The sequence below is a fragment of the Pituophis catenifer genome, unplaced genomic scaffold (assembly GCF_029215685.1).
Source record: "Pituophis catenifer annectens isolate HBS135680 unplaced genomic scaffold, rPitCat1.0.hap2 SCAF_3, whole genome shotgun sequence".
Taxonomy (NCBI): domain Eukaryota; kingdom Metazoa; phylum Chordata; class Lepidosauria; order Squamata; family Colubridae; genus Pituophis; species Pituophis catenifer.
The window spans coordinates 171,080,195-171,223,947 of record NW_027256883.1 but is presented as its reverse complement, the minus strand read 5'-3'; the positions used below and the strand labels follow the sequence as shown (position 1 = coordinate 171,223,947).

The 143,753-nt window shown below is 39.3% G+C and overlaps 1 protein-coding gene and 1 non-coding gene across 3 annotated transcripts; one reads left to right on the top strand and one right to left on the bottom strand.

The window, feature by feature from the left end:
• Positions 1-35,796: 35,796 nt before the first annotated feature.
• CDK18 (cyclin dependent kinase 18) lies at positions 35,797-124,090 on the bottom strand. 2 transcript variants are annotated; one of them, XM_070941542.1, is made up of 16 exons: positions 123,868-124,090; positions 61,483-61,637; positions 52,185-52,324; positions 51,736-51,861; positions 49,714-49,770; positions 48,763-48,877; positions 48,236-48,330; positions 47,445-47,507; positions 47,070-47,193; positions 46,253-46,373; positions 45,703-45,800; positions 43,936-44,041; positions 43,364-43,406; positions 39,752-39,842; positions 38,683-38,760; positions 35,797-37,873 (listed from the first exon to the last, which is right to left on the bottom strand). In XM_070941542.1, exons 2-16 carry the CDS (start codon positions 61,604-61,606, stop codon positions 37,839-37,841), a joined length of 1,416 nt encoding a protein of 471 aa, XP_070797643.1. In that variant the 5' UTR covers positions 61,607-61,637; positions 123,868-124,090; the 3' UTR covers positions 35,797-37,838. The 2 variants fall into 2 exon arrangements, with proteins under 2 accessions (XP_070797643.1, XP_070797644.1); XM_070941543.1 differs by having other exon boundaries at positions 47,070-47,178.
• Positions 124,091-129,643: 5,553 nt separating this feature from the next.
• Positions 129,644-129,716, top strand: TRNAK-UUU (transfer RNA lysine (anticodon UUU)). The gene has a single exon. It is a non-coding gene; the product is annotated as a tRNA-Lys (tRNA).
• Positions 129,717-143,753: the final 14,037 nt, after the last annotated feature.

Below are 143,753 nucleotides of genomic sequence, written 5' to 3'. Positions count from 1 at the left end.
CTTTTCCATTTGAGACGATTCCCCCTCCCCCAATCACTTTTCCATAGGCAAAACAAGAGAACCATTTGAAACTACTCCAAACAGAACTGAGATTCCCCCCCCCCTTTATTTGCTTATTTCTCTGTTCTTGACAAATGAAGGTGCCATAATTCACATTGAACGTTACTAAGTAACTTCTTCTGTTAAAACCATCAGCATTCACCTCATGAATGGCCTACTCCTCTCCCCAAAACTGTGTAACAGTTAAGGGGGAAGGAATTTCTCTTCCTTTGTAGTTAGGAACCAGCAGAGAGATTTAAGGGAAGAAGGGTCCACCTTCAAAGGCACTGCAAATAGCAACCTTCCCTTGGATTTCCTTGTGTTGCTCATCAAGCAAACGTATTGATTGCATTCACATAAGAGCTACCTTGTTCTTAAGTCTTGGCAAGATCCACCTGTTGCTAACACTCAATCATTTGTGCTTTCAGATTATGCTTTGGGGAGTCTGATTGCCATGAATCATAACCTTTACATGGTCAATTTCTTCTTAAAATTGTTTTTGGTGGAGAGGTTGGGTAGACATAATGAAGAATGCATGTGGTCACTATATAGTTTGCGTTTTGTGTGTACAGACAAATATTTACACATTGGCTATATGCTCAGCTGGTTCACATGTTTCACAGCTGTTTCACACATTTCATGAGGACATAGTTTGCTTCACTCACAGCAGAAGATCTTGAGCAGGAAGCAGGTCACTGCATTGCGTTAAGCTATCATCATGGAAACTTTAGTGCTATCATCACTTAAAGTGGTCTTTCACATATCTGGAAACATTCAAACAGGAAATGTGATATCTTAATGTTTTTTTCTTTCTTTCACATTCTCCAGCTGATATGCAAAGAAAGGACCAATGTGTCCTTGCTCAAGACAATATTTGTCTACATTTGGATCTGGAATATTAAAAGAACCAATTCAGTGACTGAGAAAACTTTCCTGAATTTGCGAGAATTCAATTAAAGAAATAATATCTGGACATGTGCTCCCAGGGAAGACCTTGGCATTTTTTCCCAACGTCTTTTAGTTCCTTGGCCCCCTCCATCTCCTTCTGCTTCATTCCTTTAAAACAGTAAACTAAAACCTTGGGCCTTTTAATCTATCCATTTTAAGCGTATCCAACATTTAGAGGAAATGGAATGCTTTCTTGTCCAATGAAGTCAATCTCTTTTTTTTCTAGGTTCTAGTGTTTTATTTTTTTTAAATACAATATATATTATGGATATATATTATGTAGCAGGCTGGATTGGAGTTAATGTTCCACTTGTGCAGAAAACTCCCTCTGGAGGAGGAAAAGTTTATAAATATTTTACCTGCTGCATTTGAAACAGTAACTGGTGTTTTTTTTTTTTTTTTTAGATCTTGCTTGCTTGCTTTCTTCCTCCAGCCTTATTCTTCCCAGGAAGTGCAGTACAGTACATAGGCAAGTGAAGCAGAGATGATTCAGTGACACGTTTTCCTTTTCCCGAAATTTCTGGCAAGATTGATTACAATGTACATTACAATTAAGATAAAGGCAAAGACTGCCTCAAGTTGAATTTGTCTTCTAAGTTTTTCATGATTATAATATGGAAATGATTTACCTGTTACTTTATTATTGTTATCCCAGGACTAACCAGTCCTTGCTTAGTTTTTCAAGATCAGCAAAGGTTGTTTAGTTCCAGCCATCTAACTGGGCATTAGTTTAGTTTAGTTTATTTGATTTGTATACCGCCCTACTCCCGAAGGACTCAGGGCGGTGAACAGCCAACAATAAAATACATAAACACACAAAATTTAAAAACCCGATAAAATCAAATTAAATTATTTGGCCCAGACAAATTAAAATACCCCAATAATTTAAAAACAGATTAAAATTTACATATTTAAAAAGGGAAGAGATTAGGCCAAGCCCGCTTGATGGAATAAAAAGGTCTTCACAGCACGGCGGAAGGAGCGCAGATCCGGGATCCTCCGTAAACTTATGTTAAACTAGTTTTAACATAAAGTTCCCCAAACTTCCTCAAACATTATTTCTCCAAATTCAGAGGAGGTGGGGGGGGGAAATTCCCACAGTTCCATTCACATTCATAATTGTTTATCCATTGTAATGGATAAAAAAAGGTTAAATGTGTTCCTCCTTCCCATACTTGAAAAGGATGGGCATCCTACTGTAACTACTGGAGCTTGTGTGATCAGATTGTAATCTGAAGGTCTTGTCCTTAATTACTTCAGATGTCCTATTATAAGGCAGGTGCTATGAACACTCTTTTTAAGGTGTTTTTTTTTTAAAAAAAAGTTAATGGATTAAGACTGTGTGTATTAACAGTGAGATGTAATGCTACTACCATTTAAGGAGAAAGCACATAAGAAAATCAGGAATAGCAACACCAAAACATTCAATCAGATGGTTTGAAATCCTCTTCCTTGCCTCTTTGTTGAAACAATACTAATTAAAATGTTGACAGACAATTTATATCAGCAATACATAGCTGCAAATATAACTTCCATCATTGTATAAACATTATTTTGCTACTTTCCCATGCATGAAAAATCTTCAGTTGCTGATATACTGATAAATTAAATATAGAGGATTGAACCAAAAAGACCTCTGCATCCTTGACATACTATAATTTTCTAAAGTATTAAGAATCCTGTGATTTCCCCCCAAAATGTGGAATAATAGTGCAGTTAATTATCCTGATTAGATATTGTAAAAGATTGATCTACAATGCATTCCTGGGCAAATCTACTCAGAAATAATTCTCACCGGGCAATTATCCAAGGTATCATGCACACAGAAGGATTATGCCAGATGGACATAATCTAAATCAGATTTTCCCAATCTGTCACTCTTCAGAAGTGTTGAATTACAAATCCTGTCATGTTTTTTAGCTAGTATGTTCTCTGAATGATAGGAGTTATAGTACAGCATATCTAGAGGTGATAAGGCAAATGCAGAATGTTCCCTAAACTGCTATTATTTTAAAGGATTCCCAGGTAACCAATAATCATACTGTATAATGTTCTCAATATTTTCTTTTGGCAGATAGATGTATTCAGATTTAGATACTGAATTTAATAGTGTTAGTATGATCTGTAGATAGTGCCACCTGCTTAACCTGGTCATCTTTTTGTTGCTCAATGTCTCTAGTATATATCTTTTCACTATGGTGTTGTTTTACTGTTTTCTATAATACTAGCTACATAGCCTATGTCATATACTATGTTGGCGAACTATTTTGGCACCGAGTGCTGAAATGGGAGCATGTGTGCATGCACACTGGCCATTGGTTTTCTGGTTTCTGGCGTGCATGCGCCTGCAAAGGCCAACTGGCTGGTGCACATGCTTGTGCCGGAAATTGGAAGAGGAGCGACCCAGTGCACATGCGTGTGCCAGGAAGATGATCTTCCAGTTTCTGGTGCATTCATATGCACCAGCCAGCTGGTCTTTGCACACACACGCCTGCCAGAAACCGGAAGATCAGGTGGCTGGTGTGCATGCGTGTGCCAGAAACCAGAAGAGCAACTGCCCAGTGCGCAGATGTGCACCGGGAGGCTGGTCCTCTGGTTTCCAGTGCTCCCATTCACATGAAGACCAGCTGGCTGGCATGACGGAACCCGGAAGAGCAATGGGCGATGGCTCGTGTGCCCGGAGAGATGGCTCTGTGTGCCACTTCTGGCACACGAATCTTAGGTTTGCCATCATGGTCATACACTGTCATTATGGGTGTTTTTTTTCTAAAAAAAATTAAATGAAATCCCACAAATTCTGGAAGATTTCTACAGAATTCTTTAGTCTTGATATAACCACTAAATATTTTTCTTTATTTATATGTTTCTGCTATGACCAGGGTAGATACAACAGAGTCACTAGGTTAAGTGGGTTAATGTGCATTGAATAACTTAAAATGGTTTATAAACAGATTCCCTTGATTCTGCAATGTTCTTACAGTCAGTAGTCGCCTTCTCTGACAGTAAATATATTCCTAATCCTTCCCTTTGAAAGGTGGAAATTTTTCTAGGCTAGGAGTCTGATCCTCAAACTTGAAAGGATTTATATCCTTTCAATCTATATCTCCCCAGTTCTTCTACTACCAGTTGGGTAGTAGAGGATATCAGTGGCTAATCCTTTCACCACGGAAACATCTCGGTGCTTCTAACATGGAAGTAGTAGCACTTCCAGTTCTCTTCTCCGGCTGCTCCTCCTATAAACAGGGAGAAGATATCCTGCTTTGGCTGGTATTTCTGACATCCATCATCACAGGTTCTTCCAGAAAATTATATTGGAATCTTCTTGCTGACTTCAGGTTATACTTGTTTGGTTTCCACTTCGTGGGGTTCACACATCATGCTAAGTCACCTTGTGATTTGTATGGTTTTGGGTTAGTATATTGCATGAACCCTGGCCCCTGTAATTAGTAATTTTTATAAGTGACTGAATAAGTAAGAATTGGAAGAAACATGGCCAAATAGATTTGGAAAGATAATCTGTGACATGCTCTCATCATCTAGAATTACTGTAAGAATCCTGTAATTTCACCTCAGAGTAGGGCCTAATAGGACTAGATCAACTTATATGAGTTACAATGATTTATTGCATCTCAACAGCAATTGCATTCTTGTAATCAGTTTCATATTTTATTCTGCAGTGTTCTCACAGTTCCCATGCAATATTCTGCTCTTTCAAGTCTTCTCGACCAAAGGGCAAAATAGTACAGAGTGTACATGGAAGCTGAAGGAAAAGGAGGCAAAACAACATTTAGAATTGGAAAATGTACTGAAAGTTGGGAGGGAGATGCAGCTGTGGCTGGTTGGATTGGAAAAAAACGCACAAATTACCCTGCCTGCTTACTTCCCTCAGTAATAACTAGTCCCAGTGATATCAGAAGTGGGCAGGAATTTCTTCCCAATTCATCTCCAATGTGATAAATTCTATTTATTACAGTATTATTTTCCTCTCTTTCAGACAATTTTTGTGTCAACTGGAGACTCAGAATGATTTTGGAGTGCCCTTCCCTCAAGAGACCTTTGGTGCTGCAGTTTCTTATTCTGTGGCTGTTTACATTAGCAGCCTAGAGCAGGGGTCTCCAACCTTGGCAACTTTAAGCCTGATGGACTTTAACTCCCAGCAAAGCTGTCTGGGGAATTCTGGGAGTTGAAGTCCGCCAGGCTTAAAGTTGTCAAGGTTGGAGACCCCTGGCCTAGAGTAATATAACAGAACCACCTTCTCTTTGGATGCTTCATTCCCAGGGCTGCTTCCTGAACATTTTGAAACGGTGTCTTTGATTTACACTTCCCTTCTGTTTTGTTCTTGCACCATATCTTCAGCAATTTAGCCTTTTAGTGACAATCAGCAACATTAGAAGCCACAAAGAATCCAAAACATTTTGGACTCTTACTGACAGGACAAAGTGAACAAACTGTATTTTCCTTCCATTCTTCTGCTCCACCATTTGTGGGACATTTTCACAATGGAAGTAACTCATTTGACTGTACATTCTGTAACTCCTTGTGCAAATCAGAGTATTCCCCATCTACTGTGCCATATATGTGATGTTTCTTGTTTACACCCTGGAGTTGAAAGGCCTGCAGATATTTTGCCCTTTGTGGAGTACAATTTGGAGGTACATTTCCTCACTCCATTATTCTTAAAGCTCCTTCTTTGACCTTGACCCCTAAAGAAATAACTCCCTAAATCCTCATCTCTAAACCAGGAACCATCAGACTGAATATTGCTTTAAATGACAAACAGCTTGTAGATGTGTTAAACAAATAGAATCAATAAATAAAGTGTAGGATGTTTCATCCACTTGAGTGATCATTAAGAGGTGCAGCAAACATATATTTCATTGCTTAAAGAAGGTTTATTGCTTCCACTATGCTAGTAAACCAGTGAGCAGATGATTGGTTTTGGCAATGATGCAAGGAAGTGGTGAAATATTTCATAATGTTAATTAGTTAAAATAGCAGAGGTGATAAGCAGGGCAACTTGATGAATGCCTTTAAGTGTATCAATCAGATATTGGCAAACAATCAAGAAAATAGCTCAAGAATAATAGGTCAAATCTTTGCCATATTTGATGGTGAAATGAAGGAATGAAAAGGAAGAAGGACTTATCCAAGGTCAGGTTGTGCGTCAGTCATGATACAATCAAAAAGGCAAGTCTTGTTTTGATGCTTATCCATGACCTTGCTGTCTTTCAAATCCTAGCACAATAAGTTCTCAAAGACAAAGGAATTCCTTGAATTCCTGAAATCAGGAAGTGTCTGGTGCACCTTGTTCCACCAAAACATTTATGAAAATGCATAAGCTTATGTGAGCTATAACTCACTTAAATTTATTTATTAAACAAATGTACTATATATGGCTGCCTATCTTGACCAGTATAATTCTGGGCAGCATGTAACAACCAAGTAAAAATCTGGTTAGGCACCCTAAAAACTTTCTAATAGCTTGAGATCAACAAGTCTCCAACAACATTAAGCAACACATGTATACGTGCTTGGCTTCCATTCCATTCCCAATGTTTGGGGGGGAAAAAATCAGGTCTTCAAGGCTTTATGAAAAGCCAGCCATATAAGGTCCATCCAGCACTTCAGGGGGGAGGCTGCTCTATAAGTCAGCTGCCACAAAAGAGAAGATAGGTTGTTTGGATCTTGGCAGGTGACATTGCTTCTTGCAATTTGATTGGGATTGTATTTTATTGAGAGAGGCCATAGCAGAGTTTCTCAATCTAGCAACTTTAAAAAATGTGGACCTCAACTTCCAGAATTCCCCAACTGGGCTATATGACTTCACTGGAAGCTTTCAAGAAGAGATTGGACTGCTGTTTGTCAGAAATGGTGTACGGCAGGCTGTCAAACTTCCAGTCCTTGGGCTGGATGCTTCACGCGCTAGTCATGCCCACTCCAGCGAAGGGGAAAAAAGTCCTGATACATCACATGATGCTGCTGTGATGATGTGAGTTTGACACCCCTGGTTTAGAGTTTCCTGCTTGGGCACGGGGTTGGACTAGATGACCTACCAGGTCTCTTCCAACTCTGTTAATCTGTATCTGTATCTGACCAGTATCTTAAAAACTTCATTTTGTTTTCCCTTCCCTGCCTTTTAAGGTGGAATCGGCTTAAATTCCTTTTTGTGGTTTTATCCTTTCCATGCTTTTGCAGAGTTTCTCCAAGTTCATCACTGTAGCTCTTACAGATCTGAAGCAGGCCCACTTTGCTGGATCTAGTGGCTACTATTACAATATCTGATGTAATGTTTAAATTGGGATGAATAAGAAAAGGAAGGGGAAGACAGGTTGATTACATAGAAACAGGTTACACCTCAGATAGATTATCAGTATTTTATCAGGCAACCATTGTAATGTGAAAACCCATTTTGAAATCTTTTAAAGTATATAAATTCAGTGATCTCTCATTCACTCATTTGGTTAAAATTGTAATATTTTTCAAAATTTGTAATCTATGATATATGGTTATATGAATAAACTGTAGTAAAATGAATTATATATAATCTGTGAATCTTTAAAATACTTACAGCCAATAAACCAGAGTACAATTTATATGAATCAAGTAAACAATAAAACTAAATGTGTTAATTGTAATAAAATTTTAAACTCATAAGATTTTTAGAAAGACATTTCAGGATAAATCCCCAAAGTTTATTATTTCTCTTGTGTATTTATAAGGACATCCAACTCAAGTAATGTGAATCCAGGTGATATATCACAGGAATAGACATTAAAAAAATCTATGCATCATTAAAAAAAAATACAACCCAATATATAACTTCATTTCTGAGGGTGAGGGGATTAGAAAGAAATGAGGAGACATTTCAGTTTCAGCTCCTCTGATAACATTTCCTATTAGAAATATTCATGGCTCAACAAGCTACAGTACAATTTGTGGTGCACTATTGTTACTGTTATTGCAGCATTACATGTTATATCCGGATTTTCAAACTTGGCAATTTTAATGTGATCCAGACCAGTGGTGGGTTGCCCCCAGTTCGCACTGGTTCTATAGAACTGGTAGTAAAACTGGCGGGAGGCCCCACCCACTGACCCTGAAGTCATGAAAACACTTCTGCACTTGCGCAGAAGAGCGGGTGCGCGGCCCCGTTGCAAACTGGTAGTAAAGGTAAGTAGACTCCAACCCTGATCCAGACATCTTAAAGTTGTTCAAGTTTGAAAAACACTGATATGTATGTTATTCACTATTTATATGCCTGCTATTCCTCCCTTTGGTGAGCGAGTAAGGATCAGAAGTGATGTGTTCCCTGGTGGCTCTTTCCTATATTGGCTCCTCCTTTCTCTGGTTGCCTCCAAAGTTTCCTGAAATAGTTGTTTAATTTCCCCTTATGTCTTCAACATATTGTCACTCAATGTGGGCAATTTCATGCAGCTTCACAGATTCAGCAGCTTAGCATAAGGCAGCCTGGGTTCCTCTGAATTTGCTGAATTCCAGGCACCCCTGCGGTTAGGAATTCTGGAGCAGAAATTCTTCAGAGGGAGTCAAACTCCCAAATCTCATAGAAGTTCAAATGCCGGCTGCTGCTTTAAATCTTCAGTGTTGCAAACACTAACCAAAGAACTGCTGTTTCCCCCCCCCATCATTTTTAAAAGCATAGTTTAGTATACTCTGCGGTACAGCTTGAAAATAGAATTTTCTTTGCAGACAACACAAAGAGACAATAGCTTAGTATGAATCTTTTATGCTGGATCTAAAAAGGCCCATCAATGATATAAGAATTTCTATTCTTTTAAAAGCCTGGGCAGCAATTAACTTTTTTTTTCCCATGATGGATTGAAATATAGGAGAGGGTTGTCATTTAGTACAAATTTAACTGGTCAACATATACACTTTGTGAAAAAACCAAGTGTTTTGCAATACCAGAAGGAGTAGCACATTTATGTGTATAGATAGGCAGATGAAGTTAGAATGTAGCTGTACACTTCTGATATCTCCTGACTACATAGATATTAATCAATCTATGCAGTCCAAAGATATCAGAAGTCTGCAGAAACTCAGCAGCATATAGTCCTTTGCTTGCAGCCAAACTCTTAGAAATTGTTAGCTCTCGACTGAGTTCAAAAAGCTAAACCTGGACTTTTAGTATTTGGATAGGAAGCCACTAGGAAATACCTGGTCAGAAGAAGTTAGAAATAAATCTGTTACATATCTTTGCCACAAAACCTACAAAGATGTGTCCATGAAGTCATCAAGAGTCCACCTGTATTCAAAGAAGGCTTTAGGAATAAACTAGGAATAATATTTTGTAGTATAGTTGGTCTGTTTGCATTAAACAATACTGTATTAACAATTCCATTTTAAATATCACAGAGAAAAGGTGTCACATTAGCATATGGCTGATGTTTTTAAAATAGCCCAGCCTGTTCTGATTTCCAGTTGCTTTAGTGTGTGTCATATGGTTGGGTACATGCCTTATTATGTTCCAGATTTGGTTTTAGAAAAGCCACAATTGTGCCTACAGAGAGGTGGGGTTTTAGGTAGGTAACCAAAGCCATAGTGTGTTTGCAGAAATGGCTTAGAAAAGGCTAAAGCGGCTCTCTCTAAGGCTGGTACATCAAAGGAGAGACGGAGACACTTCACTGAGATTTCACTCTCCTGCAGATGAAGGAGAACCCTGTGCAGGATCCAGCTGGAGGAGTTGGGGCTTTAAAGTTAGCTAAAGTTAATGGTTGCAAGAATTGGGTATGTCTAGCCTAATGAAGAGAAGAACTAGGGTGACATTATAGCAGTCTTCCAATTTTTGAGGGGCTGTCACAGAAAAGAGAGGGTCAGTTTATTCTCCAAAGCACCTGAAGCAACAGGAGGAAACTTTAGGGAGAGATCCAGCCTAGGAGTAAGGAGAAATTTCCTGACAATGAGAACAATTAATCAGTGGAAGAGCTTGCCTCCAGAACTCGTGTGTGCTCCATCATTGGAGGTTTTTAAGAAGAGATTGGACAGCCATTTGTTTGACATGGGATGTGGTTTCCTGCCCAAGCAGGGGGTTGGACTATAAGACTTCCAAGGTCCCTTCCAACGCTGTTATTCTATATTCCCTATGGATGGGCAGGACAGAGTTGAATTCCTATATGAATTCATTTTGTTAGGCATTTCCTTTGCTGGAAAGTTGAAACCACCACTGGAAGAAAATATGATTGAAAGAACAGGTTTGGGTGGGAAAAGGTGGGTGGGGAGGAGGACATAACTTGCTTCTACTGTGTTTTCATTTCAAATTTTAAATCACTGAATCCCATTTCATAGAAACCCAGATTGGGTCCCCTCCCACATCCCATCTGCTTGAAACATCTGGATGGGTACTGGCTGAACTTACATTTTCTGCTTCTTAGAACTAATTCATTTCTTTTGCAAGAGCATGTGTGTATGGTATGTGTGTGTGTTAGAGAGAGAGATGTCTGTTTAATATAATAGGATTTGACTGCATTTAATAGAGATCTCAGCAGAAAGCCAGATGCCCATGTGCAATATAACTTGATTATGGTGTTTCTGTAGCTATTTTTCTTCACAGGTGATAAAGAAGAAGCAACATGGAGGAAGGAAGGAAGGAAGGAAGGGAGGGAGGGAGGAAGGAAGGAAGGAAGGAAGGAAGGAAGGAAGGAAGGAAGGAAGGAAGGAAGGAATCCGAAGAATCCTGGACACAGTTCCCAGATCTAGGACAGTCTCTGATGAAAAGAAATGTGGCACAGGTAGAAAGAGGATGTCGTTTATAATTGTTGTAGAGTTAATTGGTGATGATGTTATTATTTTATAGATTATACTGCTGTTTCTTTTGTTATGTGTTATGGGTAAGCTACTTAGATTTGCCTAATTATAATAAAGCAGCATAAATGTATCAGCAACAAACACCCAAACAATTAAATACGTTCATAAGGGAACAGAATTTGAAAAATATTTTCAGAGAATAGAATGGCTTATGGTATAGATTCCAATAAAATGTACTGCATTGTATTTGATTTTGCAATCAGTGCTAGAAAGATACAATGATATTTTTAGTGTCTTTTCTGAATGCAGTCTGAATAATGACCTAGATTATATGATGATTGCAATTGCTGAGGTTTAACAACTTGATTTGACTTTCTTTTATTTTAAGAAGTCATCACTCTATTTTGGGAGACATATCCTTAAACACCACAGCTGTGGGTCTATGCAAATTTCTTTTGTCTGTCACCTAGACGACAATAACTGACAACCTTTTCCATCATGTTCATTAATAGATGATAAAGCATTGAATTATCCTATAGCGTTTCAAGAAAAGTTCTCAGCTCATATCAATATCAGCTCAAAGAAATAAAAATGGATGTTCTTCTTACAGTAATTGATTTATTTTTTAAAATATGATCAATCATCAGCAAGTTTTCACATACTATCCAGTGGTGGGATTCACCAGTTCGCACCACTTCGGAAGAACTGGTTGTTAACTTTCTGAGCAGTTTGGCACACTGGTTGTTGGAAGAAATCATTAGGGCAGAGAACCGGTTGTTAAATTACCTGAATCCCACCACTGATACTATCCTTTACTGGATTTTTACCTCTTGCAAGCTCTATAACATGCATATTGATTGCATTTAGTAATAAGATGTTACTGCTGCTTTTTACATCCTTGACCATTTTTATGCTAATTATAGGATTCATAATGCATAGGATATCCAAATGAATTTTATTTGAGGCTTCCTTAAATGTTCTTTATTGCCATACTTTTTCTGTGCCTCTGAATCAGTGTTGAATTCTGACAACTGCCCTGGCAAATTTTCTTGGCACAGTTTTTCAGAAATGGCTTCAGAGATTTTACTCTTAAGGTGTGAGAGAGTGACTGGCCCAAGTTCACTCAACTGGTTTTGTGTTTAAGGCAGAACGAAAACTCACCATCTCCTGGTTTCTAGGCTGGTGACTCCCCAAAATTGCTTTTTATTGCTATACAAAGAATTATAATTTATATAGAGAAAAACATTGTGAGTCCTTCATGCTCTCTGAATTTGGTTAGTCACCTGCAGCCTTTTCATTACCTGATTAGGTAACATCATCAGTGCTAGTGAATGTAGCTGCCATTATTTGGGTGCGGGTGTGTGTGGTTTTCTCCTTGCAAGCTTGATTTTCTGCTTATTTATCTGGTGTTAATCCCTGCTTACTTGGTTGCTGGAGACAATGTGAATTATTTTATTATTAAATACATTTAATAATAAAATTTAATATAGGTTATGAACCTCATTGCAGTTGGGCAAAAAAGTCCTTAGCAAGTTAGGATGGTCCTTACACAAAATATTTTCAAAACCTGGTCAGGACTTTGAATTACATACTAAGAACTCCCAAATTATAAAATCAAAATTAGTGCCAGAATTTAAAGCTAAAGAAAAAAAGTAATATCCCAAGAGCAATAGCATTTAGACTTATATACCACTTTGCAGAGCTTTACAGCTCTCTCTAAGCAATTTACAGAGTCAGCATATTGCCCAACAATCTGGGTCCTCATTTTATCCACCTCAGGAGGAAGGAAGGCTGAGTCAACCCTGAGCCTGGTGAGATTTGATTTGCCAAATTGCAGGCAGTTGGCAGTCAGCAGAAGTAGCCTGCAGTACTGCATTCTAACCACTGCACCACCATGGCTCAAATATTTGTAGTCCCTTCTTTTTATTCCCAGTATTTGTCCAGATAAAATCTAGAAGGAAGTCTTGATTATTTGGATAGCTCAAAAGCTTTTATTGACTTGAGAGTTTGGGTGTTGACCGGGAAAGGTTACACTGAGGTTTCTATTTTCCTCAAATCTCTTATGCAATTGTGACCAAAAAGGAGCCTCCTCATGAGTCATTGCAAAGTATTCATATGACTATATTGTGGTAGGTGTAATTCAGAGTCTAAGTTGAGGTGCTAAGCTTTCTACATGCAGAGAAAATCTTGACACAAGGGGCTTTACTAAACAAGCAAAGTCTCATATCCTTTGGAGTTGGGACATGTTATCCCTGAGTAATCTATAATCACACTATCCATCAGCTGCCACTCATTTTAGGACAATATTTCATAACCTGGCGTCAGGTATGAACAACCAGACCCACACATATAAAGTTCAAACTAGGTATTTTATTGTTCACTGCCAATAATACAGGAATCTCCCAGACTGGCAACTTTTGGCTGGAAAAGACTAGGTAAGGCTCAAAGGCATGGGGGGGGGGGCAGGTCAGACCTTGCCCTCTTGTGTTTACATAGCAAGTCCAACTATTTCCCCTCTTCAGCCCTTCTCCTCACTGGGACAGTTGCTCTCCAACAGCTGGAGAACTGTGGTATTTTGCCTCTCAGAACTCCTCAACCAACATGGCCACTGCTAGGAATTCTAAGAGCTGAAATCCATGCATCTCAAGCTGGTTGAGGTTGGGAAACACACTTCTAGGAGTGGCATTTCCTTTTCAAAACGTTGCTGAATGGGAGTTCATTAACTCCATACACACCTATAAAGAATTTAGAGCTCACCTTGGGGTAGGAAGGAATGAGCCATAAGGGAGAAACTTGGAGAAGAGAGAATAAAGAAATTGAAGAAAGTGTGAGAAAAACTACCCCCCCAAAATATCTTGATTTTGTTTCATATCAGATGGAATATTGTAGAAAGAAATTTTGACAGACTTTCAAGAGTTTGTCAATATACCTCCATAAATAAAGTAACATTCCTGGAATCCCTGCAGTGTCTGTTTCTTGACCTGGCCAACCTCAAAGGGTTGACAAGACCTCCCATCCGATCTCAGTTTGAAACAGCCAACTGACAATAAACACCACACAATCCCCAAATGTTGGTTAAATTGTTCATTTAACCAACTGTACACGGCTTGACCAGGGGTGGGTTCTAACCGGCTTTACTACCGGTTCTCTTTGTGCTCACACTTCGCACGTGATCGTCTTTGCGCAAGCGCGTTGTGAATCTGCCCAGCTGAGGTGCGGCAATCCGCTCTGCCGCACCACTCAGATGGGTGAAAAAAGAAGAAATATAAGGTCGGAATAACGCGGGGGCAGGTGGGAGGGCCCAGCTCCTGAAGAAAGAGAACCAGTTCGGTGACGTAATAGCGTCACTGCTATCGGCTCGGCCGAACCGGGCCGAACCGGGAGCAACCCACCACTGGGCTTGACCCCATAGGACTCTTAGAGGTTGACAATGTTATATAGATGTTGCTCATGGTAGGTAAATAATCAAAATCCAACAAAAGGTAGATTTTTCTTACAACAAAACCTGCTGCCGGTTTATTATTATTTTATTTTATTAGACATATTTCTATGCCACCCACTCTCCAAGGACTCTGGCCGGCTTACACCAAAGACAGTATACTAAATAGCATATTGCCCCCAACAATCTGGGTTCTCATTTTACCCACCTCGGAAGGATGGAAGGCTGAGTCAACCTTGAGCCGGTGAGATTTGAGCTGCTGATCTGCTGAATTAGCAGTCAGCTGAAATAGCTGCAGTACTGCACTCTAACCACTGTGCCACCTCGGCTCAGTTCTGTCCCTGAATCTATTTTATCTATCTTGTCAATTCTATTATAAATCATCCGAAATATGGCTGAGTTAATTTTTTTCATCTTCTCTTGTGATATATTTTAACAATATCTTTCTGTGTTTTATATGGGGAAAAATGCTACTTCTGAGAAAAACAATAGAGAATATTTCAGTTTCTTAAGATTCTTAGAGGTACAGTCCTCGCCTTTTGACTATTCATTTAATAATCATTCAAAGTTACAACAGCACTGAAAAAAGTAACTTAGAGCCAGTTCTCACACATATGACTGTTGTAGCATCCTCAAAATCATGTAATCAAAATTTGGGTGCTTGGCAATTGGCACCTATGTACAATGGTTACAGTATCTTAGGGTCATATGCAATCATCCCAGCCAGCTTCTGACAAGCAAATGGGGGAAGTTGTATTCACTTAATGACCACATGATTCATTTAACAACTGCAACAATTTGCTTAACTGTGGCAAAAAGGTCATAAAATCAGGTGTGAGTCACTTAACAACTGTCTTGCTTAGCAATAGAAATTCTGGCCCAATTTCTTGATTGTAAGTCAAGGACTACCTGTGTTGAAAATGATCATTCTTGACTAACAACACATCAAAGGAAGCCTACAGTGAGAAAGTGTTGAGATATAATTCAACAAAAATTTCAGTTCTACCATCTGATTTAATTGAGGATAAAGGGAAATCATACATATATTAGTTTACCCAAAGCAGGAGTGAAATCTAGCAGGTTCTGACAGGTTCTGGAGAACCGGTAGCGGAAATTTTGAGCAGTTTGGAAAACCTGTAGCAAAAATTTTGAGTAGTTTGGAGAACCGGCAAATACCACCTCTGGCTGGCTCCAGAGTGGAGTGGGAATGGAGATTTTGAAGTATCCTTCCCCTGCCATGCCCACCAAGCCACGCCCACAGAACCGGTAGTAAAAAAATTTGGATTTCACCACTGATCCAAATCCAAGATATATTGAGTAATTGGGGACCCTTGGTGAATGGTTAATGTTAAAATTGTAATAATCATTGTCAGTTCATCTTTTCCCCCTGATTTACTGTTACCTTTCCCAGGCCATAATATGTCCAGCTCAGGGTAACAGAGCATACAACAGGTAATGCAAATTCTTGGCCAGAAAAGATTTTGCTATAATAAATGTACAAGAAGATCCCCCTTTTGTGTTTTTTCCCCTGCATCAGATTACCAAAGGTATCCCTCTGGGAAATGTAGCAATAATATTTGAAGTGTTAATTAACAGTACACTATAAAATAAAGTGTACGTGCATACATATGCATTAGGTTTGTGGGAGGCACTTCAATTCAATGAGGAATTTTGATTAAACCTGTCAAGATATTTCACCTCACTGAAGCATTGAAGTGGAGCTGATGCAACTCAGTCAGTCACCTTGCTTTACAAATGGAGATGCTACAAAGGAGCAGCAGCTGCCATGTTTCAAATACTGATCATGAATTTTCTAACATGTTGTACAATCTAGAATTCTGTCTCTCTAGTTGCAGAAAATTAAGCAAGCAAGTCTGAAAGTTATATCAAAATGTTAGGTGGTTGATTAATGTATTCAATCCTTAATATTACAGATTACAGATGAACAGAGTTGGAAGGGACTTTGTAGGTCATCTAGTCCAAGCAAGACACCATTTTTGACAAATGGCATCCAACCTCTTCTTGAAAATCTCAAGTGATGAAGCTCTCACAACTTCTGAAGGCAAGCTTTTCCATTGGTTGAATGTTCTCACTGTCAGTAAATTTCTCCTTATTTCCAGTTTGAATCTCTCTTTGATCAGTTTCCATCCATTATTCCTTGTCTGGCCTTCAGGTGCTTTGTAAAATAGATTGACCCCTTCTTCTCTGTGGCAACCCCTCAAATATTGGAACACTGCTATTATGTCTCCCCTGGTCCTTCTCTTCACTAAACTAGCCATGCCCAGTTCCTGTAACTATTTTTCATATGGTTTATCTATCTTTCTGCTTAATTTGTCTTTCTGTTACAATGATGAAAAGCAGGTAGGTTTTTCAACATATCAGATGGCATGGGAAGGAGAGCTGGGGAATGTGATTGGTGCCGTGAAAAAGAAGATTGTTTTAGCAGAGAACATGCTGCTAAGAAGCAAACAGCTGCTGCTTATCTCCATATTAACTGTGTCAAGTATCATCTGTGCTAACTCCATATTAACTATGTCAAACTGATCTGTTTGTAACTAGAGTCCATGGGGAGAAAGATGGCATATCCTTAAAGGAACTGAGGAAATATAATCTGATTTGGTTCAGAAAAGTTATTTCCACATGAAAATTTTGGCTATTTTTTTAAAACCTAAAAAATTAAGGTAGAAATGGGGCAGCACAAAGCTGCCTTGAATATACACTGACATCCTTTTATTTCCAGACCATTATTGGGTCAGTATATATTTCACAAGTAATTGTCACCTAAGTAGAGCCAGTTTGGGCTAGAGATTAAGACACCAGACTAGAAACAAAAACCACCCTACCACCCAGTGGTGGGATTCAATTTTTTTTACTACTGGGTCTGTGGGGGTGGCTTGGTGGGCATGGCAGGGGAAGGATACTGCAATATCTCCATTCCCACCCCACTCCAGGGGAAGGTTACTGCAAAATCTCCATTTCCTCCCGATCAGCTGGGACTCGGGAGGCATTGAATAGATGGGGGCGGGGCCAGTCAGAGGTGGTATTTACCGGTTCTCCAAACTACTCAAAATTTCCGCTACCGGTTCTGCAGAACTGGTCAGAACCTGCTGAATACCACCTCTGCTACCACCCTGCCTAATGGTTATTTATTAATACAGTAGCTATTGAATTAAACCCCATACATAGTATTGCAATTATTTGAAAAGTTTCAAATGCTTTAGTTATAGAGGGAGCACAGGTCATAAGGTGTATTTCAGATTCCTTAAAGTTTTGTGACTGCATATATAGCTGTATAGGCTTTAATATAAAGGTAAAATATATATAATTCAATATAGAGGTAAATTACTGTTATGAGTATATATTTATGATAAAGATTTACACTTCTGAAATGATACTCCTATTACCTGGATAATCTTTGCTAAAAATGATTAGAATTAAGAAGCAAGCAAGGAAATTATGAACCTAACTTCCTCATGCTATGATCTTTTTTTAGCTCTGAATTAAAATTCAGTTGAGATGATTTCACCAGATACTTAGATAGACATCATGTACAGAATGAACTGTAATATGCTTTCTAGTACATGGAACAGCTAATTCATGCCTGGACTGTTGTAGATAGCTGGCAGCCTTCTTGACTCCATTCTCCGATTTCTAGTTGAGGTTCAAAAAAAATACAGTTTGGGTGGCTCTAGACCTGTTTTGATTTACCCTTGAATTTTCTTTTGCCAATCCCTATGATAACTAGGTATTTGGAAGGACGATCAGTTTAAATACCATATTTTTTGGAGTATAAGATGCACCGGAGTATAAGACGCAGCTTAGTTTTTGGGAAGGAAAATAGGGGAAAAAAAAAATCTGCCTACCAGGTATTCATCTGGCTAGCATCCTTAGTCTGGTTAGCTTCAGCACATTAGTTTGCTGGTTTTTTATCCCCTGCTTGGGGATAAAAAACACAGCTTCTAAGCCACAGCTGAGAGGAAGCAGCAATGAGAAAAGCAGGCAAAGCACGGGGAGATCACTTCACTCGGCTAGCGCCTAATTAGGACTGAAAAAAAGCTTCGAAAAAGCTACATTTGAAGTATAAGACGCACCCAAATTTTCAGCCTCTTTTGGGGGGGGGGGGGAAAGGTGCGTTTTATATTCTGAAAAATATGGTAGCTGATCCTGACTATCTGGGCCATGCATACAGGAACACTATTATTCAAATTACTTAATTATAAATCATCTTCCTGTGTGCTCAGCTCTGTTATGCAATCAAGATCAATTAGTTTGTCCTGCTGATCAAATGACCATGTCACACTGTACAGCTTTTTCTGATTTAGCTCTTACCTCCTAGAATTGACTCTGTGTTCAATTGCATCTAGAGTCCAATCTCCTAAAAGTTAAAAAGGCCCTTTTCTTAGGATCTTCTGAAGCTGGAAGAATTTTATCATTACTCAATATAGCTGGTTAGGAAATGTCTTATATAGATTATTATATTATAGAGATTATATTATAGAGATTACTATGTTGCTTAATTGCTGTTATTACTTTACATTGTATTACATAACATATAACTCTCAGTTATAGATATAAGTAAACCTATTTTTACTTTCCTAAACTTATCTACACAAAGATTAATTCTTCCTGAGTTTGGGGTGTGCTGTTCTGAGTTATGGTAAGTGGGGATAGGCATTATACCAACCATAGCAGTACCTTATAAATGTTCTCTTTGAAATGGAGAACATAATGGTCCCTTGACAATAGATAATATTGTCTTAATACTGTTTTTCCAGAGTTAATATGGTTGTATACAACAAGTGCAATAAAAGCTGAAATGGAGAAAACATAAAACTATGTAAATTTAAAACTTTTTGTATACAGTAAGACTATATTAAAGCACATTAAGATTTTATGCAATTTCAAGAAAATTCCAAGGGGACCTATTTTCCACACACAGGTGATTCCAATTAAAAACAAAAAAACAAACACTTTTTCATTTCCTACTAAGGAAGTCATTATGTATTGGCATGCAATTTTTCATATGTATTGGTGTACTGTAAGGAAACTAGTTCTTCGGCTTATATTCTAAGGTAGGAGTATGAATCTCAGTGACTTGAGCAGTGAAAATTCTCATGGGTTCAGACACTATTGAATATAATACACACCAATACTGCCCCCCCCCCCCCATTTCAAATTATTGTAAGGCAAAGCAAGTGTATGAACGTTGTGCTAAAATTGTCCTTGGGATGATTGCCAAAGCTTGTGGACTGCCTGGCCAAATCTCTCTCTCTCTCTCTCCCTCCCCCACACTCTCACACACACATCTGTGTTACAAATCACAGCCTTAACATCAGGAAGAGAGAACTACTGAAGATGTCCCTGCTTCCATGGATTAATTTATCTGGCACATGAGAACTGATCTTATCCTGGATTTGCATAAAGTGCATTTGCTTGGAAATTGTGATTAACCAAGTCTATGGGCCAAGATGCATCTCTTTAACAGGATCACAATTTAAATTTAAAATGCCCTGAGGGTACAGTGGTTAAAATGCAGTATTGCAGGCAAACTCTGCCCACAGCCTGGAGTTCAATCCTGATGGGGCTCAAGCCTTCCATGCTTCCGAGGTCAGTAAACTGAGAACACAGATTGCTGGGGACAATAAACAAATAATGCTTACATTGTAAACTGCCCAAACAATGCTATAAAGCACCTTGGGCCAATAAAGGTTCCCCTTGCACATATGTGCTACTTGTTCCCGACTCTAGGGGGCGGTGCTCATCTCCATTTCAAAGCCGAAGAGCCAGCACTGTCCGAAGACATCTTTGTGGTCATGTGGCCGGCATGACTAAATGCCAATGGCGCACGGAACGCTGTTACCTTCCCACCAAAGGTGGTCCCTATTTTTTCTACTTGCATTTTTTACGTGCTTTCGAACTGTTAGGTTGGCAGAAGCTGGGACAAGTAATGGGAGCTCACCCCATTATGCGGCACTAGAGATTTGAACCGCTGAACTGCCAACCTTTTGATTGACAAGCTCAGCGACTTAGCCACTGTGCTATTTATTATTTAGCCACTTATTATTTATAATAATATAATAATAATAATAATAATATATAATATTATAAAATATATAATATTATTATATAATATTATTAAAATATAACAATATATAAAATATAATATATTATTAAATATAATAAAAATATAAGCCTAAATGCTATTGCTAATGCAAATTTTAATTTTTCCTTTTTTTTTTTGCTCACACTGAATTTATTGTTGTGTTTGTGTTTTAACTGTGAGCCACCTTGAGTGTTCTTTATATTCACAAAGAATATAGGTGGGCTTGCAGCATCTGAAAAGTACTTTAAAGACTGTGGGGGCATGAAGGTAACATGCCTCTGCAATTCCTTAAAATCAAACATATCTTTTCCAAGGGTTGTGTTATTGCCCTCCATAGCTATTGCGCAATCTCAAAAGACAACTCAATTGGTTTAAGGACTGGAACTACTTCGGAGCAGGTAGAATTTGAAGGCAGCATCTGGACTTCACAAACAGCCCTGATGTGGATCCAACAACATTCTGGGACAATCCTCTCTGAATCCTTCAAGCAGGTAAGCAAGAACCATCTTCTTCATACAGCTGACAGGTTCTGGGTTTAGAAATGCCTCTGGAAAATCAAAGCATATTTAAGGAATTGAAAGCACATTCCTCTCACGGCTGTAAAAAGGCCATCGTGAAAACATGCTGTTTTGTTCATTATTCTCTTCAAGGTTAAGCCTTTATTTCACCAGTAGACTTCTGCCTGCCCACCTCCCCCATATCTATGTCACAAGTTCTGCTCGAGCTTTAACACAAGAACTGTTCTGGCTTTGAGGAGCTGGTCACAGATCTCCCAAGCAGAATCCTTCCAGCTCCTTTACAATTTAAACAAACCTGCTGCCAAGTTTCCAACCAGCAGGGATTCTCTAAGGGGCAAATTCTCCTCCCAGGCATCCAATAAGAAATAATATCAAGCTTTACATACAAACAGACCATAACAATTTATTTTACTGCTTGCATTAGGAAAACGATCATCATACAGATAGTATTACACAGGTAGAAGAATAACCTTAAAACAACACTAAGGAATTGAACTCAATGGAACGAATTTCCTAGTGTCCTGTGGTGGAGGTTGCTCAGAGCTAGCAGCTCAGTCCTTTGGTACACAGAATAAAAGCCTCCGCAGCATTTATGTAAATTCCTGCCTCAGTAAAGCAAGCTTGTCACTCATCAGCTTTTGTGAATGCACAGTCACTTGCTGTTTCTTCAGCAACAATTCTGTCTGCTGCAGCCTCTGGCTTTAGCCTTTGGTTTCTGAAATGGAAATTACTGGATAATAAACATAGGACCTTTGTGAGATTGGAAGGGGTGGGGGCAAAGAGTCAAAAAATCAATTTCCCCCAATTTCTCCCTTCTCATTGCATACTAGTGAATTATATTTTCCTCCCATTCAATAGTCCGTCAATGGCCCAAAATAGGGGATTCTAAAGGAAAACACAAAACATTGGGCCAGAAGCTCCCCTAAATTCAGCAAAAGGTGTGTTACTTTTTGAGTTGAAAGTTGTAGGATTGCATGGGTTTCAAGATTTCTTAATCAAAAATAGAATACCTACATTTTACAGCATTACATTTGGCAATATGCATGGCTGCAGGGCCTTCTGATTCAGGGTTGGCTGGAGGGGATGGTGGTGAACATTTACAATGCATGGAACTGCTTTTTTTTTTTTTCAGCCTAAGCTTGGAACAGGAAAACTAATCACAGTCTTGAAAGTGACCCGCACTACTTTCTCTGAGGGGACAAATACTATTGACTGTGATGCTCATTGTAAAAAGTAGTTGGAGATGGGCAGCAGTTTTCCTATCAATTACATTCCTTTCTCCTGCCTTGATGGAAGGAAAGCATGGTGCTGTTGCTTTGTGAATGGATGCTGTTTACACTTACAACATTACACTATTGTGGTCCACCGGTGGCCTGCGGAGCTGGCAGCAGAGTCGGACAGTGAGGAGGTTGGGGAAGAACATGGGCCAGTCCTGGAGTCTGGGAAAGGCTTGGACGAGGGCTCTGTGTCGGAAGCAGAGAGGGGGCCAGGGCCATCTGGGAATTATGTGCTGCCTCCAGAGCTGGACATCAGTGAGGCAGAGGAACAGGGGGAGCCTGTTCCCAGTGCGTGCATGCTCAGAGCTGCCAGAAGGCAAGAACAGTTAAGACAAAAGGGACAAGTCAGGAGTAGGACTTGGAGATGATTGGCCCCTCCCATAAGACATAAAGGAGGAGGAAAGGCAAGTGAGCCTTTGCAGGAAGCAACTTTGTTCGTTCTGGCCGGTTTAAATTCTGAAGCTCCATTTTGACTCTGTGCTCCATGTGGCCTTGCAAAGCTAATTGCCAATTAGGTCTTTGGCAGCATGTCAAGGGAGATAACAGTGGGTGCTTATCAGCCTTATCCCTAAGGACTGTGGCAGACCTCTGTCAAACTCTTTACAAATTATTTGTGACTCATTACAGGCTGGGAATGAACAGAATTCACAGCCATTGAAATAAAGAGGGGTTTTGGGACTAATCGTGTGTTCTTTACTTCTAACACATGGCTTCTTGTCATTTCCTTTAATCTATATATTTAGTGCCTCCAAGGATCTTGTTTCTTCTACGTCTAACTTCTTTTGGTTACAGCCAATGCACTCAAGTTTAAGTTCCTTGCCATTTTGCACCAAACCTTAACCCTTCTTTCTCAACTCTAATGCAATCTTCTGGTTGCAGAAGGATCATAAAATGCAATCACATATTGATTAGCAATTCATTCTCAGATATGAACCACCACAGGGAGTTTGCCTTTTGGAAAATTTGGCTGAAGACATAAAGTGGATGACTTCAAAAGTTAAGAGATAGCGCAAGCCAGACAACCAATTGCCATGAAAGTAATAAGCATATCCCCTCTAGATAGGATTTGTATCTGTATGGTAAGAGAATTCCGCTCAGGTAATTAAAATCTCTGAATGAATGAATTTTGGACAGTGACTCCCATCTGACAATGTAAGCAAGACTACAATTCAGTGAAAAACTTTAGTGTGGATATGTTGAAGCATACCAAACGATTATGCTGAACATCTCTCAATCCTGATCAGGCTTGAGGTTTTGCTTGTAATAATATTATTCCCTTTTCTCTATTGGAAAGCTGTTGATACAAAATTGTTCGGTGAAGCTTGAAGCCAAACCTGTTTCGCAAACAATGATTTGCCACATTTCATTTCTTATATATGATTCATACCAGTGAAAGCTGCATCCTTGTTACAACATGTATAGCTCATGAATATATTTTTTTTCTAATGGAAGTTCAAAGTGTAAACATGACATCTAGAACAATGGTGCTTGCTTTAAATTGCTTTAAATTGTAATCTGCTTCAGATGTTGATAATTTGTTGCAAACCATGGTTTACTTAGTAAAACATAACTGGGTTCACACAATTTGCTAAACCCCAAATGAACCAACCACTGACTTAATATGACATATGAAATCAATGTATCAAACACCCTGACTGAATTTGTCTTCAATGTAAAAGATATTTCAGTGAGAGGAATGTAAAGGGGTGGTTAAGAGATGTATTACAAAATACGAGATGTAACTAAAATTTAATGAGTTTGCTAAGAAGAGTTGGCTGAATTTTGCCCTACATGTCAATAAAACTTTGTATTAAATCTGAATGAGTCTTAAAAGGAATAAATAAGCTGTTTTATATGGAATCAGGTTGTTAAGTTATTGCATGGATTAACAATAATTTAGCATTATTTGAACCAAGAGTTTTTTCCCCAGCCATTTTTGAAGTTCTGAAAATCTGAGACCTTTCAAATGTAACACATGCATTTTATCACTGAACAGTATTTATTTATTTATTTATTTATTTATTTATTTATTTATTTATTTATTTATTTATTTATTTATTTATTGGTTCGATTTATATGCCGCCCTTATCTGGAGATTCAGGGCGGCTTACAATGCGTTAAGCAATAGCCTTCATACTTTTGTATATACCTGCTTAGTAGGACTTTCGCACCCCCCCCAAGCGGTGTTCTTTTTTATACAAAGTCAGCTTGTTGCCCCCACAAACCGGGTCCTCATTTTACCTACCTCGAAAGGATGGAAGGCTGAGTCAACCTTGAGCCTGGTGAGATTTGAACTTGCAGTAATTGCAGGCATTGCAATTACTTCCCCAAATGAGATCATACACTTTATCAGGAAGACAGAAATTGGATTAAACAGTTGTAGAAAACTGTGTGAGTTAAATTTATCTGTGTGCCCATGCCTGATTCTCTGATTCCTGTATTTAAAAAGTTGTGCTATTTACTCATTCTAAGCCTCCCAGAGTTGCCGTATTATGGAGATGGGCAGCATATAAATTTATTAAACAAACACATAATAAATAAAGGAACTAAATGATCAGTGTAATGCTGCAGTTTCTTACTAGATCACTTACTAGATCACTAGTTGCACTGAACTCAATTAAACTCCAGTAGATGTTTTGTTGCTGAAAACAAAGTATTTTATAGATGATTGTGTAGTAGATTTAATGTGGCTATGGAATACCACAATGATTTTTATAAATCATAAAACTGAACTTTGTGGTATTTTTGGAAACAGCTCTTATTCCTCAAATTTTTTAATGTACCTACTTTATTTGTTGTTCTATGGATCATCACGTTTGCTCTGTAGAATTCCACTGATGAATGTGTTGTTTTCTATCTTTCAAAAGCTGATTCAATGTTGTTTACATATACAATTAGCAAACTTAAGTACTATTGCCAAAATTATTCTTGAATTTTCTAATTTTAATCATTCAGACTGATAATTTGGTAGCAACTTTGTTCTACTAGTTGTCACTCTGCTTCTGTGGCTCCAGTATTTAGCTCTAAAATATTAAAAGCAGGCTTTAATATTTCATAGAGATTTGGCTGACTTTCTAGATCATACATCAAGAAACCCAGCTTGCAAATATCAATTATAAAAAGGAATACTAGAAAGAAAAAAAAATCTCAGGAACTTCAACCAGCAGAAAATGTTGTTTCATTCTTTTTCTAAGTTTTGTTTTACGTTTGGTAAGTTTCCATTGACCAAAACAATATAATAATAATAATAATAATAATAATAATAATAATAATAATAATTAATGTAATTCAAAGAGAGAAAGAAAAAGAAAGAGAGAGAGGAAGAGGGAGCAATCACTATCACTTTATTGATGTAGTGTTTTCCATAACTATACAAAAGTTTGAACAACATCGGAGTTACATAAAGAGATTATTTTAAAAGGATTTTCATCCCAAGAAAAAGGAAACCAACCTTTCTAAATGAAAATCAAAACACATTAGTGACTGATATTGTATCTACCTTTCAAAACAAAATCTCTGTTCTGAACAGCCCCTTATTTTTCAAATTTCATTTTTAGTACTACTTTTGCAAGGTAAGCCTGAATAAAGTAATAAGCACAACATTCATGCTGTAGCAAAGAATCTCTCAAACTACCATTTATAAAACATTGTGGAGGCACACATTCAAGCAAGCATGAATGCTACCTTTATCCTTGTCACTCTTTCAGTTTATTTAAAAACTTTCTGCTAGAAAATCCGAACTGCTTTACCCGGCAGAAGTTTGATAAAATAATCACCTTTACACTTGTCTTTTATTTGTACAATAATATCAAGTTTCCATATATTATCAGTATTTTCAAGATGAATCATGCCCAAACCTTTTTTACAGGAATGTATACAGTGCTGAGTTGAACACATGAACTTATACAACCACTACGTTTAGAAATGGGCAATGAATAATATGGAATTTTTTTACTGCAAGATGACATTAAGCAGGAGACAAGATTCGGCTTAGGGGGTACATTCCACACATTACCTAGAATACGGGATGTAACGCTGATACAGATGCAGCCACTCAGGTTTTGATTTGCACTTTTCCATTAGCAGACCCCATTACTTTTTTATCCTATTTTCATCCAAAAGGACTAAAGTATTATTATACACATATTTTGCCTGGGTTAGTAGAGCCACACTCTAACCCCGTTGTACCTGAAAAGGAAATAGTTTTAGGCTAGGGAGCTGAAATCACCCAATGGAGGCCAGTTACTTTGCCCTGGGCAATCAGACTGTTTTAGGACAGGACCTTGAAAATTCCACATGGCTTTGAATCTGGTGTCAGCTGATAAGGAGTTAACCTGCTGAAATCATGTACTGCACCTTAGCCTGCTTGCACGCTCTCCCCTTGTGTTAGATTTTCGGTAAATAAGTGAGCACTTTTTTTTAAAAGAACAACCAACAAGCCTCAAGGTCACATTTTAATTTAGTCCTGTTGTTTTTAAAGGGAGGGCAAGAATCTGACCAAGGAAAGGAAGAATATAAGATATTTCAGAAAAACATGGGGAAGGCAATTTTTTTCCTTGCTAAAGTCTCCCCAAGTCTCATGATTTGGGAATACATGCAGTCAACACTCACAGAATTAGATAATTTTAAATTCTGGATTTAGTTATATAAAAAAAGAGCTCTGGCTATTGCTTAATTACTGGTAGATTTAATAAAACAGTCTTGCTACACTTGGGAGCTTTTCTGGTCATGCTGAGTGGGTGCCGGGCATCTCTTCCCCAAATCCTGCCTTGATACCATCACTGAATGTTAGAGCCAGTAATCAAAAGTGGAAAAAGCAAAAGTCATTGCTTGAAGATACTAGGGTTGCCTTGCAAGCTCAGTTTCATATTTGGGGTACTGTCTGTGATATTGGCACTACCAGATGGTGAACACTTTCATGAAGGAGCAACTTTTTAAAAAGAGCAGACTGGATTTTGCTTCCCTTGGACCAGTACAAGTAAATAGGCAAGCAGGACAGTCCTTTGATTTCTCAGAAGCCTAATGAAAAAGAGCAGAAATGTGGACTAAATTTTCTTGATCGGGATTCCCTGCGCACAGTCACTCATGCCCTCGTCACCTCTCACCTGGACTACTGCAACGCTCTCTACATGGGGCTCCCCTTGAGGGGTACCCGGAGGCTCCAACTGGTCCAGAATGTGGCCGCGCAGGTAGTTACGGGAGCTGCATGGTGCTCCCATACAACACTTCTCCTGCATGAGCTGCATTGGCTCCCAGTGGTCTTCCGGGTGCACTTCAAAGTGTTGGTTATCACCTTTAAAGCGCTCCATGGCATAGGACCTAGTTATCTTCGAGACTGCCTGCTGCTACTGACGGCCTCCCATCGACCTGTGCGCTCCCACAGAGAGGGCCTCCTCAGGGTGCCATCAGCCAAACAATGTAGGCTGGTGATCCCCAGGGGATGGGCCTTCTCTGTGGGGGCACCTACCCTCTGGAACCAACTGCCCCCAGAGATAAGGAGAATCCAAGACCTCGGTGCCTTCCACAGTGCCCTTAAAACTTTTTTTTCCCAGCAAGCTGGGCTGGCTTAACACTTTTAAATGTTTTTAATTGGTTTGTCATTGTTTTTTTAATTACGGAGCCAAATTTACATATATCTTTTTAATAGTATTTTAATGTTTGTAGTTTATGTTTTTATTTGGCTGTACACCACCCTGAGTCCTCAGGGAGAAGGGCAGTATATAAATTTGATATAAAATAAAAATAAAATAAATAAATAAAAAGTATAATTGGATTTGGAAATAAAAGGGAGAAAAATTCTTCTCCATGGAAAAAGGATTTATGGTGATACTGGAAAAGAAATGTTGCAATTGTAAACATTAAATGTAGAAGTTAGGCTTTCCAAAATCAGATAAATGGGCAGGTATCTGCAAAGCTTGCCAGTTTGTGGATGAAGATAGAGGTGGGGTTGGAATTATAATGGTATCTTGGTACTCATCATGAATTGGTTCCGGGAGGTGTGATGAGTATCAAAAACAATTAGTACCAAACAATCTTTTCCATAAGTCACAAGGCCAACACCAACAAGTTCTAGCTTGTGCATTGAGTACCAAACAAACAATGAGTACTGAACAAAATTTTCATGTCAGAATCCATTGAGTATCAAATTTGATGAGTTTCAAAGCAGTTGGGTGACTCATTTGGTTGGCAATCAACTACCTATTAGTTAGGACTTACTTCCACAAGACAAGCCCAGAATGATTCTCTAGATTTTCTTTCTGTAATATTTTTTCTTTAGCATTAAAATGCATGTAAGAAAGGTGTGTTTTCTATTTTTATGTATGAAAAGGCAAATGTTGTCTTGGAAACAGACTTATCTGAAGTTTTTGCAAACAGAGAATGTGCTAGTGCAGATTTCCTCAAATTGGGGACTTCCATTTGTTAAGCTTCAATTCTCACCTTTGTGTTGATTAGAAATGCTGGGTGTTGTAGACCAGGGGTGTCAAACTCACATCGTCATGGCAGTGTCACCTGACGTATTGAGACTTTTTCCCCCTTTGCTAAATCAGGTGTGGACGTGGCCAGCACGTGATACATCTGGCCTGCGGGCTGGGAGTTTGACAGCCCTGTTGTAGACCAATACATAGGAGGTGCATAGGAGGGGTGGGGAATTGGTGACACTCTAGATGTTGCTAAAAAAATTCTCCTACTGTCCTTGTGGTCAAGGATGATACAAATAATGTTTCAGCAACTTCTGGAAGGTAACCGATTTCCCACTCCATTATCAAATTATGTGAGAATGGGAAAAATGTTGTTTTGAGTAATAATAACAGGAACTGTCTATTTGGAAGATTTATTTCTTTGTAAGGAAGAATTCAATAGGAAAATTACTAGTGGAAACAATATTGTCTGGATCTACATCATGAACAAGGTAGGGCAATTGTGCAACAACAAATTACAAAACAATCTGAATTAAAGTTTCACCATGTTTAGTGACTGGCTAGTTGGATTAATTTGCAAACCACATTTATTAAGTAATTAGAGCAGCCAAGGCAGAAGGACTCCAATCATAGGCAAAAATGAAAATCTGGATCTTAAAATAACATTTCAATATGTATTACCACCTCTGCTAGAAAATGTCAGCCTCTTTTTTTCCCCCAAAGTCTTTCTGGTTTGCAAGTTTTTTCTAAGACCTAAAGGAAAGGGCAGCGTGCATGTGGTCCAGCAGAAAGACATCAGCAGAAATTCCATCTGCCAAGTCATATGAGTGAGCAGGTACAGAGGAATAATAATTCAAGCTGCATACATCAGAACACCAAATATTTGCTGATAATATCACTTGGCTGAATAGAAAATATATGTACTGAAATTTGCTAGAACAAAAGGGTAATCTCAAACAGACATTAGTAACTAGGAAAGGTCTAATAAACTGCCATGTCCTCCTGATAATTTTTTCAGGAAACCACCAAGGCTACTCAATGGAAGAACAAGGGACAGGAACAAATTTCAGCTTCTGAGAAAGTTTGGGTAATGCCTCTCTCTAAGACCCATAGGAAAAATCTTTTCAGGGGGACTGAAGTACTTTAAGCCCAACTAACTTTGGAAGAAAAATGACCACATTCTCTGCTAGATGGTGCACAATTATAGATCCAGCTTTGCTTTCCAGGAATTGCTTCAGCAGATCTTGCAGAATGGTCACATCACTTTTTAACTGTTTTTCATCACCACCAGCACCACAAGTGGTTTCACCATTTAAAAGAGAATTGCTGAAGCAACAAATGCAGAAACATATTTCTTTATATTTAAAACAGACTCTATACTACAAGGAAAACTGAGCTCGTAATTTTAACTCAGTCTATTGATTGTATTATTCCATTTGTTTTTGTCAATAACATCCTAAAATGAAAAGAAAAAAAAATGGTACATGGCCTAAACAATGTTTCCTCTATTTTGTTTAAACAAGGTGTGTTATTGTCACTTTTGCAGAAATGCATCACAAACATTCCTGTTTTAAGTTAGACTGCTGGCTTTTTGGATAGCAGGGACTATACATCTTAAAACTAAATGACAAGGTGAACCTTTCCCCACATGTCATCCAAATAAGGAATATATTTGGTTCATATGTGTTTAGTGAGATGGTAACTATAGCTTTGCATTTCTCAATTGAGAAAGTCTTGCTGAAGACTTTTGCACTGGTATTATGTAAATTCTGCATGTGTCTTCAGTAAGCAAGGTTAGGAATTTAAACAGCATAGGTCACTGGGTTTTTTTGTTCATTTGAAAGTCCTAGTAGTGAAGGAGAATAATGGAAAGTACAGTGAAATTGCTGGTGTGCATGGATAAAGAATTCCATGGGTCAAGGTTAAGTTTGCTTTCATAGTTTCAACTAAGCAAACACTGGTGCTTTGTTCCAAATGACCAAGTCCCAACAATCCTGTTCCCAAAAGCATATAACTGGAAGTTTTAGCATACTGTGAGCACACCAAAAAGGAGTTAATTAACACAATCAGGTAACCTGATGGAGGTTACAGTTAATTGAAAACAGATCTAGATTTATATAGAGTAAACTAATTTCACCCTGTCAGTTGGATCAGGAAAACACCAACGTTCTCTCAGTTACTCTATTTTGCCAACCTAGTTTTCCAAAAACAAAGGAGAACGAAACAAAAAGATTTGGTGAAGAAGAGTAGTTGACCAAGAAAGCCTCTCCATTACAGAACTCATTGCTCCAACTGGCAACCAAGAACACACTTCACCAGTGGATTGACTCTAGGGCCCCAGCCACCACTACTGTTATCCTTTTGATCATTGGGACGAAGTCAGTGATGGATGAATCATGATCAGAGAATCTCTCTCTACTCTGAATGAGTTTAAACTTCCAGCACTAGATGAACTGTATCCTAGGTCACCGATGGAACTAGGAGATGTTCTGGCCATATTCTAATATTCTAACTTTGAGAAATCTGGAACACTGGTGAAATGCCACATGACTGGAGAGCAAGGGTTGTCTTTACCCTAACTTCAAGAAGGGAAAAGAGAAAGAAATTATAGACTTGTCTGTCATTGATATCTGGGTCAAATCTGGATCAGATCATACGTCTTAAACTCTAAACTTCTTAAAAATGCTATGATTATGAGACATCACCATGGATTTGACAAGAATGAATCTTTATCAACTTAATTTTACCTCATTTTTTAAAAAATGTCTACCCTCTTTAATGAATTATGGGAAAGCTGTTGAAATACCTTTACAAAACATGACAGGTAAAATGTGGCAGAATAGCCACATAGCCAGAATAGCCAATATCAATTAACCGTTTATAGCCAGGTTGAAAATTGTACTTAAGGAGTATTCAGATTTGATAGAAACATCAAGTGGCTTAGGCTGCCAGAAGTATCAGCCTTGGTTCCTGTATTTAATATTTTCATCAATGGCTTAGATAAATCAGACAGGATTCTAATACCTTAGAAGACAGGAGTAATGGAGCCTAAAATGTCTTTCCCAATTCTATAATTCTTCACTTTAGATGTTTTGGCTCGGGATCATGGGATATTGGGCACTTTCTGAAGGAACTGGACTCCTCATTGGCTTATGCATTGTAAGTACCAGGAAAAAGAAGTGCAAAACTATGCAAACCCTGCAATCATGCAGGATAATTGCTAACAAAACTATCCTTGATGTATGCATGTATGTAGCCTAATTTAATGCCTTATTCACATCACAGCTCAGATGTATGTTCCTGCAATTACATACATCCAGAAAGGAGATGATTGGAAAGCCTGCATTTTTTCCCTAAAAGTGTATTTTCCTGGACACGTTATTAGATTCTAATCATGTAATTTTCTTCACCATAGTGACTATTAGCAAAGGCTAAATCTGTTCCCAAGTAATTTTGATGTAATAGATTGCAATTTTTTATTAAACCCTCAGTTGAAAAGAGGTATAAAATTAAATTCAATAAGATTCACAACTGTGTTAAATCTGAGAAAGTATTGACTGAATGCTATAACAGTGGAAGAATAAGGAAATATACGAGTTTAAATAACTATAGTACAATGCCATTGTGTACTGAAGGAAGTCCTGTTGTCTTCAAGATTATTATGTGTGTGTTAATAGAGGAAGCAAATTTTAAAATGTATACTAAGAAAACATTTGGCACCGTAATCTATTTTAAGTAATCTGAATGCCAAGGAAGGGGAAACATATACCAATAGAATCTGACACAAAGATAGAGCCATTTGATCAAAACAGAAAGGAATAGGAAATAAATACTCTATTGGATACAACCTCATATAATTGTTTCAATTTGGCCTTTGTAAGAATTTTATAATTTTAATAACTGAGTCTGAATCTCCTTTTTCACTTATCCTTCCCCACCCATTTTTCTATGCTGTAATTACTGTACAACCTTGAAGCAAGCCCTGTCTTGCTAACAAGCAGGACAAAAAAGCTATGAATAAATAATTGTAAACAGGCAATGATTATCTCCATGTTTCATCCTAGGAATAGTAACACACCAACTGCTATGGTATTTAGACATAGTGATATGTCAGTCTAGGTGCAAAATATTAGCATGTGATTAAATGCTTTACTGAATCTATTTCTTATGCAAACATTTTGTCTAAAAGAAACCCAGATAAATGTCTTAACTTTTGCCAGCAAAATCCAGTACTAAAATTACTGCTTTCCTTTCAATACTTAGCAAACATTCTTTTGTATGGAACTCTTTAAAAAGTGAATGTGACATTGGGTAAACAGTTATGGTTATGGTTTTAATCGGTCAAAGTATTTATTCCATGATATGTCTCACTGTTAATATAATCTAATATGCTGGCTCAGAAAAAAACTTTAAGTTCCACTTCGCATTTGTATAATGTGAAGGAAAAAGCTGGTAAAGATGTGTTTCACAATTCATTTAACAATTAATTGCAGAATTACATGCAAGAGAGATTTCTGAAGAATGGGAAAGAAAAAAAAAAGACATTTCTCTCCTTGCTGTTTTTTGAAATTTCATCACATAAAAAAGAAAGTTTTCTAACTGCACGGTGCTCATCACAATAACCCAGAGGTCTCCAAACTTGGCCGCTTTAAGACTTGTGGACTTCAACTCCCAGAATTCTCCAGCCAGCATAGCTAGAGCATAGAGAATTCTGGGAGTTGAAGTCCACAAGTCTTAAAGCGGCCAAGTTTGGAGACCTCTGCAATAACCTGACTCCTTCATTCAAAACAAAATTAGGCTTACTCCATAACCACACAACTGTTTATGGTGTTCCTATTCCCTCTCAAAGCTGACAGGAAATATGCCACCTAAATCTTGCTGCCCCCACAGAATACCTTCATCATGTATCCAAAATGCATTTATGCTGCCTGTCCAGATTAAAGGCACCTCATTTTAAGATTCATGAATTCCAGCTCCAGTCGGGGTTATCCAGAAGGTGAAAAGCTTTTTCCAGTTGACATGCACTATGCTTTAGTTACCCCCTTTCCATTCTTCTGCTGATTGACTGTACTTTGCTATTTTTATTCCTTGAAAGTGGGGGTCATCTGGTCAGCCTAATAACCTGTATATAGCAACAAAGAACCATAGTTTGGTTTCCAGATCTGGTAGTTGAGATTCAACCAGTGGGTAAGAGTGGCATCTGAGGAAGGACTTAGTTATATGAAATGTGTGACAGCTGTAATTTATCCTAAGAATAGATGTAAATAGAGGGAGCAAAGCACCACAGGATTTCCTTGGAACAGCAACCATTGGGAAAAGAATTGCCAATCATACAGGCTACAGAAGCACCAGAGACAAGTCTATTTTTGCATCCATTCTAAGTGAAAATCAGAGATGGGCTAGTCAATTTCAGGACCTTTCACTCCCAAGGTTAACCAGCTGACCAAACCACCCTGGTGGTGAAATCTGGGTTTCCTTGACACCCAAATAGGACTGAAGAAACAGGCAGAATCTACTGCGGCCTTGACAATGCTGGCATAGTACAGGTATAGTACAGATCTTCCAATGACCATTAAGTGCCCTGCATTGTTTGAACGCAGCATCTATGTTAGCAAAAATAGTCTTGCAGAATATAGCCATCAGTTGTGGAAAACCACTGAGATAACACGAGAGGGAATGATTACTGGGCAGGGAGGCTGGGTGGATTTGCTCTTAAATCCCAAGCAAGCCCTTCAGCTTGACATTTTTCTTTTGGCCTTTACTAACATAATTGGCATGCCACAGCGCAACCATCTTGCCGCTCTGTATATCCTCGGTGGAGGACCTTGTCTGTTGATATGATGTTTCAAGTATTTTTTTCTTTGAATTTTAATGATATGCAAGATGTTTCCTGAAAGTTCCAAAACCATATAACTGAGTGATAATGAGAATATCTAACTTATTTTGAAATAGCCAAACAGAGAAAAATTGGTCCATTAAAGCCTAGTATTGGAAGGAATTAAAATAATACTGACTGGTTGAGCAACAGCAATGAAACAGAACCCACTTGGTGAAGAAATAATGATTCATATTTTCAGCTTCTTCTGTGATGGAACGGGAAGAAATTTCTTTCAGGAATTTAGGCTCCCTGAGGACTTAGTGTTAGGAAATAGCCCTGCAGGGAAGTGAGAGCTAGAGCCATGATGGTTACAAATAAGCAGTGGATTAAGAGGAATCAAAAGGAAAACCTGATGAACAGGTTTGTGATAAATTAATAAGAGGATATAAACAAGGTATTCTCCATAAAATGTGTTTCCTAGTGTTGAGAATATAAAAGGAATGCTGCATATGTAAGTTAAGAGATGATGAAGGGAAGGGATAAAGTGAGCAATGGCCTGGGAAGCAGAGACCTGATTTAAAAAATGGGCATTTTGGAAACCGTACCCAAGTGGGGAATTATGGGGGAGAAAGTGGTAAAACACAACACAACATTTAAGAGAAATGATTGTGTGTTATTGGCAGGAAGGAAGTAGACAAGGGAGCTTTGAAGGTTTAAGCCTGTGGTTGCAAGGGATCTGCTGGCATTATAGGTTCCCAGTGGATTAGATCTATAGAAATTGCAAAGAAAGGGAAGTGGGTCAGTTATAGTTTCTTTTGTCACCAGGGTATTATGGCTGAGTGAGGAAGCAAGCACACTAAGGATAAGAGAAGAAAGGCTGAAATTCACATAATAGTTTAAGTAGCTAGGCAGTTCTTTACTACCAGTATTTAGACCATTGCTAATTCATTGCTGATGAGATCCATCTATTTCTGTGCAACACCTTTTCTTTCCTTAAGAAAATCTAGATATATTTTGTCTTTGTTTTACAAAAGGGAATCATTGATAACCAAAACATTTTCAAAGTGAAAGATCAATGTTTTTTCCTTTGCTCCCATCAGAATTGGATCTCATACAGAGGTTGGTGGCTCTAATTTGGTGCATCTTATGGAATCTACTACCCAAGTGGATTCCTCCTTACTTTTTACTCCAAAATGAAGAAACAAACAAACAAACCAAAAAAAAAAAAAAAAACCAGAACAAATTTTGAATGATTACTGCACAAATGGCAAATGGTCACTCAAGTAAACTTTTTCATTGAACAGCTGTTAAAACTGAAGCATTGAAGAATAGTTTTCTAGAGCAGAGATGGGCAATGATATGATGGGCATACTGCAATTTTGAGAGCATGTAACAACAGAATATCTATCTTGTCAGTGTGGAAATCATAAACAATAGATTTATCAAAAGGTAATTTTATTCTGACACCGCTTTCCTACCCCTCCATCATTGCTTGTTTCCACTCTGGATTATATCCTGAGCTGATGGGCCTAAATTCAAATAAAGCATTGTGCTGCTGGCATCAAGAGCTGCTATTTTCTACAAATGCTTGTGGGGCCCTGAGGCTAATATTCATTTTCCCATATGCCCATTTTTCAACTGAACTAGGTTTTAATTAAAATATTATAAAAGGCAAAGATAAGGAACTTGCTTGGGGGGATGTATCAGGGGAGAGGTCAGGGCACAATCAGGGCACAATGGTATTAATAGGAACTAGGTTACCCACCACTTTTCTTTAGGCTATGTGGAAGAAATACTATAATCTTGTGTCGCATCACAGAGATACCTTAACTGAATACACAATCTGCTACTTTGGGTGCTTTGAAACAAGGCTTTTATTGTGCAATTGTCCTGGCTCATTCATGAATTTTTAAGAGGAGGAATATATCTAGAAAATGTTGTATTCCACTTGGAAACACTTGGTGTTTATTCACAATTTCTTTCACCCTTTTTCTATTAGGAAAAAAAGAAGAAGAAAGGTTTTGGTAATGCTAGCTGCTCTCTGTCTCGAAGCACTCTGATTTCCTCATAAAAAATGTTTCTAGTTAGGTTTTTATTGCACATTCACTTTGCATCTTCACTTATAACTTAGTTTTTTGCATGTGTTTGATCCAAAAATTAATGTCCTTGTTTCCATCTTTTCTTACAACTTTTGTTTTAACATATAATATTCATTAAGAAAGTGGAACAGTTGCATAACGTATTTTGAGTGGTAGGAGAAATTGGTTTCAAGCTTTTTCATTCCAGTTTTACCATCCCTCTAATGAGTTGACTGACCTCAGGAATAAAAATAGATCATCAGCCCTTACTTTCCATAGATTTAAGGGGATTCATCTGAAGTGCTAGACATACTTCCTAGGGAATAGGCTTGCTAGCATAATAATATTGAGAAAAGCATAAATGCACATAGGAGTGTAGAATTTTTTTGTTTGCACCAGAGTCACCAAGGATGTGGCAAGTTTACCAAGGATGCTTTGTGACTTTAAAGCATGTTTCTTTGTGACAGGGACAAACAATAAAGAACAGTTGTATCTTCATATAGCAACCATACTGAGAGGATTCAGTACAGGAATACAGAAATATAAAGGGGAAAAAAATCAAGTTTTTTTCAGTTTTAGAGTCAACTTGTTAAAGATTAAAATACTGTCTAATCTTTTTTATGACTTGATTTTAGCTTTTGTATACCTGTGTGTTTCTGATAAATATGACTGATTTAAAGCATGGTCTGCTAGTTGAAATCTTGTGGAAGTAAATTTAAATTTAGTATATGCTTTGCTATGCCTAAGTAATAAGGACCTAAGAAAATCTATCAAAACACGTTCATTCCTTACTCCATCCTTTCTCCTGAATGTTTTTACCTTTTAGAATTGAGAACGTTTCTTAAAAAAAATAGAGCAAAAGTAACTCAAAGAAACAGACGTTTAAATTGTTATTGTAGCTGCCCTTGTTAAACCTTCATGTTTCTTTTTTTCAGTTTAAAGGCAGAGGGAGAGGGATTTGCATAAACACCAGTGCTTTCCACTGTTACTTCATACTCATCATAGCCGAAAGACGTCATAGAAATCATCTCATGATGCGGAAAATAATGGAATTCAAAACATTGGTTATGATAAGACATTGAAGAAGCAAAGCTGATGTGGATTCCATGACTGGATTGCTTCCATCTAGAACAGCAGCCTCATTGTTTCAGAGGCCACTCACCATCGGATGCAGATTCTTGCCCAGGTGGCATATTCCAATTGCTGTATGAAGAATGGGAGCTGGCCGAGGCTTTACAATGTCTCTCTTCCTTTCTCACTGGAGAAAGAGGTGGAATTTTGAGAAATAGCTATACTGCATGCCTGAGATTGCAAGACGGCTCTTGTACAGTAGATGCCACCCCTTATTTTTCTGGGATGGAGTATCTGGGATCCAGTGCTCCTCTCTCTTCTCAGTGCTTCCATCTTCTCAGTGATTGGATGAATGAACTAAGAGGCTTAAAATATGCTTTGCCGCCTATTCTTTCCTCGAGCTGTAGAAGTAGGGAAGGAGAAAAATTAGATGATCTAAAGACCATTGACCAAAATCTGTGGCTTGGAAGATGAGATAAAAAAGATTTTATCACGATTCCTTTCTCTACTTTATATATGTAGGAGGAATGGAAATTAATATATTATTATTATATATATTATACATATATTTATATTTATATATATTTATCATTGATATTATTGACATATCCATAATATCAATCACTTTAAAAAGTGTCACTTTCAAATACAAAGAATACTACAAGAAATATAAAAGACATGCAAAACACCAGTAGTTTGTTTTGTTGTATCCCCGAAAAGTTTGTGGGAAGAATGTTTAGTTCCTGTCTCTGGCTCCTGCAAAATAGGCAAGGCCTCTGGCAAAATATTGACAAATCTTATCTTCCAGTTTGATTTATCTTGCCATGGCAGTTGGCTCTGCTGAAAGTTAAATTACAGAAACATTTGGATGGCCAGAAATATCTCACTTCCACATTCACCACCATCTGGGATTCCTTATATTCATTTACCTGGGTTTCATGAGCTATCATGTGCTATGACTATCTCACCTGTGAGGGATCAATCATGATATATAACTAGCAAGGTATATAGATGGGAAACAGATACTCTTATTTTTTAGAACAGCAGTATAAGCCACCATCTCTATGTCATGAGATCTGATCCTTAGAACATATTTGGATAGCTGATTGCTATGAATCATTGTTCCAATTTATATCAGAAAAATGTAGAATACAAAAGATTTCTGCAGAGCCTTCAGTCAAATTGTTTTCCACAAGAAGTTGGTACCTACCAACATGCTGGAAACTTGACCCTCGGCAGCCAGGGTCCTTTTGAAGTTGAATTTCCTTCAAAGAGAAGATGGAGGTAGCTAGAGGAGAGAAGGAAATGGAAACAGAAGTCATGGATTGGATTTCTTAGACGTCACTTGTCATTCTGATTCATTCTGTGTATGTGACCCAATTGATTACAACGGATGGATGCCTACAAGTAAGTACACCTCTAGAAGACTGATTGGATTAGTGCTCCTGGTATCCACTGGATATTATTTATGTTACCAAAGTTCTGGTAGTAGCTTTTCCTCCCACATCTTCCCCTCTTTTGAAAAATGGCATTTCTTGGATTTTATTTCTCCCACTTCAGCTTTTCTAAATATTTTACACATTTATTTTGCATGCTTGGGCTCTGGCTTTGTGAGACTAAAATGCAGATATATTCAAAGTGACAGTGAAAAGCAAAACACCCACAAACAATAAAATGCAGCCATCAACTGTGCTGCACAGCAAGCCATATCTTAGTTGTTAGGGGAGTACAGGTAGTCCTTGATTTACGACCACAATTGAGCCCAAAATTTGTGTTAAGCGAGGCATTTGTTAAGTGAATTTTGCCCCATTTTACAACCTTTCTTGCCACGGTTGTTAAGTGAATCACTGCAGTTGATAATTAGTAACCCGGTTGTTAAGTGAATCTGGCTTCCGCATTGACTTTGCTTGTTACAAGGTCACAAAAGGGGATCACATGACCCCCCCAGGACACAGCAATGGCCATAAATATGAACCAGTTGCCAAGCATCTGAATTTTGATCACCTGATCATGGGGATGCTGCAAAGGTCATAACTGTGAAAAATGGTCATAAATTGCTTTTTTTAATGCTTTGAACGGTCACTAAATGAACTGCTGTAAGTTGGGGACTACCTGTATGATACTTCTAAAACTTTACTGTGACTAATTGCTTGAAGTAAAAGGTGCTTTGAAAGGATCAGGGAAAGGGCTTAAATATGTTACAAAACAATTGTCTTCATTCATACTTTGGAACTATTATTAAGTCATCTTATGCCACAATGTTCCCATTGTATGCTTACTCTCAGGAAGGAGGTGGACTCGTTCATCTAAGATCATAAAGTAGGGATGTCGTAGAGCTGATTCAGCAGAGATACGTTGTTTGGCTTCATACTTGAGGGAAAAAAAGGCTTGAGTCCACATTTGTACAGTGATTTTATACATTGTTCCCAGATGCTGATTCATTGTGTGGCCACAGAGTTTTTAAATAATTGAATCATAAATGATTGATTGAACAGCATGATAGCAGATGCAAACTATTACTAGAAAACATAAAATGAAGCATTATTTTGCTAACAATACAATTTTCCTAATGTCATTTGGAGTTTAGTGGAGGTGTTGTACAAGTTGGACCATTTGTTTTAAGTCTGTCAAAACCTATGACCCTCAAATTCTTCTGCAAAATTGCATCCTGTCTGGTTTCTTCAGTCTGCAGCCATGCAAAACAACTGTACCTTAGAAAATGTATGTTTTTATTTTAGTTTTGGCTCAGTGCGGGGAAGTCAAGCAATTACTGCAGAGCCGAACAACATCTCCTACAAAAGCCAGAACAGGACAAAAGAATCTTGGCAGCAGAAACAGAACAAAGCAACACAATAATCAACAAATCTGAGACTTGGTAGCATCATAGATCAGACTTAGAATGAAGGCACATTTATGCCTGTTCGCTGGATTGATTAGACATTCTATGTTCCTTTGCAGAAATCTTTGCTATTAAAATAAACCAGCTATTTTTGTTTTTCTGAAGCTGCCAATCTTATCGTTTGAGTTGCTTGTTTCCTGGCCAATTACAGTGGCATTATTGGTTCTGATGGGAGCTCCAAAGCGCGTGCGCGAAGAGAACCAGTGGTAACACGGGTTGGAACCCACCACTGACTCACACCATGATCACCACTGTAGTAGTAGTAGTAGGGCTACACATGCCATGTAGAGTTGCCTTTGGAGATGATCCAAAGCTGCAGCTGGTATGAAATGCAATGGTTTTTGGTTCCACTGGGATTATTAAACTGATTTTATCTCTTATAATATCTGTAAAACAGGGCTAGTTGACTAAGATCCAGAAGTGTTGTGGAGTGCAATCTTGAAACTTGATGATTAAAGTAGCATCATTCTGGATAAACCTCATTCTACCCCATCTTTGCCACATGTAGCAATAGCAATTATTTTGATAGGAACTTGCCAGCTATGTCATTTTTACTTATGCTATATCTACCTGAAAGCTGGGTAAAGCTACTATACCCACATGGCAAGGTTGATAAATGAATTATGTTCCCAATGGCCTCAGCAGCCCCAATATCGTTCTTGTAATGCTGTATGCTTGGCCTGTTCTGAGTTGCATACTGTGGTACTTGTGTATTCGAGAGTCACTACTGTCAATATATGATTCGATTTAAAGTAGTTTTTGGCCTTTGGACTACTCAAATATACCACTGCCAAGCTGAAACAGATGCATGTTCCATTTGAAAATTGAAGTATCTTCTGAGCACTAGATAAAGCTGTCCCAGCTTGGTTTCAAATGACTTTGTAGCCTAATATACCTATTGATTTTTAAAAACAAAGGATACCTCCTTAACAGTTCTGATTAAATTCCTCCAGGACAATTTGCTATCTGTCAATAGATATCTATCCACTCTTGTAATACTGACTCTGATAATTACTCCTGAAGGGGGGGGAATCACAATCTCTTTGAAAGAGTTGATTCATGAGTTCTCCAGAACTCTCAGATCCTACTTAAAAGGCAAGCAGGAGATGTGCGCAGGACAGCTTTGACTCAGTTAGTCATTGATGATGATCACTCACACCAGATCGCACACAAAGCGCGTGCGCGAAGAGAACCAGTGGTAACACGGGTTGGAACCCACCACTGACTCACACCATGATCACCACTGTAGTAGTAGTAGTAGGGCTACACATGCCATGTAGAGTTGCCTTTGGAGATGATCCAAAGCTGCAGCTGGTATGAAATGCAATGGTTTTTGATGGGACAATTCTGTCAGGCCAGAATAATGCCTCTTTTGAAGTTGCTGTATTAGCTGTCAGTTGGCTTTCAGGTGCAATTCAATGCACTGGTCAATATTTTAAAGCGCCTCATGATGCAGCATTGGGATAAATCAGGCAAGGCCTTACTGCACAGGTGTCAAATTCATCACATTGCCATCATGTGATGTTTTTTCCCTTCGCAGAGCTGGGGTGGGTGTGGCCTACACATGACGCATCCAGCCCATGGGTCGCCAGTTTGACCACCCTGTGAATCAAATCTGCCCATCTATCTGGTCAAAGAGAGTGTGTTGCAGGTTTCTCCCTTGTAAATTTTATAGGGCATGAGCCAGGTGCCAGGTCTTCTCAGTGATGGTCTTCCTTCTTGGAATACCCTCCCTCCCACAGTTAAGACCTTGTTGGAGCTCCATGAACAGATCAAAGCAATTTTATTTCAAGGCAAATTTGGCCCTTAGATTAACCTGCTTGCTTCTGTGATGTAACATATTCTTTACTAGTATTTTTATTTCATATATTTTTTCCTTTTTCCTTTTTTTTTTGTATCCCACACAAGCTACATTAGAATTGGGATGGGCTATAAATATTGTGATAAATATTTATTAAGTTGGAACTAGCCATCAGCTGTTTTCCTCTTTTAACACTTTTAGGTGCAACTTGAAATCTGCATAAAGATCTAGGAACCAATCAAATTCAACTGGCAACAGCTTCCTACAATTCAGTTTAAGACTGCCTAAATTCAGAATTTGGAGTTTAGCACTCTCTGGTTCTTTCTCAACCCTTTCCCCCTTTCTACACATGCATTCCCATACCCACCACATACACTCTGATTAATATTTAGCCTGAGAGAATTTTGCAACTGATGTTTATAAAATATTTTCCTTAATTACTCAACATGGCTTCCTTTGCATAAATAATGAAAAATAAAGACCTAGATATGGACTCATTACCATTCCCAGTGCATTTTAAATGGCTGTTTTTGTCTTCTTCAATGTGAAGCAAGAACATTTAGAAACAGTGATTCAGAGAAGATCATTCAACTGTCAGGAAGAAGGGAAGGCTGAGAATGCAGCAAGATGATGCAGCTTTGTGAAAATTACTCAGGAAAATCAAGAGAAATGTGTTAGAATTCACCAGAAAAATCAAGCAAATAAATTTCTTAGATGATGGCTAACTTGATTTAGGATTTGGAATATCACTGTAATCATGTTTACTCTGGATCAAGACTGTAATCAATTTGCCTTGTGCGGCATGGGTTCTTCCTTTAAACTATTGTACTTACTCATACTTCAGAAACAAGATGATAAAATAAAATCATATTGATACAAAGGTTATTTGGTGACCACAGAAGATCAAAATGAGGAGAGGCCAGCACTACCCTTACTATTTTCAGCACCCATTTATAGAACTTCAGCACTCGGAATCTTAGCTTCTTTCACTTATAAAATAAAAACTGTCAACTAGAAGAATCAAGGGGATCAGTAGTAGTAACAGTCTGGAAAGTTTTCTTTGGACACACAGACCCTCCATGAATTCCCAGGGAGGAAACCAAAGATACTGAATCCCTTCAACACGTGGGAAGTAGGGATGAAGTATCTGTGGCATTTCTGATATCTGGCTTAGCAGGCAAGGTCACCTACCAGGAGGAGATTTGTCAAAAGGTCAATTCCTTCTGTGTCCAGCCTGCAAGAGAAGAAAGCATGGTTACATTTGGGAGACTCTTCAAGCAGCTGGTTCTTACTGCAGGACCAACACCTGAACACGTGACTCCAAGTCCAATACGCCTGGAGGATAGCAGACTGCAGAAGCTACTTAAACAAAAACATTCATTTTATCAGTTGGCAATTTGAGTTCTTTCTTAAGGTAGTGATGACACAGTGCAGTAAAAAAACCCTAGTCTTTGCAGTTTGAAATTCAAAGCACTACTGCCATCTAGTGGCAGCTTTAGAAAAGAAAGCCTGTCATTTCCGCAATTTTGGTACAGAAAAGAAGAATGAAACATGTTGCATTTGGAGAAAATTCCTCTGTGTTCACTGAGGACAGTGCAGACAATCAACCAACTTTTCCAAGAGTTCTTTATATCATCATTTATTCTCTGTGTCTCTTTCTTTAGTTATTTCTAAGAGGATTGCTGATATTTTGCCTCTTGCAGTACTTGCAAACAACAGCTATGATCCCTAATAAATTGGCCTCTCCTTGATTCTGCCTCTACCTGGGTGCATGATTTATCAAGGGTTGGGCTCGATATTGTGTGAACTGGTAAGCTTTGAACTCCTCATTGGATGTGATGCCTGGCCAAGATTCTTCCGTAGGAGTTCCTGCAAGTGAAAAAAAAAAAAGGATTGGATTAACACTTTTTCTAGATCCACATGCAGCGTAGCATGAGGTGGCATATATCTATCTATAATGGGATTTAGATCTCTGAAAGTTTCAAATAATAAAACCAAAACTAAGAAATTCTTCTGTAGGATAGGGCAATGTAGAAATTCAAGGAAAGCAGTAGACCAGTGTTATTTATCCTTGGCACTTTGAAGATGTACTGGGGAATTCTAGGAGTTGAAGTCCAGACACCTTCATGTAATCAAGGTTGAAAAATACTGCATTAGATTGGTAACACTAAATATGTTCTAGATTAGCACAGGTTGATAATATGTAATGGTTAACATTTAATAGTAATGGTTATGGATATGGATTTACCATTTCTACCATCCTCAGATCCTTTCAGTAAGAAATACCACACAATGAGTCTGACAAATTGTGCCCACCCCCAATTTATCCATCATTTTGCTATGGCATCTGCCTTCTTTGAAAAGAAGAATGGAACTCCTTCCCTGTAACTCCTGCAGTCCATGTTTTCTTATTCCAAATACCTGCAGTTTTTATCTCTGTTTTATTTCTCTGCCAACAATTGCTTATATAATAATATTATATAATAATATTCATGATTTTTTTGAGAACACAAAGCATGAATATGAAGTTAATTACACAAGTGTACCTATTTGGTAAAATACAATCTGAAGGCATCATTTGGGTTGTCTTGCTATAGCACTGTTTCTTGAGAAGAGTTCCATGTACTCTAATCTTTCCCTGCTAATTTGCATATTGTCATTTAAAAAATTGATTTTTTAAATTTTATTTATTTATTTATTATTTGTCAAATATGTAAGATAACAGATATAAGTATAAACATGATTATGAAAACAGGATAAGGATACGGATAAATTGGGACAGTAGGACAGGTACGGTAATTGAGTTTGGAGCGGTTTACCTTAAGTGTGTCTATTGTGTGCTCGTATATTGTTGTGGTTGAAGCTGAAGTAGTCATTGATAGGTAGGACATTGTAGCAGATAATTTTATGTACTATGCTTAGGTCAGACCGAAGGCGGCATAGTTCTAAATTGTCTAAGCCCAAAATTTCAAGCCTGGTGGCATAAGGTATTCTGTTGGAGGACTCTTCTCGTGAAATATCTCTGGACTCACTCAATTGTATTAATGTCTGATATACAGTGTGGCAGTGGTGAAATGTAAAATTTGTTACTACAGGTTCTGTGGGCGTGGCTTGGTGGGGGGGGAATGTGACTGGGTGGGCATGGCCAATTTTTTTTTTTTTACTTTTAAAAGCATTTTTTTGGCTGAAGAGGTTGTAGAAAAAATGCTTTTAAAAGTTAAAAAAAAGTCTCTGATGATCGCACGGCTCAGCTGGGCATGGGGGGGAGGGCAGGGATTTTTGCTACTGGTTCTCTGAACCACCCGCCGCCATCGCTACCAGATCGGGTGATCCGGTCCGAATCAGGAGCATTTCACCCCTGCAGTGCGGGTTCTAGGCAGATGAGCTGTATTCGAGAATTGGTCTAACAAAGGTTTTGTATGCTCTAGTTAGCTGTACAATATTACCAGAGAAGAAGCTACGCAAGATTAGATTAACAACTAATTGCATTATCTCCTGTTCAATACAAAAACAGAATGAAGAAGACTCACCCAACATTCTGAATATTAAATTAAGTTCTTCTTTCACAGTGGATCCTGGGAACATTGGACGTCCTGTGACCATTTCATAGTGTATGCAACCCACGCCCCTAGAAGGAGAAGTTTTATGAAGTCGAATGGAGCAATGTGCTGTCTCCTAGGTTGCCTTTTCTACCTCTCATTAATTCAGTGTCTGAAGAGGATGCTGAATCCTGAATGACCCCAGAAGATCAGGCAAGAGTGATCATTTTTTCATATTGAATTGCTAACCAGACAAGAGAGGTTTTAAGGAGCATGAAGGAATGAGCCACAAAAATCTAATTTCTTCCATCCTCTGTAGCATCCTTCCCCTGAGAGTTTGATTCTGCTAAGTGGGTACTTGCAAACTGCACTGTCATCTTATTTAGAAGATGGTCTGTAACATTATGAAGGCTATGCCATCAGCATGCTGTGGAATTTGGAAAAAGCATGTATTGAGGGAAGCCAAACTACGATTTCCTAATTTTAAAAGGAACTATAGGAAGAACAATCATTTTCACCCATGCACAGACATTAGGCTTACCACATGTCTATGGGAGTGGAATATTCTGTAGATCCTAGTAGGACATCAGGAGGTCGGTACCATAATGTGACCACTTCATTGGAATATGTCTTTGTTGGGACAGACTTGGCTCTGGCTAGCCCTGAGGATAAAACAAATGCCTGTGAGATTCAGCTGCAGCTATTAATCAAGACTTATATTAAATCCATATTTCTTTTAGAAAAACAAACCTGTTTTTACAAAGAAAAGTTCTATGTAACTCAATGCTTGGAACAGTGGTGGACATCACAGTTATGTGTGAGCTATTTAATTTGATTGTTTCACTTAGAGAACTAAGTTCATTAAATCCAATGGAGCTTGTTCTCAGTAACAGAACAACTACAAGATGCTTCTGAAAAAAAGTTTCTTACAATCTCATAACTTGCATAAAAGTCCAGTTTATTTGTAAATAATATACAGGAAAATATTAGCGAAAAAAGGGGGGAGGTTTCTTGAGATGTGTGACCCTAATATTGAAAGCTTCCATCAAAACTGTTCTGAAGGCCAACAGATTAATTCTTTGCCCCCAAAAAACTTAGGGAACCCATGGGGATCCTGCTAGGTGGTAGTATGATATTAGCTGATTGCTATTTTCCATGTTATTAGCTTTTCCATGCTTTTATTTTGATTTATGTTCAGTATTTTAAGATTGGCTATGTTGTTTTAATTGTTGCTGTGTTTGTATGCTGCCCAGAGTCACATTATGTGAGATGGGTGGCCATTTTAATTTACCAAATAAATAAATAAATGAATGTCATTACTCTGAAAGCCAAGGACATGGTCTCATTCATTAACTTACCAAAGTCAGCAAGCTTTAGTTCTCCTTTTCCATTAATAAGCAGATTCTGTGGCTTGAGATCTCTGTGTAGGATCTTATGCTGATGGCAGTAGGACAAACCACGAAGCAGCTGGAACATGAAAATCTCGAAGCAAGAGAAGATCAGAGAAGAAATAATTGGTAACATTCACAGTTTGTTTTTAGGAAATGCAGATTTCTGAACCAGATGCCTTCCAGATATGCTAATGACCAAGTGTTGGGAATTATGCAAATAGTAATCCAATATATTTCCAGGACATCAAATAGAGAAAGGATGCACAATTTTCTCATATGTTTATTTTCCAAGAGAAGCCTTTGCAAAGGCCAATCTTTCTATCCATCTATCTGTCTACTCACCTTCACATTGTACATGCTCATCAGATTCCCACAGTTATCTAGGTACTGTTTCAGGTCGCTGTCCTGCAAAGATAAGCATGTCCTGAGGGCATAACTTGCTATGAGGAATGAGATGCCCACAGTTTCTTCAGTATTAGAAAATGCAAATCAAATTATGTTTCCCAGGACTTCAGACAATATATGTTTGCAACTAATTATTACCTCCAACAAAACATAGAGTATAGTAAGGCTTATTATACACCTCTGAACAATGCAACCTTTTTAGAGATTTGTTGCATCATGTAAAATGAATATGCTGGTGCAAATAACTGTAACAGGAGATAAAAAGCAGTTCTTTTAGCAAACATACCCAATCCAGATGCTATTTAAATGTTTCCCGATAAACACATCTGTTTCAGAAAATTCAAGTTTTCCCAACTCTAAACCACGTTTTGCTACTGCTAAGAAAATGCCATTTCTTTCTGCTTTCTCTTATGCACACATCATTTGCAATTACTATTTAGGGCAACTCTGTTCACCTTTTCTAAAAGGCCTGGCAAATGCAACAGGACTGAGTACATACTATGACTGAGTAAACAAAACTGCTATCTGCGCTACCTGGAGTACAATTAAACAATGTCTGGGAACAATAAGTGAACATTCTCCAGAGAACATTTTCTAATGGATGCTATTGATTAGCTAAGAGTTAAAAGAAAACCAAGAACCTCAGTACTGTTCAGAACGTTACTGATGCAGGCAAGCTACCATGCACGGTGCCTTAGCCAGCCATAGAAAGAGATCCATAGACTTACCAGATATTCAAAAACAAGAGTGAGGGAGCATTTTGTGTGAATGATATCGTGGAGAGTCACAATGTTGGCATGCTTTAGATTCTTCAGTAAGGAAACTGTAAGACAAAGCATAGCTGTATCAATCACGCATCATCTGAAAGTGTTGGAGATGTGAGTTGGAATCACAGGCTCATCCATACAGACTGGTTGGACTACCAGTTACATAATTCCCAGGAAACATGAGGACAAATTATGAGACGTGTAATCTAAGGCATCTGGAAGAACCATGTTAGGGAAAATTGACAACATATGAATTCTTAGGAATAGATCTAGAAAAATTAGCCTGACTAGGTAGCTCAGTGGCTAAGACACTGAGCTTGTCGATCAGAAAGGTAGGCAGTTTGGTGGTTCGAATCCCTAGTACAGGTCTCCTGTGTGAGCAGGGGGTTGGATTAGATGAGCTCCAAGATCCCTTCCAACTCTGTTACTGTTAAAATAGTTGCTATATGTTGCTAACAGGGGTCTGAAACCCCAAGCCTGCATCTTACCTTCCCGTATAGCAGTGCAAGGTGCCCCTTCTTCATGCTCCAATCTGATCTCCTTCAGCGCAACAAGATTCTTGGTGAGTTTGCTGCGTCCTTTAAATACAGTAGCATAAGTGCCCTGTGAAGAAAGCAGCAACAAAAGTAAGTAGTGAAAAATGCAATATATTTTTACATCTCTCTCTTTCTCATTCTGGGCCTCCTTAATTTAAGGAATTCACTCCTTAAACTTTTTAAAATTTCAATTTAAAAAATTCTCCATTGTCACCATCTGCCAAACAAATGCTACAGAAAGGCTGGATCTAATTTATTGTTAGATTCCCCCCCCGCACATTTAAATATATATATATATATATATTTGGTCAACTCAAAGTGGCGAACATATCTAATACTCCTTCCTTCTCCTATTTTCTCACAACAAAAACCCTGTGAGGTTGGGCTGAGAGGAAGTGACTGGCCCAAGGTCACTCAGCCATCTTTCTTTCTTAAGGGGGCCTAGAATTCACAGTCTCCTAGTTTCCACACCAGACCACAAAAACAATTTTGCTATTTTTGTCCTCCTGTCCATTCTAATATGGAAAGAGCATTTAATTTAGGAAGCACACCCTGAATGGACATGATGAGTGGCAGAGGTCAAAATCTTTGTGTCATCTGGTGACAAGCATGTCATGTGAACTGCAACATGGACTATAAAAGGAATAAATGCCAAAAGGCATGAATTAACTAATGAAATAAAAGGAAAAATACGTTATATGAAACTATAAAGGAATGGATGTAATAAACTCTAATGAAGGTAGTGTTTAAATTCAGTTCAGAATTAGAGAGATTTTAAACATTTGAACTCCTATATGTCAAATGTCAGTCTCCCAAAGCAGACTGCAAAAGTAAAAATTATCACAAAAATACAATAGGAACTTGCAAAGGATGGGACTGATCATTCTTTGAGATTATTCTTACCTCCCCCAATTTTTCCAGTTTAACATAGGTTTCCATCTTGCCAAACCCGATGTCTGACTACCATAAAAAAAGGAGAGAAGTATCAGTACAAAATGCAACATTAAGAAACTCACAACACAGGTCAACACATATCTATTAAGAAGTCTCTATCCGATTGGATTGATTTCCCGGAGAAGCTTACCAATAACCATTCTGTAAAAATGTATTGCTTAAAATGAATTCTCTGGGAAATAAATGAATAAATAAATGAAGACAGGTTCTTGAACTCACAGCTCAGCATCAGTTACCATACAGAGTCACCAGTGAATTGCTGGTAAGAACCGGCCTTTTGACTTTCAAGAATCTGGAGATCACTTCCTTCTTTCCCACTGTGGAGCTTAAAACAAGACTGCACACATTCTTGTCTTTGCTTGGGGTATTTTGCAGAGAGCAATATTTCTCATATTTACTACTCAAATGACCTGTTACTTTAGTCAGCACATGCATCAATTAAAAGGGAGGACTGCCTGGATGATTCTCTCCTTTGAAATATAAAATATATTGATCCAGGCGTCAAGGTATTTTATTTTATTTTATTTATTTGTCAAATACGTATAACAAATATAAATATAAACATGATTATGAATACAGGATAAGGATATAAATAAATGGGGACAGGGACGGTAGGCAATTTTGTGCGCTTACAGACCTCTCAGGAATGGGGTGAGATCAACAGTAAACAGTCTAAAGTTAAAGTTATGAGGATTTGGGGAAGTAACAACAGAGTCAGGTAGTGCATTGCAGGCATTGACCACTCTGTTGCTGAAGTCGTATTTTCTGCAATCAAGTTTGGAGCAGTTTACCTTAGGTTTGTATCTATTGTGTGCTTGTGTATTATTGCGATTGAAGCTGAAGTAGTCATTGACAGGTAGGGTGTTGTAGCAGATAATTTTGTGTACTATGCTTAGGTCAGACTGAAGGCGTCTAAGTTGTCTAAACCCAAGATTTCAAGCCTGGTGGCATAAGGTATTCTATTGTGAGCAGAGGAGTGGAGTACTCTTCTCGTGAAATAACCAAGGTAACCAGACTAATTTGCCAGATATTCCCCTGACCCCTTGTGTGACTGATACTAAAAGGCACAAACAGTGCTGGTCTCTCACAAACTCTATTCCCACAGAATATGATAATGTTTGAAAAACTAACATTATCTGCTGTGTTTAGGTTAAATTTTATTCAGCAAATACGGCGTATGTTTGCAAAACAATATATAGCAGTAATGAAGATGAGAGATTCGTGGATAAATCCTTCCAGGCTGCTAAGAGGTTTTCTATGTGGAAGTATTAAAGATGCTTGGTTCATATTTCCCACTTTAATATATTTACTATTCAACAGCAGGTGGTGGTAAAGACACAATTTTTAAATAACAACAACAATAACAACAAGATTTTAAGAAGTATTTCATTCTCAGTTCAATAAAGAAGTGTTATTAGCTGGATTAGAACTGGAATTTTTCATCTCTTGGTGAAACTGAAACTCTATTTCAGGCAGTTTTTGTTTAGCAACCACAATTGGAACCGGCAACTTGGTCATTAAGTGAAGTGGTCACTAAGTGAAACTGTGACTGTGCTTCTTTCCTTCAGCCTTCCTTAGATTTACAGACCTGCAAAGATCGTACATTCAAGGACCTGTATCAGAAAGGAAAACTATTAAAATCATTTTGCTACATTACTGTGAAAACATTTAAATCTTTTCTGTTAAGCTCAAATTGTAAGAATTGAGAGAAACTCTAACCCAGGGGTATCAAACTCGCGGCCCGTGAGCCGGATGCGTCACACGCTGGCCACACCCACGCCTGGTTTAGCGAAGGGGAAAAAAGTCATGATACGTCACGTGATGCCGCCGTGACGACACGAGTTTGACACCCCTGCTCTAAGCAAATCTCTAGCCAGTGTTTGCAGTGATGATGTACCATCTGATGACCTTTCAACCGAAATACGAAACTCTGAGCAAAACTGTGGAACCTCTAGAGTTCTTGAGACTCACCAGAGATGCCCGCCGAGACATTCTGCTGAGAGGCTTAGAAATCTCTGGATTTTCCATTTCTAGTTTTTGGAGGAATTCTGGGGGCAGGTTAATATCCATGGGCAGAGAGAGACGCTTGCTGACATCCTGAGAAGAAAAATAACACACCACATATGACAAGATCTTCCAAACTGGATAGTGGGATCTAACTACGAAATGATACAAATCTACCATTAGCTGTTGTGGGAGCAGCTTCTAGACATGAACATATACACAATTCTTATATAACAAAATACACCACATGTTAAGGGAAAACCAGACAGGCCACTGATATTTGAGGTCAGCTCACTTCGGTGTCAAGCTTTCAAATTTATCTTGCTATGTTTAAAGGGAGGAGGAGGCATCTCCCAGAACTCCATCAGCATCATTTCTGCCACTGGGCAAAGCTTGTCTATTAGTTTGCAGGTTACCTCCATAGAAAAGCGGCGCTGGTTGCCATTTCGGTAATGCACAGAAGTTGGGGACCGACCTTCCGAAGGTGAGGCAGAACTGGGCTGCATTCGGATATCCTTATTCAGGTGAGCCAGATGTAAATGTCCTTGTGCCATATCTGATCAGAAAGGAAGAATAAATAGCAATTTACTAGGTGACTATAGAGACTGGCAATGCCAGGGACAGTGTGTGGCTGAGATAAATGCAAAGCAAACCAGAGCAAGTTTAAAAATTTAAATCAGCTGGTAAAGTATATATCATAAAGAAGGAGAGACAAACAAACAACCCCCCCCCAACTTTGTGTAAAAGCTCTTAGAGGCCAAACATTAAACATTAATTAAACATTATCCAAAATGTTCTGCATTTGCAGACCTCTATCTCAATCTGATGTTGGCATATGTGCACATGTCTGTATGCACACATGTATACATACACTTAGCATACTTAACTGTCATTTTGGAAGTGAAGATCCCCTTTTCTGACTGAAATACTTCAGTGCTTTCACCAGAGTTCAGGGAATTTCACAGATTCACATCGTGTTCCATATATGCAGCTCTCTGTGTTACGTTGCAATGTTGGTATACATCATGAGCTAAATATATTTCATCAGGGTCTGGCTCTTGCATGCCAGAGTATGCACTTTTCAGATTTTCTTAGTAATCTGTGTATCATATGCTATACAAATGCTTTCAGGGTTTCATGTATTTTGGGACTGCTTTAACTGTGGGGATTATGTACAAGGAAAAATACATTCATATCCCCATCTCAGTATTAAAAGGGGGTGTTGGACAACCAGATATCAGAGATCCCATGTGAAACACAATAAAATTGACTGACTTGAGCCAGGCTAAGATTCGATATTGGGATAAAACTCAAATATTAGAAATCCAAATCTTTGGTTAAGACAGAAGTGCCTCTTCCGTGCCAAGGTGCTGAATTGACAAACGGTATTTGACGTAGGTACAGAATTGTAAAAGGGCAAACTGACCCTAAACAGATACATCTGGTGTTTAATGTTTATTGCACCCCAAATGTCATGTAGATTTCAGAGAGAAAATACTGTTTCCCTTACTGTCCTCTTTACTGCTTGTGAGGCGTCTTCTAGCCTCTTATCTCCTTTTGTTATGTCTTGAGCTCCGGAGCTGAAAGCCTGAGCCTGTGGGAACAGGGCTGTTATGTCTTTCCTAGAGATAGATTAAAGGGTAGCTTCTACGTGTGAAATGCATCACTCTCTGTAATACTTTTGTCTTTAAACTGTATAAATACATGGCCAGAAGAAGCCATCGGCGTTCAGACTTTTTCGTGGTCTTCGGACTGTTTGAACCTTGCGCAAATAAAAACTCTTTCCTGCACTGAAGAGCTTGTCCTAGTCCGTCATTTTTCCTGCAACAGACTAAGGTCCATGATGTAGAGCAGGGCTGTCAAACTCCCATCCCATTGGTTGGATGTGTCATGCGTTAGCCATGCCCACGCCCAGTTTAGCAAAGGGGGGAAACATCTCAATACATCACATGACGCTGTGATGACATGAGTTTGACACCCCTGATGTAGAGGCAGACATAGATCATTCCACATGAATCCCCGTCTTTTTTCTAGGACAAGATGGAAACAGCCACCTGTAAATTAATGTAGCAATTTCCAAGCTGCTGAGACATCCATCCCATAACCAAACTCCTCAGTTCTAGCTGAGGACCTGAGCCAAATAGGATCATTGTCATGTCATGTAAGTAGTTAGAATGTAGGGGATTAAATTAAATATTAGCTGTGCATACTTCAATGACTTTTCTGTTTGTCCCCTTTTCAGACTTCTGCTTTAAAGTCACAGAGACTTGAATGACTATTCCCTTATATTTGTGAGAGGTTCAAAGATTATTTTTTTTCCAAATAGCTTTTCAAGTGTATGCACTGGTCCCATATCTACCTCTCCACTTGATAACTTGTTATGCTATTGAGAAAAAAAAAATGAAGCGTCTCTAAGAAATATAAGTGATCTCTTGAGAAAGTAGTTCTGAAGTGTTGTTGAGCCACAAATGGAAAATGAGATCTGAAAGAAAGGAGCCTTCCATGTGTAACTACTTCTTCATGGTTCACAATTTGATGACTGTTGTTAGGAGAAGGGAGACCCAGAGGGGAGTTCAGCAAAACACTTCACCATTTTTGTGAAGCGCTTCATTAAATAACATTTTCAGAATTGGCAGAGGCATTTCTATGAAAAGCATGCAACTAACAGAATGTTTCATTATTATAACAGTGCTGTACCAGTTGCTTATTCCAAGCCCTTCTACAAGGTAATATCAGATTCTTTTACAGGAGACAGAAAAGATAGATGCAGGTCAGGAGTGGGTTCTACTTACCTTTACCACCGGTTCGCAAAGCGATAGCATGCGCAGATCACTGATGACGACATCCGGGGCGGTGGGCGGGGCCTCCCGCTGGTTTTACTACCGGTTCTTGAGAACCAGTCCGAACTGGGGGCAACCCACCACTGATGCAGGTATACAGTTTGGGTGCAGGAACTACTACTAAAGCATCTCTGACAGATGTTTATCCAGCTTCTTAAGAACTAAGGATATTCTTCCTGGTTTCTAGCCTGAATTTACTTCCTTTTAGTATAAACCAAGGATCTCCAAATTTGGCAACTGTAAGATTTGTGAACTTCAACTCCCAGAATTCTGGAAGTTGAAGTCTACAAGTATTAAAGTTGCCAAGTTTGGACATGCCTGATTAAAACCATTGATTCTGGTTCTGCTCTCTTGCACAATACAGAATATAGCCACTCCCTTTTCAATGTGACAAGCCTTCAGATATTAAAAGATTGTAATCACATCTCCCATCAGCCATCTCTTCTGTACATTCTGATCTTTTAACTTTTCCTCATATATTTTGGTTTCTAGATCCCTTTTTATCTTGGTAATGTATTATATAAGCTCTTTAATGCTATTAATGGTGGGAAAATGAACAGAAAACAAAAGCACCCCAATTTTTGTAGATACTTTTAAAGAAAGATCTCAAACACAGGTTAAAATTGTAATCAAATAAGCCACCCAGAATTTTACGCAGCTGGGTGGCCATTAAATTGAGTGAATGAATGGATGCCAACCTAGCAGACAAACAGTTCTTTAGTCTAATCCAGCACAGTGCTTTTTATATTTTTATGCTTTGTGTGAAATGTTTTACTTAATCCAGTATATAATTTGATTGGACAAATCTATCTTAATAATTTTAGTGCAGGTGAAAAAGTATTTTAGAACAAATGTAAACACTGATTAAAACAACAGGCAACTAAAAAGTATTAGTAGAGTGAACTGAACCAAAGGAGGGCTGGTAAAGGTCTCAACTGCATAAAATATACACCTGTGTAACTCCTGTTTTTTTCACAAAGATGGAAGAACAGCATGGTGGCCCAGGGGTGAAATGCTACCGGTTTGGGCCGGTTCACCCTGAACCGGTAGTAAAATATGCTACTGGTTTGCCAAATCGGTAGTAAAAAAAATGCTTTAAAAAAGTAAAAAAAGAGGTTCCAACGATCGTGCGACATAGCTGATTCCCCCCTCGCTGTTCTACTTACCTTCCCAAGCCTCCTTTTGGTGCGTACTGTGCATGCGTGCGCAGTGCACATTTGATGTGAGCTGCGCATGCGCAGTGCAAACTTGGCACGCAGCATGCATGCACAGCCAGCAAACGGGTTCAGATTTTACCGCTGTGATGGCCTATACTTTGTGCTTGTTTCTTTGTTAGAATTACAAAGAAATTTGTTAGAATCCTTCAAGATTTCAAGAGTTTACATGTGGATCTCCCTTCATTTTATTTCCATGACAGCAGCCCTGTGAGGTAGGCTAAGGTCAAGAAATATCATCAGTGACAAAAATATGCACTACTTGTACTAGTTTTCCAAACTGCAGTACCGTATTTCTACGTACGTCCTTGTGATCCAGGGTTTTAAATTCTAGACCATTTCTAAGAAATATCAAAGCATTGGTCAATTGTTCTTAAAACATACTGGCAGATACTTTCCAGAATTTTGTAACAGAAATATTTTTGAGTCCTACCTGGAGATACTCAGGATTGAACATTTTTTTAAAAAAATTCTGGCTCTTTATGCAAGTCTTTGGATGGTTTAATGCATAATTATCTGATTCATTTAAGGAATGGGGGAATAAAGTTCAGAATTGTATTCTTTGTTCTCTCTTCACTTCTTCCACTGAGAGTCATGAAGATGAAATAAGTGCACAAAATGTAGATTATGGTACAGTACTAGAAACCATTTTGAGTAGCTACTGAAGGTTGGCCTATCAAGACTTCTTAGCTACAACTGTTGACAGTGTGATTTTAACACTAATGTAAGAGTTGACCTTCCAAGTCTTCTTGGAATGTTCTTCTTTGTCTGAAATGGTATAGGGCTTCCTGCCTGAGCAGGAAGTAGAAGACCTCCAAGTCTCTTCCAACTCTGTCATTCTGTTATATTGTTAATTATAGTTTTTAATGTGATGAATGCACCCAACCATACTTTTACATTTTTGTCTATCTAATGATTCTGTTTGATTTTTTTTATTGCCATTTGTTTTAGTAAAGCAAAGTGCTGTCACATCCATTTTTCTCTGAATATTTTATGAAAAGAGGACTCCAGTTACATTGATTTCTTTGAAGGATATCAACTTATAAAATTTATTTATTTATTAGCCTTGTTTCCCTAGAAGTTACCTAGGATGGGCAGCAGAACAATGCTGTCTATGCACCAACAATACAATATTAGTTTAAGAGGTGCATCATAAAGTCAACAAATTAAATGAGAGGAGGGAAGAACTGCTGGATCAAAAAAACACATTTGAACACAGCTCCAAATAAAGTTTCTCTCTCTCTCCATCCCCCCTTCCAATTCCTACAGCTGCCTCTGGCTCTGCCTGCTTTATTTATCACAGAAATGTAAGACATAGTACGAAAAGGCCAAATATCAGCATGTGGATTTCTGAGCAAACAAAAATACAATGTTTAATTTGTCTAAAACATGCCCTCCTCCTAGGCTTGGCTTGCGGCTTACAATTCCACCAGCTGAGAGTTACCTCCCATGGCAAGCATGACTTTCAATCTACTTGGAGAGTTGTCCAAATTCTGATAAATCTGCAACTATTGCACAGCTTAAAACAATAGTCTGCCTTGATTAACTCATCTCACGGGACTAAAAATCTGCAAACTAACTTAAAAGTAGCTGTAGTTCTCAAATGTTGGTTTGCCTCCATCCACTTGAAGCAAAACCATTCCTGAAATGTTCAATGTAAGAACAACAGAAAATATATAATCTACATTTATAATATATATAAAATATATAATCTGCATTTAGAATTACAAATTTGGGGAGGCTTTCAGACATCTAAACTGATAAGTTTCTAGATTCCATGGATGTATGAGGGGCAGGCAGAGCAGTGAAAAGGTTTAATACCAGCATCAGATGTGTGGCACACAGTTTCTACTAGTATGCAAAAACAAAGGGAAAAAATCCGGTTGATCTAGGTTTCCTGAAAATAATATATATAAATAATATGTATATATATGCGCATGAGAGATGTCACCCCAGTTTAGCTCTGCTGCACATGTGCATGTGCCTCCCGCCAGTCAGCTGGTCTTTGGGTCTCTGTCGTGCACGTGGTGGGGGGGGCTGGGGCATGTGTGGGGCATGCGTGCACACACAGGGGGTGGGGCACATGTGTGGGGGATGAGTGTGTGCTTGGGGGTTGCACGTGCATTGCATTTTGGGGGTTTGAGCGTGCAGATGCACATTTGCGCACGCATGCATGCACTTTGGGCACTTGGTCTGGAAAAGGTTAGCCATAACTGCTCTAGCTGTCTTAGGAAATAGTACAGGTAGGCTTTATTTAATGTCTGCAATTTTTTCCCATCTCTTTGCACTTCTCCTTTTCTTTATTTTTAATATTTTTTTTAATTTTATTAGTATTTTATCTTTGCATCTGGAAACTTGAATAAAATTATTTAAAAGAGACAGAGAGAGAGAGAAAGCGAGACATCACATGACTGCAACTTACAGTTTCACCACCAGCTTCTCCATGGACTCCTCGTCCAGAACCTGGCAGTGAAGTTTGCAAAAGGTAATCATGTGACCAGACTCAGTGAATGTCATAAATGCATGACAGCTGCAACGCTCCCAAATGGCAATCATGTGACTGTAGGGATGTTGTGACAGTCGCAAGCTTGAGGATCAGCTGTAAACCTATTTTTTTAGCTCTACTTTAAACAGTTCGTGAATGAGGCAGTCGACAAGGGAGGGCTATCTGAATAGACAAGAGAGAGGAGCGAATAAGAGAAACAACATTATCTTCTGCTAAAAGGCATAGATGATGTAACAAACATGGGAGGTATTTATGTCTTAACCATTTTGGCCAAAGGATTAAGTGGACTTGAAGGCAGCCGCTGGGAGAACATTGCAGAGACCTGTTCAATTCTGTTTCACTTTTAATGTGAACCACAGAAGGCCTATGACTCAGCGTATAATGAGGGCGCATAAGGTATCAAAGTAAATGAAAAGGGAAATCACAAACATTCCTCTGCCTTTGATGAACCTCCCTCTTTTATCAATATATTTAAACACTGCCTCTGCAAAAAACAAGCTTTGATCTCCTGGGGAACTAGGCCAGAATCTCCTTGCTTTGCTTGAATCAGAAGTCTTAATTACTTGGTTAAGCATTAACATTTCTGCTCAATTCTAAAGACCAAGCTCCACAAAAATATCCTTTAAATATGGCCTATTCAATTTTCTACCTATTTCTACTTGTACTCAGAAAAGCAGACCCCGCACTTGTGGAAATATGCGAGGAGGAGGAGGAGGAGGAGGAAGGAGAAGGTGAGGAAGAGGAGGAAGAGGAGGAGGAGGAATAATGCTTGTTCTCTAATAACTTTATCAATGACAAAATTTGAACTGACAGCAATATATTCCTTCATCTGTAGAGAACATAGAGAGGGGGGACAAAAACAAACAGAGGCCTAAACAATCTCCACAACTTGTCCAAGTTGATACTGAGATTTTATAGAGAAGAGAATGATATCTACACAGTCATGAAGCTTTGTTTTATGGATCTCAAAGTTCTCTAACTGAATGTGAATCACAAGGAGCCAGATGACAAATAGCTTTTCCATATGGGATTAAGGCAGCAGAAGGTCCATTCAAAGGAAGAATTGAAGGCACACTTTCATAAATGGTTGGCAATTCTGAAAAGAAAAAAAAAACCCACAACACCAGTTTTACACCAGCAGGCTGTGCCAAATCCAAGGTGACACTGCCTGGAACTCCTTGTGCCCAATCAGAAAATTATTTGATTTTCCTTTTGTATGTTCTAGGCTTTTCCTGTGCACATTATCTTAGTCAAATGAGATTATCTGAAAGAGTAGAATAAAGCAAAGCAAAGTTTAGGTCTGATATGATTTTTCAGACTGATAACGTTGGTTAAAGTCTAGTTATAAATAGGAGTAATTAATTGAAAAAACATATCCGGTCCTTATTTTGCTACAGCAATGAGTTCATACGCAGAAGAAAAAAAATAGGTACATGTAACTGTTTAACTGATTTAAACATACTGTCTATACCCCATTCTTCAAAACAATCCAAGGGACACTTACAAAACATCAACACTAGAATAAAAATAATATAAAATTAAAAGCAACATATCATGCAATTACTGGCTGGCAGACAAACAATTTTATATTACATTTTTTTGTACAGAGTCTGAAGGAATTTTTCTGTAACATTGCATTATTATAGAAGCTTAGTGATAATTATTTGTACCAAATTCCTTCTTTTTAGTTTATTAATAGGTGCTGCTGGCACAAAAGTGAATAACAGAGAGGTAACATTTAAGACAATTTTCTCCTGTGGATATCAGAAGAATACAGCTAACAAAAAAACAAATGGTTTATTGAATAATTAATCCAGAGCTCTTATTTAACATACAAATGATCATACTTTGGAGATATTATATGAAAGCTTTATTTTCTGGAGAAATCTATCATGCTGAGAAATATGGAAAGAAAGAGAAGGAAAATGAACAGCAAGGTGAATTGCCTCCATCATAGTTGAAAGGGATGTATAACTGAAAGATCTGAAGGAGTAATGTTGGGGATAGATCCTCCTGGAGAAAATCTAGCTAGGTGGACACTAAGAGTTGACACCGAATTGAGGGCACATAATCAATCAACTAACCAACCAACCAATGCTTAATAGGAAGATTAGATTTCAATGGAAGAATGAATTTAAAGGTTTACAAAACTGAAATGTCTAAATATAACCAAGCATATATATTCAATTAATAAATATTTAACACAAAACTTGAAAAAGGTACAAGATTGTCCTCTCAACAATCACAAAACTTGTCATATTAGATCTTGACTGCAGTTTGCTTTTTGCAATATTACAATATTAAGTAGGCACTGAATAGCTTTGAACAATGCATTTCTTCTACTCTCACATTCAAATATAATTCATGAATTTATACAAGTAAATTTATATAAACAAAATGGGAGAGAACTATTGTAGACTTCTCAGCTATACTTTGAACTTTATCTTACATTTGAGGTGCTTCCCAGGCACATCCACCAGAGGCTCAATGAATCTTCTCATATGAAAGGAAACTACTTGGAGAGATTATTCCATAATGCCCCCCCCCCTTTTTTAAAAAAACTGATCTTTAACTTTCTAATTTAACTTTGTTACTTTTTAAATTAGTTGTGTGGTATTTCGTTTTGTGAACTGTCTTGCAGGGCCACAAGATGGCACAGAAATGTGTTTTCAAATAATCAAGTAAGCCATGGTATCCTGGTTCACTACCTCAGAATAGGGAGGTGTGCACGAAACAGGAAATGTGCCGTGTTTCCAAACTGGAACAAACAGTTATATCTGAAATAATTGGCCAGTTGAAAAAGTCTAAATGTTTGGTTCCAACTCAAAACAAAACTCCCAGCAACTGTGTTGTTGTTGAGACCACTTCAAGGTTGTTTCTTATGGCTAAAACATTCAATTTGAAATTACCTGAGAACAGAATGCTTTCTTTCCAGCACTGAAGCAATATTTTCTGAACACTCAAAATGGCTATTTCAAGCTCAAGATGTTTTGAATTTGAAATATCTTGCACTTCATAGATTGTGATGGTTAACAACAAGGCCCTGCTCCCATGAGACGGATCTCTGTAATCTGAGGACTTCAGCTGTTTCGTTTTTGAAATGGCTTTACATACCCTAGATTACCCACTTAACATTTCATCCTCAACTTGTTACCTTCATTTTTCCTGTTGTTGAGTTGATTGAACTGCTCTGTAAATTCTGCCAGGGATTCCTCAATAGTCTCTGTCCTGGGAACTGAAAGGGAAAAGCGGCGCTTGAACGTTTTCATCTTGTTCATTTTATTCTGTAGAGCAAGTCAACAGCAGGATCTGATAGGAAAGAAAAGCAAAACGATGGCTCTCAGTTTATTCACAGAACTGCAACCAGAGATACAGAAAATGAAATTCTGATTTCCACTGAAACCACACTCACAGCAAATGGAATAATTCCCTCTTGCATTTCAATCAGCAGGGATTCACACATGAAAAGATGGATTCAGTTTACTGTGTCGAAGCAGACATAATGGTAGTTGTCAGAGTTCCAAGTAACAGACCCAGTACAATCAAAACTCTGAGGCCAAGGTGCCAATAAATTCCAAATTTATTAGGCATGTCATATTGGCACCTGGTGAAAACCTGACTCTGAAAGTCCCATGGTTTTCCCCACCCAAATTAAAAATCAAAGTTCTTTCCCCCAGTCCCCATGTCCATCACATGGTCCAACCAGGTCGGTCCCAATTCCAGTTGGTTTCAGTCCATGCCTCCACAGCACCTGGTGAGAACGGACGTTGCTTACCTGAACGTCCCTTCTCGACGCGCAGCTGGAGAATCCAAAGCTTCGGGTTGTTCAGCAGTTGATAGCCTACACTGAGTGTGTTCCTTTAAGAGATTTCTCTTCAGACACGCCCACTTGCTCAACAGAGTCCCAGTTTTGTTCACGAAGTAAGGAGCAGTAGAGCGTCAGGAAGGAATGTCCAGCAGCCAGCTGGGTGGGTTGGATTCTCCAGCTGCGCGTCGAGAAGGGACGTTCAGGTAAGCAACGTCCGTTCTCCAACGCGCAGCTTGGAGAATCCAAAGCTTCGGGATTTACCCAAGCAAGTTCAGACAGGGAGGGAACCCGGCTGCTGTACGTCGTCTGAAGAGTTGCATACAGCTTGGAGCACCCGGCGGCCGAAGGATGCCTCCGCCGAGGCAAAGGAATCCACCTTGTAGTGCCTGATGAAGGGGTTCAAGGATGACCAGGTAGCCGCCCTGCATATGTCAGAAATGGAGGCATTAGTGGCCCAGGCGGCCGTAGTGGCAGCGCTCCTGGTGGAGTGTGGAAGAATTCTCTGCGGAACCGGTTTGTTCCGAGCCGAATAAGCCCTAGAGATGCAGGATTTAATCCATCTCCCAATTGTCGTGGAAGAAACCTTCCGGCCCATGGAAGCGGGCAGAAAGGAAATGAAGAGCGATTCAGATTTCCGGAAATGCTCAGTCCGCTTAATATACCGGCGCAGAGCCCGTCGGACATCTAGCAGGTGCCAGTCCGCTTCCCGAGGATGTCGAGGATCGGGGCAGAAGTCCGGAAGGATCAATTCCTGGGCTCGATGGAATGTGGAATTTACTTTAGGCAGGAATGAGGGGTCTAGTCTTAGTACCACGCGATTTGCGTGGAAGACACAAAGGTCGCTTCTCACAGACAGTGCAGCTAGTTCGGATACACGGCGAGCCGAAGTAATCGCGACCAGAAACGCCACCTTAAGAGTCAGAAAGCGGAGGCTGATGGAGGCGAGAGGTTCAAATGGAGGGTGCATGAGGGCCTGAAGGACCAGAGTCAAATCCCAGGTCGGGTATCGATGTATAACAGGAGGGCGCAGGTTCGATGCCCCTCGCAGAAAGTCGCGAATCGTCGGGTCCTGGGAGAGAGGAAGCTTTGCAGAAGTCGAAAGGACCGTACTAAGTGCAGCAACTTGGCGACGAAGAGTGTTAGGCGCAAGGTGCTTGTCCATGCCCCGCTGAAGGAATCCCAGCACTTCGGGGACAGAAGCAGACGTTGGATCCAGGTGGAATTTAGCACACCAGGAGCAGAAGGAGTTCCAGGTTGCGTTATAAATGCGGCATGTTGACGGCCGTCTCGACGCCTGAATCGTGGGGATCGCATTGCTAGGCACGTTGGCTCGCCTTAGCAAGATCCGTTCAAGCGCCAGGCGGTCAACTGCAACCACTGCGGGTCTGGGTGCAGAATGACCCCCTGGCTGAGAACGATCCTGTCCCCTGGAATCCTCCACGGCCGTGCCACCGACAGGTCCACCAGATCCGCAAACCAGGACCTCCGAGGCCAGTGGGGTGCGACCAGAACGACGTCTGCCCTGTCTGCTATTATCCTGCGGATCAGACGAGGAAGGAGCGGTAGAGGGGGAAAGGCATAGAGGAGACCCCTGGGCCAGGGAGAGGCGAGGGCGTCGACTCCCTCCGCCTGAGGGCACTGGTACCGGGTGAAGAACCTGGGGAGGTGAGTGTTGTCGCGGCTGGCAAATAGATCGATTAGAGGCGTGCCGAATCTGCGGACGATCTCGGCGAACAGATCTGGGTGAAGTCGCCACTCGGCGTGGTCCAAGTGTTGCCTGCTGAGCCAGTCCGCTGTGATGTTCGTGGTCCCGGCGATGTGCTCCGCCACAAGGGACAGGACGTGCGTCTCCGCCCAGATCAGCAGTAGGGTCGTTTCCTCCATCAATGGACCCGAGCGAGTCCCCCCCTGGCGGTTCACGTGCGCCTTTGCTGTTACATTGTCCGTGCGTATCAGGACATGGTGCCCCGACACAATCTGCTGGAACCGTTGAAGGGAGAGGCGGATCGCACGGAGTTCCAACCAATTGATCCCGTTGAGGCTCTCCACTGCTGACCACGTTCCCTGGGCAACGTGGGATAAAAGATGACCTCCCCATCCCGTCAGGCTGGCGTCCGTTGTCACTACCAGGCGCTGTAGATTCTGGAAGTAGCTGCCCTGACGTAGGCTCTGGGAGGACCACCAGAGGAGAGACCTTGCGACCTCTGGCGGGAGGGAAACTTGTGTGGGAGAGTTGCTCCTCCTGGCTCTCTGAAAGGGGAGGAGGAACCATTGGAGCTGGCGTGAATGGAATCTCGCCCAAGGGACGACAGACAGGCAGGAAATCATTTTGCCGAGCAGGCGGGACAGGAGCAGCAAGGTCACCTTCCGAGAGGAGAGGACCTGTGATGTTAATGACTGGAGACTGGAGCACCGGTCCGTTGACAGGAACACCTGACCCCTTACGGAATCTATTATTGTCCCTAGGTGAAGGATGCGAGTAGTGGGCTGCAGTTGGCTCTTCGGGATGTTGAGGGAGAAGCCATGATGACGAAGGCAGCGACACACCACTTCTAGGTCTCGGGATGCCCGGGCCGGAAAAGGGGAGAGCACTAGGATATCGTCCAAGTAGCAGTGGAGCCGGACCGGATGTTGACGTAGATGGGCCGCCACTGCTGCCAGGAGCTTTGTAAAGGTCCTTGGGGCGGAGGAGAGGCCGAAGGGCATTGCTCTGTATTGGTAATGCCTGTTGTTGTAGGCAAAGCGTAGGAAACGACGATGGGACAGTCGTATGGGTACGTGGAGGTAAGCTTCTTTCAAATCGATAGAGGTCATCCAGTCCGATGGTCGAATGGAAGCCAGAATTGATCGGAGGGACTCCATTTTGAACTGATGATATACTATAAATTCGTTCAGCCTCTTGAGATCTAGGATGCCTCTGTGACCCCCTGATGATTTGGGGACCAGGAAGAAAATTGAATAGAAGCCGGTCCCGCGATGATGGTGGGGAACCGGTTCGATGGCTTGGATTTGAAGCAGGTGATGGATTTCTGCCTCCATTAGCTGGCGCTTGTCCAGGTTGGGAGAAATAGGGCATTGGACAAAGTGTGAGGGAGGTCTGGAGCGGAACTCCAGGGTAAGGCCAAGACGGATTGTCTGGAGCACCCAGGCGTCCGACGTCGAGATCTCCCACTGGGGAAGAAAATGAGTCAGACGGCCGCCAATGGGAAGATGGATGTAGTCACTTCCCTCTTCGAAAGGTACGGGATCCCGTACCTCGAAATGGCCGTTTGGGTGCTGAGGCCTTTCGACCACGGTCTCTGAAGGAGGATCTATCGAGGGAACGGTCGAATCCTTGAGAATAGGGCCTTGAGGAGAAGGACCCCGAAGGGCCGGAGTCGTTCCGAAAGGGCTGCCTGGTGAAGTAGGACGATGGTCTACGATCTGCCCTCTTATACGAGGATGGCATCACCTTCCGTTTATCCTTGTCCTCGACAAGGATGGGGTCTAAGGCCTCTCCAAAAAGACGGGAACCCTTATATGGAGTTGAAGCGAGGCGCCACCTAGACTTGGCATCAGCTCTCCAATTTTTAAGCCATAATAGACGGCGAGATGTGACGGACGACACCAGGGCGCGCGAAGCGAACTTCGCGGCATTGAGCGAAGCGTCCGCCATATATTCAGTAGCCGCCACCAGTTTGTTGACGTCTTGGCGGAGGCGTGAATCCGCCGGGGGAAGGCGCTCGTGAAGTTGGCGGAGCCAGATTAAGCAGGCACGGCTGAAGAAGGAAGCTGAGGTGGCTGCCCTAACCGCCCAGGCGGCCGCGTTGTGAGTACGTCGGAAGTTAAACTCAGCTTTTCGGTCCTCTGAGCGCAAACCGTCGGCGACGTCGTTGGAAATTACAGAGGAAGCCGTCAGATTGGCCACTGGCGCGTCTACAGTCGGTAACTGAAGGAGATCTTGGAGACTAGGCGCCGAACAATAAAGCTTTTTGTCTAGCCCCGAAGGAGCGGGCAAGGAGGAGGGCGTGGTCCAGGATCGTTGGACCACCTCAGAAAAAAGCTGTGGACATGGAATAAAGTCCGCTTGCGCCTTAGGCGCCGTAAACAAGGCCTCATGTTGTTGAGAGGTACCGGGTTGATCAACTTGAGAGACTGGGTCAGCCATATTTGTGGCCAACTTGGCCTTGCGCAGGAGCGATTTGAACAGCGAGGGTCGAAAGAGCCCAGAGAAGGCTGGCTTTTCGGGTGGCATATCTGCATCATCAGATAAGTCCATATCCGACGGGTCGCACTCTCCCTCCTCCGAAGAAGACTCCTCGCGGTGACCATGGTCCAGATACAGCTCGGACCCATGCGTCATAGTCTGATACTGGGCAGGGACCTGTTGAGAGTCCCGGGCCAGAGGAGGAGGAGGAAAACGTGGCTGAGGCCAGGCTCCATATGGTGCAGCTTGTTGAGAAGTTGCTGCCAGTGTCCTGGTAACCGTGTCAGAGATGATCTGCTGAATATCATACTGAGAAGGTGGAGGAGCTGCCTCCGTGGCGCGCAAGCCTGCCGCCGTGGGAGTAAAGGTTGCCTCCGGCTGAGACCGCCGAGGAAGAATGGCACTACACGAGAGGTCCACCGGTTCCAAGCAGTGTGTCGAAAACGCCTCAGGGAAAACTTCCATGTTTGGCGATTGATACAACGGTTGCAAATGTTGTTGAGGAGCCTGATGGACGGGCTGGACCGTAGCTTCGACAACGGGCGAAAGTGGCGTCGGTAAGTGAGTGAGTGCCGCCTGCCTTGACTGGCTGCGCGCTTTCTCGAACTGGCGCTCCAGGGCCTTGTGTCTCCTGGAGGCGTCCTTGTCAGCAGCTGATGAGTGTTTTGTCTTTTTAGAACATGGAGCAGCCGACGAAGACGGATGCGCAGCGCGTTTCCGGGACCTTTTACGCTGCTTGGCCTGTTCGTGGAGGCGCTCGGGAGAGCTGTTGTTGTCCTCCAGATCTGAGGAGAGAGCACGTTCTGCCATGTCGTAACCTTCGCTTCCTGTTCTGTCTCTTTCCCGTTCGTTGTTTTTTTTTTTTTTTTTATTGTTATTATTATATTATTATTATTATTAATTTGTTTTTTTTTTTTTTTTTTATAGATGATGAAGATGAATTTCAAGTAAGTATCTTATATTTTTATGGTTATGTAGATAAGTTTTTTTTTTTTTTAATTAATATTTATAACTGAATGTGAATTAATCAGGATCTTTTTTTTTTTTTTTTTTTAAATGTAAAAACAGATGATTACAGTAGAAGAACCAAAGGAAGCACAGCAGGTAAGTCCAAAGAGAACAATGGGAGAACTAAGAACTCCAACAGTTATAACACAGAGGCAATGTCATAAGCCCAAGAAATTGCCAGCAGGAGGCTTTGGCTTCCAGCAGCCAACTGCGCATGCGCAAGGCAGTTGCTGGGCAGAATAAAACAGCCGTTGACTTCCTTGCACCAGGGTGGAGGGAATGGCTTCAGGGAAGGGCTGCAGAAGAATAGATGATTTTTTCTGGCAGGGAGTCCTTTGCTTATCGCCTCCCCTGATGGTGGAGGCGAGGTGCCCAGCTGTAGGGAGGGTTAGAGAAGGCTCGCCGGAGGGACAGGCAACTTGGTGTGAGCTGTCACAAATGGCGGCTCTGAGCGCTGAGGTGGGCGAAAAAGGGCGCGAAAATGTCAAATGCTCCTAGCGCCGCTGCCCAGCAAGCGAGAGGACGAGGAGGGAAGCCAACGATAGAGAAGAGCAGCTGAAGCCTCAGAAGAACTTCCAGGGCTGCGTGGGACGACTGAAGCTGAGAAAAGCCGCTTGCGATTTAAAATTGAAGCTGCTGATTGAAGTATCGGCAAGGGGAAGTTGCGGCGCTGTCCCTGTGCTTCCCAGGCGCGCGATCGTTCAGAAGCGATCCCAGCGCCAGCCACCAGATCAAATTTAAATGAGAAAGTGCCGCTGGGAGCAGGGCAACTATCCCAAGCCGCTAATGTCCGAGATCAAGTCCAAGGGGCGGGGGCGGTGTTACCGGCAGGCCAGGAAACCTACCCACACGCCAGCGGCTATAAAGTGGAACGGGGATTCAGATAAGTGGCCAGGGTCCCGGAGAAGGTAAAAAGTCCCAGACAGCCTGCCTGAGGTGGCAGGCAAAACTCACCCCTGGCCAACCAATCGAAGAGAGAAATTTAATCCAACAAAGATGCAGAAAATTATGAAAAGAATCCAAAGCTTCAGGAACAGTTTAGTAGAGAAATATAGAGAAAAATTCAGACAGTGTCACAGGCTCAACTGAGTGAACTAAACTGGGACTCTGTTGAGCAAGTGGGCGTGTCTGAAGAGAAATCTCTTAAAGGAACACACTCAGTGTAGGCTATCAACTGCTGAACAACCCGAAGCTTTGGATTCTCCAAGCTGCGCGTTGGAGAATGTCCTTGGTTCCCAGGAGAAAGAATTTTATTTTGGCTACAAGTCCCCAGTTATCTGGGGACTCCCCCCTCCCATTCCCACAGCTCCAACCAGTTTTGCTGTGGCAGCCCTTAAGATGCTCCAAAATGGATTCAGAGTTGACAGGTAGTATATACCCAGAATTTGGTCTGATCATTGAAAAAAGATGAGTTTATGCTTTACACCAGAGTTTTCTTAAACCTTAAGTAATATTTTTTTAAATAAGGACTATGACTTATTTAAATAGGGGGAAAAAAGTACCATTGGAATACATTTTTAAAAATTATAATCATTATTTTCCTTAAATACATTGATAAGTCCTAATGGAATCTGCTGGTGTAGTTCATCAATGTCTGGAGAAATATATCAGTCATTTTTGGTATTTGGTAGAGGCTACAGTAAGTGTGAAAAGCCACTTTTAGAAAGATCCACCAAAGCAACATGTAGTAGGACTGTCTATGCATTTTTATTAGAAACTTGAACTCTTTGTGACCTTTCATTTACTTATTTACTTAGAAGATGTATATAGCTGCCCAACTCACATAATCATGACTCTGGGCAGCATGCATGAAATAAAGCCCCCCAAAGAATATTGCAAATAAAAACTAACACAAAAGCCAACATTACAACCACATAGAGATGGGGATCACCAATCATACATTCCGTTTCTCAGAAATTGGGCTCATCTATTATCCTGGGCCAATGCCCTGGGAAAAGTTGATTTTGTAAAGCTTTCCTGAAGGCTAACAGGGTCAGGGCTATCCAAGTCTCAGGGGGGAAAGTGTTTGAAAGGGCAGGCACTGCATCAGAAAAGGCTTGTCTCCCAGGTCCCATCAGATAACATTGCTGCAAGATTGAGCCCGGAATATGCCCATCCCGTGAGACCATGTGGAATGAGCAGAAATAGTCAGGTAGTCCTGCAAATATTACAGTCCTGGGCCATGACGGGCTTTGTAAGCAATAACCGGCATCTTTAATTATATCTCAAAGCATATTGGGAGCCAGTACATTTAAAGATTTTCAGTAATTCCTTGCCCATCCCCAATTCTTTCAATGTAATAGCCCCTCTTTATTCAGGAATAATTACTTGTTGAATAGAAGTACTGAATGGATCAAAATTCATAAATAAACTTTTATTGAATCTTGGTTTACAGGAAACTACTTTGCAAATTGAATTGGCAACATTTTCAAACATTAATGATAATTAGTTTAAATGAAGCAATACTTTACTATACTATACTATGCTATGCTATACTATGCTTTGTATATAAATTCTGACAAGACAGAGTCAACATATTGAAATTGCTGTTTCCAATTATTTTCGGTATCTTAAAGACAAGGTGGGAGGTAGGTTTGCAAAGTATTTTTCAGCTTTTCAGGAAAGACTAAGTGCTCCACCTGCTTTATAGTTTTAAATAAATTTTAAATAAATTTTAGTGTTGAATGTTGCGTCCTTCTTCTTTCTCTGCTTGGTTTTTCAAAACCCATCTTATCAATTTTTCATTTAACTCAAAGTTAATAAGGTTATTAGTAAATCCACTGGTAAAAAGTCTTTCCCACATAGAAGAATAAACACATTATATTCAGGATTTGGAATTTATTCTGCCTTATTCTGATTCATCTAACCCAGTTTTGACAGTATTGTCAGGGTTTTCATCACTATCTGAAGATGGAAGAGAATGAAAGTAGAATTTTTTTGCATGCAGACATACTGCCATTAATAGATCACATTCTCAAAGAGTCAAAATTCTTGAATTCTACCCACAGTATGTAAACTAAATAAATTCTCTAAGACAAGACACTGCTAAAACTTAATACAACTGCTAGTTCTAGTTTTAATGTAACAAAGATAACTAGAGCTTACTCTCTTCACCAGTCTTGTCCATTTACTCTAATCCAAATTTGCACAGAGAACATTTTTGAATACAGGTAGTTACAACATCAAATAGCTGTCCTATAAATTTATTTGGATTTATAATCTAGCTTTAGGTAAATAAATTTTAGAAGAAATTAATAAATGATAAAAAGTTCAGCACTTTTATTATGCACATAAAGATTGTTTGGGACTAATTTTGTAGCCTATGGAAGTTTAAGAAATATTAAGAGGCATTATCTTTTTCTTTTAGCTATGTAAAGCCAAATAAATAAATTTGCTCATTTTTATTCAGATTACCTAGATTCCCAACAAACCAATTTTCTGGGCCTTTTCTGAAGAAAGTCACCCTAAAAACAACAGTACAGTACATGGCTAAAAGGATTACAGAAATCTAGAACTGGATCCATTGGTATGCAGGGATAAATACACCCCCAAAGTGTATTATCTGGGCAGTTTTGTTTTGTTTCAGCTGAGAAATAACTAACCGCGAGTAGAAAATGGCAAAAAACAAAACAAAACAACAAAACCCACCCAATCGTTCAGTGAAGAAATATTATTAGACTTAATAGCAACCATAAATGTGTATTTTGTGTTTCTGTTAATTAACTTTTGTTTCACAAAAGGAATGTTTCAGGTGTTAATAAGGGCAACTGCATTTAAGAAAGGTTTTCTGCAATCTTTTGCAGTCTCAGCACTATTGCTCAAACCACTTTCTCTCTATCCTTACATTTTATTATGCAGGAATTACATTTTTCTTCAGTGAAAACAAAAATCTTACTTCACCCAACCTGTCATAAGGAAAAAAAGGCGCATAAACCCAATACCTAGGTGAGGGATATTTTCATGTGGTGGCTTAGATGCACATTTAAAAACTGTGTATATGTTATTTGTTCCAGCTGCAGTCCAGATGCTAAAGCTTTGTGTGTCCTTACTATCCCTTCTGAAATCTGGACTGGGAGTGGATATTGTTAACAGAGAATTGTCCTTCACACATTGTCTACATAGACATCTTAATTACAAATGCTGATCTGCTGAAATAGTGAACTAAAGTGCTGAAATATTTGAATAACAATAATATACCAATGTTTTCTTGTGGTTTCTTCTGCAAGCTGAACTATGTCAGGAAAAAAATCATTTAGATGAATAGAGCATCAATTAACCTTATGATGGCTGGGTAAGTGAATGTTTGAGTTGTGTCGCAAACTATAATAAAAGGCTGGGCCATAGAATAGGTAGTCATGGGAACTAAAAAGGAACAGGTGACAGATGACAACTGAGGTGGTACCCTGCACCTGACCGGGAATGCAAGCCATGTTAGACTGTTGGATGCATATTAAGAGGAAAAGCTCTCAACTGCAGACTCATTTAATTTCATATTAAATTTCCAAGGCATGGGGGAACTAGTTAAAGGGAGAGGGTCAAAAGTTTCAATTTTTTCAAGGCATTTTAAGATAATCAAGACCATACTAACAAGCGCTCAGCTAGAAAATACATTCTAAGTTAGAAAATATATGACGAAGTCCAACAGATGCCAGCATGATTAATTAGCAGAATCAGAAAAGCTATAAAAAGCAAAGATTCATTTCAAATGTGAAGCTCTTATTCTCAAAACAACGAATTCTGGCAATACTACGGTAAAGCAATAATATAACAAACAACAAAAACTAATAAAACTGAGCAATACACTTCTAAAAATATAAACACAAAACAAAAAATGTCTATAAATACCTTTAATTAGGAAGACAGCCAGTGATTTCCCCAATGAAACTGGCAAAATTTTTAAGACCCAGAAAAGAAAGTAGCTTTTTTTTTTTTTTTTTTTTTTGGAATAACACATAATACACTTACGGAATTTGCTGCCAAGTAACTTCAATGGATTTAAAAGGGAGTTAAATATATCAATGAAGTAAAACCATGTTAATGTAAGGCTTTAGGAATGTTACAAGTTTATAAGACATATGTTACTAAATACTTTGTACAGCAGGGCACTAGTAGAAGAGGAAAAATATCTTCAAATGGTCCTTGCAGTCTTTCCAATTACTTTGAAAAACAGGATGCTGGACCTTTGATCAGATCCAGGAAGGTTCTTATTATATTCTTGCTGTTTATGTAACCTGCATCTAAGTTTATTTTGATAGACTTTAAAATGACAAACACATTAAAACTGCTTAGTGGAAATGGCAAATAGATTAACAGAAGAACAACAGCACAATCAAGAAGAGAAAAAGTTCAAGGATCTGTTGGGAGAATGTGTTATGAAACTAAGAGCACTCAGACCAGGGTGTGCAATATTTTTGGACCATGGACACAATTCCAACCTGAGACCTTGTGAGCAATTCATTCACAAAAGAATTCCTACGGGAGATCAGCCTTCAGATAACATCTTCCATGATGGATTTGGTCAGCCAACACCCTCTTAGCTCTTGACACTCTCAAGTACACTCAAGGACATGGCAAAAAAAGGCAATGCTGGGAGCTTCTTCATAGAAGCCTGTGTTCCATTTAATTTAATTGTTTATTTTAAGAAGCACAACAGTTTTTAAAGATAATAAATGAAGTCTACTGACCACTATTGGGGATGGGGTGGAGCCTATTGCCTATCTTAACCCATACACAGATTAACTCTTAACGATTGAATGTTTTAGGACATTTGTTAAAAACTGACAATAAGCTTTCTCTAGCCTGATTGCAGGAAAGCTACAGTATCATGTAGTATGATGGTTTATTGTTCGGGTGCACACATACAAACCACACAGAACTTCAGTTCTTTCTTTACCTGGGAAGGGTAGCTTTACCTGGCAACCTTCCTTTAACCCTGGCATGTGTGATAGATAAGATTCCTAGAACTTTGCTTGTAAGTAAAGAATTGCAATACTGAAAAAGAGTAAACATCTCATTTCCCCCAAAGTTTGAGAGACCAGGATGACTTGAGAGTAATCCATATGCCCTTACTGACTTGGATCACCCCTATTTGCCTGCAAGTCCTCAATTTTCTAACTGGATATACTAAACCAGCTTTCAGTATCAGGAATTATTTTTTTACTCCGACTCCCATCATTCCCAAAAGTTGTGTTAGATCTGACATCATATAACAAGCAATCCATGTTATCATATTTTGTTGCACTGGTGTAGCATTGGTGCTTTTACTTCTATGACTGTAACACATGTAGCCTTTGATTAAAATACATCCACCATTATCCTGCAAATTTTACCAAGCATGAGCTTTTGAAGTCTTCACAGCGTAAGAAATGTCATCTGGCCTTTGATGGAAAAAATGATAAGCTGCCCTGGCTGTGGTTTAATAATAAGGCCACTTGTCCAGAACAGATTTGTTGAATGTGTTGTCTATGGAGCCGTTCCAATTCTGTCCTGAGCTAACAATCCTCAGGGTGATCTTTTTTTGCCTTTGTGGGTTTTATGAGATGTTCTCTTTCTTTTTATTTTATGTATATTTGTGTGTACATGTGGACCATGTGCTTTATTGGTTTGTTAAAGCATGTATTCATGCTTACAAGTCAGCTTACAAAAGAATTTCCTTTCAATTTAACATCAGTACAACAGCCCCGTGAGTTAAATTGGGCAAAGGAGAGTGACTGCTCACTTGGTCACCAGTGGGTTTTCAGGGCTAAAGATGATTTTACCTAATACCCACTTCTTCAATCTAATACTCTCCACCATATATCATAAGAGCCGAGGTGGCGCAGTGGTTAGAGTGCAGTACTGCAGCTACTTCAGCTGACTGCTAGTTCAGCAGATCAGCGGATGAAATCTCACCGGCTCAAGGTTGACTCAGCCTTCCATCCTTCCGAGGTGGGTAAAATGAGGACCCAGATTGTTGGGGGCAATATGCTATTTAGTATACTGTCTTTGGTGTAAGCCGCCCAGAGTCCTCAGAGAGTGGGCGGCATAGAAATATGAATAATAAAAATAAATAAATACAGTAGGAAATCTCCCCACCATATACCATACAATAGGAAATAGGAATAGCAGCTCTCTGCTCATTGCAAGATCCACTTCAGCATTTCTGACTGAGGACCATCCAACCTGTGTTTGAAATTTACAGTACACAAACATACCATTCAACAGCCTGCAGACTGTTTCCAGGACATAACAATGCTAAAAACTCCTTGGCCTCGGCCTCAAAGAGTAGCTCTATTTGGCCAGTTGCTAAAATGAGCACAACTGCACTTGAGCACACAGCACTATTTATTTCCAGTGTAATTACCTTCTTCCCTTCTGCTGGTTCTTGCCGCCATTCAGTGATGCAGCTGCAAACAGACAGAACTACCCCTTAGGGGACTATTGATGGAAACAGGTTTTGTTGGGAACAGACTATTTTGCTAGGCTTTTCTTAGAGTGTATATCACCCTTTTTTCTTTATTTCTATGGATATATGGCACCTTCTTTAAATTCTGTGGTGTTTCATTGTTATGTGGGTCTTGCAATTTCCAATTCAATTATTCCTTATACTGTATTCCCCATTCGCATATTTTCAGGTAGAAAGTTTTGTCATGGCCTTTTCAGCTTATAAAAACCAGATCTATTTGTATAGAATATGCTGCATTAAATGAGGAATTTATAGCAGTCTGAAATATAAAAACTAATAACAGAAACAATTTGGTACCTAGAAATTTATTCTTGTTTGCTTTGTGGACAGATGAACTTCAGAGTGAAGATATGATATTAAATAACTTAAAAAAGCCTGAGCAGAATTTCCAAAACATCAAGGAATCTGTACCACATGCAATTGTCTTATATGGTAATCAAAAATGGGTAGCATCAACAGTGATATTTCCAGTGATGAATGGTTGCAGGAACTGGGTGTCTTTAGTCTAATGATACCAATCTTCCAATATTTGAGTGGCTGCCACTGAGAGGAAGGAGTTGACATATTCTCCAAAGCATTTTAGGGCACAACAAGAAGTAACATTTGGAAGCTTATTAAACAGAGATCCAACCTAGAATTAAGGAGAAATTTCCTGGCAGTGAAAACAATCAGCGGAATAGCTTTCCTCCTGAACTTTGGGTGCTCCATCACTGGAGGTTTTTAAGAACAAAGTGGACAGTCAAGCAGGTGGTAATAGTAAAAGACCTCCAAGATCCCTTCCAACATTGTTACTCTGTATTCTATTCTGTATTCTGTCCAATAATGGATCTAGTGAGTTATAACTCACTCCCAGAAGTCAGTAATATGCTTATTATTTTACAATATTTGTATACTGCCCCCAATCAGAAAGTCTCAAAATAAATTCTAAATTACATGATCTTGCTATGGATAGATTTCACATTGTGCCACCTTTCTTGTTACAAATTTTAATTAAGGAGTAGGTGTAATTTATCACCCTTGCTGATATTCTGCTTTCTCCCATAGGCATAATTATATAAAGCTGCACTTAAAACAGTTTCTGCAATGAGCTAAACTGAATTTCGAAGTTTCATATACTAATTTATTTATATAAATTCATTGCATATATACAGTATCAATACACAGGACATCATACCCTTTCCTATTCCAGAACTACCTCTCAGCATCAAGCATTTAGTATTCTGCCTTGCAATTTTGCCTTAAAAACCAAGAAAGTCTTGTTTCTAGTTGAGCTGACAAGCAGGGTATAAACTAACTCAAAAAGTATAACAATTCAGAGGAGCTATGAGAAAAGTAGAATTTCTTATTCCAAGCAAACCTTTCTTTTAATGATCAAATCACTGTCTTGTAAACTAGAAGAGTGAGCCTACCAGCTGTAGCTAAACCAGAGCCCATATTGAATCTTCCTTTTTGCCAATTAGAACAGGACTCTCAATATAATAAATGTAATAAGGTAAAACTCTGAAGTCCAGTTTGATACCTGCTGACCTAAAGTTTTCATAGCACCTAAATAGAGAGGTTTGTCACTGCCTTCTTCAGCAACGTTGCTTCAAATTTCTGCCCTGGGATTTCCTGGTAGTCTCCCATTAAAAATGGAATTAATGGGATCAACTATGGATCCCATCCAACTATCAACCATGGACAGCAATTCCTCGACCTATTCTAACACAGGGCAAATGCGTGTGATCTGAATTCCTACCCTTTAAAGCCACTGCATCCTGCACACACTGCATCCAGAATGCATCCAGAATGTCTTCAAAGCCAATCTATGTTAAGTGCAAATATGCAAAAGTTGATACCATTAAGTTTGGACTTAACCAAGGTGTTTGTTAATGAGATTAGGTTCACAGCTGAAAATCAACCAAAACTGAGGGGAAAAAAGGTGCTTGTATTCAAGGAATGCTCAAAGTGCACTCATAGCTTTTTGAAGGAAATACAATATCATCTATTCAGACACATATATGTAGTTTTTCTTTCAAGGATTCTTCGGTATACAAAATATTTCTTTCTGGTCTTTCTCCTCATTTATTCCATAATTACCTTTGAATACTTTGTCCAGCATTCTACTGGCTCTTTCTGGATAAGAAGATAGTCTGCATACAAAATTTCCCTTCAGACCTCACCTACACTGCAGTGAACAAAATGGGTCCTCATGCTTTCCCATCAGTATGAGCAGAGACAGAAGATGTTGGTACACATGCATTTTTTCATGCTTTAAAAGTTTTGACCAATACTCATCATGCTCCAACAGAGAGAAAGTCCAGAAGTACAACTGACTTACTTTTTACCGTTAGTAAAATTTTGTTATGTTCAACAGATATTTATCCTTTAAATAGTCAACAGACTTCCACTGAAGTTTCTTAATCAGACTAATTCCACTTTCTAAAGGACGTGAGGTGCTCTTAGATGCTAACAATAGTTCTTCCCACTCTTATTATGATGCGCAAGGGAGGTTAAATGTTGGGCAAAGCTGCAATTTGTTCTCCAGTATGATCCCATGATGGGATATTTGCACAAATGAAGATCACATTCCAGATTGTTGAGGTCAGATTCAGCATCCAGAGCTAATTCATTGTTCACCATGGCAACAGAACATTTGGGTTTAAATGTCTGCACTGAAAAAGCTTAAAAGATTATCTGTCAGTGTCACCAACATGCTGTAGGCTTGTGTGTGTGTGTGTGTGTGTGTAGTTATGTTTGTGTGTGCTATTTTTCCAGCTCTTGTGGTACTCCAAAATGTAGGCATTTGCTAAGGGATCCAAAATGCATTTTCTAATTTCTCTTTTTTATTAGACACACCACTATCTAAGGACTCGAACAGCTCTTCGTTTCTTAGAAACCCTAGAATTCAATTGTGCAAAAACTGGTATTGCATGGTTATTTCCACCATATGGCAATTTTTAGATGGGAAATGATTAAAGCCCTGGTGGTAAGGCTGCTAGTGGCACAGGAAACAACTACAAAGTGTTATGAAATGGGGGGGGAGCCTATGTTCTAAAACACATACGGTAATTCTCTTAACAGTTGACTCCAGAAAAATATCTCTCATCCCTCAGTATGAATTAACCATTAAGTGGAATAAAATATTTTATTTTACCATCTAAAGGAGCATATTTTTAGGCTTTTCTGACTACTTCTTCATTCAACATAGGTGAAAACTACTTTAGACTAAAAAAAAAAAAAATCCCTTCGAGATTTGTGTAGCTCACATATTAAGAAGGCCTTGAAGATTTGGCTGTTGTCCCAAGCCTTGGGGTAGGATGAATGGAGCCGCTATGTCAGGGGTGTCAAACTCATGTCGTCATGACGGCATCACATGACTTATTGGGACTTTCCCCCCTTTGCTAAACTGGGCATGGGTGTGGCCAGCGCATGACACATCCAGCCCATGGGTCGGAAGTTTGACAGTCCTGTCCTACGGCATACCTTTTGCGGATGTTTTTTGCTGAATGGCTGGAAATACATATTGTACTGTGTTAATTTTATTTTGTTTTGTTATATTGTGAGCCATCCATAGTCATTTGGGTGTCAGGTAGCACCTCTGCTGTATAAATAAATAAATGTGCTATTAATAGTTATTTTAATATCATGTTTTAATTTGCAGATTGCTTCCAAATTTGACTATATTTACCCTAGCAAGATTCTCATAATATAGGAGTATTATGTAATTTGATGCTGAGGGCAGTAGTTATATTACTAGCAAAAACAGAAATAAAAATTCACATTTTTATGACAGAAATTCATGTATTCTCTTCTACTGGAAGTTCATGTATATTGTACTCTATTTCATCAGAGTAAAAAAATATTTTTTTTCCCTATCCAACCATACCATAAGGGATGATCTCCTTTGAAATCAAACATTTAACTCTTCTGACTAGGCTCAGTTCTGAATTGTCTGCTCCTGAATCTTAAATATTTCAGATTGATAGGTAGTTAACAGGAATTTTTTACATACCTCAGCTTGCTCTGTAGGCAATACCCTATTCCAATCTTGCTCAGAAAAGTGGTACTAATATCCACAGAACAGCACATCAAGTAGTTCCACATATCAAAGTGGATATGAACAAGAGACAGGACTAATAATCCATTATTAGTACATTTAGTACATACATTAGTGCTATTAGCACATTTCCAGTCTTAGGACACATTTTATTATATTGCTCTAAATCACCTGAACCATATCATCTTGATAAGAATCTGATTGGTCAAGTAGAAAACCAGCTATCATAAATCAAAATCAAACTAATATAGTGATTTTTCTTAGATATTTCTTGAGAAAATCTACTGGCGATTCCTCACTTCTGAGGATCAGGCCAGGAGGACGGATTTCTCTGGCACAGCACCTCTCCAAGTCAGATTGATGGTCTCCAGAGGTCAGTTGAAGTGGAATTCTTCTGAATACTTTTTAGACCGAGGCTTTCCCCCCCATAACAAAGATGCAAGATGTAGTTCCATATTAGTTCTACTTTACTGCCCATCACGACTTATTCCCATACCTACTCCACAGAAGACTGGAGTTAAGCCAAGTTAGTACTCAGATCAAGTTCTGCATGGCTGTGCAGAGCACAAGCTTATTTGATCTAACACAACAATAAGCTCAAGTTGACACTCATGAAAAGAATGCCTCTCTGAAGCAATGTCACATGGATTAACATTGTATAAACAGCCAGGAAAAATAATAAATTCCTTCTCCTGGCTGATGATACAATCACTGTGCAATTAAGGCAATCCAGAAAGTATCCAAAGCCTGAAAATATGCACCTGTGCAACAAAAAGTTGTCAATTTTTTGACTGAAAGTGAATAATTTGATTAGCAAACATTGCTGTGTAAGGAACAGGCTCGGGAGTTCATGACTTCCATGACGGCCATGGACCTGACTCAGTTAATTCATGGCCCTACTCACTCGGGTGGGCACACTCTGGACTTAGTTTTTATCTCTGGTCAGTGGTCGAGTGGTCTTGATACAGGGGATATAGTCATCAAACCCTTGTCATGGTCTGACCACTCGCTCCTTCGACTTGACTTTCTAACCGCTGCACCCCGCCGCAGGGAGGCGGGACCGACTAGGTGGTTCCGTCCCAGGCGCCTGATGGATCCTGACAGGTTCCAGATGGAGCTTGGGCCAATTCCTGAGACTCTGGCTCATGACTCAGCTGAAGTCCTGGTGGCCGCCTGGGACAGTGCGGCCGCTGGGGCTTTGGACCGCGTTGTGCCTTTGCAGCCTCTGACCGGGCACTGAACTCACCTAGCTCCTTGGTTCTCCGAGGAGCTGAGGGAGATGAAGCGCCAGAAAAGACGCCTGAAGAGCGGTTGGAGGACCAGCCGTTCCGAATCCGACCGAACGCTGGTGAGGTCTCATATTAAGACCTACCTAGTGGCGATAAAAGCAGCAAAATCTAGCTATTTTGCCTCCCTTATTGCGTCATCAGATAATTGCCCAGCTGCCCTGTTTAGGGTGACCCGCTCCCTCTTCCATCAGGGACTGCGGGATGATCCCTTGCAGGGTCGAGCTGAGGATTTTGTGCAGTAAAGATCGCTCTGATTTGGGAAGGCCTGGCCTCTGACTGGGTAAGTCTAGATGGGATGACTGAGGCAGATCTTGAGAGTGTTATCTGGGAGGAGTTCGATCCTGTGGCTCCTGAGGACGTGGACAGGATTCTGGGATGGCTGAGCGCGACCACATGTTTATTGGACCCGTGTCCCTCCTGGTTGGTGCTGGCTTCCCGGGAGGTTATACGAGGCTGGCTCCAGAGGATTATTAACGCTTCCTTGAGCGAGGGTGTCCTGCCGGCTGCCTTGAAAGAGGCGGTGGTAAGGCCCCTCCTGAAGAAGCCCTCTCTGGATCCGGCTGTTTTGGCTAACTATCGTCCAGTCTCCAACCTTCGTTTTATTGCGAAGGTTGTTGAGAGTGTGGTGGCGTGGCAGCTTCCACAGTACCTGGATGAAGCTGTCTATCTAGATCCGCTCCAGGCCTGGGCACAGCATGGAAATGGCATTGGTCGCATTGGTGGATGATCTCTGGAGGGCTCGGGATAGGGGTTGCTCCTCTATCCTGGTCCTGTTAGATCTTTCAGCGGCTTTTGATACCATCGACCATGGTATCATGTTGCACCGGCTGGAAGGGTTGGGAGTGGGAGGCACCGTTTTGCGATGGTTCTCCTCCTACCTCTCTGACTGGTCGCAATCTGTTGGCAGGGGGGCAGCGGTCGACCCCGAGCGCCTTGTCTGTGGGATGCCGCAAGGGTCGGTCCTCTCGCCCTTTCTGTTCAACATTTATGTGAAGCCGCTGGGTGAGATCATCCGTGGTTTTGGGGTGGAGTTCCATCAGTACGCTGATGATACTCAGCTGTACATCTCCACCCCGGGCCACCCCAACGATGCCCTTGAAGTGATGTCCCGGTGCCTGGAGGCCGTGCGGGCCTGGATGGGGAGAAACAGGCTCCGACTCAACCCTTCCAAGACGAGTGGCTGTGGCTTCCGGCGTCCCGATATAGCCAGCTGGTGCCATCGCTGGTTATTGGGTGCGAATCATTGGCCCCCACGGAAAGGGCTCGCAACTTGGGCGTCCTCCTGGATACACGGCTGTCTTTAGAAGAGCATATGATGGCCGTGGCAAGGGGGCTTTTTATCAGGACCGCCTGATATGCCAGTTGCGTCCCTTTCTAGATCAGGACTCCCTACGCACGGTCACTCAAGCACTTGTCACTTCCCGTCTGGACTACTGCAATGCTCTCTACATGGGGCTCCCCTTGGAGTGCACCCGGAGGCTCCAGTTGGTCCAGAATGCAGCCGCGCGGGGGATTATGGGAGCGACGGGGCGCTCCCATGTGACACCTCTCGTGTGCGAGCTGCACTGGCTTCCTGTGGTCTTCAGGTTGCGCTTCAAGGTCTTGGTGACCACCTTTAAAGCGCTCCATGGCTTAGGGCCGGGGTATTTACGAGACCGCCTTCTGCCGCCAATAGCCTCCCACCGGCCAGTACGCTCCCACAGAGAGGGACTCTTCAGGGTGCCGTTGGCCAGACAATTTCGGCTGGCGACCCCCAGGGGGAGAGCCTTCTCTGCACCTGCCCTCTGGAACGACCTGCCCCCAGAGATACGCACGATACCAGACCTCCGGACTTTTCATCGGGCCCTGAAAACACATCTTTTTCACCTAGCCGAGCTGGCTTGATCCCATCCCTTCAATTTTAATTTGTAATTGGTTTTAACTTGGGTTGTTTTAATTGGATAGCCAAATTATTTAATGTTTTTAAATTGTTTCTAATTTTTATATGTTATGTTTTACCATGGCTGTTCACCGCCCTGAGTCCTGTTGGAGAAGGGTGGTATACAAATTAAATTAAATTAAATTAAATTAAATTAAATAAATAAATAAATAAATAAATAAATAAATAAATAACAAATTTAGTATATTATAGCTTTTATGAACTAACATGCCAATATCAATTAATTAATTCACACTTCATTACTTTTTTTACTTACCAGAATCTAATAAATTGAGATGTTACTACTTACTACTAGCAATAATATATTAGTATAGTTTACAAATGGGTGTTATCAACTTAGAAGTTCATCTGAATCCACAATGAAAGCTTATTACTTATTTATTATTCATATAACCAACTCTTCTTCCATGGAATTCAAGATACTGTGGGTTCACGGTTGAATTCTTATTTAACACTGACCAACATGTCAAGCATTTATCATCTTCTGTTCCTCTAATATAGAAAAGTTTGTATTCTCCAGCACAGACTATATTTTTACATGTGTATCAAATGAAGCAAAATTCTGAAGATAAATCCACACTATTAAAAGTTGCATGGTGGAATTTGATAATTCTGTTCAATCCAATCCAGTGTAATATAGCTACGGATTTGTTCTAAAGACGAACAAATCAGTAAATTTCGATTTTACTCCATTTCTTATTCTCCCATCTCTTCTGTCAGAAATGTAAGATTCAGCCTCTTTCAAGTCCAAAGATACTTGGCTGGACCCAATGGCTTCTATTAAGGGTAGTATGGAAATTGCAGGTGACAAAAGATTTCTCTTCATATGACTAATTTGTTATATTTTACTAAATATAACAGAGTTTGAGAAGAAGTGAGACAAGATAAAGAGTCACTGAAAAATCGCAGGATATTATTAGGCCTTGTTGCTGTTATTCCTTGGCTATTCTGCATTCATTATCTTTATGACTCTTTGACTCTCAAAAACACAATCAATTTCTTCTAACTAGACTGGGACCACCTGATTATTTTCACAGGAAATTCCAATTAAAATGTCCACAATTTGAAATGGATGTGGCTGTCCATTTGCTTCCCACAAGAATAAGCATTTATCCTGCTACAATCTGTGTTTCAAGAACTGTAATAAATTGCAGCTAGCTTCTAGCTTTTTACTAGATGTGCTGTCTGGCTGCTAAAACACTTGTCTAATGAGGTCAAGGTCAGATTTCACTGTGCACAATTATATGCAAGGTTATGTCTGTTTTGGATCTTTAGCTGAAAGGTCACAAAACAGCTGTTTGCCGGGGACTCAAGAGTTTCCCCTCATGTGCATTTAACTTAATTTCCAGGTGGTTCACTAGTACCAAACTGCTCAGCTTTGCCAATCTGTACACAGATACTGAAATTAGAAGGTGGAGGAGCAGACATAGTTACTGATATTGAGAAAAAAAGAGGAAAGGATGTAACCAGAAGAAGACTTGGATAGTTGTGCTCTTGTTGTTGGGCACCATTCTTTTAAAACTATCTGGATGAGGACAGGAAATCCTATTCTCAGCAAATTTATCTTCATGATGATAGAGTTGGCTGATCAGAATTGGCACTATGATGACTATATAGTTTATATAATAAAACCAGCATTCCTAAACATATTCCCTGATGGGGAACAGATATGGCACCCAAAGCAGTACCAAACATGCCAACCAGGAGACAAATGTGAATTACCTCCGTTGGCCCTTTAATAACTCATTTTTTTCTGCTGGAAAAGTTCATTGGCTTCATCTTAGTTAAAAATAACTAGTGGAAAAGCCAGGTTGATTGGAACTTAAAACTCTGTCAAGAAAGAGAATATAAAAGTGAAAATATCTGAGCTCATGAGAAAGATTTCAGAGGGCCTGGCTTGAAGTGTTCAGAAAAGTTACCCCTGGCTTAAGAGTCAGAGCCATTTGTCAGTTTCTGAAGAAGCCACAGAAGAGAATACAAAAAAAGTTTCCTTCCTTCCTTCTTTCTTTCTTTCTATCTATCATCTATCTATCTGTCTATCTGTCTATCTATCTATCTATCTATCTATCTATCTATCTATCTATCCATCCATCCATCCATCCATCCATCCATCCATCCATCCATCCATCCATCGTCTATCCCTTTACTATTTTTACAAATAACTCAAGGCAGTGAACATATACGACATACTTGTGGTAAGCTATTTCCCCCAAAGTGACAACCCTGTGAGAGGAGTTGGATTGAGAGAGAATTAGCCCAAGGTCATCCAGCTGGCTTTCATGGTTAAGGCAGAGCTAGTTCTCATGGTCTCCCACTATCTAGCCTGGTGCCTTAACTACTAGACCAGAGGTGTCAAATTTAAGGCACGGGAGGCCGGCCAGGAAACAGCAAAGGACCAGCCCGCGGTGCCTCTGCCAGTGAAAATGGAGCTTGAGGGGGCTGTGCACCCTGTTTTTGGCCAATACGGCCTCCTGCAGCCCTTTGCCAATGAAAATTGAGCTTGGACAACCTCCCCATTCCATTTTTACTGGCAGTGGGCTATCAAAACAAACTAAAAACAAAATAAAAGGAGAAACATTTCAGCATGCAAGAAGGGATAGGAAAGGAGAAAGGGAAAGAGGAAAGACAAAGAAAAAGAAGGAAAGATGGGAAGAGAGCAAGGAAGGAAAAATAAGGAAAGAGGGGAAGGAAAAAGAAAGGAGAATGAAGAGGAAAAGAAAAGGAAGGAAGGAAGGAAGGAAGGAAGGAAGGAAGGAAGGAAGGAGGGAGGGAGGGAAGGAAGATTATAATGAGAGTGAGTGAGGGTCTCAGGGAAGTCCTGCTTTAGCATTTGGCCACCACAGGTGTCCCTGACACAAGTGATGTCAAGCTGGCCATGCCCACTATGGCCATGCCCCTCGCCCGGCCCTCTGAGTTCAAATACAACCCTGATGCGGCCCTCAATGAAATCCAGTTTGACACCCAGAGGTGGGTTGCTCCCTGTTCGCACCGGTTCACAAGAACCAGTAGTAAAAAAAATTAGTAGTTCGGAGAACCGGTAATAAGATTGGCTGGCCACGCTCCCAAACCGGTTCCCGGCCCAGTCACTGCTCGCTTACCCCGCCCACTGTCATCGCCTGCATGCAGTCCCGGGACTCTGCCCTTTGCCAGCCAGGAGCGCTGCCGCCAGTCGCTCCCATGCACCCTTCTGCCTGCCTGCCTGCCTCATCACCACCACCATGAGGAAAGGCCCCAAAGTTGTGCTGCCTGGGATCCACGCTGCAGGGAGAAGCTGGGTATGGCTGCGGGGATGCTGCCCGGAGAGCTTGAGGCTGGCAGGAGGAGGAACGTTGCCTCTTAGCCAGCTCAAACTGTCTGCTGCCGAAGCCTGCCGCCATCCCCTCTCCCCTGCCAGCTGCTCCTGTGCGAGAACCGCTGCCGCCAAGGGCGAGGGGGCAGTGGTGGCAAGGATGGGCCGTCCGGGGCTTCCTTGTCTCCCTGCCTGAGCAGACTTCTGGCATAGCCCCAGGCCTCTGGGGGGACGGAGGGAGGGAAGCCCTGGCCTGCTGCTCCTGCCACCGCCACCCCCTTGCCCCCAGCAAAAGCGGTTCTCATGCTGCTGCTTCTCCGGCAGCACCAGGAGCAACTGCCAGGGCAGAGATGGCGGGGCAGGCTATGGTGGCAGGCCGTTCTTGCCGGGTAACAGACAGGCTGCTCCTGGAGCAGCCAGGAGAAGGAGAAGCTGCCAGCAGGGAGGCGAGCTGCCCCAGGAGGACCGGAGGAGAGTGCAGCTTCTCACTCATGGAGATCTACCAGTGGGGAAGTAGGTGCGGTAAGAAATGCGTGAGCCAGGAAGCGGTTATGGTCCCTGGCCAGAGAGGGTTGCACAAACCTTTGCTGGAGTGAATGTGCAATCTGCACTGTGGGGATCTACAATGCTTACTCATATGTATTTAAGGATTAAATCTTTATCATTTTTTCCCTGCGCATTTTCCTCCTAGCCTCCTGTTCCTAATTGCATTACTTCAAGTTTCCTTCTTTTCTCTCAGCCTGCACACTATTGAATTTTATTGTTATTTGTGTGTAGAACAGGTTACTAATAAAGTACAGAAAACCTTTATCTTCCTCTGGATTAATTTCAAACAACTGTCAATCATCTCCATTCTCTCATTTAAAAAATCATTATAACTTGAAAAGAAAACATTGCGCTGACTTTTTCCCTAAGCAACCTAAGCTCTGCCTCTGCATTATAGAAGAAGGTAAATAATGTAACTTTCATGCATTATTTTTCTGCCCATAAATCCCAAAATGAAGTTTTACACTCTGCCAATGATGAATCTCAGAAAAAAAACAACAACCCAAGTTCTTCTGCAAACCTCACTTTGTCAATGCTCTTGGTTCTCAATGCCCCTAATGTCTACTTGCCAGGCCTGGTGAGTTCCTTTGATTCATCATCAGCTCAACAAAATCTGTTCTTGTTCTGCTCTCTTGTACATCATTTTCAATCTTAAATTGGCTTGTTCAAAAAAGCTGATTCATTTCAGAGGACATTTTAGTTTCTGAAATGCTGTGACCAAGAAACTGTTTTCCAAATAGTAGTTTGGCATTCTGAATAGCAAAATATAGAAGTAGCATTAAGAAATTTTAATAGAAGAAAATAAAATTCCAGCATTATGTAGTTATGCTAACTAACAAAGTAGTTGATGCTACTTTTAGGATAGTCAGGCTAAGGACTATCATAACTGAAGTTTCTTACTGTATAATAATCATAAAAAAGCCAAGTAATAATACTGACATTCCAATGGAATATATTAGAATGCTTGTTGCACTGAACAAAGAAGAAAGAATAGCACATATGACACAAAAATGTACCATTGAAGACCAAGTCTAATTTTTTTTTGCTACTAGTCACTGCATTCGTCACCTGCCCTATCCCCCAGCAATGTGTCCATCTGAGATTTACTTACCTGGATGACCAGGCACTATTTTTCCTCACCAAATGTGAGGAACATACTTTCAAAACTGCTGGACATGCTGAATCAATATAGTACACACTTGCAAATTACACAGGGACAGGGCTGGTTTCTTTTGAGCCAGGCCCACTGACTAACAGTGATCAGAATAGGCCAGGAACACCTGACACAGAGGCAAGGCAGGCAGCTCCTAAAAGAACCTGTGCAGATTAAGAGAAAGCGTCTAATCTATGAAATTTGAGTGGGATGAATAATTTTGCTTAGAGAGAGAATTGTGTTCTGGGTAAGATAATAGAATTCTGGGAGTTGATGTCTACCCCTCTTCAAGTTGCCAAGGTTGAGAAACACTATAGTCCATTGTCGTGTTCAACTAAGGCAGAAATTAAGATGGGTTATTTAGGTCTCCCTACCTTTCTGCCACATCATCAATAGCCCCATTCCATTTCAGGTAGTCACTGCTAACTTTTACCCTAACCCCGGTATAGGATGAAGTGAGTTGCAATTCCTGACTATTTATGCCTTTTTATAAAATTTATTAGTCTGAAAAGATGGTGCCAGACTACCTACTTCTGATCTTTAAATGGGAACTTGTCTTGTCAACACCTCTCCTTGGGCTGAAGTAGATTTTCTTCAAACTGCCAAATATCATATCTTAGGAAAATTGCTTGCAGAATGATTACGTCCCTCCCTATACCCCTTTCCTCTAAGCTTTATATTAAAAATGGACTGAATGGATTTTCTATATCCGTGATGGCGAACCTATGGTGCACACAGCTGATTTTCGGGCCTTCTGGGCCCACCAGAAGTAGGGAAACAGGTTGTTTCCTGCCTCCGGAGGGCCTCGGTGGGTGGTGGGGATGGCCTGTTTTTCTCTCTCACCTGGCTCCAGGGCCTTTCTAGGAGTCTGGGAAGGGCGAAAACAGCCTTCCCCACCCCCCTGAGGTCCTCCAGAGGCCGAAAACGGCTCATTTGCCAACTTCCGGTCCCACTGAAAGTTGGCAAACAGGCCATTTCTGGCCTCCAGAGGGGCTCAGGGGGTGGGGGAGGCCACTTTCGTCCTCCCCAGACTCCTAGAGAGGCTCTGGAGCCAGGTGAGAGAGAAAACAGGCCTACTTGCACAATTCCCAGAAATAAGTCTACAGAAGTGTACATAGACACCCCCAAACAAGAGTCAGTAATTAATAACAGAATATGTGTTTATATCTGCAAACAGCAAAGGAAGTGCTTTTTTCTAAGACAACACAACTTTATTTTGATTTCTTTAAAGTCCTAGAAATACAGACACAGTAAGAGTTACCAGGAACACAAAATCACAGAGTTAGAAAGGACTGTTTACTTTATCAAGTCCAGCTGTTAATTTAGTGTGGAAGTCCACAAATGGTTGTTTAGGTGATCACTTCTACTGTTCAACTTATCTTATGCTATGGTCCTCCCCCCTTGCCCGCCCCCCACAACATTCACCTGGAATTTACATTCCTGTATTTTGAGAACTTTTATTATAGTTGGAGCAACTGAAAAGAAAAGTATTAAAATGACCTTCCTACACTTTTTGCCAATTCTACTTCAATCCTCCCCCCACCCACTTTAACCCGGGTTATAAGTAGTGAAAAGCAGAAATGAAATAAATAAATGGCATATTGTGTTATCTCTGGCTGGATACAGTACAATGAAGTACCACTTTGTCAAGTTCAATAGCAATATTGTATGCTTTTCAGAGAGGGTCTTGTCAAGCTGAAAAGAAGTTGGTTGTGTCAGCATTTTGTATGGATCACATGCCTTCAGCTATAATCAGTATATCACCACCAAGCTACACAGTACAGCAGTTTCTATCAGAAGACTTAACCAGAGGAATAGTTTTTTATTCAACTGAATAAATTCAGTTCAATATTATTTGTTTTATATTACACATTTTACGGCTACTCATGTTACAGGATTGATTATTTGTATTTTTGTAGCCTGTAACATTTAACACATTTTTCTAATAGGAACAGCTAAAAATATACTTTCACAATTTAAGCAAAACAATACAAATAAAGCAAAACTGAACAAAACCCAAACTAAAAAGTAGTAAAATATCACCAGTGTATCACTGCCACTCAATCATCCCCAGTGTTCCTGCTGTTACTGAAATTGTTACTATGTAAATACAATGATATTCTTGATTTAAATCTCTGGCCTCTGGATTATTCTCATTCTGGTAAAGTGGAAGGAATGAAAGGGTGGGTGTCAGCCCTGAAGCCATTTTGGGAGCATCTTCAGGGCTGCCACAGCCAGGCCGGTTGAAGCTGTGGGAACGTGAGGGGGGAGATAGAGATAGCTGGGAGGATGTGTAGCCAAAATAACATTCTTTCCCATGGGAGCCAAAGACGCTCTACCAGGTGTTGGAGGGGAGTGGACAAGAGCCAGCTGGAGCTGAACTAGACCTGATTGGTGTTCTGACCTAGGCTTCCCCAAAAAGCACGAAGCAGAATCCTGGTCCCGACAAAACCCCTTTTATTAAACAAACAGTGAATTCCTCTCATTCACCTTCAGCTAAGTCTTTCAAGGGAGCATTTACAGTCACAGACCTTATCTGGCTTGGAGAGCTGCCAGGCTGGTATCTTCAAAACTTAGCAATGAGTTTCGGAGAGTAACAAACCAATTAGGCGAACTAATTGTCTCCTGCAAACTCCACTCCCCTTTCGCTCTTCTTTTATTCCCTCTGGGAGGGGCCATTCATTGTCCACCTGTGGCCTTACTCCCAAGTCGACCCTTGTTCTTTAGCTGTTCCTTCGTCTGGCAACTCTGTGGATGCGCACACTGGGAACAGGCTCCCGCTGTTCGTCTGCCTCACTGAGGTCTGACTCTGAAGGCAGCTGATAACTGGCATTTGGCCCTGGCTGTTCGTCTGCCTCACTGATATCTGATTCTGAAGGCAGCTGATAACTGGCATCCGGCCCTGGCCCCCTCTCTGCCTCTGATGCAGAGCCCTCATCAGAGCCTTCCCCAGACTCCAGGACTGGCCCATATTCCTTCCCAACCTCCTCACTGCCAGCTCTGCTGGCTGCTGGTGGGCCACTAGGGGCAAGAATTTGGGATTTTGATTTGGGTGGGGAAAACTCCAGGTCCTTCAGAGTTGGGTTTTCACCAGCTGTGCCAATATGACATTCCTAATAAATTCATACTTTGAGGAAATCCTAGGCCTCAGGGTTTTGATTGCTTTGGGTCTGTTACTTGGAACCCTGACTGTGGGATGCAGACAGCTTTGAATCAACTGGATTGAAAGTTTCTTTGGAGGAGAAGCCCAAGATCACCCTTCCCAGTATGCTATTCTGGAGGTGTAGCATACCTAAATATCTCATTGAAAGTAATGTGGAAGAGTATGGAAAAATTAAAGTTTGGCAAACTCTAGCTGCCAAACTTGATAACCACCAGCATACACATTTGGGATATGGCTGAATTTAGCCATTCCCCCCCTCTTTTTAATTTTTAATTAAAGCTTCTATGATCTTGACATCTCTGTCATGCTTCATCCCACGCACAGCTAAGAGAATCCCTAGTGTCACAAAATTAACAATTAAGAGAAAAGAACTACTCTTCTTTTGTGAAACAGTTTCTAGCATTTTCAACAATGGCTTTCAGTCTGTTAGTTATTATATTTTATCATCATGTGGGAAACGAGCAATTAAGGTACAGACAGCAAGATTTAAAACATCAGGCTTCTATTCCTTGTTTAAGAAGAAACTGCAATTAAAAATTAAGACAAACAGGTTATCTAAGCTCAGTTCATGGCCCCGAAATAAGCAAAAAATACAAGAAGAAAATGAGGAATGCTCAGAGCTCTGCTTGTTTTGTAATGTAAATTCCTAAGATAAATTCTAATTCTATGCCCTGAATGAATTATTCAACTTTCTTTATAAAGGTCAAGTTATTTTACATACAGTTCAACAGCTGATTTCAGAAGGGGTTATTTGATGCTTGGGTAATTCTTTTGTCTAGCTTCTGCATAGATATATGCATTTAGGAGTTTGTAAGATTTCCAAAACTGAAAAGGTAGAATTCTAAATATGTTTTATACTCTTGTGGATTTTTGCTGAAGAAAGGAACACAGCACAGAGGAGAAATTGCCAGAAATTGAATGATTCAAGAAAGAGGGACCCTAAAAAATGGAAAACCAAAGATTTTTACAGAAGTGGAGAGCTACAATGTGAGAAATGCTAGGGATCTGATTTGTTGGCCAATTGGGGGAAGTTAGGTAAGTCCCTGTTATTGTACCTGGGGTTTGTTCTATTGTTAGACAAAATGGGTAGCAGGTCTGAGGAATCTGATAAAGAAGATGGAATGCTGAAGTCATCAACTGATGGAGGAAGCAACCTTGGGGTTTCTCTATTTTGCAGTTCTCTTGGCAGGGCTGTCCTTGGGCTGACTGAGCTGGTGAGGAGGCTTTATTCCTTGGTTTACATAGGATTGCAGGGGTGTAGGGGTGACCTGATAGCAGTGTTCCAATATTTGAGGGCTGCCACAAAGAACAGGGGGTCAACCTATTCTCCAAAGCAGGACAAGAAACGATGAATGGAAACTAATCAAGGAAAGAACCAACTTAGAAATAAGGAGAAAATTCTTGACAGAACAATTAATCAGAGGAACAGCTTGCCTTCAATTGTGGGTGCTCCAACACTGGAGATTTTTAAGAAGGTCCCTGCCAACTCTGTTATTCTCTCCAGGATCAAACAGTCATGCATATGATTTGAACAAAACTAGGGGAATGGGGCTAAGAATGGTTGTTCTTCATCTTCCTTCCTTCCTTCCTTCCTTCCTTCCTTCCTTCCTTCCTTCCTTCCTTCCTTCCTTCCTTCCTTCCTTCCTTCCTTCCTTCCTTCCGTTACTATATTATTTGGATATCCAAAGTTCAGATTACAAGCCACTTTGTCTTCACACATATATTAAACAAGTTGCACAGCCACTCTCTAAGCAAACGTCACCCATATTTTCTAACATTTCTCCTGTTATATCATCTATGGTCATACTATATTTCAATCTTCCCACAACATTTCCGACTTCGTTTAACAATGATTTCTTCAGTACAATTATAGCATTCTTTTCTATTCTATTCTTCAACATACCACTATCATTCCAATACAAATCTTCAACATTGTTTTTTCAGCATTCCCTCACTTCATTTTTATCCCAAATACTGTAATTCATTGCTTTCATTTTAATCCCATTCATTCTGCTAGATGTTTAATTTTAAGCCCTCTTCGTTCACTTCCAAAACAATTATGATTTCTAACTAAATTGTTCTGCATTATCTCTCCCCCTTTTAATCTTAACTATTCCTTGTTCTCTTTGTTTATATAATTTGCAACTATTTTTCCTCTGTATACATATTATACAGTATCTTTTTCTTCTCGTTATATTAATTTTTCTTTTATACATAACCTTTCATGACATCATTCTAGAAATCATCCTTTTTTATACATCAGTACATCAGTAAAACTCTATACATTTGTGTGGCATTTAATACATAACTCTTTTCATTTCGCCCCCCCCCCCATATTCCTATCATTTATATTCACTCTCCATCCTTACTGTTAAGATTATTCTATTTTCTAATACTTATTCACAGAATACTCAGATTTCCTCTTCCTTCTATTCTACTTTCACTTTGTTTCTTTCATTTTTCTTCTATTTTCATTTCCCCTCAATATCCACTATTAACAATAGGAAAGAAATGGTCAATCATCTTTTGTTTTATTCTTCTTTCATTTGCATATTTGAATAAACATATATTTAAACCATGTATTTAAGTAAACACACCTATTTCTAAGCAATATCCATTCCACAGTCACTATTACTTGGTCTCCAAATGGCCTAATCACTTTTTCTGGTCTTGTTTGCATTTATCCAATCATACAAAATAAAATATTTTCTCCAGATCATATTTATTCAAAAAATTATATAATACTTGACATTATCACTATGCAACTATCATTAACATATCTAGTCCAATTTTCATGTGAAGTTACAACAACCTAAATGGCACCTATTCAACTTTTTTTGACATTCACATCTATTATATTTTTCCTTTGTCTTACTTCCTCAGACATACAGTAGCATGCCTATTTTTCTTCCATTCATATCATTTGTAAAATATGCTCTTTACATTTCACTCCTGCTACAATCTTCCATACGCTATGGTCATTACCAGATGGGCCAACAGTTATTGATCTCTATCATTCATCACAGCTTTGATAAAACTTTTGGGATGATAAATAGGAGCAGACCAAAAACAACAATTGCTTTGCTTATTATATGCTAGCTAGAACTTATGGCTGTACCTTCTTCTAACTTGGATTGTTCATATACATACATACATACACAGAATTATGAAACACATTTTGACACAAATCAGCCCCTATATTTCCAGTTCCAAAATGCTATTAGGGAGATTACACACCTCCTTCTCCATATATGCGTTTTTACCTCTATCACAAAAACAGGAATTCCTCACCGAATATTATGTCCATTTCAGCCTAAGTGCCTTGTTAGCCAGATAATATAATTCACAAAACAGAAATGGAAACAGCATAAGCACTTATAACCTGGTGAGCCTTTTGATGCTCTTAGCTGTCTTGAGATTTCAAGAGTGCTCAATATCTAGTACAGGAAGTGGTTCAGCCTTCACTTGGCATTTATGACTAGGCTGCCACTTGGCTCTTTTTTCTTTAATACTTACTGGTAAGTTCTACTTTTAATAGAGAAAGAAAAAAAAGAAAATTATTGGTAACTATCCTTATGTTAAAAATACATTTTACTGTATTTCCTGCAACTTAATGATTCTCTCTGGGCTTTGCTCTATGTGGAAGAAAACAGGAAATGCGTACAAGTAGAATGTAGCAGGATTTTCTATCTAAAAAGCCTTTTCTCCTGTTTAAAGGTCAGGGGACAAAGCCAACTACAATAACGTTGTTTCCCTCTCACACATATCCATTGAAACTATATCATACCATATATTGTATCTTAAATGAGGCTGTGAGAATCTCCCATTTGTACAGATGGATTCTGTTATGTTCAAAGTTTAAAAGAAAGAGAAATGGCTGGATTCCTTAGCATATTTTAAAAGAAAAGAAGGTGCTCAATAAATTACTGCAAGCAAAGGAGTTATTTGTAGGTATTTCTGCCCCCTAGAAAAATGCTGCAGTCATTGAGCTGGGCAAGGCATAGATATTTAAGGAAGATATCCCAGATTTTCAATCTTTATCCTCTTGTCTGCAGTGTGGTACTTTGCTTATTGCTTCCAGGAAAGGTGGGAGCAGTAGTCTCACCTGCATAAAGGAGACAGGATTAAGAGCCTATCCTGACTTAAAAGCAAGGAATCATTAAGCCTGATCTTCCATTAAAGGCCAAAGGTTGAAAACTCATTGTGATTTTAGTGTAAATCAAGCTGTAAGAATTGTAGTAAAAGATTGCTGTTATCCAATATACCTATCATGGGTAAATTGACCAAATTTGTAACCAGGGAAGAAATAATACATTTTTTTCATAGGCTGGTGCAACAACCAAAAGGACCGCCAGCTAAACCCCATTGTGGTAAAGCTGGGTCCGTGTTAGTGGAATCAAATGATGTAAAGCAAGCAAATCAAATAAATTAAGAAATTAAGACTCAGATACTCTTTCATTTAACCTTTACTGAGTATACTCAGCATACCCTGTGTCTGCATCTGTGTCTGTATTTTCAGATAGTTTCTCAAATAGAGGAAATCCGTGTAAGTAAAATCTGGACAAAGGTTGCTATATTACAAGATACTTGGAAGAGTCAGATGACAACTGACATATGTGATAACAATAATGCTATTATTTATGTTAAAGTTTATGGGAGAGAGAATAGTTGCAAAGATTTTTTTAAACAAGCAAATATCTGTGAGTATGCAATTTAAATAGATCTCATTCTAGTAGAGACTATGTCCAGACTATGACCTGTGCCATCTACTGTTCAATGCTAATTGTTGATGAAAAATGTTTAAGTCCCTTGCTTGCCTGGCTTCTTATATTTCTTTATTTTTTAGCGTGACTTAGATTGTACAGCCCCTGAAATGGACCATTTATTCTTTGTGCAATAAGAAGGCACAGAGTTTTGGAAACAGGATGGATAACAGAGCCAACAAGCAGAGAAGAATTTTTATATGTATGAATTTTTTATATACTAATAAGATTGTAGAAAGGTAAACAATGTAGGATTTACCATTTTGGGCCAAATTGATTTTAAAAAAACCCTGATAATATTGCACGAGCTTTTTCAGAATATAAGAGAGAAAGAACCAATATTTCAGCACTAAGAATGTTCTTGAAAAGCAATATGGAAAGAAGCATGACATAATCGCCAGATAAATCACTTGGTTCCTTGTGCACAGCTTACTTTTTGCTCCCCTAAAAAGTAAGTACATCACCACCACCAGGAAGCATCACAACAGTAAACCCTCCAATTATTACACAACTGAAAAAGGGATGTTCTGATGTACTTACTCACCTCTTCCTCACTCCAAGATCATTGCATGAATATTACTTCTCCTATGAGCACACTGCATTTTGCAACCTTCTTTGCACTCTATTAGATTTTGTAATAACAATAGCGGCATTATTTATGTTAAAGTTTATGGAATGCCCCTTTCTGATGAGAAACTCCAACCAAGCATATTCTACAACATTTGCCATAAGAATGCAGTATCTCCTGTTGTATAAACTGTCTAGAGTCCATCTGAGGTGGGGATAAACTGCATAAAGGGAAGCGGAAGGAAAGCTAGTGTATTTCAAATTATTTGAATTTCTCTCAAAGGCAGTTAATAGAACAAAACATGGATCACAACAGACCACAAAGCATCCATGTCAATGAAGCTAAAAGCAAGTTTGACCCTAGGCTTCTGACATTGATAATTTTCAGTTTCATGAAGGAAGAAAGGTGAAAGATAACTATACTAAGCAAATAAGTAAAAATATAGCGTACTAATCGAAAGACAGATGGTAGTGAAAGACCAAAGGTCTTCAACACTAGAGCAAATATAACTTTACAAATGCTAATTGCCATAATAAAATAGTGTCTAAGGAAACTAACGTGCTGATTATGTAGAGATTAGATGTGACTGATGTTCTATCAATTTCAAATACCTGGCCGGGCTTATATGCATTTAAAGTGTAGGTTCAAATTATTATACAGAACTTGATTAATAATAGGACCGCAAGCGCAATTCTATTCTCTCCAATATACACAAACAATGCCTGAGTAATCTCTATTTGTCTGTTTTTGTGCTATTTGACATGCAGTGGGATATTAAGGAAGTACTATTCCTTAAAGTTGTAATCATCAAGTAGCAAATATTCATACCTACCTACCTACATAATTACATACATACAGGGATGGGCTTCAAAATTTTTAGCAAGGGGTTCTCTGCCCAGTTGCTGGGTGGGCGTGGCCATGGTGAGCGTGGCCTAGCTGGCCACCTGCATCACAGTGGGGGGAGGCATTTTTACTCTCCCTGGGCCCCCAAGGCTTTCCTTGAGCCTCCAGGAGGGCGAAAACAGCCTCCCCAGGCTCCAGAGGCCCTCTGGAGGCCAGAAACAGACCCATTTCCGGCCCTCCCGAACTTCTGGTAGGCCCATTTTTGCCCTCCCCCGAGCCTCTGCACATGCCCTGCACTTACTTGCATCCAAAATGGGTTGCGTGGGGACTCCTTGGAGGGGCAGGGCGGGCAGGGCCAGCCAGGAGTCGAACTGCACAGAATCTTAGCTAGAGGTTCTCCCAAACCCCTGCAAACCCCCAGCAGCCCACCCCTGCATACATACTGCATACATGACTGTACATATGATAGTCAGTTTGGTGTAGTAGTTAAGGTGCTGGCTTAGAACCTAGGGGATGATGAGTTCTAAACTTCCCTTAGGCTTGAAAGCCAGTTGGGTGACTTTGAGCCAGTCACTGTCTCTCACTCCAATTTACTTCACAGGGCTGTTGTGGGAAAAATCAGAGGCAAGAATATTATGTATTTTTGCTGTCTTGAGTTGATCAAAATACATTTTTTAAAAATGGGATAAAAATATAGCGATAATAACAACATATGAAATATTTCTACCACTGAGTAGCATAAAAGTTGTAGCTTAACAAATACGGGCCACATCATAAATTAAAGCTCTTTCTATCTAATTCAATTTACAATAGTTGTCCCATTAGTTTTGGCCACTAACTACACGGAGACACAGCTACACTGTGCTGGATGGACAATGGTATGCCAGCATTCAGGAAGATCATTTTTAATTATCCCTGGAGAAACTTTTATTCCTGATTGACTGCAGTAACCTCCTGAAGAGGAAGTAAATGATCTGTTCTTTTGTCAGCTGGAAAATAACCGCCATAGCTGCTTTCAGAAATCAGACTTCTAGCATTGGTTATATTGAAGAAGAAACAAAGCTCAAACATCTCTTGAACTGCTGCTGACTGACTGAAACTGCATGCTTGGTAAAAGTTTAGGTTCAATATCCATTTTTAAGGCTGATTAAAAAAATTATCATGGCAAAATAAATCACTTCCTCAAATGAACTCTTCTAGTGTTCCCATTTGCCCTCAATTCATGAATACTCCTGAAATCTGATTAATCTTGGCATGACCAACACTACTTTGTGTGAAAGAATTGACACTGTATGCTGTTACAACCCATATTCCAAAATCTGATGTTAAATGTGTTTTTGTGTTCAGATGACTTGCCATGGCACTTTGCATTCAGCTGATCATTTTCTTTATACTACTGTATTATTCTATTACTCTCTTAGGGCCCTGGGCCACCTACATTTTATACCAGGGTTTGAATCTAAAGATGCGATGGCACATTCTTATTCATATTTTGGTACTAATTTTTCATATTACAAGAGCCATGGTGGCACAGTGGTTAGAATGCAGTATTGCAGGCTACTTCTACTGACTGCCGGTTGCCTGAAATTTGGCAGATCGAATCTCACCAGGCTCAAGGTTGACTCAGCCTTCCATCTTTCCGAGGTGGGTAAAATGAGATTGTTGTTGGGGACAATATGCTGACTCTGTAAACTGCTTAGAGGGGGCTGTAAAGCACTGTGAAGTGGTATATAAGTGTAAGGGCTATTGCTATATGCAGTAAAATATGATCAAATTCATCTGAACAAAATTTAGGATCAGATCTTGAGGGAGAAGGAGGAAAACAGATAAATTTTCAATCAAGTATTCAAATCTTCACATGTTTTACATGTTTAAGGTATTGAAAAAACTTGTTGATAGTTCGGCTGAGCCTTGAGCTATTATTTTTGAGAAAACAGAAGAATAGATGAAGTACAGAACTGGAGAAGGTCTTTAACTTCAAAAATTGGAAACTAGAGGATCCATGAAATTGAAGCGGGTGGTTATGGGAGCGACGTGGCGCTCCCATGTGACTCCCCTCCTGCGCGAGCTGCACTGGCTCCCAGTGGTCTTCCGGGTGCGCTTCAAGGTTTTGGTTATCACCTTTAGAGCGCTCCATGGCATCAGACCGGGGTATCTACGAGACCGCCTTCTGCTACCAATAGCCTCTCACCGACCAGTACGCTCCCATAGAGAGGGGCTCCTCAGGGTGCCGTCGGCCAAACAGTGTCGACTGGCGGCCCCCAGGGGGAGAGCCTTCTCTGTGGGGGCACCTACCATCTGGAACGAGCTCCCCCCAGAGATACGGAAGATCCCGGACCTGCGCATGTTTCGCCGTGCTCTCAAAACTTTTCTATTTCAGCAAGCTGGCCTGGCCTAACTCCCCATCTTTTAAATTTTTAAAATTTTTAAATTTGTGATTTTATAAATTGGGTGTTTTAATCTGTGTTTCGGCCGAAATATTTAATAATTTTAAGGGACTTTTTTAATATTTGGATTATCTGTATTTTATCTTGGCTGTTCACCGCCCTGAGTCCTTCGGGAGTAGGGCGGTATAGAAATTTGATTAATAAAATAAAATAAATAATAAATAAGTTGGTTTGACATCAATATCTGGGAAGACTGTAGAAATTATTAGATATTAACAAGGTTCTGTCAAGAACTACTCTTGCAGAACTAATATTGAATATTTTTAGCAGCTTATTTGTTTTGATATTCTTGTCAGCCCTGCTTGACTTCTGTTAATTCTTATCTATTGCCAATTTATCTTTACCACTAGTAGATTCTTGTTTAGAGGTAGCATGGAATAAACTTGTACTATTTGAAGAACACTGGTTCCTGATTTCTTACACCTGACAGTATCCATAATTGGCTTGAAAATTTAAAGTGTACTCATAAACAACTCCTCATTGGAATGAAACATCAAGTGGAGGCCACAAGCTCAGTCAAGTGTCCAGTATTCTTTAACATTTTCAGTAATGACTGGAATCAAGAGGTGAAGCAAATCTGTTTCAAATTTGCAGGTCATTCAGAACTGGGTAGGAAGACAGAATTAAAATTCAAAATGATATTGATAAAGATGGGAAGGGGATAATAAGTAACAAAATTAAATTTAATGTGAATAAAAGCAAAGTTCTACATGTAGGGGGAAAAATAAAATGTGCAGGCATATGATATACAGGCAAAAGAGAGATACCTAACTTGATATTAAAACATAAGAAAAGAGAACTGAAGGAAGAGATGAGGGCAGTTTCCAAGCACCTTAATGAATGTCACATAGAAGAAAGTCAATACCTGTCCTTTATCATCCCAGACAGTAAAATGGATTTAAGTTACATGAATGTAATGCTAGAAAAAAATAAGAACAATTTGATAGTGGAAACAATTATTGGAGGTGACCTTCCCTTCTCTGAATGTGTTGTGTCCGCAATGCTTTAATTGCATTCAGCACAGGGTTCTCTTCAATGGCTTAAGAGCAGGTCAAATAATAACTTCAAATAATCTGTTAATTTAGGTTTCTTTAAGAGTTGGATTAAGATGCATTTAATTCATATATTGTGATGATGTTATTACAAACACACTAACATATGTGTATGTGTGTGTGTGTGTGTGTGTGTGTGTGTGTTTTCTGAGGTTTTCGCGGGTGTTTGTATGTAGGTCTTTGGTTATTTGGGTTTTCTCCCGCGTAAAATTGGAAGTGTCTTGGCGACGTTTCGACGAAGTCTCATTCATCATCTTCAGGCTGGTGTTTTTGACTTCGTGCTTCTAGAAGCAATGTGTGATCGCAGCTGTTTCTTCCTTTTAACTGCTAGTGGGGGTGTGAACTGATTGGGTGGGAGCTTGGCTGTGTTCTGATGGGTTGGGGGCTTGGCTGTGCTCTGACTGGATGGGGGGTTGGCTGTGCTCTGATTGGCTGGGGGTGTGTTCTGTTTGGGTGGGGGCTTGGTTGTGCTCGGGTTAGTCTGAGTTGCAGGGGGATTTGAGCTGGTGAGCTGCGTTGCTGTTGTTTGGCTTCGTGTTCGTGGTCATGCCATTTCTTCATGGTGGGTGTCAGTCTGCTTCAAGTATGGATTGGAGGGGTTTAAAGTGGCTACTGATGCAGCTGCAGTCTGGCTTCTGGTCCGTGGTCATGCCTCATCATCGGTGTGGGTTTGAGTCTGCTTTCCGCGTGGATGTATGGTGGTGACATCCTGTGTGACCCTCGTGAGTGTGGGTCTGGTGTCATTCCTCATGTTAGGGACTCGTTTGTCAATAAGGGCAGGTTTCCAAATGGCTGGTAGGCGGGAGGTATCATCTCGTTTATTCATGCTGTGTGGGCGTTTTTCTATCTTGATGGCTTCTCTGATTATTCTGTTGTTAAAGTGTTCAGTTTTGGCGATAGTTCTGGTCTTTTTAAAGTCAATTTCATGTCTTGTGGCTTTAAGGTGTTGGACCAGGAAGAAGTTTCAGTCAGAAAAGAGGAACCAACTTCTTCCCTGGTCCAACACCTTAAAGCCACAGGACATGAAATTGACTTTAAAAAGACCAGAACTTGCAAATTAGTCGGCTGTTTCGTAACATCCTGTGTGGCCGAGGTCCTAGCTGTGTGCCCATTAGTCTTTTGTGTTGTAATGACCTGGGTAATGGGTTGTTTGGTGGCATCCTGAGCTCTAGTTTTGTGACATCCTGAGTCATGTGCTGCAACATCCTGGGTAGTTGGCTGTATTGTAACATCCTGAGCTTTAGTGTTGTAACATCCTGAGTTCTATGATGTATTGTCTTGAGCAGATGGCTGTGATGCAACATCCCAGGCTTTGATTTGGTTCCGAGTCTGAGGTCTTGTTGTGTGCTCATGGCGTGTGTTAGTTTGCTTTGTGTGGGGATTGGAGGGTGGCGCAGCAGCTGGCGATGCCGCTGTGGTCCGGCCCCTGGACGGTGGTTGCATTTCGTCTATGGGATGGGATTGGGTTTGAATCTGGTGAGGATGATTGGTGGTGGCGTCATGTGTTATCCTGGGTCTGGTGTCAATGTTTGTGGCTGGGGCTCATTTGTTGATTAGGGCTAGTTTCCAGATGTCTAGTAGGCGGGAGGTATCGTCACATTTTTTCATGTTATCGGGGTGTTTCTCTATTTCGATGGCTTCCATAATTATTCTCTTGTTGAGAATAGCCCTAGTCATTGCCCTAGTTTGTTGGGCTAGAGAATAACCATAGTTTGTTGACTAGTTTGTTGATGTCACAACACTAGAGCTCAGGATGCCAACACACAACCCATTACCCAGGTCGTTACAACACAAAAGACTAATGGGCACACAGCTAGGATCTTGGCCACGTAGGATGTTATGAAATAGCCAACTAATCTGCAAACATCAAGTCCATCAACTAATCAAGATGTAACAACACAGCCAACCAACCCGCTTACAACAACAAAGCCAGCACTGCACACATCCCCCACCAGTATTTATAGAGAGACGGCATCTCCGATCATGCTTTGCTCGCACAAGCACAAAGCCAAAGACACCAGCCTGAAGATTATGAGTGGGACCTCGTCGAAACGTCACCAAGATACTCTCAATCTTACACAGGAAAAAACCTGAATGCACCAAGACTTCCATACCTGTGCCTGTGAAAATGTATGAAAACAAATGTATGTATGTATGTATGTACTGAACTCCTAGGTTATGTCTCCTTGTTGTATTCTATGTGAAGTTTTATTGTAGAACTCTTATTCTATTGTATAGAATACAATAACACAATACAGATAATGAATATGTGTATAGGTGGGGATGACAATAACCATGAAAATCCCAATTTAGGCACTCTGGACAGAATATGGTGAAACATACTGATTCCAGGTTGGCAAAAGAATGAGGCAAAGCTGTATACTGTCCATTTATTTATTTATTTATTTATTTATTTATTTATTTATTTATTTATTTATTTATTATTTATTTATTTATTTATTTATTTATTTATTTATTTATTTATCTTTCTTGTATGCCGCCTTTCTCCAAAGACTTTCTCCGAAGACTCAAGATTCAACCTATATCTTGAATCTATATTGAGAAGCTGGATTGGAAAAGATGAGCTTGGTTTTAAAACTGGAGTAATAATAATCCTACCATGCTGATGACACTACTGTGATAACTGAAAATGTAAAATAACTGCAAGCTGTAGTAGTAAAAGCAAGGGCCACAAATGAAAAAGGTGACTAAGATTAAATATACAGAAGAACAGCATAATGACAGCAGTTCTAGCAACCAGTGCTAAAACTGATGATGAAGACACTGAAGTGGTGGGTAGCTTCTGCCTTTTAGGATTCACTAAAACACTAAAACAATTAGTAATCAAGAAAGATGCTGCAGTCTAGCATCTTTCTTGGTAAAATAGTAATAAAGGCCTTGACAAAATATTTGGATGTTTGATGTGTCTGTGCCCACAAAGATCAGGATAAAAAGCAGGGAGTGGTTTTTGCTATGGATGTTGAAAATTAGATTTTGAAAAGCAGGATATAAAAGGTATCGATAGTTTTGAGAAGAGTCCTGAGAATATCATAGCTAGCCAAAAAACCAAATGGATGACAGAAACCAATCAACTCAGAGCTCTCATTTGAGGTACAAAAGAAGAGGCTCAAATGATCACATTATGCAAAGGCCTAGCTCTCTTGGGATATCTACTGCTAGGAAAGAGAAAAAGAAAATAACCAGCAGCAAGATGTTGGAGTCAACTCAGCAATTATGGGTGCACCATTAGAAGACCTGAAAGACCAGGCTGAGGAAAGTTCATCCCAGGAAAAAAAAATGTGGTTCTTAATAGGTGGTATCAACTTGATGACACATAATCAATTGAAATGCAAATGGATTGAACAGTTAATATAGATTGCTATTCACGCTTATACATAAAGATGCCTTGATGATTAGTAAAGATTAACAAAACACCCAAAAAGAAAATATTAGGATATTTGCAAGGCAGCTGTGTTTCACATTGAGATCTTCTTTGGCAGTTGCAGCAGCCGGAGATTTCTGTATATTCTGCAAGCACAGCAAGAAATATAGAAAGGAGGAGAAGAGAGGAAGAGAATAGTGAAAGGCAGTGTCATGCACAGCCTTGTCCATTCTCTAGAGAAGTAAAATTGACAAGAGTTCTGTCTGCTTTGTTCTTCTCTCTGCCAAAGAAGGAGCATATGCTAAGCACCAGAGGGCTTGGAGTTTGCAGTTCTTTTTTCCTTCGCTGTGTAGTTTGAAGGCTTGAAATTTTGGTTACATCTCCAGAGTGGAAAGAAAGCTGGTGTGGAAGTACCTTTATGATGAAATTTTAGGTCATACACTTTCAAAGTGTGCACTTTGTTTAGACTGTAATGCCCCCTTTCCAGGTTTTAACTGCTACTGCAGCTATGACAATTATACTTAGAAGCATTGGAAAAAGCACCAGATTGTAACCTTGGTACCAAAATCCCAATCTACCTTCACTGCTGCCAATGGGGTTTTTAATGCAAAAGGAATACAACTTGGCCGGGTAGATTCACTCATAACAGATACTTTTCTATGAACAACCATATAAGCACAGACTTTTCTGTGATATCCATACAAACGCATACAACATCTTTGAAAATATCTGTAGGGAAGCTGAAGCCACATATTCATTTTTCTTTTTATGTGGAGATAAATTGAAGGGCTTTTCTTTGTTCTTTTTCTTTTTTTTTGGCTTCTGCATCTCCAGCAGAGGTTGGGAGAGGTTGTGAGTGCACAAAGTCTTTTGTGGCTTCCTTTGATCAAAGGTGGCTTGAATGAAAATAATGAGCAGATATACTTAAATTTGTTCTTCTTGAATTCCAGAGAGGAAGTAATGTACTATGGAAGTTTGGTTGTTCCTGTTTATTCTAGTTTTTAGTGTGTCAGTAATGTCCATATTGCTGAAAAGCAATTATTACTGGCAGATTTTCATTGATAACATTCAACAGAAGTTAAAGTTGGTTGCGATTTTATACATTTTAAAATGGGTTGAAAACTATCCTTATAAAGCAACACAGTCTCTCAGACTGCCAGAGAAATAGCCCTAGAGAACTTTAGTAATTAATATGTGAGACTAATCTGTGAATTCATGCGACAAAAATGAATTTTTAAAATCATTGCCTTGTCTGAAAACTAAGAGGCTGATGAATGAGTTTGTAAACTGATATATGCCAGTTTGTAAGGGTTTTCTGTTCCTAAATTGTATCCTTCTATATCTTTGTTCAGTTGTACTAGTAATCATTCTGGCAACCTTTTAGGAATGGCACATTTTGAAACCTCTCAAAAGATAATATGTTTGTTTGAGTGGGCTCCCTACTCCCAAGTCTCCTTGCTCTTCCTCTTGCAGTGGAATAAAGCTGAGCATGGCCTCTAAGGGACTCTTTGGGTCATGCAGTGGACGCAGATTGTCTGGAAGGAGCATGTGAAGATGGTACATTTTTCCTTAAGAAAATCCTGTGTTACTCTGAGGTAGTTAAAGAAGGTTTTCAAGGCATCTGGACTTGTTATCCTATACATGTTTAGCTTAAATTAAGCTCATTTTTGCTTGTTTGGATTTACTTTTAGGTAGGTAATTCTTAAATAGGTGGTATGCAGGATTAAACTCAGTCTTTAATGTGACTGATGACATTTACTTCTGGAATATCTTTACTGTCGTACTACAGATGTTCTATGATGAGCAATGAATAAGGATGATTCTTCTCCCCTCTAGTTATTTTATACTTGTCCATTCATTTTTTTTCATATTTTATTCATTCATACTTTATTTTAAAGAATAATTTAGAAGCTACATTCTTAACTAATGTAATAGGCTTCCCCAAGATGATGTCTTCTTGATTTTCCATCAATTTAGTGCTGGCTGAGCATTATGTTATTTTACTCCAACCCATCTTGAAGGAATCAGTTTTGTGAAATCTACCCTAGGATATTTAAATTGAACCGGGAGGTTAGGGAGTTCAATATACCTGTGTTTATTTTTAATGGAATTATTATCTTTTCTTCCATTGTATTATTCCCATTGGTTATGAGGGTGTTTTAACATTCTTTTTCTATGGTTTGTTTGTTGTCCAGAGTTATAGGTGTCTATAGGTAGTCCTTGACTTGCGACCACAATTGAGCCCAACGTTTCTATTGCTAAGCGAGACATCTGTCAAATGAGTTTTGCCCCATTTTATGACCTTTTTTGCAACAGTTTTTAAATGAATCACCACAGTTATTAAGTTAGTAACATGGTTGTAAAGTGAAACTTGCTTCCCATTGACTTTGCTTGTCAGAAGGTTGCAAAAGATGATCACATATCTCTGGAATGTTGCAATTGTCATAAATACGAATCAGTTGTCAAACATCCAAATTTTGATCATTTTTTTTCACACCACTGTAACTTTGAACAGTTATTAATCATACTGTTGTAAGTCATGCACTACTTGTATATACATTTTCTAAATAAACAAATGAAGTACTGAAAGAGAACTATATATTGTTTTCCTTATTTATATGATAGGAATCAGTGGTGAAATCTAAATTTTTTTACTACCGGTTCTGTGGGGGGCAGGGGAAGGATACTGCAAAATCCCCATTCCCCCCTACTCCTGGGGGAAGGATATTACAAAATCTCCATTCCCATTCCACTCTGGGGCCAGCCAGAGGAGGTATTTGCCTGTTCTCTGAACTACTCAAAATTTCTGCTACCGGTTCTCCAGAACCTGTCAGAACCTGCTGGATTTCACCCCTGATAGGAATGCATCCTGCTTTTGAGTAACTTAAAATTTTATCTGCTCTCATGCTTTTATTAAACTTTATTTGTGCTTTATATATTGAAATGAGTATCACTTTTATGGTTTATGCTTTATATTTTTCAGTTATAATTTCATGATTGTATTCTCAAAAGCAATTTTAGTTCCTTGAGCTTCTTGGAAGAAAGTCAGAAAAAATCTCCCCTAGGTCTTTAAGAAAGAAAAGCCTAATTAGCCTTATTTGTTCTGCCTCTGCATTGAGTTGATTTCTTCATGAGACTTCAAACTAGGAGGCATAAAATAAACGCAACTTCTCAGTAATCTGTATAATCCTTGACTGAGATTGTGGTGATAGTAGGGCAGAATCTGGCCTGTGATGAAAACTGAAATGTTTGTTTTAATCCTAGGCTTTTTAGCCATAGGGAAGTGCACAAGCATAGCAAACAGAAAGCTGCAGGACTGGAAAGTCGTGTTTAAATAACTGAGGACAAGAGCTTCCTTTTTGTGGAACAAAATTAACCTATTTATTCTATACAACCTCAAGTTCCAAAGTTAGACCAGTCTTGTGACTGGTCAAACTTTGATGAGAGTGAGAAAGGGTGGTCTGTCTTTTTAAAAATAATTTTGGATTTTTTTAAAAAATAAAAGGAAATGCTTTTATCAGAAGTATTTTTATCTTTAGGGAAAGAAAACTATTTCTGTCAGAAAATACCACTTTTCCCAGTTTGAAATGAAATTTCTTTTGGGGGCCTTTGGGCAAGAGCATCACTGTAGCTTTCAGTGCTGAATGCAGGATTCCTATTTCTGTCCACAGCCGTACTTGCCTCAGTCCTTGGTTTGTAAAGCTGGCGACTAGAGAAGCCACTCGGCCCATCAAATAATGGTGCTGTATGAGGAGAGCCAGTATTTTAAAATAGTCGCCTTTTCTCAATTTTGAACTGTTGGAAGATCTGTTGGGAGCATTTTCAGCCTTATGAAAACATACACGAGAAAAACCAATTTGAAGAACTTACAGTGCAGTCAGTATTGATTTGTGTTAAATTCTTAATCTGCCCTAACCCCCTATTATGAGTGATTAATTTATATAATTAGTGGTGTTGTGATAATGTGTTAAGATCTTAGTTGCTATCCTCATGCAGACTAGATAATTGCATACTGCTCAGTTATTCCCAAAGGCTTTATACTGGAGGAGAGTGACTTCTAATGAGTATAATATAAGCAGTATTATTACTGAATTGTAGCATGTTTTTTCATACCTACTGGGTACATGAAAATTGCCACTCTCCAAAAAATGGTGAGCCATGGTTCCCAGACCTCATATGGCTCCTAAACATATCTCTGCATTCTCAAAATATCTCCAGATCATGCCACCAACATTTCGTATTGATATCATTTTACCTCCAAGAGATGACAAAGCAGGGGTGAAATTCAGCAGGTTCTGACAGGTTCTGGAGAACCGGTAGCAGAAATTTTGAGTAGTTTGGAGAACCGGCAAATACCACCTCTAGCTGGCCCCAGAGTGGGGAGGGAATGGGGATTTTGCAGTATCCTTCCCCTGCAACGCCCACCAAGCCATGCCCACCAAGCCACACCACACCCACCAAGCCACGCCCACAGAACCGGTAGTAAAAAAATTTGAATTTCACCACTGTGACAAAGCACCTATTTATATCAGAAACTTACCTCACGCTGCCAGAGGGAATAGCTGAAAGGTTTTGCCCTTGCAAATAGCATCAGAAATGCCCTGCATGGCTTACTGGAGACTAAAAATGTTTTAAAATATGAACTTTTATCAGAAAATATATATGACTGAAAGTTATTTAAAGTAGTCTACAGATACAAAGGTTGCTGCAGTGTAGTCTTCTTCAATTTCCTCAAAAATGTTGGAACTGCAACCTTTACAATTTGTAGAAAATATCAGTAGAAGAGAATATATGTAGCTCAGAGTTGAACTGTGGAGTTTGTGAGCATGGTTGCTTGCTTGCAGACATTTCATTACCTGATTAGGTAATATCTTCAGCACTAGAAGGGAGTGGGGATTGCTCTCTGCTTATAGACAGTAGTTTGCCCTGTCAGTACTGGTGGAGATACTATTTTCTCTTTGGTAGTTTCTTGATTAGGGTATTGTTTTCTGCTTAATATCTGCAAGCAAATAACCAAGCTTAGAGAGCACCAAGGACTCCACAGTTTAACCCTAAGGTACATATATTCTCTTCTATTGGTATTTCTACAAATCCCAGCCAGCATAATTATGGTATCTTCTCTGTGTTGTATTTCTAGTACAACTAGAAAATGTCAGCTTGGGAAGGCTGCTCTTGATGTATGGCAAACTTTTTTCATTGGGTTTGTATATTTGTGACAGACTTCAAAACAACAAAAATGCTACATATGGGCCTAAAGACAATCGTAGAAATTAAAGGCTAGATTGCTGGAGGACCAATCAATGCAACTTCACTGCTTTCCATGACCATGTAAGTTGTCTGAAGAGACAACAGTATCTGTCCCTTAATAGCACTATTAGTACTTAATAACATGATATGATGACACAGTGCCCTCTCTCCTCCCCCTGACAATTCTGAGAACTTACTAAATTTATCCAGATGATTAAAACTGTGTTTCCCCTTCCTTTATATTTATTCATATTTGCATGTTCACTTTCTACTCATCCATTCAGAGATCTCTTTGGAGAGAAAAGCAATAGCTCAGTGAGTCAACCCTGAAGCTGACCTGGCTGAAACCATCTTGAGGCTTCAGTGCTGCCACACTGGAGTAAGGGATAGGGAGGGGGTATTAGAAATAGCTGGGGCTGTGTAGTCAAAATAAAATGCTTTCTCTTGGGAACCAAGGACATTCTCACACCTGGCCAGAGGAAGGAAGAATGATGTCAGCAGACCTGCAGATGCTGCCATGATTGGGCCATGTGGCTGATTGTTTGGATTTGAGGGGAAAACTTTTACTTTTAATTAGGTGAAACCTAAGGGGCCTCTCAGAGTTGGTTTTCACCAGATATGTCCCAATTTGATATTTCCAATAAAGCTATTCTATAAGGAATCTATCTGCCTTGGAGTTCTTGCTTGCAATGGATCTATTATTTGGAACCCTCACACAGTCTCCCACAGAGACTACAAACTTTTCTTTAGTCAGCTGCAGATCTTTAGTCAGCTGCCTTCACCAGGTAATAATATTTTGGAAACTAAAAAGATGATCAAAAGCACTGATGGGAGGTAATACTTATGTGCCATCATCCCACATGCTAAAAATATAGTGTTCATAATTTCAAGTTGCTTTTTTTTTGAAGTTTCCAGTGCAAAGAAGCATCTTTTTTTATGTCTATAGCAGTTTTCCCCCAACTTCAAATCTTCCAGGTGCGATGGATTTAAAATCCTCTCATTTAGCATGTAGATTGAAGATGCCAGCCCTTCAAGGTAGGTCAGGCCAGGAAGCTGACACTACATGGATCATGGCAACTTGTTGGTACAAGGAAGCTCCTCAACTTTGGCAACTTAAAATTGTATGGACTTCAATTCTGAGAACTTACCCCTCATCAAACTGGCTGGGGAATTCAAGGAGCTGAAACCCACACAGCTTAAAGTTGCTGAGGTTAAGAAACATTGTTATATAGGGTATAATAACAATGTTGAAAACCAGGCAGAATTTCCCTCTGTCCCCCCTCCCCCCCCAAATACAATACAGAATCAAGACATGGTTATTTTGAGTCTCTTTCTCGTGCTTCCTCATTTCCCAGGACTGCGTTGCCTTTTACTTTCTCATTTATAATCTCTTAACAGTTCTGCTATAGTTCAAGTATACCTTTGCCAACATTACTTCTGCATTCCTCTATAATAAGCTAGAACAATTATAGGTGTCCCGCACAATGAAACAAAGGAATAATAATATTGGAAATTCAAAAGTGAAAAAATTGGACAAATTTATAAACAAAATAATTATGTTCTAATAAAGATGTTTATAAATCTACATGCATTCTGTTACATTTATCAAGGTAAACTTTGGAAACATAAATATTGTAATAATGCTTCTGACAGTAATTTTCAATGTTAGAACTGTCAAACATTTTTTTAAAAAATAATCTCTATATTGTGTGAATATATGTATATTCAAATTCACTTAATTATTTTAACATCATTCCCCCCCCCCTTTTCAAGCCATGTGAAAGTACAAGCCTTCTTCCCTTAATGCTTGAGAACTGAGGCAATGTTGCATTAGAATCTTCTATGCATTGGGATAATAATTAAAATAAAGGAATCCGATGTGAAGGATCTTGGTTTGTGTTTGTTAGGTGGCAAACAAAGCCTAGGGGCAGATTGTAAATAGAGCAGATAAACTCACTCTGCATTTAGCACAACCTTATTGATAAGAAATCTCTGACTGCATTTCACTGAGTAACAACTTGATTCTTCTGTTGATCTCAGATTTAACTTGACCATAAAATTCATCAACCTTCCCATTTCTGCTGCATCAGTGTCTTGAGCTTAAACTTCATTGCACTGTCCTTAATATATCCTTCCTGACTATGAAAGTAACACCATTCCTTGTTTTTTTGTGTCCTAAACAGTGCAAAGTATGATCTTCTGACTGATGTGTCCAATTCCAGTCTATTTCAATTTGCCGATACCTAGGATATCAATGTGCAGATTCACCTCACCTTTTACCATGCTGAGTTTTGCTGTGTTCATGCTTATGTTCCATATTCCTGGTGCACTTGTTTTTTAAAATAATTTTCTTAAGAATTACAAATTTAAAAAAACCTACACAAATGACAAAAATAAAGGACTACAAAAAGAAAAATACAAAAAAGCAAAAAGTATAGAAAAGAGAAAAAAGAAAAAGAAAAAAAGCAACTTTCCTCTTCATCTCAGCAAATAAAAGCAATTTTAATATCCTACCATATCTCCTAACACAACATATATTCTCCTTTACCCCTAGACACCAGCAAATTGATAATTTACCTCTTAACTAAAAACAAAAGCTAAAAGCCTCAGGATTTGTTTTTTATCAGCAAAAGTGCAGCAAGAGAAAACAGATTTTCTATTTTGACCTCGATCAAATTACCCAACTCTGTATTCCTTTTCTGAACTTTTAACAATCTTACTTTCAAACTCCATCAAATATAGTCCCAGAGCTTGTTTTCTAGTCATCATTTTTTCTACATAAGAATTTTTCAAAACTTTAACAGCCAACCATTTCCACTTCTTTCCACATACGTTACATGTGACCACAGGTTATCCACTACTTTCTACCAGCATCTGCATGATAAAACTTTCCATTCATTTTCCCATCTCTATTAAACATTTCCCAAAAGTGCAGTAATTCATCTGCTTCCTCTACCTTTTTAGCATTTATATTCAGTTTGTATCTGTTCCTCCATAATAAAGTCTAATTAGGACTTGGATTTCTATGGTTGTAAAGCACAATGTTGCATGGCTACTTCATTTAGCGATGGAAATTCTGGCACTTCCAGTTGCCATTGTTAAGGAAATAACCGCTGACCATTAAACACAGATATAATGTAGTTGCCATTTGGAACCTCCTGATGGCTTCCTTATCAACTTTGCTCATAGGAAACCAGCAAAGAAGGTTGCAAACAATTATCCCATGACCTCAGGGATATTGGAACAGCCAGAATTCTGAGGACTGGTCATAAGTACTACTCAATCTGTGCCATTGTAAATTTGAATGGCATTGAAGGAAAGGTCATTTAGCGAGGACCATCTGTAACAAAAGACTTGATTTATATTATGGCTACTTCCCAACACACTTCTTTAAACATAAGTTGTGGAATGAGGAATCTAAACCATTTTCTTCATTATCAGTTTTCATGACAATAGCCACAGAAACCAGTTCTAACACATATATAATTATGGTAGTATACACAAGTCTAACCCCAAAATTTATACTTCTTTCATAGCAAAATTTCACGATACACTGAATGAAAAACACAAGGAGTTAGGACAGTATGAAAATAATTTTCCTCCTATAGTAAGTGGAACTTCTGCAGTGTAAAATGTAAGCTTTGAAATCCTTTCTATAAATAAAATGAATGAACTGAGCAGTTCATGGGATATTGAGCAAAGCACAATTTATTTTCCTCAATCCAGTGGAATCTTTGAAATAAATTATGCAATTGCTTCTCTTATCTATGGGGATTCTTAGTCATCCAGGTCATGGTTGTCCCAAAAGTGTTTTTACAAAAGGCAATTGGACTTTGTTTTTTCTTGAAAATGTTTCACTTTTCATCCAAGAAGCCTCTTCAGTTCTAAGAACTGAGTAACAGATCCAAGCCAAACCATGGTAATGAGAGGTAAACAAACAAACAACAACAACAAAAACCACCCAACACCCTCTTCTTCCCTTCTCACATCCTCAGAGCTCTAGCCAGTGCCATTTATCTTGTATCCTCTTGAGGTTGAATATGTAGTTATTTTATTTATTGATCATGTTTTTACTTTGTCCATCTCATCTAAGTGATTCTGGAAGGCCAATCTGCAAATTAGTTCTCAGCGATGAGGATTTTGTTGTAATTGTTGTTATGGAGTTATTTCATATTGTTTTAATCTTACTACTGATTGTATGTCTGTAAGCTGCTCAGATTTGGTTATGATTAGACTAGCAAAATAAATAAACAATTCAAGCCTGAATTGTCTCTCCCTGTTTATCACCATGATAACTCTCTGAAAACAGAACAGAATGGGACCAACTCTGATACCATGGGAAATCTGACAAGAGAAACATCATTCTGAAAATGGGTCAGCTCTGGCCAGAGGCTGCAAAGAAAGAACTTTGCGGGGGGGGGGGGAGAAATCCCCCAATGCATCCCTATCAAAGAAATTCGATAGTAGCTCTGCAATGCTACTCATGGCTCCATTCTTATGTCTGCCTTCTATCTGGCCATGAGATTCAGAGAAGAATTTTTAGGAATGTACTAAAAAGAATTCCAGAAGCAGAGACATGCATGCTTTCCCAACCTCATCTATTTTGATAAAGAAGATATTCATCTATATAAATGCTAGCCCTCATTAAAAAAATCATTAGATTAAAAAAAATCTAATCTTTTCAGAAATTATTCTGAATTATTATCTTATTATGTTAAAAGATGCTGTTAGAGCAGTCTTCCCTGGCATGGTCCTCTTCAGATAGTCCAGAATTACAATTGGGTCATTCTAACTGGAAATTCTAGAGTTATAATTTCAATAGATCTGTTAGAATATGTTTTTTAACCATGTCAGGATTTATAACTTTTTTATTTCAGCCTTTCATCAAAATGTTAAGATTAGAAAAAAAAACTTAAACCATTTAGCACAATGTAATGCCTCACACAATGCCTCAGAGAAGGGTTATTATAATTGTACATAACGATGAAAATTCTTAGTGTCTGACAACAGCAATTAAGTAAAGATCAAGAAAGCCCACTAAAATGAAATTGAAAGCAGTGAAATATCTACTGTCTACAATATGACAAACGCTAACAGCTAAGATGCTCCACCAACTACATCAAAACCCAGAGAAAAATATGAATTTTTTTTTGAAAGAAGCACAAGTTGGGCTTATAGAAAAACTCTTGAGGAGGAAAGGTTTAGTGCTATCAACAGCAATCTACTATCAGCTAGGTTGCTATAGCAGACAGTGGTGAGAACTTTATTTAAATTGTACTCTTGAAAGAACCTTCTTTCTCTATCCTTTCTTTGGATCACTACAGAATTGCCGCTGGATTTGCCAACCTTATGGTATTAGTTCACTGTGAAGGCTGAATTAGCTGTTTAGGCTCTGCAGTAGTTTACTGTATCTGAAACAATAACATTAGACTTTTTTCCATGCAGTTTTGGGTACTGTGGGCAGTCTCTTTTTCTATTGGCTTTGCTCTTGCTTTGTTACCTCCTAATTCCTGGCTAAGAGGAAATAATTATGCTGTGGAAATAATACAGGCAATCATATTAACAAATCCAATCTCTAATCAATTTCATAATCTTTGTTAAAACAAAAAGCTGTCTTGAATTTTCACTGAACCCCGTCTTGCTGAATCTCAGCTCATGCAAGCTACAGAATTATATTTCCATACTCAACACCCACACAGAGGCAGCCTTCACCACAAACTACAGTCATGGTTAGAGCTACTGTGAAAAGCACCTTCTTGCAGAAATGTCATCGTGTTATCTTTCCTGCACCAAAGCTAGTAGAAAGAGAACAAACAGAGCCTTTGCACAGTGTTGCTTTCCTTCACCTGGTAACCACTGCTCATTTTGTTTTTGAAAACGATATAACGTGGAACATTTGGATAGTAATGGGATGAGATCTTTATTTTCTTGTATGTGTGTGAAGTGGGGACAAAGATCTTTTTTCTAACTCCAGCTCAGCAGCTCAGGTGTGAGATAACTGTTCCAATTCCATTTTTTTTGAAGTCTCCTCCTGCTCATTTGGAGGAAGGACAGATGGTCCCTAGTGTTCCTGGCCTGTTCTCAGTGTTCTAAAGCTGGCAGGAGCTTCATGCTGATTTTTGAGGAAAGAGAGAGGGAAGAGTTTGAGTGAAAATACATTGTTTTGAGGTATCCTCTGAGTGACTATAGCACGGCACTGGAAATACTGCTGAGTTTGTATTTCCAGGTTGTGAAATGAAAGTTTCAGGAAAGTTTCAATACACAGCTCAAATAAGGGTACCCTAAGATAATTTGCTCTTTGATATGAAGGACAAGATGGCACCTTCAGTCAATCCACCTGCGAACCCTGAAGCTGATCTGGCTGAAGCCATCTTGAGGCTTCAGTGCTGCCATACTGGAGCGAGGGATAGGGAGTGGAGATTAGAGATAGCTGGGGTTGTGTAGTCAAAATAACATGCTTTCTCTTGGGAACCAAGGACGTACTCACACCTGGTTGGAGGAAGGAGGAGTGATGTCACCAGACCAGTGGATGCTGCCTTGATTGGGCCATGTGAGTGATTGTTTGGGATTGAGGAAAAACTTTTAATTAGCTGAAAACCAAGGGCCCCCTTAGAGTTGATTTTCACCAGATATGTGCCAATATTTTTCCAGTAAAGCTATTCTTTGAGGAATCCACCTGCCTTGGAGAGTTTGCTTGTGATGGATCTATTACTTGGAATCCTGACACCACCTTCTGAAACAGATTGGACTAACTTTCTTAAGCACTTGCATCACAGAAGATACAAGGAAGGCATGGCACAACAACCTCTATCTTCTAATGTAATCACTGTTGCCCTCTCCATCACCACTGAAATAGTGGAAACTCTGCCCCACATGTAGACTTCCTACAGATCCATCAGAAACAAATGAGATATATTCAAACAGATCCTAGTGGTTGCTCTTATTCAAACAGAGGATGAATCTGTCTTAGAACAAAATGGACCCACTTGTTAGATACTGAACCCTTCTCAAATTCTGAAATGTAGGCGTTTCTGGCATTTCTCTTCACAAACTTTCTCTTTCTTTTATTGGCACAAGTTGGCCTCAACTTATGACTACAATTAAGCCCAAAGTGTCTGTTGTTTGGTGAGACAGTGGCTAAGTGAATTTTGTCCCATTTTATGACCTTTCTTGCCACAGTTGTTAAGTGAATCACTGCAGTTGTGAAGTTTACTTAGCTTATAAGAAGGTCGCAAAAAGGATCACATGACCCAGGACTCTGCAACTGTCATAAATATGAGTCAGTTAGCTAAGCATCTGAATTTTGATCATGTGACCATGGGGATGTTGCACACAAAAGTGTGAAAAATGGTCATAACTCACTTTTTAGGTGCTGTTGTAACTTCAAACTGTCACTAAATGAACTGTTGTAAGTTGAGAACTACCTGGGCAAGGAAGGAGAAGGGAGTGCATGGCAATCTTAGCGCAGGGGAGACTGGTGTTCCCCTTAAACATTTTTCTCCCCTGAAGTTATTTTAATTTTCATTTTTTCCTGTACACATAAACAGGGAACGTGTGAATAACAAACACAGCCACTCCTCTCATATCTTGATAGATTGTAGCCTGATGCCATTTCAATGGTGTAGATATATTACTGTGGCTACTGACAGATAGATAGTAACAGTTAAAATTTTCAAAGTGGCTCTTTTTGTGCAGGTATCACCATTTGTTCGTTTGTCTAATACCTTATTTTTTTGTTTAAGAATATTCTAAATTGTGTTTAGTTGATACATTTCATGGCTTTCACCCTACAGAACCACATGTTCATTCCTCTTTCTATTTTATTTAAAACATTAGATCAAAGTCTCCCCTTTGATCTTTTGTTCATCATTTCTTTACAGTGCTTTTTAATTAATGTCACTCTTATTGAAGCAAAGTGGGTGCTTCAAGATGTTCAGAAATGGGAATTTAAGTATAAAAAACAATCTATTTCCTTTGCTTCATACTCATTTTATAACTCCACACAATTTTTTTCTTCCCGGGACACTGGAAAAGTAACTGTCACAATTTAGCCTCACAGAGCATGGCTACTTCCAGTCATGTTCTATAAATAATTGGCATTTGTGAAGTGAGGCAGGTGGCAGAGAGACAAGTAAACTGCATCACTTTTTAAAGACCTTAATTATTGTTCCATTCCTGAAAAAAACATAAAGCATCTGTGATGATTATAAATATAAATTTTTATCATTCACAGAAACCCAGATAACAGTTTAACCATATTGGGGTTAACAGCCCTTATCATTCTGGATTGCACTCTTTGATTTTGGTAGATAATGGCAGTCTTTGGACTAACAAGCTTTAGCATCATGAGATCTGTCACTTAGCATTTGCGATATAGGAAGACCAGCCCTTTATGCCATCGGTCCAGGATATCTGCGGAACCATCTTTCTCCAATGGGAGTGGACCATCCCACTTGTGCTGGCAGATCCCACCAACTAAGGAATTCTAGCTGGTGAGATCCAAGAGAAGGGCCTTTTCTACCTCAGTTCCTGTCCTTTGGAACATCTTGCCATAGGAGGTCAGATCTGCCCACTCTCGTTTAGCCTTCATTAAAGACCTTTAAACTTCTTTATGCCAGCTGCCTTTGGAAGGAGAAGCTGTTGGCTGGAAGTGGTTGGTGCACTAACAGAGAAGGTACCCCAACTTTCCCCTCCAAACCCTTGTTTTTGGTTTGTTTAAATTTTTGTAATCTTAAAAATGTTTTTACATTTTTAATTGTTGAATGTTTGTGGGTTTTATCATGAGGTAAGCCACTCAGAATCACCTGAACCACAAGATGGACAGCAAATAAATTTGATTGATTGATTGATTGATTGATTGAGAAAGAAAGAAAGAAAGAAAGAAAGAGAAAGAAAGAAAGAAAGAAAGAAAGAAAGAAAGAAAGAGATAGATTCCATTGTCTTTTGAAGTACATTTAGAAATTGCTCTAGCTTTACCTTTCTAGGTCTATGGTTTTGGGTTGGTTTTTATTAGTTAAGGCAACAGTAGTAATGACAGAAACAATGACATCCTCTTGTCCCCAGATTCTAGTGTGAAATTGAAGTGGGAATGTTTAAAACTGAGACATTTCAGACACACTAGCAAGCACAGGTATAAAATCCCCTCTAACTCCAGTGTCACAAAGAACTTTGAGTGCTAAGATGCTCCATGTATTTCAACTTCACTGAGTCTAAACTTTGAAGCTGAAGAATAAGATATACACAATTGCAAAGATAATCCACTTCCATATCTCTTCTATAAGTTTCAAAATTTGGAGGAAGATTGGGATTCATCACATTTGGCTGATGGCAACAATTTGCTTTCCAATAGATAATGACCTGGAATCTAGAATTACATGGACATCATTGCAGCTATTGTATTCAATTTTTAAAATCAGGTTCAATCTTCCAGCTGCAAAATTAAAATTCAGATGTCAAACAAACCTCAAAATTTTATTTTTCATTTGTTCCCCAAAATGTGACGACTGATGAAGGCACTCAATATTGAGCCAGATTAACCTTCTTATGCTAGAACAGAGGTGTCAAACTTGTGGCATCACAGTGGCATCATGTGACATATTGGGACTTTTCCCCCCTTCGCTAAACCGGGCAGAGGCGGGGCTAGCACGTGACGCAACCAGCCTGCGGGCCGCGAGTTTAACACCCCTGTGCTAGAAGTATTTATTTTCATTGTATTTAATATACATTATTATGAAACCATGTTACAAGAAATAGATTTGAACATTAAACCCTGACCCAAATTAGTTCTTAATGAGTGGTCCTTCAACAAAATATTTTAATACAGAGGAGTTTTTTTTCTGTTTATGTTCAAACTAACTGACCAGCTATGTTACCTTCAAGGATATTTCATTCAATCCCATTCTTCTAAAATTTAGTCTTTTATAAGTAGTAACCATGCTCAGCTTTTCTTCTGGTTTCCAAGTGCCTTGGAACAGAGTCTGTAAGATTTGCACCAGTAACAAGAATTAGAGAAAGACTACCTTAAAAGGAATTTTGCTTGGAATTTTTTGAAAAATACTGCATCTGATTGGTGTAGTGATAGCTCTGCAAAACCTAATTGTTTGCAGGACTAAAATCAACATACTGTGCAACATCAAGAACAGACATTCTGTTTTTCATTTCCTTTTGCAAAAGAAGGGGTAGAGCATTGTGAGGAAATCTGAGGAAGCAGATTCACTGGGTATATGGATAGATTATCTATCACTTGGTTCTCTCCCTTTTTAACACATCTCTTTCTCTCTCTTCATATAGCTACTAAATATATATTAAATAAAATGTGGATTCAAGAAAGTGTTAGAGGGTATCTAGCCTTATGAGACATGAAGGGAAGATTCCTTTTTTTGCTATAGATTTTTATGGTACCTTTGTGAATTAATGAGACACACAATTGAGATGTTCTATTGCTCATTGAAAGTACTGTATGTTAGGGATAGAGTTAAAGATATGAAGGCTGAGACAGAAATGGATTTGGGGGAAAACTTTATTTTCAATTCTTTTTTTTTTCCTCCAATAAAAGAGAAGGCCAAAATGAAAGCAATCTTCCCAAAGGGGAAGAAAGAAATCTCTCTCAATTTTTTCTTTGTTTGTTTCCTGGGTCTTTAAATATGTTGATAGAGATACAGGAATCACCAAACCTGTAGTGTATGTAGCTGGGCCTCCCTGATAATTATAGATTTATTACGTTTATATCCTACCTTCTGTTCAGGAGCTGAAACTTGTTTATAGAATGTTTTCTTCTCCAGTGCTTTGCCAACAGTTCTGTGAAGTAGGCTGGGCTGAGAGAAAATATCTGACTCAAAGTCACTTAATGACTTTCTGTCACTGAGGGAGAATTTGAACCCAGGTGTCCCCTGGTGATAATCCAGTACTTTAACTACCACAACATCCTGGATCTCTAGCTACCAGAATTACAACTTGGAATATCTTAATGATTGAAACATTTTTAAATTAATGACTGACTGAGTCCACCTATACTGGTGAGTGGCCTTTTGTACTATTTGGAAGGACAATTTGGCCCAGAAAATGATCTGAACAATAAAGTCTTCCTGTTGCTAATATATTTTTATGTAGTCCCCTATTTGCATAGCCTTGACAAAGCTAAAGGCAATGACAAGGCTACAATAGTATCTTCAATGGGCTCTTTCATTATCAAGATAAATAAGCCAAGTATCATAGACAGGTTGTAAATTAACATCATTTTTTACTGCAAAACGGGCTATAGCAGAGAGTAAATATCCTTGATGAGCAGGAGCTGCATGAAACCTTGGCAATGAAGTTCAATGTAGGGGAATTATCTTTTTTTTTTTAAATTAACAGCTATGAATTATTTATGATAGGATTATCACTGCAGTTTTATTTGTTTCCTACTTTAAAATGGTGGGAATTGGAGCTTTCAGTTTTCAGCAGACATCCTGAAAGGGATCTAAGGATCAGAGGCTTTTGAATTTCAGTTGCTAGATGCCTGGATAAGAAGTCTTCTCTTATAGAGGATGCATATTTTTGTCATTCTGAGGTGGTGTTTTTTTTTAAAGACAGTAATGGGTAACAAAGCCTTTGACCGCTCACTGGTAAAATAAAATAAAAGTAAGTAAGAATTGAAGATATATCTATTCCTAAGCATCAACTTCTATTTTAAAGCTCTGCTTGGGACCTCTGGCAAATCTTTATATTTCTGGACCTTTCTTTTAAACTGCACATAGTTACCTTGTTTTGTTATTTACAGCATATGAACTACTTCACTAACTACTATAACGGGACTCTGAATGAGCTGTGGGACCTCCAACTGCAATCGTTAAACCATTTGCATTAAAGTAAATAAAATGCAGAAAATGAAGTAAACCAGATTCCAATATGAAAGGGAAAAAAAAGCACAAATAGCTGTTGTGTGTAAAATACTCATATGGATTTGTAAAGCATAATGCTATAAATATAGAACAAATAGCTTTAACTGGATGTAACACAGGCAGTATAGTGGCCCCCCGAGTGAATATTCAATGCAGTTTGTGCAGAAAACATACCACTACAAAACTGCCTGCTGATATATTATGCATTTCAGCCCGGTTCTGAATTTGTTCAGGATAGCAACTTTCTCTTGGGGCTCTGAAACTAATAGTGGCTAAGAAACACAAACAATTTACAAGTATTCAAGAATAACTGCAGGGATAATTCACGAGTTCATTGAAGCAGAAAGTGTATATAAGGCAAACAGGTCTTTAACAAAAAGATAGGTTAAATGTTTAAATGTATGCTAAAGAAAGCATCAAGTAATAGTAAATCTGTAGCAGATATAAGCAGCTTATAGCATAACAGATGTGAACTATCATCCCCAGCAGCCCAACAATCAGTATGGCTGGCGATATGAGATCATATTTGTAGTTCAGCAACATCTGAAGCATCAAAAGTTGCCTAGACAGTGGAATTAATTATCCTAGGCCTAGAATAACAAGCCTCTAACTTACTTATTTTCACTTCTGTAAGTAAGCTTAGGAAATGAATGAAAGATTGAAATGAGTTGGAAAAGAATCCATATTCTCTGGCAAAATCTTTTCTTTCGCCCAATGATTATGTAAGCAAGGTTAAGATTGCATATGGAATACAAAGTCCCAAACAGAAACACAATAGCCTGTGAATTAGTGAAGAAAGTCAGAAGGATGATATGCCGGAACAACTGGAATTCTCTTTTTATGTAGACAGGGGCTATTTTGTCAGAACACCAACCCCAGAATAACAATTCTACAGTAACAACTTCTCATATTAAAATACACGAATAAGCCTTTATTTATCAGCATACGTCCAAGGTCTAATGCTAATAATTCTGCTTTTCTTTTTATGTTGGACAGACTCAGGATCTTTCACGTATCCTGCTCACAGATACAAAGTACAACTGTTGCTGCTGCTACTTATCAATACATTATACAATTATGTAAAATGTTAAGTAGTTTTCTATTAATTTGGTTCAAAGAGAGATGAAATGTATTCATCGGATCCAATGCGCTCTAGTCTAGAGTGAAAAGTGAGACAGGAGAAGAGTCAAAACCATCATGAAATACTTGAGCAAATGGAACAAGCTTCTCTTCATTCAACTGAACACTTCCTGTTCAGCATTTGCTACCATGTGTAAGAGGGCTTCAACAAAAGAAGGGAGGGGTTTCTTTTTTGAAGTACACTTCTATACATGTCTAGATTTCAGCAATCACTACTGGTTTCAAAGAACTTACTTCCAAAAGGTATACACAAAGCTGCAGACTATGATTATTTCTGCATAGCAAAAACAGGGATAGCACAGTCTTAAAGGAACATTATGATCTAGTTAATACATTACACTATCTCACCATTTGTTTACGAAGTCCAGTTAACTGGATTCTTAAATAAGCTCATTGTGGCTTATAAACCATAAACCATGGTCTATAAGCCATAATGGCTAGACTTAGTGAACACATACTAAAACAGAACCAAACAAACATATGATACCTTAGCAAGCACATCTTTATTTGGATTTAATTTTTTGTTGAAATAAAGGGAAAGTTTAAGACCAAATTATATCAAATCCTCATCTCTGAATAGTAGAATTGGTTCTTTGATTCCTAAAGAAGGCAAAGAACACTATATAACATCTTGGTTTTTGAAATGTCACCAAGCAAGATGTTTAGAAAAAAAGGTTTGCTGTCTAACTTATAAATAATAAAAAAAGCACTGCTGTTCAGGACATTACAAATAGGACTAGAAAATCTGTAGCTATCATGTTTGATCTGCAAAGGATACAGTGAATATTTAACTCTTTGCTGCCATCTAGTTGTTGTTCTGATTTTTGTGCCTAGATGTATGGTAGTCCTATATACCTTCTGAATTAATTGTCTATTTGACTGTGTGTAACTGTATGTTTTAGTATCTTACAGGGCCCCTAAAATTGCCTTCTAAGTTTCACACCAAATATGGTTGCTGATATATTTCTCTGCTCCACTGTCTTCTCTATACCAAATATGGTTCCTGATATATTTCTTTTCAACTTTATTAGAGCCTACCATCCTCATAGTAGCTACTTTATCACCCTCAGCGCGACATGCCAGTTGTTCCAATTCACTTGACTGGTAGAAACCACAAATAAAAATCAATGCCCACAGTCTGGAGGATACTCTGCATTGCCTTTCAAAATTAATGCCACCATTGTCCTCATGTATGTGCAACAATCACTCTCTCTTTTGTTTCTGGGAGTAAGGAGCTGCTTTAAACATCCTTGGCTGGCTTCAGTTTTAGTCTGGCAGCTCAGGATTTTCTAATATGCAGGAGCTCATCCAATTTGGGGAGCCTGTCAAATCTGACGAAGACAACTGGGTCAAATAAATATTTTAAACACAGATTTTTCATTTACTCAGGAATAATAATAATTCCAGCTCTGTTGATGCGAATTGTTTACATGATCAAAACCTTATACTGAAACCCAACAGATTATCCCCTGCTAGGATATGACAGGTAGCAGGTAAAAAACGGGAAATAACATCTGAATTGATTACATTCCCAAAGATTTTCTCCTTTCCCCTTCCTTGCTAGCTTCCTCTATAGAAGGTCAAAGTACAGACCTGATAAAAGTCGGGGGGGGGGGGGGGGGGAAGTGTTAAAGGAATCAGAGGCCAGGTAATAATATCAGAGAGGGGAAAAAAAAAGAGGGGTGGTGTCAAAGTGAAAATGAGATCTAGTGCTACACAAAGTTCATCTTCATAGTCTGAAGGCCCAAGGCTTCAGTGGCAGAGATGATTTGAATAAAGCAGAACATCCAAGGATAAACCCAGCAGAGCTGTCTTGTTCTCATAAAAGGATGCAGTGATTAAACTTTGAAGTTTTTAATAAGTGGATTTCTTGCCGGATTCTGATGCACACAGAAAACAAGCTACCGGGGTAACGTTTCTAGTGTAATCTCCCTGACGCGCTAGCTTTCTGCACGCAGGGATCTTTTCCTCTCTTTCACAGAAAATCACGCCCAGGTCCTCTTACCTAGTTTTGGGGCGCAACAACAGAGGCGCGGGATTACCACTCATCCGAACGAGAGGGGTCCGTCCTAGGCTACGCGGATGTCGTCGAGCCGCAAGAGTTGTTGTTGTTGTTGTTGTTGTTGTCGCCACGCTCTTTCTTAAACCCGCCCGATTGAGCGAACTTTCCTTGCAAGAAGCTCGCGAACCCACCCGCACGCGTGGCACCAAATCGCCCTCCAGAACGGCTGAGAAGCAAAGCAGAAGCCGGAGGGACGACGAGGGCCCTGGAGGAGACGGGAGTCCGTTCCCCTCTTCCTCTTCTCCCTCCCCCCCCCCCCCAGCCACACTCACGCTGCGTTTCGCCTTACCTTCGCTCGGTTTACACCGAAACCCCGTGGAAATGAAAGCAAACAGCCCCACGGAAGGAGCCACGGCGGTGCTCGCTTACGCGCTGCTGGGCGAGAGGGGCTCGCACTCGCCTCGCCGGCTTTTTGCCCCCACCCCCACCCCCTTTCTTCGGCGTTAAAAAGAAGAAGCGAAGTCCCACGTTCACGCCTCCCGGCAGAAATTCATGACGCTCCCTAGCCGGGTCCCATCCGGCCAGAAAGAAGAACTGGAGGCTTCTGGTTTCCAAGAACAACCTGAGCCCTGGCGCTTCGGAAGGGAGGAGCGACCCTGCCGCCACCTCCCGCAGAGGGCCAGAGGGCTTCACGCGGCGCTGGTTCCTCCTCTCCGTCGGGGCCTGAGGTGGGAGGCAGGGAGGGAGGGCCTGCCTGGGGGCGTGGATGGCGCGGGATTTGTCCTCCGGTGTCAACGGTGCCATATTTTGCTGTTTGGAAGAAAAGTCAGGAATTCAACAGATGCAGCAGTCCAAGGCTGTAGCGCAGATGCCATGGAAAGCAATGCGATGGTGCCCACTGGCCTAAAACGAATTAGAGAAAAAGGGGGCGGCAGAGAGAGAGAGAGGTTAATTTAACCAGTAATCATGATGGAAAGCGATTAAAAAAAAAAACCAGATTCAACTAGGTACTCGTTCTTGAGCTTCATAATTATACAGGCTCTGATTTAGATCTATTGTTTTCACTTTATCGAATTATGCAACGTCAAGGAAGCTTCCCTTTTATCCTACCTCTCCATCAGACAGGTAATCTGAGGACAGAATCAGATTAACCCCCCCAAGTGGTTTCCACGAACCTCAGTGTGTTAATGACTGACGGGCTGCAAAGATTATAAATCCTCTCCATTCCCCACCAGTTAATTAGAACTGAAGAAGCTTCTTGGTTGAGAAATGAAATGTCTTCAAGGAAAAGAAAAATTAGAATAGAATTTTTTTTTATTGGCCAAGTGTGATTGGACACACAAGGAATTTGTCTTGGTGCATATGCTCTCCATGTACATAAAAGAAAAGATACGTTCATCAAGAATCGTAAGGTACACCACTTAATGATAGTCGTAGGGTACAAATGAGAAAGCCCAGTTGCCTTTTTTAAAAAGCACCTTTGGGTAACCATGATCTGGATGACTGAGAACCTCCGTAGACATTTACCTGTCCACACTTACAGTAGAAAAAGATCTGGACCCTCTGCTACCAATCTATATCTACCTTGCCTAATTTGGATACAGAATCTTCAATAATCAGAATGTGAGTGATCACAGCCCATGTGGATTATTTGAATCACAAAAACTGTTTTTGTTGCTATTCCCTTTCCAGTTAATTTATCTAACTTTGCTTGCAAAGCAACATTCAGTTGAGGACTTATTGATTGATTGATTGATTGATTGATTACATTTATATGACCATCCATCTTAAGCAACTCTGGACAGTTTACAACATCTTTGTATCTATTAGAAGGGGGTATGAAACTCAAAGCATCACCGGTGCTACATGAGGACCTGTTCATTACTCTGAAAGCTGCAACACTGAAGTCTTTTCAAAGATTGGTACAAAAATCCCTCATGAATCAAAATGATTCTCATTGATAAGAATGGGAATGTACAGTCTGATGGATGGATTCAGTTGTGACCAGGTATTGTAGAATGCTGTTTGTTGGCATGGGTATCCTGAACTAAGAATAGAGGGAAGGATGCTGAAATAGAATTGGTCCAATTGATTTATGTATGTGGAATTGATGTGTGTGTATGTATGTATGTATGTATGTATGTATGTATGTATGTATGTATCAGAGGTGTGTTTCAGCAGGTTCTGACCAGTTCTGGAGAACCAGTAGTGGAAATTTTGAGTAGTTTGGAGAACTGGTTGTAAAAATTCTGACTGGCCCCACCCGCATCTATTCTCTGCCTCCAGAGTCCCAGATGATCAGGAGGAAATGGGGATTTTGCAGTAACCTTCCCCTGGAGTGGGGAGGGAATGGAGATTTTACAGTATCTTTCTCCTAGAGCAGGGTGGGAATGGAGATTTTACAGTAACCTTCCCCTGCCATGCCCACCATGCCCACACCCACCAAGCCACACCCACAGTAAAAAAATTTGAAACCCACCACTGGTATGTATGTATGTATGTATGTATGTATGTATGTATGTATGTATGTATATATGTATGTATGTATATGGAATTAGCTGGTAGTTGGGGTACTTTATCCTTTGCCTCAAATAGCAAGATATTGAAACTTACTGGTAGATATTTAACTCTACTGGTTGAAAAACCAGTAGAGTTAAAATCAAAGATGTTTGGCTGATACCTTTCAGCCATTCACTACTCTCAAAAAGTGGAATATTTTCTTTCTGTACCAGAATAATCTTGCTAAATTCATTTTGAACTGGAAGAATAGGGTAGATGCTATTGAAAGATAGAAGAATACATGAACAAGAAAGCTCTGATCTATCCAATATTAAATCTTGTTAAGATGAACAAGAACAAGGAAAATGCATTTCTCTCTGTCCCTCCCTCCTTCCGTCCCTCCCCTCTCTCTCCCTCCCCATGTGTGTTTGTATGTGTGTTTGTTCAAATTCACTATCTCCTGGTTTCTTCCCTGGTGCCTTAATGTCTTACACCAATCTGGGCCTCATATAGAGGTATGTGGCAAGGATTCTTTCAGAAACATCACTTTGAATTACACAGGAAAACTTAACTTTGGTATAAGTGAAAGATTTCACTTCAAAATAGTCAATTTCCAGGAACCAGCCTAAGACAAGCAATTCTGCAAGACATTAACAAGTTTGGGCATACATTTTGTGAGTGTGCCACAGGAAATGATTTTGGCCCAAACTACTAATCAGAAATTAGAAATTATAGCAATCTTCACCCACTGAAATGGTAGTTTAAGACTGTAATTTGGAAAGAATGGATGCAAAGGTACAAGAGACAAATTAAAGAAACTTGCAGACTCACACAGAAAGGACTGTCCGTTCAAAAACATCTTGGAGAGAAGAGCTAACAATGAAGGCAGCTTTGGATAACATGATTTAAAGGCACTGTAAGCTACAACTGCTAAATCAATAAAGAGAAATAAATAAGAAATAAAAATAATATCCCACAGCTGGGAGAGTTTGGATATCAGATTACTCATGCAAAATGTTGGGCCAATCATTTATAGAAATGAATACATATATAAATAAGACCAAACAAGAAAAGATATGAATACAAATATCAGTTGCAAATGTTTGAAAAAACAAGCAGTATCCAAACAACAGGCAGCTGGAACAAAGGATTTCAATTCTACAAAAATGACTTTCTAAGTTCAGAAGAAATTTCCCTCCAAATTCAGTGACCAGTGGTGGGAGGAATTATTCTGAATGGTAAAGTATATGTATGTCATTAAAACAAGCAAAACACAAAAACGGTACTACAGATGGTCCTTGACTTACAACTGTTCATTTAGTGACTGTTCAAAGTTACATTAGTACTGAAAAAAGTGACTTATGATCATTTGTCACACTTCCAATCATTGTAGCATCACCGTGGTCAAAATTCAGGCGCTTGGCCACTGGTTCATATTTATAACTGTTGCAGTGTCCCAAGCAGTGGTGGGTTCCTCCCGTTTCGGTCTGGTTCGGCCAAGCCGGTAGCGGTGACGATATGACATCACTGAACCGGTTCTCCCCTCCGCCCTCCCAACCCCCCACCCACCCATGTTATTCTTACCTTTTATTTGGTCCCACCCCCAATCTATTGCTGCCTCCTGAGTCCCAGCTGATGACTAGAGGGAAAAAAACTGTTTATACTCTTGCTGCGGGGCTTCAAAGGGCCATCCTACAGCTGATCATTGTTAAAAGCAAACAAATGAGTTGGATCGTAAGTGCGAGGACTGGTCGTAAGTGCGAGGACCTTCCAGAAATGACTGATCAGCTAGCCATGCCCACCTAGTCACATGACCTCCAAGCCACACCCACAAAATAAGCCATGCCCATAGAACCGGTAGTAAAAAAATTTAGAACCCACCCCTGGTCCCAAGTCATGTGATCACTTTTGGCGACCTGACAAGCAAAGTCAAGGGAGAAGCCAGATTTACTTAACAACCATGTTACTAACTTAACAACTGAAGTGATTCATTTAACAACTGTGGCAAGAAAAATAGTAAAATGGGACAAAATTAATTTAATAAATGTCTTACTTAGCGACATAAATATAGGGCTCAATTATAGTCATAAATTGAGGACTACCTGTATTACCCCTATCCATCCCTGGATTTTTTTAAAATTGGTTTTTGGTTTGTAAATATATTCTTATTGTGTATTAACACCAATAACTTTCAATCAATTAACATCATAGCTACATTTTCCCTAACAAAACCTTATTTAAGCATTCTTAATCTGAGCACAGTGCCCAAGGAAGAACATTCTCTGTGTATTGAAATATAACTTATACAATGGCTACTCTCACTGATTATAGGTACTGTGTGCAAAATGAAAGCCTGGTGATCAATTTATTATGTGGTAAGCCCAGGAATGATGCTAAGAAATATAATACTAATGCACACAAACATACATACTGTGTATTGACTTCAAGGCTTCAATAAAATGGTCATGATTTAATCTTTCTTCAATTACATAAAGTCAAAATACTTTATGGAAAATACCTTCAGAATCCATAGATTGTTATGACAGCTATTGAAGGCAGGACTCTTTCTGTGGCTATATAAATGCTTATTCCTTGAGTCCTTGAGTCAGCTGAAAAGTATTCTGACATAAATTGTGCTGGTCTGACAGCTGAGCTGCTTGTCTTTAGTGACTGGTAATATCCTTAGTTTTAAAGTGGGACAATTTAAGGGCAGGGATTGGTGGACTTTCCTGTCTTCATTTCTTCTCCTATCTACTGTCACCTTGTTGACTGGAAAAGCAAAGCAAAAGACTCCCCATGTCCCTAGGAGCTAACCCAGGGGTGAAATCCAAAATTTTCCCCTACCGGTTCTATGGACGTGGCTTGGTGGGCGTTGCAGGGGAACGATATTGCAAAATTTCCATTCTCACTCCACTCCAGGGGAAGGTTACTGCAAAATCTCCATTCCCTCCCCTCCTGGGGGAAGAATATTGAAAAATCTCCATTCCCACCCCACTCTGGGGCTAGCCAGAGGTGGTATTTGCCGGTTCTCTGAACTACTCAAAATTTCCGCTACTGGTTCTCCAGAACCTGTTAGAACCTGCTGGATTTCACCCCTGAGCTAACCTTAAAATATGGTTGGTGACTATGAGCTGGTACCTTGGGTGCTATCAAGTCCCAACCAGCTGCATGAGATCAAGGAAGCAAAAAACTGTATTGACATAGCAAGGTGTCCTAATGCTAGAACTATGGTAAATAAAGAATCTTAGATTCCCATTTCCTTATGTTCCTATCTGTGACTTTTTTGGGCTGGCTATTTTGGGAGATGGATTTAGCACTCTTGCAGAAGTCAGGTAGATCCATAATTGGAAATAAACCAAATGATGGATCATCAGTGTGGCGAAGGAGTTTTGTGGACCATCAGACATCTCCTCTTGCTTCACCCTGTGCAATTGTGCATATCTAAAACATATATCACTTAGGCTGAAAGGAGAAACAGGCAGAACTCAGCTTCATCCAAAATGAATATCCCAAATCTATAATAATGGAATGGTAATGCTGGTAATGAATGGCTCTGACTAAAACAGTACCACTCTCTCTACAAAATAATGAAAAGGCAGAAAGTACAGCCAAATAAACATCAGAGTGCCTGGATAGCTCAGCTGGTAGAGCATCAGACTTTTAATCTGAGGGTCCAGGGTTCAAGTCCCTGTTTGGGCGAAAAGAATTTTTAATAGAAAATTGCACCCAAAAGTCTTGCACAAAGATACATCCTTTCAAAGGAAAAAATTGAATAAGAATAAATGAAATCCTGTGTTTTTTTCAGCCTAGAACTAAAAAGAAATTTCCTGACAATTAATCAGTGGAACAACTTGCTTCCTGAAGTTGTGAATGTTCCAAATTTTTAAGAAGAGACTGGATAACCATTTGTATGAAATGATATAGGGCAGTGGTGGCAAAACAATGGCACACGTGTCAGGGTACGCACGCAGTTGCCCAAGCTCTGTTTCAGATCTCTGCCGCGCATTTGTGCATGCCCCCTCCTAGCCAGCTGGTCTTCAGGTCTCTGCTGTGCATGCACATGGCTTATACGCACATGTGCAGGGCTTGCACATGCATGTGCCCACGCCTTGCAGTTTCGGCAGGGTGCATGTGCATGCTTGGGGTGCACATGCATGCACCGCGCCTTGCAGTTTGGATGCGCATGTGCACTTTGGGCACTCGGTGCCTAAAAGATTCGCCATCACTGATATAGGGTTTCCTGCCTGAGCTGAGGGCTGGACTAGAAGACTTCCAAGGTCCCTTCCATCTCTCCTCTCCTCTCCTCTCCTCTCCTCTCCTCTCCTCTCCTCTCCTCTCCTCTCCTCTCCTCTCCTCTCCTCTCCTCTCCTCTCCCCTCCCCTCCTCTCCTCTCCCCTTCCCTTCCCTTCCCTTCCCTTCCCTCCTCCCCCTTCCCCTCCCCTCCCCTCCCCTCTCCATTCCATTCCATTCCATTCCATTCCATTCCATTCTTTACTCTTTCCTGCCAGAACCTTTATTTACAACAGATCCAGCAACACATATGTGAATCTTTCTAGGGAATATTGGTCCATTCTTAAAGGCCAAACTAGTGGCCTTTCAAAAGACCATTAAACCTGGATTGAACAAACAGGACCAGCCTGTTTGAAAACACAATAAACCTAAGTATATAAAGAGCACACATAAAACTTAGCAATATTTATTTAGGCACTTTGCAGATAGCTGATCTCCCTTGCAGAGCAGGACATATGGAACATTGTGTGATCAATAGGAATGGGGCAGATGTGCCATTCCCAGCATAGTCAGTGAGATACTGTTTGTACAGCAAGAACTGTGTGGAGAAAAGGCAAAATACTCTTTTAAAATTGGAACAGTTGAAAACAAATTTAAGCTGCCTCTTTTGTGGGCTGTGGAACTGATGGTAGTGCTGTCATGAAGATAACAACGTCTCTCTTAAAAATACAAAGTTAGCAAAGTCTCTTCATGCCATGGTTTGTGGAACATGAGGATGAGTCCATCACATTACTGCTTTTTAACTTAAAGTTTGTTTCTATGTCCTTCAGTCAGGATTGTTAAATGAAGCATAGAAGATTCAGTCTAATTAGCAAAAGTGTTTGTTTTACTGACTGGAAGTTCCTTTTATAGTTTTCTTTAATCATAATGCTGCAAAGCTGGACTCTCTGTGTGGTCTGTTCTGTAGTATATTGCTTAAAGGTGCACACTAAAATTTGGCCATCATTTGGCTGAGTTGGGTTTGCCGGAACTTATTTGTGAAAAAAAATGTGCATAGCATCAGACTTCATAACTTCACGGTCTTCTTTTCATATTGCCAAAGGAGAAATCTAGTTAGTTCATCACACTGGTTATTATTTCAGAATTGATCATTTTAATCAATCCTTCAAAGTGTCCGGTTTTCTTAACCTTGTGTAGGTGTTTGTTTTAATGTAGTAGCTGACTGTGAAACAAACCATAATAAATTTATATGGCATTTCACTCCCAGTTACTCTGTGGAGTTTACAAATGGTTGAAAACATTAACAACCCAAAGCAACACAAAAGAAACCCTGGGTTTTCCTGAGGAGGATGAGAACAGCGTATGAAGAGTCTCTGTACACATGTATGGACATATATGTAGAATACATCTCATACACAACAAATATTCTTGGAGAATCAGGATGTGTTTAGCCTGTATAATTGAACAATCTTGTAGGTCTTTCTTGGATGATCGACTAAAGTGCTTGGAAGAATGATTTACTGGATTGCAGAAGAAATAGCCAACTATTTAAATATCATTAAATATTTCAGACAAAAATAATATTTACAATCTGTCTCTGCCCAGCATATACAAACGACTGCCCATTGTTGAAACCTCTATACCACTTCCAGTATGCCTTATTCATTTACTTTATTAATGTACTTCCAATTGACTGATGATTTAAAATGTAAGAGAATATTCATTCATTTGGTGAATGTTTATAACAGATTATTTACAATTTGAACTATGATTTAATAATTGCAATGTGTAAATGAGAGCTTGTAGATTGTGTGGATGTGTTATCAATTAGGACCATGCTTATTTAGAGATTTATCTTCTATAGACTCCATTGAACAATACACCACAGTTGTTTCCCATTCCCATTGTTTCTGTTATTCAAGACATCTCTCTGGAAAATAGTTTAAAAAAAAAAAAAAACATCACTTCCAAGCAGTGAAAAAAGAGCTAGAACAGTAGCCCTTAAATAGATCTTTTATTTGGAAAGGTATTACTGGATATGATATACAGTTTAAGGAACTGGTTATATTTATAGTTCAACAATTTCTTTTCCCCATAAGAAATCTAGAACTGTAGAAAGTTCTGCAGAGAGCAAAGTCATTTCTATGCCTGCTGTTCTTACCCAAGTCTAGCAAACACTGTTTTCTTGCTATGCAAACAGACCTCACTCATTCTTTAGTTTTGAATTTTTTTGGGAAAATAGATGAGTTACCTCTGCTTATCATTAGTCACCCACTTCCATTGTAAACTAGAATATTTACTGGAGTGGCACTGTTGACCACCAATAGCCCGCTTGGACTACTAAAGCCAATAGTGATGAATTATATGTTTATCATTCTATATAATGTGTTGTTGGATCTCAAGCTGCAGGCTATAGGTGGCTTCTTTCCTTTGATTTCGCAAAGCCTCCATGCAATATTTTGGCGCCTCTTTTCCTCTCCAAACTTTTACTGGATCTTGAGGCACTCTTTATAATCCCAATTTGTATTTCTTCTACTTTCTAGACTACAGAAGCATATGCAGAACAAATAAATATGTTATGTTCTCTGGACCTCCAATAAAAGTTGTAGATAATTATTTAGTATGTGCTGTCTTTACTGAAAGTCTTAAGTCCAGAAAAATTTTAAAAAATAATCAAAAGTAGATAATATTAACTTAATTCAAACTATCACCCTGAAACATCTGCAGTGCTAAAAAGAAATTGTTTTTGTCTCTTATCATCATGTTCCACACATTTTAGGAGTGATGGTGTAAAGTTTCAGCCAGAAAGTATGGCTGCCAGGCAGATTTGAGTTTTAACACCTTTCTTATTTTAGACAGTAATAACAAGATATCCAGGAGTACATGTAGTCTCTAGGTAAATCCACCAGCAGCCATGATTCATTCTCTGCTGCCTACACATATTTTTTTTTCATTAGCTACATAAATCCACGGGATTAAGTGTTTTAATAGTAAGTGGAGTTTTCTGCAGTTCATTACTTTCTTCTTTTCTTCATCACTTGCTAATGAAGCAATGCAGGTGTTCAACAACTCTCACTTGCAAACCTATTCTAAGTGAGCAAACACATCATATACAGTATATTGTATTTGCAAAATCCAGAGGTTATACTAGTAAAAGATCTGCATCTACATTTGCATCTATTGACTAAGCAGTTGATGAAAATGGTCGCAAAACCTTTCCCAGACTTAAAAGCCAATCTATGTTGGTATCATATACCATTCCCTGCCACTATTTTATATCATACACATGGCTCATTATCCAAAGCTGTATGCTTATCTATTCATACAGATCTATTAAAGCTGCTGTTTGGATTTTCCAGAAAGCAGAATCTGAATCCAACTTTTATGGTAAATAATGAATTTCAGTTTTCATGAACACAAAGCAGTAGTTGCTTAACATGTTTTGGAAACACAGCCAGAGGAAAAGTATAGTGCAACAGCTAATAAAATTCAACCATTCAGATTGCTGTTCTATAATCCTGCAAAGGTGAAAGAAAGCCATACAGGAAATAAGATTGGTATCACAAATAAAAAATGATTAACTTTCTTTTTCTACATCTTACTCACAATGAGCATTTTAATTACACACAAAATGGGATTCAAGAATTTGACTTTGATTTGACATTAAATTAATAAACTATGCATTAACAGATTTTAAAATGAATGTACTATATTGTTTGAAATCTTTTCAAACAATTATTGCAGAATGTTATAGATTACATTTGGGGGGAAATAATTCATATCACAGAAATTACTTAAGCATTATTGAACACTTTTAAAGAATTATTTCTTTGTAGTGATTTTTCATAGCATTCATTAATAACTTAGTTCAAAAATTATCTTTCTGTGACTGATTTAAAATACATGTACACACATATCCATCCACCCACCCACCCATCCATCCATCTATCCATCCATCCATCCATCCATCGGTTTGTTTTAGATGTTAATTCCTTGGGAGAAGTGTTTTTCAACCTCAGCAATTTTAAGACATATGGATTTCAACTTCTTCTGGCTGGGAAATTCTGGAAGTTGAAATCCACATGTCTTAAACATTGTGAAGTTGAGAAACACTGCTTTAGAGAGAGACTAAGTCCACACCCTTACAGAACACCCAGAGACTTGTGAAGTCATAATAAATAATAAGACTTAAACTTTTATTTTGTTCTAGAAATGGAAATATATTAAATGTTGTTAATATTTATTTAGCTAATTATCAAATTGCAATTGTGTGTGTGTACCTAAGCGAAGACTCTGCCCATAGAAGAAATAGGAAACTATTTTCAAACAGACTTTCACAGATATGCTTCTGTGAGCAGCTGTATTTTCTCTTGACTCTTTTCATGCAGGGAAATAAAACTCTGCTGAATTTCACATCAGCATCCTATGCTTCCAGTGGCTGAATGCAGGTCCCAGAAGGATGAATATAATGAAACCCATAAGTGTGTGTTGTCAGTGACATACTGTAGCTTTGAATGGGTCCTTCACATGAAGCTTCACTAAAGTGAAACAGCCTTCAAATCTTTGTTAGGGCTCGCAATAATTAGTATCTATCACACAAGGAAAAAAAATAGCATGCCTTGTGGCAATTTTTGCCCTTGTGGAAAAAAGTCAACCACTGCCCCCTCTGCAATTGCCAGAAATAGTGTCTCTTTGATCTCCCTCCCTTGCTAGAGGGGGATATGTGCCCCTACTTGTCTTCTGGGGCCTTTCATTTTTCTTTTGGGAGGAAAACTTGGAATTGGGGGGTCGATACAGCCATACTACCTGCTATCTAAACCTATGGATTAAAGCAGTAAGAGGTGAGTTATTCTAGGAGCTGTGGTGGCACAGTGGTTAGAACACAGTGTTGCAGGCTAACTTGCTGTTCGCTGCCAGGAGTTCGATTCTGACTAGCTGAAGGTTGATTCAGCCTTCCATCCTTCCGAGGTCAGTAAAATATGCCAAGTCAATAAACAGTTTAAGAGGGCTGTGAAGAGTTATGTAAATTCTATTACTATTGCTACTCTGATATATGCTCACCCTTACTCTTGTAATACAAAATAAACTGGATGCTTTGTACCTCACAATATAAACTCATTTTAATTTTATTTATCAACAATGAAAATCCATGTTGATTTTTACTTCTGGAGATACTCTTTCAGTACAAAGAATGATTTCCTTTCTCATGGTTTCACAACTAAAGCCTCAAGTATTTCCAAAGTATAGCAAATGTTTAGATCACTTCTTTAGACATTTTGTTACATTTAAGTAGCCAATTCACATGAATAAAAGGCAAGATACATTGCCATTCCTATTATGCTGCAGATCTGTTAACTCTTCAGATCTCTGAAAGATGCTGCACTTTTTTCAGTTCTGCATTTAATGCTTTTGTGGCCTCTATCTTTAGATGTGATGTTAATTGATAGAGTGTTGAAGCACAAACTGATATTTTTTTCTTTCCTTCCCCACCCTCAATGCCTTCACTGACATTTTCTTCTTTGTAATGGCTTCCACATTTTAATATATTAAATAAACAATGAAACTAAAACTGCGATTAAAAATAAATCATATATTAAAAATATAATGAGTATTTTCTACCTAATTAAAAAGTTTTAAAAGATAAGGCACATTTAGCAAACGTAAGACACAGAGTGGAGGTGTTTGAGGTTTTCCCATCATTTTTGTGCAGGTTCATCTGATTCCTCATTTGCTGCTAATTTTCAGAAAGTTAAAATGTAATGTAGTAATAAGATAGTAAGTCATGGATGGAGAAGATTTAATTTATAAACGGGATATAGGAAAATATAGTTTTACTCTGGACATCCCAATTCCTTCTTTTAGGCATTTATTTTCCCTGTGCTATGCACGTATGTGGATCTGGACATTTTCTCTGAGATTGGTCCTCATCAAAATCAGGTTCCACATCTAGCACATAAAGAAGAAAAAAAACTGCAGTAGGACTATGTCTGTCAGGTGCTGAAGTGAGGCCTCTTCATCTCTTGTTCTCTGGATGGTTGAATACAGAGCACTGTACTTCATGTGTCCTTCCTTCACACTCCCACTTCTCATTAATAGGAGTCTGAGGACAGGAAGTGTCACTTTCCAAGGTTGATTGATGTTTCCCTTCAAAATGTAGGAAAGAAATTTCCTCATCATTAGTTTTCCACTAATAAACAGCCTACCAAACATCATTCCTGGACTAACTAATGAACTAGCTGGGAAAATTAATGTTGGATAGCAGTTTTAACTATCTTTTTGACTTAAAATGAAATAATTCAATGATGGCACAATAGGAAGTTGCAAAGTGCAAGATTACAATTTATGCTTTATTACCAATGGAAATTCTGGTCCCAATTACCATAGTTAACCGACAACTACCTATAAGTTTGTATCTTTATATTTGGTAGAAAAAAATGTATACAGGACAGGGAGATTTGGTTTAATAATAGTATCAATGTCAACAACCCTGACTAGTGCATGTAAAAGGGAGTGGGGTGTCCTTGTTGCTAAAATTGCGAGTATTATCTTGAGATACATCAATACGAGCATAGAATTTGGATCATAGGAAGGAATAATTTCACTCTGTTCAACTCTAGTCAGATTCCACTTAGTATATTGTTAATAAAATATTGACAGATTGGAGTGAGTACAGAGAATGGCTACCAAGATGGCGAGGGTCTAGAAATCGAACCCTATGAGGAAAGGTTAAAAGATGTGGATATATCTAGCTCCAGAGATGACTTAAGCCCACAGGGGTGGGCAAATGTGGCCCTTTTACAACCTGTGGACTTCAACTCCCAGAATTCCTGAGACAGCTTAGCCACCTCTTAGGGAATTATGAAAGCAATCTTCAAATGTCTGAAGAGTTATTACATACAAGAGGGAGTGGGTGTATCATTTGTTGTCTCACAATGTAACCCTCTCACAAAAGTGGATTAAAAGCATAAACATTTATTCCGGGTGAACATCAATCAGAATTTCCTGACTATATGTGCTGTGGGACAGTGAAACTGGCTGACTCTTTGAAATGTGGGTATTTATTCACTGGAGTTCTTCAGACACTTATAGCCATCAGGGTGAGATGTTATAGTGGATCATACATTGATTAAAGACTGAAATAGATGACTGTTTATGATCCTATGAAGGAAGAAATAACTGATTATTTAGAATTATCCAATCAGTGATTTATGAACATACCGTGTATACTTATTTATTCACAGGTAAATCTGTGTAGGACTAAGCTGAACATACAACTAAGCTACTAATTAAACTGTTAACATCTGCCTTCAAATAATGTAATCATAATTTGAGGAAATGTCTCAAAAGTTGTAAATGAAGATGAGGATAAATATAAGAATATTTGGAAATGCTGCCATCTTCTGGCAATTTAGGAAAAGATTCTGATAGAGTATTCTTGAATTTTAATCCATTTCCAACCTGGTATTCTTGAGAAGTTTGGGGATTTAATATAATTTTCCAATCCAATGAGCTGTTGATTCAGGATAACAAAAATAGTAGTCAGCAACAGTAACAGATCTGGGGCGGCAAACCTTGTCTAACTGGAAATACTAACGTGGAAACAGCCACCAATTTTAACATCAGAAGATTAATTTCTCTAATTCTCTCTTCCAATTCCAACTTCCAATGTCAACCTTCTCAATCTTATTAAAGATGAAACTCAGCACAGAAAAATCTTTAAGGTTGAATATGTACTTGCATGAACATACTGTAGTTTTTTTTTTTTGGATGATATGGAAGTGTTTGCCATTGCAATTTTTTAATCTTAAGTTTTTCCACTTCTCAATTTATACAACAGTCCTGACTTCCCAGCTAAAGACTAACCAGGGCCGATCCTCTTGGCTTTCTAAGTCCAGGTTTGTTTGTTTGTTTTTCATATTTCTATGCTGCCCATCTTTCTTAATATGGGTGATGTACAATAAAAAGGTTAGCTGCCACCTATATGAGTATAAGAGTATTTGCCAATCCGATTATGGTATAGAAATGATGAAACAGGCAAGGAAATTATGTAAGATAGAAAATGTGAATGGAGGAAATACAAAAAATAACAAGCAGGAGGACAAAATGCAATTTTTGATTATTCTTAGTTTTGGGGAGTCAGAGTAAGCCTCTGAACATGTGTGTGTGATGAGAATTCCAGCATATAAGGAAAAGAACTAATTCACTTGAAAGTTGGCCAATTCAGGACACCATCATCTAGTTCTTGTAGTAATTTCATACTTGTTTATGTTTTTGTTTTAGTCTTAATGAAATTGCAAGTACATGAAAATAACAGGAAGAGAACTAGAAGGGTTATTTATTTTTTATATCACCTACCTCTTTTCTTCAAAGCTTAAGGTAGAGTATCTAGAACTCTTTCTCCATCTGATTTGTATAAAAACAGCCCAGCAAGATACACTGGGTTGAGGAACAACATTTGTTGCCCAGAGTCACATTGTTTGAGTTAGCCTTATAAATTGAATGAATGAATGAACTCAAATCCCCCAATTTTCTTCTTTGGCTGAATGAGAATTGGAAGTTTGATCTCCCCAGTCTTAATTAGCCATAAATCAATATACCAGGGGTGAAATCCAGCAGGTTCTGAGTAGTTCAGAAAACTGGCAAATACCACCTCTGGCTGGCCCCAGAGTGGGATGGGAATGGAGATTTTGCAATATTTTCCCCCCAGGAGTGGGGAGGGAATGGGGATATTGCAGTATCCATCCCCTGGAGTGGGGTGGGAATGGAGATTTTGCAGTATCCTTCCCCTGCCACATCTATCAAGCCATGCCCACCAAGCCACACCATGCCCACCAAGCCACACCCACATAAAAGGTAGTAAAAAAAATTTGGATTTCACCACTGCAATATACTATAGTTGTCTCTTGATTCTACCATGTTTCCCTGAAAATAAGACCCTGTTCTTATATTTTTTTGCACCCTGAAATAAGCGCTTGGCCTTATTTTCAGGGAGGTCTTATTATTTTGGGGCGCGTGGAGTAAGACAGGGCTCCTCTTGCCGTCTTACCTGATTTCCAGCTCTCTCTCCCTAACCCTAACTAGAGGAAATGGTGGGGACCAGCTGCACATGCGTTTAAATATTTTCGGGGAGGGCTTATTTTTTTGGGGGGGGATTTTAGTGCATGCACTCAAAAGCCCGATTGGGCTTATTATCAGCGGATGTTTTATTTTCAGGAAAACAGGGTATGTATTTTAAAGTTCAGCTCAAGGGTAGTAGAGAATGCGTCTGAGACTTTAGGAAATCATTGCCGATCAGAGTAGATAATTTAGTAAATACTAATGGAATGGAATGGAATGGAATGGAATGGAATGGAATAGAATAGAATAGAATAGAATAGAATAGAATAGAATAGAATAGAATAGAATAGAATAGAATAGAATTCTGACCAAATTAGAGGTGCATATCTTTTCTAATCAATCATGGACCATATGAATTTCAGTTTCTGTACTTCAAACTGTCTCAGCATCAGCTAACTTGAGTATCTCCTGATGGTGTGAAACAATTAACTGCCAAGTAATCAGGCAATTAGATGGTGTGATTAGAAACAGCAGGAACTTGCTGTTACAATTGCATTTGGAATAATCCAAGTGGCTGTGAATCCAGAAACATGGATAGTACCTAAACAACCTTTTCTAGCAGAGATTTTATGACCAAAATGATAAAGAAACTTTAGGAAGATTCTCAGGGACTGAAAGAAGCACTGTTTTTTTTTTTTTTTTTTTTTTTTGCAAAGTCTTATTAGTTATGGATACAAAATAGTTCCATGGTCTAAGAAAGTAGAAATTGAAACCTGATAGATCCATTCATTCTTGCTTTTTCTTTCACCTTTTGCTTTTATACCAGGAAAAAACTGGAAAAAATTGCCATTCTTGCTTCTTAATGTTTCTATAAGTATATAGAAAGCAATGAACATCCCCTGAAGCAAAGTTCCTAAATGAAAGAATAATAGCTGACAGCTGGTAGCATTCTGGTGACAAGTTGGTGGAAATGGCTCCTATTCCTCCTCTCTAGTAATCAAAGAAAGGAGGCAAGAGAGAACAGCATGGATCCAAAAAAAGGGCAAGGTTTTTCTGCAGGAGAAAATCTATGGCAACACAGATTTCTCTAGAGATGGAAGGAAAAATAGGAATCTGTTAGAGTTTCAGCAAAATCTTATTTGTGTTAAAATGACTGCCTGGTGGCTTCATGTTCATGTAGTAAGCTTGGCAACAATTCAGAAATAGTTTACCATGGTCTTCTAACACGTCTTTCAATTTCCCAGTCCAACCTACAGATCTGGAATTTCCTGGTAGCTTCCCATGTAAGTACTAAGCTAGCTGACTCTGTTGACTTGTTTAAGATCAGCTGTCAGCCTTTCAATTGTGGGAAGAAATATCCATCTGGTTCAGTTCCAAGCTGGGAGAAAAACACTGGAAACATGGAGGCTGATTGGAAATATGGTTCATTGATGAAACAGAACCACATGGGTTTGTGGTTCTGGGCAGCTGACCAAAACGGAGTTGAGAGTGGGGGCTTTTTATACCTTCTTTGATCTTTGTATTTGAGCTTCCTGTTCCTGGGCAAGAACATGTATTGTATTAGCTGTTGTCAGATTTCTATGGGGTCATGTAGGGGTCCTAACTGGCTCTATAGACAAGAGAGGAAATGCAAATCATAGTCTGAGCTAATTTTGTCAACCTTTTGTTTGTTGCTTATCTGAGTTTCTGTCTTGACCCAGTCTTTCTGAATGGATTACCAAATCTGCATTTCTAAAATCTCCTCAGTTTCTGCTTGGGGCAGGGAAACAGGGGCTGGTTTCTGAATAGGCCAATCTTCCTTAATGGGGACAAAATATCTGCTGGGGGCTATTTAGAAAGACTGAGACTGTTTTCTGTCTTTAAAAAAAACATGTTTCTCCATTAGGAAAATATAATATTCTGCCTTTTTTAATGTTTCCCAAAATATTTCATTCTTCTAGGAGAGAGAGACTTCCCACACAACATAGACCAGGGTATATATAATGGTATTAACTAATTCTATTTTATTGCAAGACTACATTAACAGATTCTGAAAGAACAAAACTCCTGCCTGCACTTTTAACTGACTGATCCATCAGGGCCAGTCCTTTCTCAGTTTCTTTTAAGGGATTGTGGCCTCCTGCCTCTCTTGTCTGATTGTTTCCTGGACAGCATCTCTCCTCCTTCCTAAAGGCCACTAATGCATTCCATTACAGGGAATCACCTTAAGAGACAGGAGGAAGAGCTGTAGCCCAGACAATGGTCAGACAAATGGCAACTGAGCAGACAGAAGGAATGGGGGCATGTCAATTGTCTCAGATGGGATCCCCCCCTAGTTTCTTGGACTGTAAAAGTGAGGGGGTAGAGATGTACTTTCATACTTGGAAGATTATGTTAATATAATCTTACAGTAAAGCTATACTCTTGGTGGACTTCTTGTCTGGACTACTTTGAAGAACAGATACTATGAAACTAAAGTCATGGATGCTAATATTACTTTTATTGTAAGGTTACAGTAACAGACTCATGCAAGCCTGACTATACTTCCCCACTCCTTCTCTTTATCTTCCTGAGAACTAGGGAGGATCCTTTACATTCCTGCCCCTAACACAGTTTTCTGTTATCTAACTATTGTCTTGGATGAGGCTCTCCCTCAATGTTATTCCTTCTACTATTACATCAGGTGACCTAAATGCTGCTACCTAACTGGCCACTGTTGCATATATGTAAGTAAAAAAAATCACAGAAACTCCTGTCTTCCTTAAGTGTTTTTACTGTGTTTCCCCGCAAATAAGACCCTGTCTTATATTTTTTTGAACCCTGAAATAAGTGCTTGGCCTTATTGCCATGCACTCAAAAGCCCAATTGGGCTTATTATCAGGGGATGTCTTATTTTGGGGGAAACAGGGTAGTTGAACAGTGAGTACGTGCTAAAACCCTTGCAACCTTTACAGACCCAGGTTTTACACATGTAATAACATTTGAATGATTGCGGATGAATGCTGTATGTGAATGGGAGAGGGGACAAAAAAACCCCATCAAATCTTATATAAATAAAATGGAAGGACCCTAGCTAATAATTTTTGGATTTGCAAGACAATCATTTTGTCCTGATAAAAAAGTGTTGTTTTTTTTTAAAGACTGGGGGATTTGCTTGGAAATTTTAAAATATTTTTTAGCCTCCAAAGAAGTGCCTGGCACTGCCATGACCAGTCAGAATAACATTTACTGGTAAGTCTATTCTTGAGAGTGTGAGGTATTGGTGATGAGATGTGTTAAATTTCCTAAAGCATTGTGAAGACCTAACAGACTAATTTCACACTTTAGTTTGGCCCCACATCAGAAGAAACTTCTCTATAAAAACTTATGGCTTTACGTCTGAATGTTGGCATCCAGATATGCATTGCCAGGGAATGCAGGCTTGCTTGTGATCCTGGACTGTGATTTGCCCACTCTTATTGTAGAACAGATGTTGCAGCAGTGTGCACTGAACAGGAGAACAGCTTTTGTGTGAAAGCATATGCATGCCCAATTGTAACTTATAATTTATTAAACAAGTATAAGTAATTGATTGAAAATAATCTTCCCAATGGCAAAGTTGGAACAAAGGACCAGCCTTTGATGGATGCTACCAGATTCCTGTAAGAGAACAAGCCTTTAGGGATTATTAAACACATCCATGGCACAAAGACACTGTAGAGTCTTCCCACTCTAAGACAGTTTCCAGGGGGCAATATTCAGGACAGACTGGATGGATATGGGGATGTATTGAGAATATTCATCTAGTTTTGTGAAATCCCCTATTGCCTTTCAAATCAAAAAAAAAAAGGATACATAGATCTCCATAAAGAGTGATAAAAATACGGCACACTAAATGCACATTATAGAACTAATATTGGTTTCCTTTGCTATTTTCCATATTCTTTGGCACGTAATAAACTCCTTGTCCCTGACTCCATTCTATTACCAATCAGAAAAAAATTACATGGGAAAAATACTAATTGTCACAATCATTTTTTGGTCTCAAAAATTCCTCTGGGCCCCATGCATTCCTATTAGATATAATGTTGTGTAGATTTGACTCAGTGTTTTATTTATATAGCAGCCTATCTACCTAGAAAAACAGGAGGGGTATCTGTATGTGCGAAAAAACATTCTGAAGGATTAGAAGAGATGGTGAAGAGTGATTCCATGAATACGTAATATACATGTTGCTTTTGGTACCATTTCAATTTACAGACTTTCTGCTTAAACTTAGAAAAAGTATTCTTTAACATTTGCAATATATTTCTAATGACATCTTTTTGGCATCAGAATTCCACAGGACACCATTTAAAAGATTCTGAAGATGGCAATGTTCAGTTTCAAAGCTATTCCTAGGTTAAGTAGAATGATAACCAATTAGGTTTGAGAGCTGTAACAGCAGCCACATTCACAATGAGAAGACAAGATTGCAAAAGGTAGAAAGAC

Bases quoted from the DNA above. Each gene is read 5' to 3' on its own strand.
- CDK18 (XM_070941542.1), bottom strand. From the start codon at position 61,606: ATGAACAAGATGAAAACGTTCAAGCGCCGCTTTTCCCTTTCAGTTCCC. The intron at 46,374-47,069 runs GTAAGTTAATGA...TTTTATCCTCAG, and splicing joins ACTAAAGCTTGCTGACTTTG to GGCTAGCCAGAGCCAAGTCT. The intron at 39,843-43,363 runs GTAGGTGACCTT...TTTTCCCTCAAG, and splicing joins TTTTGACAAATCTCCTCCTG to TATGAAGCCAAACAACGTAT.